This window comes from Rhipicephalus microplus, chromosome 9 (genome assembly GCF_043290135.1).
Source record: "Rhipicephalus microplus isolate Deutch F79 chromosome 9, USDA_Rmic, whole genome shotgun sequence".
Lineage (NCBI taxonomy): Eukaryota > Metazoa > Arthropoda > Arachnida > Ixodida > Ixodidae > Rhipicephalus > Rhipicephalus microplus.
Window position 1 is genome coordinate 80,001,435 of NC_134708.1, and position 144,179 is coordinate 80,145,613.

General features: G+C 47.9%; 2 protein-coding genes across 2 annotated transcripts; both read right to left on the reverse strand.

Moving 5' to 3' along the window:
- Positions 1-421: 421 nt before the first annotated feature.
- On the reverse strand, positions 422-2,267 carry LOC119164727 (uncharacterized). The gene is made up of 2 exons (XM_075872855.1): positions 2,188-2,267; positions 422-766 (listed from the first exon to the last, which is right to left on the reverse strand). The coding sequence occupies exons 1-2, from the start codon at positions 2,199-2,201 to the stop codon at positions 463-465; spliced, it is 318 nt and encodes a 105-aa protein (XP_075728970.1). The 5' UTR covers positions 2,202-2,267; the 3' UTR covers positions 422-462.
- A 36,056-nt stretch (positions 2,268-38,323) lies between these two features.
- LOC142771377 (uncharacterized) lies at positions 38,324-114,194 on the reverse strand. Its single transcript, XM_075872856.1, has 11 exons — positions 113,840-114,194; positions 112,987-113,200; positions 106,720-106,782; positions 100,458-100,527; positions 98,328-98,394; positions 86,128-86,287; positions 79,406-79,462; positions 72,475-72,547; positions 67,128-67,340; positions 61,896-62,167; positions 38,324-39,772 (listed from the first exon to the last, which is right to left on the reverse strand). Exons 2-11 carry the CDS (start codon positions 113,194-113,196, stop codon positions 39,395-39,397), a joined length of 1,563 nt encoding a protein of 520 aa, XP_075728971.1. The 5' UTR covers positions 113,197-113,200; positions 113,840-114,194; the 3' UTR covers positions 38,324-39,394.
- Between the last annotated feature and the right edge of the window lie 29,985 nt (positions 114,195-144,179).

A 144,179-nucleotide genomic window follows, 5' to 3' on the forward strand; every position in this document is an offset into this window, starting at 1 on the left:
GTCAATAGCCACTTGCTTCAAGGGTAATTGTCCTCTAACAAATGGAGACACTTGCAAATAAGCTTTCGAAAACAATTCAAGGGCTATTTGGTTAACATAGCCACTGAATAGCCACTGGATTCACGTGAATCGTTTTCGCAAGTAACTCAGGATTCGCACCCCCGTTACTCCAGAGTAGCGCTGCTACAACGCACGAAACATTCCGCAAACTGTCGCGAGGGTACCACGCGATAGCAACAGATAGCGATTCTCTTATCACGCCTTATAATAACAAAATCTGGGGTTTTACGTTCCAAAACCACGAAATGATTACGAGGCTAACGCTAAAGTGGAGGGCTCCGAAAACTTTGACCATCTGGTTTTCTTTAACGTGCAGTGGTGTCGCACAGTGTATTGACTTCTACCTTTCCGTCTTCATCGAAACGCGACCATGCTGCCTGAATCGAACCCGCGACCTTCAAATCAGCAGCCGAGCACCATAGTCACTCTGCCACACAGGTGGACTTCAAGTGTCGAGGCAACTAAGCGCACCTCGACACTTGGTACTGCTGGAGCCTCGGTCCACGAAGTCGATGCCTCGGTGACCGTTCTCACTCGATCCCCACTGGCTTCGGTGGTGCTGACAGCCAGTGCCGACGTGGCCGAAGCTGTTGCGCCAGGAGCAGTGGTTGTGGCGTCCTTGTGCTTGAACAGGATTCCTATGATGACGACGACGAGCGCGATGACCGTAAAAACCACGGCCCGATATGCGAATCTCGCCATCCTCCTGCACACGAGTTGTGATGCATTGTGATCTTTCGTGCGCCTGACATACAGTGGTATATTCAGACAGTGCGGCTCTCTCAGAGAAACACATTGAGATCAGTCTTTACTGGCCTGCAAAAAAGCAATGCTGGACAAAAAAAGGCACATGTTCTGCCTACATGATTATTCAATAGTACGTGCTTCAAAGAATCGTCATATAGGAGAGGCCAGCAGCCAGAAATTTACTTCGGGAAAAGGAGTCAGTGCGCACATGCTCAGGACCTTAAAGACATCGTTTTCGTTACTTATTTTCTGTAAAACATCCCCTTCTTTCAGAATTTCGGGGACGAAGAGTTGGGGGGGGGGGGTTAGCGGAACTTTGCTGGTTACGGGCCTTTTTATGAGTGTTAGTGTTACTTACAACACTCTGTAGTACTATTTGTGCGAATAAGAAAAAATAACCGGTCCAACACTGACGCCCGGCAACGTTGCTATAGATTCTTTGTAGCGTTGGAACCCAGTACCGCGGCACGAATGCGCTCTCCGTTACAAACAAGCGTACGCGTACGCTTTTATATACATTTAGATAAATGCAAAATAAAAATAAATGCAAGCTTCGCACACATAGACAGCTTTCCCTGCCAAAGAACATTCGCATAGCCCCGCCGCGGTGGTCTAGTAGATAAAGTACACGGCTGCTGACGTGCAGGTCGCGGGTCGAATCCCAGCGGCGGCGGCTGCATTTTTGATGGAGGCAGAAATGGTGTAGGCCTGTGTGCTCAGATTTGGGTTCACGTTAAAGAACCCCAGGTGGTCGAAATTTCTGTAGCCCTCCACTACGGTGTCTCTCATAACCATATGGGGGTTTTGGGACGTTGAACCCCACATACCTATTGATCAAACAACATTCGCCATTCGCCCTGTCCAATCGCGCTTGCTCACCCGTGACGCCAAGCACTTGGAGAGTATTTGAGGATGGTGTTTTTTTTTAAGAGAACCTTTCTGCCCTAAGAATTGAACTTGCTGGCAAATTTCAGCACAGATTCTGACATCACTGCCCGGTAATACGCCGTCTTTATAAGCGGTGACCAAGAACACCTAATTGTTCATTTGCATAGTGCTCACACTAACAGCGACAAAGTAATTGCTGTTATAGAACGCAAACCAGCACGGTTGTCTTGAACAGATTAATTGCAGGTGCTCCTCAGTTATTAGGGAGGAGCTTTCGGTTTTTTCTTACATTGTAACACCGAACGAATTCCTATATTAGCGGAAGCATTTCAAACCATTATCTAAGGTATTGGTGTCTAGGCTTCATTCATATGCGTGTTGCGTCACTAAATGCACGAGATAACCGAAAGCCGGTTGTCTGGAAGGCTGAAACTGGCTGTTCAAATATGAAAAGCATGATAGTAAGAAACAAGAAATCGTAGAAAGGCTTACCGTTCCCGCCGCATCTGCGTGTCCAGTTGTGTCTGTGGAACAATGGCTCTTATGGAAATCGGCTGATTCTGAGAAAACGAAGTAGGATGCTTTATTTTCAGAGAAATATATACTCTGGAGATGCGCGAAATCAGCTGCTAAGCGTTTATCGCTATAGCTACTGTATGGGCACTCTGAATGAATTTGTGCCGTTATGCACTGTGGCCCTCAAGTTCGGTGTCAATCTCACGTAGATAACATCGTTCCGCACACCGTGCGTTCTACGTGCGAATAAAAGCACGCGAACACTGCTGATAAGGGCTGCTTAACCAGAGATGAACCGAGCGAGCCATCGCCGCTGCACAAAAGGGTGCGTGTGACCACGTCATCCCAAGTGCACCCCGCCCTTCTAATACACTTGTCGCCACTCAGAGGGTAGCGAACCGGGCACGTGCGTGGTCGCCTCCTCTCTCGTTGTTATTCCTTCCTTGTCACCGATCTTTTCAATCTCCCCAGCTTCTATAATTTCACGTGTAAGCTGATTTATATTGCGAGATAACTGCGGGAAAAAAATGGAAATCAACTTACGCTTGAAATTAGAGAAGCAGTGGAGATTGAAAAGATGAGGGACGAGTGTATTAGCATTCCCTCCATCGCAGTGACAAAGAAAAAAAAATTGACTTCCTTGGTGTCCACCACGAGACCTATCAATGTTCTTGTTACTTCTCTGCCGCAGATGTGCTCAAGTTTTGCCCCATAATTATGCTGTTGTAATAGAAGAAATAAACTGATGAAAGTTGCGCCATGTGCGTGCGTGTGTGTTATTTCGTATTACGCCTTCATTACGCCATTACCGTTGATAATAATGGAATACCAACGTGCTCATATTACGACCTTGGTGAAGCTTATGCTTTCACTTGCTTCATGGTGTCAATGCACCGATCTTTAACACGCGAGGCAGCGTGTTGAAATTATGCTGAACAGGAAACGACTTCTTCGCCTTTCTGCCCGAAACTTCTTATTATACCCGGAGTTTCGAAAATATCTTCATCGTCATTCTATTTTACATCTATACACGTGTCACTAGTAAATGAGTGCGCTTTCCGAAGCGAAAAAAACATCCTTACCAATGAATGCAACAGTAGTGGTGTTGGCTTGGTGCCCTGGTATAGAAAAAACAGCACAAGAACAACAGTGTAACTGAAGGCATTTATTTAAACTGTGACTGCAGTTATTTCGATGAATCATTCAACTTCATTTGTGTCCTTTAACAAACCAACAGAGGTGCCGTGAACTAAAACTGGCTTGCGACAGCTTGACGGGCCCGCCACCCCCATTTACAAGGGCTCATGGCAGTACAGCTATAGGTACATTTACATATAATAGAAAAAATACGCACAAAGAAAAAGCTACAGCATTGTAAATAAACGGTATATCATTTGTAAACAATGGCATTGAACACTAGAAAAACCAACAAGCGCGAGAAATAGTGATAAACTATTCCAAATAAAAGAAACGAACGTCGAACGTTTTAACCTCTTTAGGATCAACTAACGATGTGAATTTCGGCCCTGACGCGTCCACTGCTTTCAACAGAAAGCTGAAGGTAACACGCGACTTACCAAGCTTATCGCTCCGAAGGTGATTTACTAGCTGACAGTTCTGCACTCGATCGATGCTGACACGCGTAAAACTCTTCTGCAGCTGACCGTAACAAAAATTTCTGCCGATGAGTAAAAAAATACGTTCTTCAATGACGCCCCCATGTCTTTCTTTGTCATGTCGACCAGCTTTCACAGTCTAAAAACTTCGAAACGCGTTATCGCTCGCACCAGACCGCGCCTGAAGGTATACGGACGCCTTGTCAAACATTGCAACGAGACGAATCCTATAGATCATTACGGAGTCGGCGTCGATTGCCGGCGTAGGCGTTATGGTCAGCTGGGGTCCCGGCGAGAACTCCGGAAACATGGCTGCAGTAGCAACGGCTGACACGCCTGTCGTACTCGACGTAGCGAAGGCGCCGTCAATTTTGTCTTGGCTCTTCTTCTTTCTCTTCTTTGACTTGTGCTTGTGCGTTTCCGTGGTGCTAGATGACGACCTGCACGCACCACGCGATGCCACCCATTATTGTCTGGCGCTAAGCAATGAATTACACAGAGGTGATAAATAGATTCGTACTTGTTTGTCACCGCACTTGAAACTAACAGCATGCGCCGAAGTTGCTTGCAGTTAGTCTTAACTGAAAGGATGATGAGCGACAGCTTTTTACAGATGAGTTCTATAAGTTTCCAGGGCATTCATTGATTGATATGTGGGGTTTAACGTCCCAAAACCACCCTTTGATTATGAGAGACGCCGTATTCAAGGGCTCCGGAAATTTCGACCACCTGGGGTTCTTTAACGTGCACCCAAATCTGAGTACATGGGCCTACAACATTTCCGCCTCCATCGGAAATGCAGCCGCCGCAGCCGGGATACGAACCCATTTCCAGAGCATCGCTGAGTGCAAAGATTAAAAGCTCCTGGCCCGCCTATAGAGATCAGCGGTGTAATGAAAACGGAGCCATGAAAGTGCGACAGCTACACTTAATAAGATATGCGCTCTGTCAGTCGGTTGATCATCTTCAAAATAAGCACTCTCAATATAGGACATTGTCGGCCTTATCGAAGCGCTCTTCGTACAGCACTTTTCTCTGAGGTTGCCGTTCAGAAACGTGTCTGTCGAATGGCTAAGCCATAATTGACATTATTTCTGCCAATGCCTCCGAATCGTGTACGTGAGTCACCACCCGTAGAGAGGGGTCCGGATGTTTTGAAACATTATATTGCTTATAGCTGCTATAATACCTTTTCTGCGTTATTACTAACTGCGAGTTGGTCTTAGATATACCAGGTTTTTCTAATAACGTGCGTCCGGAAATCCCCGAAAGTGAGAAAAATTCCACATTTTTGCACTGCCTTCGTGCTTACGGCTTCATTGGCCGCATATATCTTAAAGTGACTAAAGACAGTATATTTCTGTAATTATGGTGATTGCAATAATTGCTCTTACTAGACTAGACAAGTGGTTGCGTATAAGTGGTTAATAGTAGTTCTTTTCACGGGGAGGCGAATAAAGTAAAATGTATTTCAAGACACTTTAGATGCTGAGGACCATGGTCAAGAAGTCAGTAAGGCTTGCCGCGGTCGATGACCCCGCTTTGAAATCGCCAGTTTATAGCTACTATATGAAACTTCCTTGAGCGGCGATGGTATATTTTGTGGCGTGATAAAATCTTCAAGACATGACGAAATTCGTGACACTTTTTTTTGCGCTAAGCCCCACCGGCTGAATTGTTAGTAAGAATGCTTTTAGTTATACGAGCTCAGTTATTCTTCAACCACGCTATATGGCAACGAATGAGCCCAGCTGTCATTCAGTTTCGATCGCAGTAGCATGACCAATAACTAACCGGCTGTTGTCGGTGTCGACCTTGCTGTCGTTCTCGGACGCCTCCTTGGAACGCTTGTCACTCGAACGAGCTTTCGAACGGACGCTGGCGTCCGCGCGGCGCTTTGAAGTGCTACTTCGGCTGCTTCGCCGATTCGACAAGGGCATCGTCGTCGACGTTTTCTGGCTTTCCTGGTCCTCTGTGGCGTCCATGCCGAAGAGGGAATGTCGAAGCAGCTGTTGACCGGCCGAAGATCCTTCTTCTAGTGCTTCATGTGGGCGATGAGGATGATTGAATGCAGAAAAAGACACTAACCCACTTCTGGGGAACTGGGTGGTTCAGTATTCATTGGAGTTGTATAGGCTGCGATCAACCTCCACCTGCGTCTATTTCCGGATGAAAGTGTTGACCATAATAATGGTCTCACGCGCTGTTCATGTCGTCACAATAAATAGCGGCTTCAGGTCGCTTTAAATGGTGCGTTTAGGCATGATTTCCGTGACCCAAAGTGCTTTTCACACATCCATTCACACCACCACCAAAGTCCGCACCACATCGAATTACAGCGACACAGGTTCTTTTTTGGCATCACGCTAAGATTTCGTTATGATTTTCATCTGTGGGGTCTTGCGTCCCGAAAATACGATATGATTATGAGAGAGGCCGTTGTGGAGGGCTCCGGAAAATTTGACCATCTGGTGTTCTTTACCGCGCACTGCCATGGCACAGAAGTACACTTTGTCGGCTATTCGGTTCACGTTCAATTAGAAGCCACAGTTGCGGCTACATTGCGCAAAGAAATCTCTCGACCCCTTTCCTCGTTATTTCTTTGGGCGAAACAGCCAAAATTGTGGCTTCTAATTGATACCGCACAATACAGGGCCCTCTACCATTTCGCCTCCATCGAAATGGGACTGCCGTTGTTCAGGATGGAACGCGTGACCTTGGGGTCAGCGGATGAGTGCTCACGCTAAAATCCCTAAGCTGTGGGATTATGTCGATTGCGAACGTCCTGCGGTGCATGCCCGCATATCAGTGGCACTGCAGATGTGCGCCACATGTCTCAAGTGTAAAGGGTTTCATTACGTATGCGGCAGAGACTTCATCAAGTTAGTAATGGAATCATCTGAAATCACTGCTCTTATGGAGGTTTGGGAAGCAAAAACAGCACAAAAATATAGACAAGGATAGAGGAAGAGATGGCAGGGTGCCGAACTCGCAGCTGTCGTCTCTCGCTCAGTCATTGTCTATATATTTGCGCAGTTTTTACTTCCTAAGCATGAACCATCAATAGCTCTAGTATATGCCAAGTTAAGAAGACGACCCCGAGAGCAGCAATACGTAGATGCAAGATAGATAGATAGACAGATAGATAGATAAATAGATAGATAGATAGATAGATAGAGAGGTAGATAGATAGATAGATAGATAGATAGATAGATAGATAGATAAATAGATAGATAGATAGATAGATAGATAGATAGATAGATAGATAGATAGATAGATAATAGATAGATAGATAGATATGACCAAATTTCTCATGGTTCGCGAAGAACTACTTCGCATATAATACAGCTGTAAAGATTTCTGACAGCTTCGCAGGCACTATGCTTGATCAAGGGCTCCGATTCTGTGTACTTGCATAGCACACTGCAGGGCCAACTTACGAAAAATGCTGAGCAGAAACAAGGCACTCACCACTAAAGCCCTAACCTCATGCACGCGATTTCCTGGCGACAGTGACGAGCAGCAGCGACGTGTGAGAAGACTTGCTATCACGGAGGCCCATCCGTCCCCGCCATTTGTCGTGTCACTCATTCCCGGAAAACTAGAAAAGATCGCTTGTCGCTCGGAAGCCAGCGTGACGATTTCCAGCAACATGGCTGCGCCCATGGTTCTCGCTTCGGTTAGAATTCCCTCTTGATGCTAGTTATCCACGCGTTCTTCAAGGGATGCAAGGTATCGACTACCTTTTTTTTAATTTCTCACCTCACGCGGAGAGGGAGAGAGCGGCCGTATTTTATCTTAAAGGGGTACTGACACAAAATATTGGGGCCCAGATAGCCTGCGGCATCAATTCTCGTGAACATTCGTATATAATCTGCAAGATATCAACTGCGAATGTAGCTTGGAAGTATTTTTAAATTAATTTGAAAGTTTGCGTGAGCGACCGACTTCATAGCGCTATAGACACCCTCGGAGGTGACCCCGAGGTGACCCCCTACTTCTCTCACGTCACCATGCTGGGGTCAACAAAACAAGTTACGATGACGTCATAGCCGCTATTTTAAGTGTGAATACACTTTATAAGCGACCCCAAACCATCCACCGCCGTCGGCGGCGTCCGCAGTCTTCTCTCTATCTTTAAAAGAAAGAGGACTTGGCGGGCCGCAGCGCGACGCTCTACCGAATAAGCCATGAACGCGACGCTGATATCGGTGTCAGTAACGCGCCTTATATCTTTAACGCCTCTGAGCGCGTCCCCCTCCCCCTTCGCTCGCTCCTTCACTCTCCTCTCTCGCTGCAGCTGCGCGCGCACCCCTCTCTCTCGCGCGCCCGCCTTCTCTCTCAGTCTCCCGTCGAGAGCGGGTCGTGCGATGGATGTCCCGGAGGCAACGCTACCATCAACAACGAATGCAGTACAATCGAATGCCAGCACTGCACCCGTCGTTGGAGGTGACGGTACCGCGCTGGTTTTGCCGACGTTGGAAGACAAGGCGGCGCTGCGAAGGGCTCGCGAGGCCGAGGACAAGCGGGCGAAGCGTGCAGAGGATGCTGAACTTCGCGCTCGCGAGGCCGAGGACAAGCGGGCGAAGCGTGCAGCGGATGGTGAACTGCACGCTCGCGAGGCCGAGATGAGGCGTCAGCATCGAGCCGCGAACGCGGCCCAAGAAGCGGAACGACAACGCAAGCGTCAGGCGGAGAAGGGCGATGAAGGCCGGCGTCAAGACGCCGCTCGCAATCGTCAACGGTGGGTGGACGTTCCCGAAGCCGTTTGAGCCAGTAAACGTGCCGCGCGGGAGAGTGTGCGAGCTCTGGACTTCGCTCGTCCGGACGCGCGTTTCAAACGCGACTTTGTGGATCGCAGCTTCGGTCACAGCTGCGCCGTGTGTGACCGGTTGTGGTTCGAAAACAACCTGAGCTGCATTTCCGGCGTGAGGAACGAGACCAACAGGTTAAACGCGTTGCGGGTTCTTTGGAACGAGTTCGGAAGACGGTCGGGCGAACACCGATGCGACGACATGGATGCGCAAGACCCGCGGCTGGCTCCCTTCGGTGCGTTTCGGGTGTGTGCGTCTTGCCGAGAGTCCCTGCTGGCCGGGCGGGTTCCGCCGTTGAGCAAGAGCCACGGCTACGCGTACCCGCCTCGTCCCGCGGACCTCCCCTATCTGAACCCCGTGAAAGAGCGCCTCATCTCGCCTCGACTCCCCTTCATGAGCATCAGGCGGCTCACGCGGGGCAACGGTCAGTACGGCATTAAGGGACAGATCGTGAACGTGCCCATCGACGTTCCGAGCGTGGTGGAGTGTCTTCCGCGGCTGGTTCCCGAGGACGTTGCGATAGACGTGCACGTGAAGTGCAGGCTGGTGAGTCCGGCTACGTACAGGCGCGGACTGGTGAAGCGCGGTAACATCTTGGCGTGGTTGAAGCACCTGGAGCATACGCCGTTGTATGTCGCTAGCGGCATGCGCATCGACTGGAGTCGGTTGGGTGTCTTCGATGACGATGATGTGGCCGTTTGTGAAGGTGAACGCGCCCAGGGGGGAGACGACGCGGATGACATCGAAACTGTCCCCGAAAACATCGATTTGGACGACCCCGTACAACTAGCCATTGCCCTCAATGCCATGTCAAAGACGATCTTCTTTAATGAGGAGGGTGAGCAACGACTGCGCGCTCTCTTGATGAGAGATGATGGGGAGCGACGCGGTGAACTGGACGATGCCGCTGCCGCTGACAAGCTGATCGATCAGTCGCATAGCCTGCACCTCGCTCCGGGTGAGAACCGCGTCCCACTGGCGCTCTTCATGGATGCGTATGCGGAAGAGCTCGCCTTCCCCACGATATAGCATCACCCCATGAATTCGCACTTAACCATGTTCACCCTCAGGGAAATGCTTGGGAGTTTTTTTTTTTCTTTTGCCGCGTTAGTTCCCGAAGTCTACCTTGCTCGGCGGCTGGTTAAGAGTGCGTGGCCGGGGCGCACGCTTAGAAAGTTTTGTGTTTGGTGACATTCCAGTGCCGTTTCCTATTCGTAAGTAATTCTTGATGCAGATCGTGCGGAAGTGCGTCATAATTCTGTTTGCTGACGTGTCAAGAGTTGCACACGCTAGGTGGTGACAGCTGCACCCAGTTTTTGGAACTCTCTCAAACCGAAACGGAAAGTGATCAATAATGAGGGGCCTGTAATTAATTATCTACCACATGCTGCAGCAAACAATATGTCATGTTATGACTAACAGCCATACAGCAACTCATTGCAGCAGAAAAACGCGAGGCCAAATTTTTTTGTGTGAGTACCCCTTTAAATATTGTTATCGAAGGTTTGTTTTCATGTCTCCATAGTAGCTTGTGCCCCGCCGCGGTGGTCTAGTGGCTAAGGTACTCGGCTGCTGACCCGCAGGTCGCGGGTTCGATTCCCGGCTGCGGCGGCTGCATTTCCGATGGAGGCGGAAACCTTGTAGGCCCGTGTGCTCAGATTTGGGTGCACGTTAAAGAACCCCAGGTGGTCAAAATCCGAAGCCCTCCACTACAGCGTCTCTCATAATCATATGGTGGTTTTGGGACGTTAAACCCCACAAATCAATCAATCCATGGTAGCTTGTGACAATTCGGTAGCTTGCTAGAATGCAAAATCATCATGCGAAGTGCATCGTAGCCTGTCGCGGTTAAACAAAAGATTGCGAACTAAGAAGGTTGTAAACAATGCTTTTGTGCTTCCTTATGGCACACAAGGCAGTAATAAGTTTGGCATGTGGTCATCAACCGACTTTTAAACTTCTACTCGCAATTTATGGGCATGCGCGCACGTGTAGTTTTTATTCAAGCAACAATGACACATTGTCGCCGACATGCGGTTGAAGCCGTCGCGATGCGACGGCGCGCGACAGAGCAAGTTTGTCGCGGCCGCTTGTCGCTGTCGCTAGAAAATCGCGTGCAAGTGGTTAAGCCCTAATAACCGCGCACGTGATGTTGCATCAGTTGGGACATGAAACGATTGGCGTCGACATGGGCAGGACGAGTGATTTGGTAGGTCGCCTTGACTGTTTAAATGGTTATTTAGTGTGTAGTGCCATCATCACCGTCATCATTTCTCAATCACCGCGCCGCACCTCTCGCGCAGCTGATGCTAGCTCGAGCTGCGCGAGGATTAGAACGAGCTCACGCACCTGGCGCGTCGGACGGGGACAGCTACCGCGGCTCGGCTTCGGGCGTGGAATAAAGTGGCGCGATCGGCACTGCCCCGTCGGCTGCCTACGACGCCGTCTCACGTCTCTCTTCTCTCACCGCTACATTGGTGACCCGGAGAACACGCCCTTCGCCGAGCGGCCCGCTGCCATGTTCCCACAATTCTGTCCGCCAGTGCCGCCGTTCCAATCAACCTACCCCAAGGTATGGTTCATGCAGCTCGATGCCGTTCTTGCGCTGAATGGCGTCACGGACCAGCCGCTGATGCACGCCATTCTTCAAGACGCCCTTCCAGTAGAGTTGCGTCATCTCTCTGGCACTTACACCTCCAGCCAGCAGCCTCCTCTGCTCTGCGGTGCTTGCCAGCTATGGCCTCACCTACCACCCGCTGCCGTTCACCCGCGACTTACAGGTTTCGTCTGCGTCGCAGCGTGCGGTACCCTCCGGCCCGAAAGTCTTCACTGACCGGGACCTAACTTCCCCGACTACGTCTCCTACAACATCTCGTCCGGCCACTATCAACGCGAGTCCCGCGTACGAATGCCCATCCGACAAGGTTCAGAACATTCGTGCTGCACGCGACCAGTCAGCCACGAAATCCGACGAGCTTCTTCAATACGTTCCTGTAGCCAACGACCGGGTCGCCACGAGGTGCATTTTTTCGAAGTCCTCGGCCGATTGTCCCTCGGGCACTCTCGCCACCCGCATGTCTTCTCCGGCCTACACAGACCACGATTTCTCAGACATGTCAGACTCCACGACGGCTTCATCGCCGCATGCCCCGGAGTCTGCCAAGACTACGGATATCCTCACGCTCACTATTCGCCCCTTGGTCGCGGAGACTTCAGCATCGACGATGTCCGAAGGCGCCTCCCCACCCACCTCGACGCTCTCTGCGTCCTGCCAGCAGCGACCATCTTCAGCCCCGCAGTCTCCCGCAGCCGAAGTTAAAGTCATAAGCCGTCAACCACAGCCAAACTTTCGAGAGGCTGCGACTATGACTAACGCAGCTGAGGACGACGTACCTGGCGCGCCTGTGGCACTGCAGACTACATATGCCACACATGCTGTAGAGGTTGTCATCGATCATGCAGACCTGCACACCAACCCTCATGCGCGGAGAACCGATGGTCTTTTAGGTGTGCCACCCGATCCTCCATCAAAGCTCACGTCTTCTGAGCTTCACAACTATTCCCCAGAGCATTTGGCGCCGGATGCAGTCCGCCACACAGGCTCGTTATTAACAACAGCGACGACGTGTGGTCCAACTGCATATCTGCCGCCCTTGATAGTATGCCAACGAAATCGTCACGTTCGGCATAGTACAGAGAGGCCCTCTTTCAAGCCTCTTGCTAAACAGTCATGTGTTGCAGCCTTGGCCTTCAAGACGGCGCAAACACCTACGAGGTTTTCCCGACGCAAGGGCCAACCACTTGCCGTGCACATGACTAGCCGCAATGCACGGCGTTTCCGCATCCGTCGACTCGGCCACACGCCCCGGCATGCCGGTCGCAGTGCTACGCGGAGGCTGGTGTTTCATCGACAGAGACGTCCGCACCAGCACGACCGCGACGCTGCTCCTTGTCGACAGCATGCTCGGCACCCTGTGCGCTGTCCGAGACCCCGCAGTGGCTGTGAAACTTCAGTGCTCGGTCATCATGGGTGCGTTCCGATCCTTCACACTATTTCGCCCACATTGCCGGCGCGAGCTCTTCAGCGCCTGTCCACAGTTTCAGCTGTGGGCACGTTTGTCAGCCGCGTCTACTCGAAACGGCGGGTGCGCATTCGAATGGTCCCGCCGCGTAATTGTGGGATGGACGTGTCTATGAACACAGCGACCCGGCACTTCCTTCTTCGTCCCTTGCGCTTCTCCCAGAGTCGCCCACCGGAGACACACTGCCTACTGATGGCCCATAGACGTTGACAACTTGGACTTGCCAAATGAACACTTTATGGATTGCCGTTCATGTATATAGCATTTGTCGCTCTCCTTCTTTTTCATATGCCTTAAAATCGCGCAAAGCGCTAGGGGGTGGCGGAAGCCCTGTAGTGCCATCATCACCATCATCATTTCTTAATCACCGCGCCGCGCCTCTCGCGCAGCTGATGCTAGCTCGAGCTGCGCGAGGATTAGAACGAGCTCACGCACCTGGCGCATCGGACGGGGACAGCTACCGCGGCTCGGCTTAGGGCGTGGAATAAAGTGGCGCGATCGGCACGGCCCCGTCGGCTGCCTACGACGCCGTCTCACGTCTCTCTTCTCTCGCCGCTACAAGTGTATTCTTGCGCAATACCAACGCATCATCATCATCATCGTTGTCGTCGTCGTCGTCGTCATCATCATCATCATCGTCGTGACTACGCTCCTTGCAGTGCAAAGGCGTCTCTCATGATTCGTCAATCAACCCGCGTCTTGTTCTTTCTGCTGCCACATAACGACCTCTAACGTGGACTATTGATTATATTGAGTTTACCACAAAAGAAAATGCTTGTGGTGCGCACACCATTTTGATGCATTGTTAGTTTTAGTTAGTCTTTTGGCTCAGAAAAGAAAAGAACAGCCCTTAATTTTCCACAGCTTTTTTTTCCTATTTATAGCGAGAGTGCCATGCTGACAGATTTGATGCCTGCAGGTAGTATGCCAATTATTGAGGATTATTGGTCAGCTATCAACTTGAAAGAAAATAACGGTCTACATGACACCAAGAGACGGACAAAGAGTGTTTCACACGTGCCAGTGGTACAGGCTAACACTCTCGTGTTTAAAAGCACGTGCATATACCATAAAGTGGACGGGGGACGACTGCCGCCGTGACGCAGTTGGTAAAACATCAGATGCGTTGCTCGGAATTCGCAGGTTCGCCACCTGCCAGCGCAAGTTATCTTTTAGTCCACTTTTCTTCACATTTTACCTCATGATTACTGCGATTTTCGTCCCTTACAATTTTCTTTGCTTTGATATCGATTAGTTCTTACTAATAGGAAAGTATAAGAAATTAGAACGCTGTGAGTGAATGAAGTTTGAAGAAAAAAAATGTATGTTCTCACTTTCCCCCTGAAAAATAACCAACTTCACCGCGGCCAGGTGGGAGGCGGCCCTTCGTAGCTCTCTCCTGTCCCACCAACTCTGGGTCGTCCAGCAGGCCCGCGGAGTGGCTGCCAGGTTTAGCCTGGCGGTCCCGACCTGGCAGTCACCCACTGCGAACCAACGTGGGTCTTGCCGGACAATAATAAAATTTGACACCCAGCCACCCTGCTTCTATACATGCACTATATCAAACCCGATATTGATTTTGCAACACAAAAGAATGCGTTCTGCCCGACTGAAGTATTCTAACAGGTGTTCAAGTGTTGGCTCAGACGTACACTTCACGACCCTATGACGCGTTAACGAATGCTCATATATGGAGCAGGAAATGCCGAAAACATTCTCCTTGGCCAAACACGCGCATGCGTCATGCATGGTTCGGGGTGGTTTAGGGGGGGGGGGGGCTGTCGCTAGCATCGACCTTCGGAGCTTTCATAACTGCCGAAAAGTAAGCTTGTTGCTCAAATTAGCGTCACAACAGACATTAGACATTACACACTGTTCCTCATGCAAAAAGGGCCATGATTAGTAGTGGTTGAACCCGGAAAAAGATGAAACCGCCATCGCTTTCCATAAGACGGCATGGCATCTTGAACCAAAGAACCAATAAAGTAAGTGTCAGCGCATCCCTTATCGCTTGACGCTGGGCTGATGTTTTTTGATTGTGAGGTCGAATCACCTTGCTCGAACGCTCGGATGGACGCACGGATGCATGAACGAAAGGATGCACGGACGGACAGAAGCACGGACGGACTGACAGATGCTCCGCCCCACTGATCATCATTCACTCCGGGGATATGCTGTGATTTTTTTATTGGGGTAGGGGCGCTAAATAGAGGAGCCTACACTTCGTGTTGCAATCTGGTCACCTCAAGAGTTACGCGAGTCCGTGTGCTTTCTTGTGCTTTTATCTCTGCCATCGTGTGTGGCGGTAGCTTGCCTCATGTTTCCTGTGCTTGAGTACGGTTCTGTGGTGCGCTAGTGGGTGGCAGATGGTTTTTTCCAGTGGTGGGATTTCGCCAAGCCTTTGTGTGCCGCTGAACAGCTTCAACGTGAGACGCTACTGTAGCACCACGTATTGTCCCGTGATATACAGTGGCGGGAAGCGTATTATTCTTTATAGAGCACTTGTTTTTCTCACAAACGAGCGCAATGTCAGATGTGCACCACCACCTTCATAAGACAGCTTGGAGAGTGATTTCGTAGAGTGTCTTGACTGTTGCAGTGGGTTATTGCTGTATTCATGCAGGCCACCAATAAACAACATGTAACGTGGACTACCGATGATATACAGTTTATCATAAAAAAACAATGCTTGTGGTGGCCACCGTCTTGGTGTATTAGAACAATGTTGGTTACCTCTTATTAGTGTTGTGTGTCACAAAAAGAAAACAATCTCTTAGAATTGCACTGTTTTTTTATTTATTGTTGGTTTCCTTCTGGCAGACTAGATGCCTTTATGTAGTATAATAAGTAATAAAAAATACTGGTTATATATACCCCATGAAGTGGACGGGGGGGGGGGGGGTGACTGTTGCTGTGGCTAAGATGGTAGAGCATTGGACGTGCTGTTCAGAGTTCGCAAGTTTGATCCCTGCCAGCGGCAAGTTATCATTTTGCCCACTTGAGGGGGCGCTGCGAGCGCTCGATGGTGACGGACGCACTCCACATCGCCTCCGTAGATTTTATGCTATATGCTATTTCTGCGGACATTCACCTTGGTATCCCTCAAACTTGGATTTATCGTCACCGCCAAGTTCTCCGCTTCGCCTAGACAACACCTTCGTCCAGGTGGGTCCAGTTTTGACAACTTGAGGGACGTCCTTCACTCCGGGCTACAACGCCGCCTCGCTAAGGGCTCTCAGCCCGGCGATTGCGGCCGCTAACGTGGTTACGGGCTATGATCCTACCTCAAGCCAAATGGTGTCCATGGAGATTTCATCCTTCGTAAACACTATGCCATCAGAAGACGAATACCTCGACGACATGGTGAGACTGTGGCAACGCAAGCAAGCGAAATCGAAGTCTGCGTCTCAACAACAACGAGACGCCACGGCGGGCCACCATTCCCCAGCCTTGCAAGGAACGCCGGCGCGCCATCCCTCCGGTGGTGTGCCTACCTCTGCTCCGTCCTCGCAGCCAGCGAAGCAACGCAAGTGGCGTCCACGTCAAACTTCTCGCCTCTCTCGCGACGACTACATCGTAGTAGTGAAACCTCGCGTTCCCTGCGAACTACGCACATTTGTCCCGGCCGATCGCGCGGGTGACGCCATCCGCAGCTACCTCGGCGACCGGACTACCACGCAAATTCAAGTGTGGCCAATCTGGGAACAGAACATCTTGGTCTGTAGCACCACCATTTTGCCTATGGCACAGCGACTCCTCGGGGACTTCCAGCTGCAAGTGGGGGATCAGCAGCAGCCCGTTCGAGGCCACGCCAAGGCACCAGGGGATACATGCAAGGGCGTCATCAACGTAAACCCTGCTGAAAGCCCGGAGAAGATAAAGTCTGAACTGTATTGGCCTCGAGGTACAATCCTTGCGGTCCGCAAACTCGGAGATTCCGCGGCGGCGGTGGTGACTTTCGAGGGCACGAAGTTACCCCGCTCCCTGTTCTACCACTGCGTGGCGACGTATATCCGCGCCTACAATAAAACAGTCCCTGTTTGCACCAAGTGCGGTACCATCGGTCATCGACCACCTCAGTGTCCTCACCCCGCTCCAACCCAGTGTGCCAAATGTGGAACCCCCGGACCTGCAGGTCTCAATGCCCATGACTGCCACCCCAAGTGCCTCCTCTGCCACGGCGCCCATGAGACTGGGACCAGTGGCTGCACGGCAAAATATCGAAAATATCGGAAACGCAAGCAGCCCTCAACATCTCCTCGAGGGACCACCTCATGTTCGTCACAGCCAAACAGCAGCACCAACCTGCATCATTCGGCTCCACCACTCCACGCCGACACTCAAGCATTCCCACCGCTCGAAGCACCAGCGGCGGTACCTCAGGTGAGCAGTTGGGCAGGGAAAGCTGCTTCTAAGCCTCTCTCACCCCCTTCTGTCGATCCTCCTTCTCCCGAACTTGCGGCCCTTCAGCAGCAAGTTGCGGCACTTCAAAAGCAAAATTCTCTTTTAACTAAACAACTCGAACTCTTAAATAAGCGACTTCAACCCCAACAACAGTGTACTGCAAGGCCATCCGGTATTGCCTCCTCTGTCCAGGCGGCTACGCCGGCTACGTCCAAGCTTAGTCCTCGCGCTAAGTCCACTCCCATTAAACCGCCGGTTCAAGCAGCCATGTGTACTCCAGCAGTCGGAACCGGTTCCACATCTACTCCAGAAGCTCTTGAGGCTCCTGGGGCATCTCAGGTTCTCTTGCCCGCTGACCAAACTCTCCCTAGCGAAGAGCGCACCCCGCGCGTAGAGGATCGCCTCACGCGCGTCGAAGCTTCGATTAATCACCTCGTCACCAGCTTCTCGGTCCAACGCATAGTAGTAGAGGTTACCCAGGCTATTCAAGCCTGGGCAATCACCCAGTTTCAACCCAGGGCATCGCGTTCCCGCTCCTGCTCGGTGAGCAGTGAGGGTACAGCTCCACGGCGTCGTCGTAAGGTGGCTACCACCACCCCGCCGTCGGACGATCTGGCCTCCGTGCCCGTCCCTGCCTCTGAGGATTCCGAGCGGGACATGGAGGACCAAATATAAAACCTAAGACAGTCACGATGGCTACCAATCGTACGTCCCGTTCAAACATTGCATCTAAATTCGAGATCATACAGTGGAACCCTGGAGGCTTCGGGAACAGGCGAAAGCGTTCATATCTTTCCCTTACCCTCAGCTCACTTGGCTCTCAGCCGGCCGTCTTGGCGCTCCAAGAATCTTGTCCTGCTCCATCCCTTTCTGGATACTGCTCCTATGTAGGCGGCACCACCACATGCCTCCTCGTGCATAAAGCTTACACGGCGATACCGATTGACCTCGATCTGGATCTTCCTTACGACTACTGCATGATATAAGTGCTGTCTCAGCGGAGGGGCCAACCATCAATACATATCTTAAACGTGTACTGTCCCCCTCGCCTTGCGAGGGCTTCGATTGCGCATCTCTTCCATCGGGCGCTGCGTATAGCGGCCCGACAACCACTGGTGATTGTCGGGGACTTTAATGCCCCTAGCTCTCACTGGGGTTACCACTACGAGAAGACCCGGGGCAGAGAGCTCAAGGAGCTCATTTCCTCGCTGAGCCTGACGCTTCTTACCGATCCGGCACAACCCACACGTTCCAGCAACTCGGTCACGCGAGACACATGCCCCGACCTCTCCCTCACCCGTCAAATCCGCAATGCTACATGGGAAAATTCAGGCGAAACCCTAGGCAGCGATCACTTTTTACTCCGCATTTCGTTCACACCGCGGCAGAAAATGCGCCAACACTGGGGCCAAGCCCGTCTCATCGATTGGACTCAGTTCAGAATGCAACCATTCCCCGCCGGCCTCTCCTCGACCGAATATGCAGCGTGGGCATCATACGCTCTTCATATGAAACAAGTGAACACTCGCACCCTTGCAACCTCTAATTTGACTCCTGCAATCGATCCACACCTCCTACATCTTTGGTACACTCGCCGCGGGCTCACAAGGCGCTGGAAACGCAACAAACTTAATCGGAAACTTCGCGCTCGCATTGAGGCGCTCACTGCAGAGGCGGCCGCATACTCCACACAACTATCCGATGCTAACTGGGCAGACACCTGTTCGAAGGCTGCAAACCAGATGAGCTCTAAGAGTGCGTGGCGACTCTTTAGAAGCCTTCTGGATCCCTCCACCACCAGGGGAGAAACGCAACGCCAGCTCCACCGTGTTCTGCTTGCCTTTCAGGGCACTACGGATGAACTCGCGCGAGAACTTTGTGACTGCTACATCTGCCGCACAATTGATCCCGCAGGCCCAGCATATACGTATTCCGGCGCCCCTAACACCGACCTCGACGCCCCATACACGCTTTCTGATTTACGATTTGCACTCACGAAAATGTGACGGGGCACGGCCCCTGGACGCGACGGAATCACAGTATCGCTCCTGGCAAATCTTCCCGACCAAGCACACCTCTCGCTACTCCACCTTATAAATTCAATATGGGACGGTTCTCCGCTTCCAACGGAATGGACCACATCGGTCGTGACATTCATTCCCAAATCGGCAAAGTTCGTTAGTATTGAGGCACTGAGACCCATCTCACTTACGTCTTGCGCAGGCAAACTCATGGAAACCATGGTTCGCGAACGCCTTTCCGCCTACTTGGAGGCCAGGAGGACCTTTGCCGACACGATGTTTGGCTTTCGCCCGCATCTGTCGGCGCAGGACGTCCTGCTCCAGCTTCACCACGATATCATAGAGCCGACTACTATGCGCCATAACGATAAAGCCGTGCTCGCTCTCGATCTCCGCGGGGCGTTCGACAACGTCAAACACAGCACTATACTCACTAACCTGTCTACCACAAACTGCGGGCAGAAGACTTTCAACTACATTCGCGCCTTTCTATCACATCGCACCGCTTTCATTCGCCTTAATTCTACCGAACACGGCCCGTACTTATTAGGCACGCGGGGTACACCTCAAGGGGCAGTCCTGTCTCCTTTGCTTTTTAACCTGGCGATGATGAACCTCCCCTCTCTTCTAAGCGTGGTCGAGGGAATACAACACGCACTATATGCGGACGATATCACAATCTGGACCAACACCGGCTCCTTAGCGCAAATCGAAGAACGCCTGCAAAAGGCTGTCCTTCTGGTGCACACCTACGCAGGTTCATGCGGCCTGGAGTGCTCTCCAGCTAAATCGGCTCTTCTTTCAGTCTCTCCGCTACCGCCGCCTCAAATTTTTCTTCCGTCCGGGCCCGTCCCGTCAGTGCAAAATATTCGGGTTCTTGGCCTTCACCTCACATCGTCCTTGGATCCAAAGGGCACAATAGCAGGCCTCAAACGCACCAGCGAACAGGTGAGCCGCATGATACGGCGAGTTTCTACCAAGCGCGGCGGCCTCCGCGGGTCTCAGTCCCTCTGATTGGCCCATGCGTTTGTGACCAGTCGCGTCCTCTACGCCTTGCCTTACCTTCGCCTGCGTCGTTGACACGAGCACCAGTTGGACGTCCTTCTTCGTTCAGTATACAAACGCGCTCTCGACCTACCTATTGCAACTTCCAACAGCCGATTCACGGCTTTGGGGGTACACAACACCTTTGCAGAGATGCGCGAAGCTCATCGCGTTAACCAAATCAATCGACTGTCACAGACACCTTCAGGGCGCCGTCTTCTACACAGACTTGGCCTTAACCCGATATCTGACCAAGACCCTCTGCAGCCGGTACCAGAGCTCTGGCGTCAAAAGCTATGGGTGGAACCTCTACCCCGTAATATGAACCACGACCTCCATCCTGGCCATAGACTAGCACGCGCCGCGGCCCTTCATACGCGACACTCCGATCGTCCTGGTGTTTTCTACGTGGACGTCTCGGGTCCCTCCCCCTCGGGTCACTTCACGGCTGCCGTGATTACAGAGGGCAAACACGTAGATGGCCTCTCCTTTCGAGCAGACACAGTAACGCACGCTGAAGAGGTTGCCATAGCTTTGGCCGCCTCTCACCCTGCCTCACGCACCATCCTGACGGACTCGCACTCGGCCTGTTCTCAGTACCTTCAGGGTTCCATTGCCCCGCTGGCGGCTAGCCTACTACAGGCAGCCTCTTGGCGTTTAACCCTCATCCCATTCGTATAGTCTGGAAACCTGGCCACTCGGGCCTGCCCGGCAACGAGGCGGCAAATGCCGCTGCCCGCGCTTCTCCTGTCCGGGCCGTTGCCCCTCCATGTCCCGAGACGGAATCTGGCAATACCAACCTGACGCGCTTTCGCGAAATTTTGGCTTATTACCGGGCTTCGCGCCGCCTCTACCCGGACCCCGCACGCGGTTTGGAGAAAGCGGACGAACGACTGCTACGCCGCCTGCAGACGAACACCTTTATCAGTCCGGCGGTCGCCAGGCACTTTTTGCCGAAAATTAATTGCACCTGCTCGACCTGTCATGTCCTCGCCGACACATATCACGTCGTAGCATCGTGCCCAGTTAATCCCGTTCCTTTCTCATCCCCTTTTCCTATCCCAACTAGAGAGGCTTGGGAGGAGCACCTGCTCGGCTGCTCTATCTTGGCTGCACAACGCTCCTTGGTGGAGCACGCACGGGCAGCTTCCAGCTCCACTGGCGTCCCGGATTAGGGTCTTGCCACTCTAGCACGCTGATGGACCACGTCGGCACTCTCTAGTAGACTTTTTCTGAAATATATGTTTTTTACCACCACCACCACCTTTGCCCACTTTACTTTCTTCACGCTTTACTTCATAACTGCTGGAGATGATAACTCCTATACTTACCTTGGCTTTCTCGCTTCTTCGTTTAACTGAAAGGAAAGTATCAGAAATTCGAGCGCCGTGAGGGGAAAAAAACTGACAGATCGATCCCACGTATATATACAGTGTGATCTGCCAGAATCGATGATATGCGAAGCACGAATGAGGAAGTTTGATACGTCACTTTAAATCACCAAACCATTACGAGGTGGGGATAAATTATGCCATACACGACTTCCGTGTCATAATTATAATTTTTGGAGGTGTCGTTTACCTTCGTCATCTATTCGCGTCACGTGATACCGAATGGAGTATATGTGGGCCTAGTGAAACGGCCACGAGAATGCTATGAGCGTGGTATGTTGTCATGTTCTTAAGCGACACGCGTGTCAGGATTATAATGTTTGCACCAGTCATATACATTCGTCATCCATTGACGTCACGTTACACCGAATTCGGTATATGAGGAGCTAGCGAAACGGCCTCGAGTGCATCATGAAGGGCCCAATATATTCCAACGTAACGTTGACGCGCGCGCACACTGGAGACACGAACGCTACGTTTGCAAAACGCGAGCACTCTGTATAATCTGACGCCAGGCGCGACCGGCGCGACCAGCGTCCGTTGGCGCGGCCCGACAGCCATAGAGTTTCTTAATATTCACTAGAGGGAACTCTGGCTCTAGTGTCTATGGGAGCTGCAACATATGGCGCTTCAGCGATCATGGGAATGATGGGTAGTACACACATTTGCCTAATTTTCGTACTTCTGGCCTGCTTCTGACTCCGTGTGTGTTCGTGTGGCTTGGAGCTGATTTTTCTCAAAAACATAAATCAGCAAATGTTCACCGTTTGCGCTTCACAACCTTATTCTTTTAGGTTTACCATTTTGAATCAAGTCACTAAGTTCAAAAGGGTTCGTTCTTTCTTTCAAAACAAAACCGTAACCAGCAATAAACGAAGCCGCAAGTACAATTCGCCGCCCGCAAGTACGAAGACTAGGCAAATGTGTGTACTACCCATCAGTCCCATGGTCGCTGAACGATCGCAGCGCCATAGTGCCCTCTAGTTAATCTTGAGAAACTCTATGCCGACAGCAACCGGCGCGAAATGCGACATGCTGCATTTGACGCTGACGCGTTATCCAGACAGCACTGCGTCTGCCTCTTCTTGAGACGCAGGGACGCCAGATGCGCTGAAACGCGCATGCGTCAAAGAACCGCAGCACGTCGCGCGCCTATATGGCAGGACCGGCGCCTGGCGTTGCAACGCTGGCGTGACGCAACAAAATGAACGTTGGTGCGCACGCACGCCGCGTCACGTTGAAGTGTATTCATGCCTTGACTGTGGCATGTAATTATGTTCTCACATGACACGCATCTCATAATTATTATGTTTGCGCTAGTCACATAAATACGTCATACATTGACGTCACGTAATGCCAAATTTGGCATATGTGAAGCTAGCGAAACGGCCACGAGCGCATCATGAGTGTGGCATGTAGTCATGTTGTTACATGACACGCATGTTGCGATTATCATGGTTGCCTCAGTCACATACCATCGTCATCCATTCACGTAGCGTAATACCAACTTTGGTATATGTGACGCTAGCGAAATGGCCGGGAGCGCATCATAAGCGTGGCATGTTGTCATGTTGGTACATGCCACGCATGTCATGATTTTCATGTTAGGGTATTTCGCTTGTGTTCGCATGCAGTCACATCATACCATACTATTTTTGCAACATGCCATGTTAACGAAACCACCGCGAAAGCAGCAATGTCATTAAATGTAAATCATGACATTCATGGCATACATGTGATAATTTTCATGTTATGAGTAGTCAAACATGCGCACAATACAGTCATGTTATGCCATACCAAGTTTGGCATCGATACCATTATCCAAACGACCAGGAGAGCTAAAAGCCGTAGGCGGCTAGATAGATAGATAGATAGATAGATAGATAGATAGATAGATAGATAGATAGATAGATAGATAGATAGACATGTAAAGACCGCCTAATGTGGGAACAGAATGACGGCGGCGTGAAAACCACTGGCACTCATTCACAACCGAACTCGGGGCATGGAAGCTTGCACAAGAGTCTCCACTGTTATGCAGTTGAACACCACTCGCCATTTCTAAAGCCGGCCGTGCTAAACGCCAACTTTCTTTATTTCGAAGCAGCCCCCGGGCGAAAGAAATCGGCATTTAGATGAATAATATTGACCCTGCAGCAGTACTTGCTTATAATAGCCCATAATTTAAAATAAAGCCAAGCGTTTCTTTCAAGAGTAAGTCAAGCCAACTGTTAATGTTGGAGATATTTTCAATTTTAATGCATACAAAAATAGAAGAACTTTCACAGTGGCTTGTGCCACATTGGCTGTTGAAAGTATTGAGTATGCTATAGTAAGTATTGTTAGGTCGACTCCCTAAGCAACAGCGATCGACCACGTTAAGTAGGCATCCGAAGAAGACGAAGACTTAGGGACGGCTCACTGCTCTCCCATAGTTGAGTACCAAGTACTCGAAATCGTTCAACATTTTTTCTAAACACACACAAAGTGATCCTGGTGACGAACAATTCGTGCACCATTTCAACCGGGACACTCGTCAATTCAACGAGACAGTCAAGGCCTACTGCTGAAGACCCAGCAAGGTGTCATACATCGACTATCAATTCGAGCAGTTGCCACCAAGACGCTTACTTGCTGCGGATGGGCGTCATCCACGTTTTATGGGTGTCGCATTGATTGCAGAAACCCTCAAGAGTGCACTAGGTCGCGGAGACCTCGAAGCCTCCACGAAGTGGTCGACTCAGCCAGTAACTCCCGTAAATATCCGTTCACCACAACAAGACACCCACGACAAGAACTCTGCATATCAACATATCCCAGGAGCCCATGACAAGAACTCTACGTATCAACATACTCGAGGAGCCGCGCACCCACCCAACATCACAGACGAGTTCCCGACGATCGTCGAAACTGTGACTCCAGCGAGCCACAAGCACCCCCTCACCATCATCAACAGCGCATCACTACCAGGGGGAAAGTCTGCTGGACAGCGAACACGCATCCCTCTATTGTGGATGTCGAGACCAAAAGCACTACATGACAGCACCACTACCCCAGTCCTCAAAGGGAAGCCTGCTGAACTACGAAAGTGCATCCCTCTATTCCGGACTCCGGGACCGGAACTCCCTACGAATACGTTAGCCGAAATCTCAATGCCGACATCCTCCCTACAACGACGAAGGCCTGCCGGACATAACTACAATCTGCGGACTTTATCAGTGCCATCCCCGCACCCAAAAGAAAATTGACCTCTGAAATGTAAGTCCAAATCATCGCTTCCCAGTTGCAGTGGCACCTTCCTTAAAGTACGAAAACTTGCTGACAAACGAATTAGACATGAAATGCATAAATCAAGATTGCAAGCGTACCTTCGTGCTAGAATAGCCCCCAAGGGTATGACACTCTCCCTCAAACCAACCGCTGCAAACCTGGACGAACACGACCAAATAACATGGAAAAATGTCCTCCTTGAGGCATCTCTTAAATTAACAGAAATCGCTCTCAATCACAGTGATAAGCAGGTAAAGAAACTGGTTGCTATGACCAACACCATTCTCCACCACAACACTTTATCGAACTAAGAAATCACCCAGTTAACAGAATTTGAACAGAATAAATACCAAGCCATCACGACCACAAAAATTCATAAACTCAACAGAGACCATGTGCCCAACCCCGCCTTTCCTGATATAGTTCCTTATCACTACAACACCACCACCCAGGAAATCACTAACGGTACAAACGAGCTCCCATCTATGAACACGCCTCGTGACACTGTGATTGTAAACCTATCGCACACGAGTTCATCACCAGACGAAGAAAAACTGCTATCTAAAGGACTAAGCTTCTGCCCAACCACAATTTTTTCGATGAATTCCGCTTGCTCCGAGACCTCGACAACTTCGCTAGAAGCTTAAGGTTGCTCGAATATTTCTTGGACAGGCCTTCTAACCACGAAACAATTCACCGTCGTAAAACAAATGGTTGGACACCGAACAGTAATCGAGACAAGTGCCTGGACCTTTATATCACCGCAGTACAGAAATATATAGTACACGAATACCACAGACAGAAAGGAAAACGAGAAAACTTGACAATATCTGAAAAAAATCAGTATGAGAAATCTGGCATCTAGGACAGGCATAACAATGAAGCCCGCCGACAAAGGAGGAGCAATTGTAGTCTTTAATACAACCAACTACTTACAAGAAGCATACCACCAACTAGACGACTCAAAATTTTACGAACGCCTCCCAGGTGATCCGACAGACGAATACGAACGTATCGTATCAACAGAACTAAAGAAACTGTTGGATGCAGAAAATATAACCAACACTCACCACAAACTGATGTGAGCAGCATAACCTCGTCCAGGTCGCTTCTACATCCTCCCAGAAATTCATAAACCCGGTAACCCAGGTCGACCCATCATATCAGGCATCGGTGCAATAACTGAACCAATATCAGGGTACATGGACAAACTAATAAGTCACATTCCATGCATCCTCGCGTCGTACATAAACGACACCACACATTTTCTTTGAGACATTGCAGGTTTGTGTGTGCCGAAAAACTCGTACCTGCTTACTCTTGATGTCTCTTCATTGTATACAAGTATTCCTCACGATGACGGCATAGCTGCATTACAAAACATGTACACAGACCATAGACAGTCTAACACCCCAGATTTTTCTGCCATCGCAACTTTGACGAAGATGGTCCTCGACTTTTACCAAGAGCATTTTCGACCAATCAGCGGGACCGCTATGGGCACAAAAATGGCACCCAATTATGCCAACATATTTATGGGAAAGCTAGAATTTCCTTATGGGAAAGCTAGAAGCTAGAAGTTCCTTGCACAAAGTTCCTTTAAACCACTGTTATACAGAAGATACACAGAAGACATCTTTCTTATTTGGACCCGCAGCGAGGATGAACTTCTCAGCTTTATCGACACTTACAATGCTGTACATACGAACATACACTTCACACACACCTACTCGCAAGCAACCGTAAACTTTCTTGATGTTATCATAACGATAGAAGAAGACAAGCTTTCTACAACCCTACATCGCAAACCAACGGATCGACAACAATACCTCTATTCCCAAGGAAGGAAGGAAAACAGGGGGAAAAGAACGGCAGAGAGGTTAACCAGCCTATAGGCAGCCGGTTTGCTACCCTGCGCATGGGAGAGGATCACCCACGCCACTGTAAAAAGAGTATTCCATACAGCCAGGATCACCGGTTTAAGCGAATCTGCTCAAGAGACGCTGATTTCGACACGAGCTCACAGAGGCTAATAATTACGCTCGATAAACAAAAATACCCCCCACATGTAATTGATGACGCCGTTCAAAAAGCGAGAAAACTGAAGCGTGATGACTTACTTGTGAAGCAACCACCGCAAGAAGACCCACAACGAACAAACCTCTGCTTAACTTACAGCATAAATTTCCCCAATGTAAACAAAATCCTTAAACGACATTACAACATTCTGGAACAAAGTGAACGTCTGAAACGCGCATTTCCATCCGCTCGGCGTCGTTTACCGACGACCACGCAACCTCAAAGACACACTTGTCCACTCTCAACTCAATACCTCACCCCCTAATAATTCATGCCGACCTTGTTTAAAGTCACGATATCTTGTATGTAAAGCGATGCGAGAAACACACAAAGCAACCAGCACACAATCCAAGTTTGCGATTAACATACGAGGAAACCTAACAAGCGATTCCTCTAATGTGGTATACCTACACGAATGCAACGTGTGCAGTATACAGTACATCGGACAAACAGAAACATCATTTAGGATTCGCTTCAATAATCACAGAGCCCATGCGAAATCAGCCCCAAATCTACCCCTATCAGAAAATCTTAATCTTCCCGACCATGCATTCGACAAACTATCAGTAACGCTCTTAGAGACGGGTTCAAATAAAACCGAGAACTTGAACAACGAGAGTCATACCTTATCCACTGATTTAACACCTTCGATAGAGGAATAAATGAGAATCCGGGTACACTTGCAGATATTAAAGCATTAGAAAACAATATCGGCAATAATGAAAAAATAACTGATTGCACGGCACTGCAGCTGCGAAGGGCACTGGACAACTCAAAATAATTCCAAGTGTAACTACTCTTCTTAAGTACAGCTGTCGTCTGTTTCTGTTTTTATCTCACTATCCAATCAATTTTGTCAAACATGACATGCGAAACAGCAACCCTGTGCACAGTCTGGAGGCCCCTACTGCACGCGTAATCCAAAAGCGGGCAAGAATTGCCATTGCACCCGCTTGCCAGCCTCTGCAGCAATACGCGGCGCCCCTCTTTCTACGACGAGATGTCGACGGGGCAATGAGTAGTTAAAGGCTTAAACTTCTTAAAAAAAGTTCTTTTTCCCCCACACAGAACCACTAGAGCCAAGAGGCGCCGTCTGGTCGGGAACAATGCGCTGGTAAAGGAAGGATACACAGACCGCAGACATCCTAAAGGTGAAAAGTAGAAAAGGAAGAGAGATGGAGGGGAAGGGGAAGGAAGAGTGAAAGGGGCGCCCGAGGATTCCACCTTATGTTCTCGTTTTTTTTTCTCTTTTTTCTTTTTTTTCTTTCTTTTTTCCTCTTTCTCTCTCTCCTTCTCCGATTCAAGATTGTATAAAGCTGAGCACCAACAAACTGTACCCTCAATCCTGATGAAGGTCAGACTCTAGACCGAAACGTCGAAATAAACCACGTTGACGTTGTGACTGCTCACGGAGGATCTACTTGACTACTTGCAACGCTACGGCCAGTGAACCATCATGCCTATATATATATATATATATATATATATATATATATATATATATATATATATATATATATATATATATATATATATATATATATATATATATATATATATATATATTGACACACCTCGATGGGCGCATGAAGAGGAAGAGGTAGAAGCTGTCTGGCTCACGAGCAGCTCGGTCGCCGGTTTCTGGCTCTGAGCTGTACCGATCTCAACCATTTTCCTGTAAATAAACGCGTTCCTTCGTCACAGTTGTGGTGGAAGGTGCTGGGTAAGCCAGCTACTGTCAAGCGAGACCGGAGAGCAGCCGTCTACTAACGACGGAACCGCAAGAGCACGAGCTTCGCCGCAGCCGTCGACTAGCGGGCTTGCCACCACTACCTCAAGATATGAACTTGGACGGAGACATCCAGCAGCCGGTCGCGAGGGCGCCGTCTTTCCACTACCGAGAGCCACGCACATTTACAGGAAAACCTGGCGATGACGTTGAAGAATGGCTCAGCCACTATCAACGGGTGAGCCGAGCCAATGGCTGGAATGCGGCCAGCCAGTTGTCCCACGTGGGTCTATTTCTCGATGGCAGTGCTTTAGTGTGGTTCGAGAATCACGAAGACACCTTGACAACATGGGACCAGTTTATGGAGGAGATCAAGAAGTGCTTTGGCGACCCTGCGACGAAGAAGAAACGTGCAGAGCAAATGTTGTCGCAGAGAGCTCAAGCTTGTGGTGAGACATGCAGAACCTACATTGAGGAGGTACTGAAACTGTGCAAATGTGTGGACACCAACATGACGGAAGAGGACAAGGTGGGCCACATTCTCAAAGGAATTGCGGAAGACGTCTACCACTTCCTTATCGGCAAGGAGAGTCTTGAGTCTGTGGCCGATGTGATTGGGCACTGCCGAACGTTTGAGGCCCTGAAGACTCGCCGCATCACTACGAAGTTCGGACGCCTTGCCAATGTTACGACCGTCGCCACTGTCGATGTGTGCCAAGACTCCGTGCCTACCGACCTTTCGTCAACGATTCGCCTCATTGTACGTGAGGAACTTCGTCGTCACCTTTACGCGCCCTTGAACGCCCGAGAACCACCGTGCGATACACCGTCCACAAGTATCAATGCTACGAGTTTCGAGGAGCGCAGCTATTCCAACCGCGGCCCTCAGCTAAGGGCTCCACCACCGGCGTCTTCTTATGTAGAGCCGCCTCATGCTCCCCACAGTCGTTACGGCTACAACAGCCATCCACCTCCTTTTGCGTCTCAGTGGGAACAGAGCGCCGCGTACCCTCAACATCCAGCGACGTTCCCTATGCCCCGTGAACGGCCCGTCTGCTACCAGTGCGGTGTTCGTGGACATATCGCCCGATTTTGCCCAATGCGACGTAATCCACGTTCGACATTCCCTCAGAGATCCGCGACGTTTGCACAACGAAGCCAACGGCCTGACTACACCTACTGGCCCCCCAACCCAACTGACGAGCGGCACGCCTACCAGCCGATCAACCGGAGTGATTCGCCCGGATCTGTGCGCAGCTTAACGCCGCCCACCACCCGTCCACCTCGGTCACCATCTCCACGGCGCCGGTCACGAATGTCGTCTCCGCCACCGGGAAACTAGCCAGCGCGGCCGACGGAGGTGAGGTCGCTGGACGTACCGATTTTCATCAAAGAATGCCTCCACCAGTTTCTATGCTTCAGAATAAGGTTCAGGTACTTGTTGACGACGTTCCCACGATGGCATTGATAGACACTGGCGCAAGTGTTTCCGTGATGAGTTTAGTTTTTAAGCAACGACTGGGCCGTAAGGTTATGTTTCACTGGGACAAACCTGCCACATTTCGGGCAGTGAGCGGCGCATTCTTGCGTCCTGTCGGCGTCTGCACTGCGTCTGTTAGTGTTGCCGGTAAAACGTTCAAGGCGGAATTCACAGTACTGGCTCAATCAACGCATGACGTTATACTTGGCATAGACTTTTTGCGAGAGTGTCGTGCGACCGTGGATTGTGGAGCAGGTGAGGTTCTGTTGTCTACTCTCGCCCAGCAGCCTGATTGTGAGAAAGGTAACCTCACTGTAGCTAAAGATGTACTTCTGCCAGCGTGGTCCACGGCCAGCGTACAAGTGACCACTTCGGAAACCAACTCGAGTTTGAATTCACGTGACATAGTGATTGAGCCATTGCCTGTAGCTTGTCTCAAGAAAAACATCTTTGTACCACGGTGCATTGTATCTCTCGCAGACGAGACGGCTCAATTATGGGTGATAAACAGCTCACCCGAGTCGGTTGTACTACCGGCTGGTATGCGCCTTGCCCTGTTCGAAAAGCAGAGCAGCACCTGCATTGGAGCTTTAAGCGATCTTGAAAGGGCGGGTCCGGAAACTTCTGGTATGGAAGCTGAATTTTCAAAAATGGTTAGCAAGTCCATTTCCTCACAGAAGCGCAAAGACCTGGTTGCACTGCTGGCGAGACATGCTAAAGTATTTGATTTTGCACGGACGGTGCCTAGGGCTCAGATACCGACCACGCGCGCTCGTCACAAGATCGATACTGGCTCTGCTCATCCTCTCCGACAAAAGCCCTATCGCGTGTCCGTGTCCGAACGCAAAGTTATTGCTGAACAAGTTGGCGAGATGCTAGCCACTGGTGTAATTCAAGAATCGTCAAGTCCGTGGGCTGCACCTGTTATTTTGGTAAAGAAAAAAGACGGGTCCTGGAGGTTCTGTGTTGATTATCGGCGTCTCAATTCTATAACCAAGAAGGACGTGTACCCCCTCCCCCGCATTGATGACGTAATTGACTGCCTTCATTCAGCTTCCTACTTTTCTTCGGTAGACTTGCGATCCGGGTATTGGCAGATTCCCATGGATCCAGTTGATAAAGAGAAGACGGCTTTTGTAACGCCAGACGGTCTATTTGAATTTAATGTTATGCCGTTCGGCTTGTGTAATGCTCCGGCAACATTTGAACGCTATATGGATACCGTCTTGAGAGGCCTTAAATGGGAAATTTGTTTATGTTACCTGGACGATGTGGTTATTTTTGGACGAACTTTTGAAGAACATAATCATCGCCTTGACGTTGTTCTAACATGTTTGGAGAAAGCCGCCTTGACACTGAATTCAAAAAAATGTCGTTTCGGTGAACGGCAAACACTGGTTTTAGGACACCTTGTGGACAAAGCTGGTGTTAGGCCGGACCCGCAGAAAGTGGACGCCGTCAGCAAGTTTAAGCAGCCACAGTCTATCCGCGAGCTACGAAGCTTTCTGGGCCTATGCTCTTATTTTCGCCGCTTTGTACCTAATTTTGCTGAAAAGGCCCAGCCACTGACTGACTTGCTGCGCAAGGACGTCCCTTTCCACTGGACACCAAATTGTGAGTCAGCGTTTAAGCAACTAAAGTTCGCTCTCACTTCCGGGCCAATACTATGCCACTTCGATCCCTCTGCTTCCACGGAAATCCACACCGATGCCAGTGGAGTTGGTCTCGGCGCGGTGCTTATTCAACGACACAACAATGCTGAACACGTCGTCGCCTATGCAAGCCGGTCCCTGAGCAAGGCAGAGCGTAATTATACGGTTACCGAATTGGAGTGCCTCGCCGTCGTTTTCGCCGTACACAAGTTTCGCCCCTACATCTACGGTCGTCGTTTCTCAGTCATCACCGATCATCACTCTCTTTGCTGGTTGGTGAGCCTACGTGATCCATCTGGTCGACTTGCGCGATGGGCCATACGGTTACAAGAATTTGACTTCACGGTCCGCTACAAGAGCGGTAATCGCCACGCAGACGCTGACTGCCTGTCACGGCTTCCTCTACCAACGACCGAGTGTGAAGCTGATAATTTTGACGATTTTATCACAGCTATTGACTCTCATTTCCCTGACATCGCGGCTTTCCGGACAGCACAGCACGAGGATCATTGCTTAGATCACCTGTTTGCCTCCGCGAATGACCCGGCCAGTTCAAGCTCTTTTGTAGTCCATGACGCCGTCCTTTACAAGAAGAATTATTCTGGCCAAGGCGCCCGTCTGCTTCTGGTAGTTCCACGCGCTCTACGTCCCCAAATTTTTCGGTTCTGCCATGACAACGCAACCAGTGGGCACATGGGCTTCGCCAGAACGTTTCATCGCATCCAGCAAAGGTTTTACTGGCCCAAGATGCGACGCGACACAGAAAAATACGTAGCGGGTTGCGAACAATGTCAACGTCACAAGCGTCCCACGACTACATCACCCGGACCTCTCCATCCCGTACCACCTCCTAGCTCTCCCTTCGAGATTGTTGGTGTCGACCTTCTAGGTCCGTTTCCGCGGTCAGCCAGTGCCAATCGATGGGTCATCGTGTGCGTCGACCACCTGACGCGCTACGCAGAAACTGCGGCTATACCTACTGCAACAGCCTTTCACGTGTCGCAGTTTATGCTTCGGCATATCATTCTCCGTCATGGCCCTCCACGAGTCGTCATTAGCGACCGGGGACGTCAGTTCGTCGCTGACGTCGTTGAAGAGATCCTACGCCTGTCTGCCAGCCAATTCCGCCACGCAACCCCGTATCACCCCCAGACGAATGGCCTCGTAGAGCGGACCAACAGGACGCTAACGAACATGTTGTCAATTTATGTTGATGCCAAGCACAAAAACTGGGACGAAGTACTGCCCTATATCACATACGCCTACAACACCGCGAAACACGAGACAACAGGGTACGCACCCTTTTTCCTGCTCTACGCCCGCTCCCCTCGCAGTTGCCTCGACACCATTCTGCCTTTTACGTTAGATGTGGAAACATCGGTTGCCGAGTCACTATGCCGCGCTGAAGAAGCCCGTCGCGTCGCACGCCTTCGAACCATTGCATCTCAACAGCGCTCCAAGACCCGGTACGACGCCCACCATCACTCCGTTGCCTACACAAAGGGTGACCTGGTGTGGTTGTGGACACCTGTCCGCAAACGTGGTTTATGCCAAAAGTTTCTGGCCCACTACTCCGGACCATTTGTAGTCATTGACCGTCTCAGTGACGTCACATACGTCATCTCCGGCGTCACAAGCAATGGTCGGCGCTCTAGCAAGACACAGCTGACACACGTCGCGCGCCTCAAGCCATATCACCACCAACCTTCCTATTGACTCGCCCAGTGGGCATCGTCTGCGAACGGGGGAAATGACACACCTCGATGGGCGCATGAAGAGGAAGAGGTAGAAGCTGTCTGGCTCACGAGCAGCTCGGTCGCCGGTTTCTGGCTCTGAGCTGTACCGATCTCAACCATTTTCCTGTAAATAAACGCGTTCCTTCGTCACAATATATATATATATATATATATATATATTTATATATATATATACAGGCACCTGTGTCTAGCATTTTTGGATATCGAGGGAGCGTACGGTAGTGTGGTTCAAGAGGACTTGTGGGAAATACTGGAGACACTAGGTTTGAAAACTGTAGTCACTAATTTTTTAAAGGATATTTATAAAAGTAACAAGGTAGTTATAAATTGGGAATGACAGGTATCCAAGCCCACAAAGGTAAAACGGGGGCTTAAACAGGGGTGTCCTCTGTCAATCTTGTTATTCATGATGTACCTACAAGGATTCGAGGCCAAATTAGAGGGAAGTGGACTTGGCTTCAACCACTCTTTCGTCAAACAAGGAAAACTGATTGAACAGGCACTACCAGCATTGACGTACGCAGATGATATAGTGCTAATGACCGACAACAAGGAAGATTTGCAAAGATTTATGGACATCTGCGATAATGAGGGAGATATGTTAGATTTCAGATTCAGTGCGAAAGAATCAGCAGTCATAATTTTTAATGACAATGAAGGTGGTGAGCTTAGGATACAGGAGGTCACGCTAGAGATAACAGATAAATACAAATATCTGGGCGTATGGATATGCAATGGGACCGAGTGCCTAAGGGAACACGAAATATACGTAACGACTAAAGGTAACAGGAATGTAGCAGTGATGAAAAATAGGGCAATGTGGAATTACAATAGGTATGATGTTGTGAGAGGAATATGGAAAGGGGTTATGGTTCTTGGTCTGACGTTCGGCAATGCGGTCTTGTGCATGAGATCAGAAGTTCAAGCAAGATTAGAAATTCAGCAACCTGGAATAGGTAGGCTTGCTTTAGGAGCTCACGGGAATGCACCCAATCAGGTAGTGCAAGGTGATATGGGTTGGACATCATATGAGGGCAGGGAAGCTAGCAGCAAAATAAAATTTGACAAGCGATTGAGAGAAACGGGGGAGGAGCGTTGGGCTAGGAAGGGATTCAGCTACTTGCACATGAAGAATGTCAATACAAAATGGTGGAAGCGAACCAGAAGATTTACGGGTAAATACTCAGAAAACAACAGGGATCGAACCAAAAATAACTATTGGTTAAAAAGAAGGCGAAGGAAACGGAGACCGACATGTGGAGAATTGTCATGATTAAGAAGTCCGCACTAGATATCTATCGAACTTTTAAGCAGGAAATTGTCAAGGAAAGGATTTATGATAATACTTGGGGTAGTTCTCTACTGTTTGAGGCCAGGACGGGAGTATTGCGAACCAAGACATATCGGGCTAAATACGAAGGGGTAGACACGATATGCAGTGCATGCAGAGAGGAGGAGCAAACGGCCGTACACTTGATAATGCTCTGTAAAGGGCTTCACTCTATAGTCCCGGATGATGGCGCATAGTTTTTCAAAGCACTGGGGTTTAGGGACAGGGAGGGCAAAATAGACTTTAAGCAGGTAGAAATAACTTGAAGAAGGTTATCTGATTGGTGGCTAAAGTCTAGGCACGAAAGAAATGAAACCCTTCACATCAAAGTACCAGTCCTCAACTTCACTCTTTAAATGAAAAAAAAAGATAAATCTAGTTGTTGGTTCACTAAATATTATGGCTAGGTGGCGTTAGCCGGCGCCAAATCTAAAGGGTACAACCGCATCAATTCATCCATCCATCCATTCTTGAAAATGTTGGCACTAGATGGCGTTATGGGTTTTTTAAATGTTACTCTGGCTAGGGCAGATTAATCTGGCCCGCCCGATACAAAGAGATCAGCCTCAAATTATTATTATCATCATCACTATCATCATCAGTTGACGAATAAAGAGGATAGATGGCGGTAGTATTTTAAGAAATTCACAGCATAAATAAGCAGTGAATGATCATGAGTTGGGTGCAGCGTCCGTCCGTCCATCTGTCACACAGACAGACAGACAGACAGACAGACAGACAGACAGACAGACAGACAGACAGACAGACAGACAGACAGACAGACAGACAGACAGACAGACAGACAGACGCTTCGCCCAACTCATCATCATTCAATCCATGAATATGCTTTCAATTTTTTGTTTAAATAAATAAATACTCACCACAAATGTGCTAGTTCTGTGAGTATCTTTCTTCTGTCCCGGCAGTTACTTTACAATGACTATTACCTCTTGCAGTAGTGTGAACTCATAAATGTTGCTGTGAATTTCAAGCAAATTATTTTTTGTAATTGCTGCTAAAACTACTTGTGCACAGACATATGTTACTCTGAGCCTCTTCGTTTCTCAACTAAATACAAGTAAAGTGTCTGCGTTACAAAAAATGCACTGTAATCGATTGTGAACGAAAAGTTCTAATAGATGCAAGCAAAAAAAGTCACAGCTTTGCCGCAGAGGCGAAGCAATGAACGCAATAGCAACAAATTGGAAGGTCACGCGCAGAATGGCAAGCATATGGAAACGTGCCCCGCGTTTCTCACGCACAAATGACGCACTAAAGGTACTCGCAGGCGAAGATGAACGCGAATAAGCGTCTCAGTTGTTACTTCGCTGTGTCTGAAAAGCGCGCCCTTTTTGCCAACGGAGGCTGTGGAACAATTGCAGTGAGCTTTGTGCGCTCTGGAACTACCACAGAATCGTTCCAGTGCAAGCCCAACACCAGCCAAGACGTATGATCCTCCCCAACGGGAGATAAGGGCGCGCGAGAGATCGTCTGCTACCTCCTCTCCACGGGCCAAAGTACGCGTGAGAGATGAGAGCCGCCGCTCGCAAAATGCGCCATCTAACTGATAATGCTGAAAAAACAATAGTCCCCCCCCCCCCGAGATGTCCGCCAACAGCTGTAAGGGGGTAGATATAAATAGCTTGCCGTTTGAATGTTGAAGGAGGTACTCTTCGGTAGCTCAGTGGTTAACGCCTCGCATTCATGAGGCAGAGGTTCAACGTTCGATTTCTCGCATCCTAGTCGTCATCTGGATTTTTTTCTTTCTTGCGTTTTCATATATATTGATACGTATACATGTACGTTGAATGACATCGACGCTGACGCCAGCTGCGAAATTCAGCCGAGAGTGTCCATGTAATTGCTATTGCAATAAAAACCGGAAGTTAAGGCTGCAATTGAACGTACGGGCTTTCTACACGTTGTTAGTTGTTAACACTACCCCAGAGGCAAGTGAACCTTGAAACTGCTTTGAAAAGATAACCTCACACAGGCGTTATACGGGCACAGAGCACCATATCATGTGAACTGTACCTCGAATTGGTGGTCGTAAGGCGTATTCAACACCATTGGCCGCAGCATCAACAAATTGTGCAGATGCGCATTGCTTTCTACAATAATTCATGAAATTCCGGAATACGGCACAGTAGGCACTTAACTTCACATTTTGAAATTAGAATATACATTCCAGAAGAAATTTAAACGGCCAGCGTTAGGCGCACAGACTTCCGAAATCTCACAATATGGTTGCGTCTCCACGGGCCAGCTTAGCGGGGAGTGCCTTACAGAACGTGCAAACAGGCTTCGATTACGGTGGCACGTCCGAGCTTCGAAGGCAAAGCTGAGGAAGCCTTCACTCACTTCCGTCTCACAAGCTGCTAATCTATATATCTTCTTTACATGTCTTTCTGATTCTTTTCAATTCACTCCTGACTTCTCAATGCGCTAACCACAGCTTTCTCCGCAATGACGAGATAAGGCACTCAGGGGAGATGTTGCGCAGTTCTCCGATGCAAAATACCTGAAATTGTATTTTTCTGTTACATTGGTGCGTAACAAGATGTTGCAAGAACACAAGCATTCTCTATTTCAAGGAGTGAACTTACGTGGACTGATTGTGTTTTCCAGACAGTATCGTACAACGGAGCACACCGACCTTTTATGAAAGGATCGCTCTAAATTCTACCTGTAGGTCTAACACCACTGGCGCACTAAAATAAATGCTGCTTCAGCTCTTCGACGAAAACCACGAAAATTTTAAGGCATAGGGCGTGAAAAAGCAGACAAACTTGAAATGAACTTGTTCTGCAGATGTCATCAGTGAAAAAAGAAGAAAAGACTGACAAAGTAAAATGTGGTGAAGATCAATGAGTACGCAAATTTGTATTTTGTTTTAGGGGCAAAGCTCCTTAAAGCGGCAGCCGTTCGTCCCTCGTAGTCGTAGTCGTAGTCGTAGTGTGTAACCAGTGTTACATTTTGACCTGCAAGGTAGTGCCGGTGGAAGATTTTTCTTGTGCTTAATTGAACAATAAAAAGTTCGAGGCTTGCACGTTAAGTAAGAGCTGAATGCTCCTGTCTCTCATTCCCCATTAGCAGCCATTGGCATGTACATTAAGCTCAATCTGACAAAAAAGGGTGGCTACGTTATACTCGCTGGGTGTAACCTTCTTAGTTTTAGAAAGGCTTAGCCAGCGTTGGGCCACAGTGCCATGAATACAGTGAACTAGCATATAACATGAACACGAGGTGGTTAAAGGTGGGAAGTAGACCCGAAGCGCAAGCCGTAAGAAAGTGTGCGTGTGCTACCTCTCGTTTAGTCCTTGGAATGTCCACTGGATGGCGGCGCTTCTATATGGGGAATATGCTGGAAAGATGCGAGATGGTGGTACTTGGAGTGTTTAATAGATGGACGAACGGACACACAGACAGATGCATGGATCTACCTTCATCGTAATTATCCACCTTCATCGGAACTACGGAAATACTGCAAGCAGTTTGGTGTGCTTAAGCAAGTTCAAAAACCAACTTTCCCATTGGGCAGTTAGGCCAAACTGTGCTGATAGCAGCTGTGTAAAGCTGCAATAGAGAACACGCTTAAATGCTGCAAAATAACGCAACTGCCACGTACCCAAGACTACGTCGTTACAGCTGTCTTTTACAAAATGGATGTCTTTCCATTCTTGCAGAAGCACCAGCAGGGAGGCATAAACGGGAATACAAACAATATGCAATAGTGCCCAGCTAGAGCTCATAATCTGGGGCCATATCAACACATGACAACTTATGGTGACACCATTTCATTGTGTGTTGTAGCATCTCGCTTGTCCAGTGATGAAGCACGTACTTACCGGCGTATCCTCAACTTGCCAATGAGCATACCCAAAAGGCAATATCCTTTAAAAGTGATAATTTGAGAACAGAGCACTACTTCGATCTAAACATGTGTCTACATTAGGGTCATGGTTGTTATGAAACTGATGCTAAATGGCGTTTGAAGAAAACCTGTCAACTGGCATGCAACTACTGCCAAATTAGTTGACGTATTCCCACAGAAAAACGAAAAATGTTGACGTGTTCTCGCACAAAAGAATGAATTCTTTTCTGGTCACTACGTCTAGCGTGAAGCCTATCTTTGACACTAACCACCTCAAGCATCGTAAAAATGGCACAACACATTAAAATGATGCAATTACAAATAATGTAAGACAGAATGCCTCATTGAAATGATGCAATGACACATCATGTAAGACACAATGTTACATTTAAATGATGCAATGACAAATTATGTAAGACACAATGTCACCGTTACAAAACATGTGCTCATGGGGCAAACATGTGTGATGGGGCAAGCCAACTCGATGAAAAAGCGTTGGCTCCAGCAACTTTTTCTGTTAGGTGATTTCTAATCTCTTGAAGCCTTCATCATCCTACAAACTTCTGTTGTATGGACATTCAAGTGAAGTGTCCCACCAGCACATACTTCAATGAATAAATCTATCAAAGGGACAGTGTGGTCAATATTGGGCGAGAATGGCCCGCAGCTTTGCGCAGATGCTGTTTTCTGCAAACCCTTTCTCCTTGTGGAATTTTCCAGCAACAGCCAGAGCAGTGCTAAAACGACTGTATGTCTCCGAGCGAAGTGCCGATTCTGCACCAGTCACCGGCAGCTTTGTTTTATAGAGTAGAGCTTGGAGAAGGAGAGGCAAGTGTTCCGGCAGCTGATAGCGTTTCTCAGGCACTAGGTCGAGGCGATCAGGCAGCGTGGTGTATGGCAGCCTGGCCACCATGATGTGGCAGTAGTCACCGAGGGCTTGGGCGTGGTTCGACAGCAGTGCGGCATATGTTGTATGGTACAGCTCATCGACGTTGCTGTCACTCACCAGGCCTAAATCCTGTAGTGGAAAGTAGTTTATCTCAGTACAAAGCCTAAAGTTTCGGCAACAGAGGTAAGCTAACAACCTTCCACCAGACATAGCTCTTATCTGGTGAAACATTACAGCCGCCAAAGGCCAATGTAGTACGTGCACAAATCAACAAAACAAATGACACATACAGATAGTGAAACAAAGAAAAGAACAGCGGACATAATTTGTGATTTCTTAACTATAGTGTAATTTTTCCTAATTAAATAAAAAATGAAACCGGATAAAAATGAATCACCCGTTAGGTTGGTGAGATCCGAGCAGAGACACTGAACCAGTACCAGCAGTACAAACTTTGGTGGTAGCTTGTACTTGGTTGCGTAGGGACTTGAGAGTGCCTCGCACATTTTGGTGGCAAATCTGGCAAGGATGTGAACGACTGCCTTACGCACTGTGAATAAGTGAGCCAATACTACCAAGGGGACATGACGACCGAGCTGCCCAATGGGGTCTTCTGCTTGACAAAAAAGGCACTCGGGTGGTATGAGAGCCACAAGGACACCTTTATGTCATAGGATCACTTCATGTCTGAAATGGGGAATTGTTTCAAAGACTCTGTAGCAAAGAGAAAGGAAGTAGAACCAACGCCATTACTACGTGCCCATATTCCAAGAGAGACGTGCGCGGCATATATCGAGACTGTCTTGAAGCTCTGAAAGACTGTCAAACCTTTACATGTTTGAGGAAGACATAGTAGGCCACCTTTTGAAAAAAAAAATTGCAGAGGATGTACGTCCCCTCCTCATCGGCAAAGAGAGCCTTCGCACCGTAACTGACGTCATACCCCAGTGCCTCACATTCGAGACCCTGAAGATGTGACGTATGACTCCCAAGTTCGGTCGCCTACCGAATGTTACCGCCGTGGCGAATGTTGACGAATATTCGCCGTCTGATCTCGCGTCGGCAATAAGCGAGATCGTTGGAGGAGAGCTCACTTGACGCGTTCGCTCAACGCCGCACGAAGCTACACTCATGCCGCTTCCCTGTCACCATCACGTGTCCATTGCCACAGCAGCCATCGATGACTACAAATACAGGTCGGGCTCTCCATAAAGGCCCGGCCTGTTGCGTGCCACCGAAGCAGCGTCTCCGGCATAGTTTAGCTCACACCCGCTGCCGATCCTTCACGTCCACGGAGAAGCGCTTCCACATGCATTGGCGCCACAGAAACCCCAACCAGGCCACAAATAACGCGTTTTGTTGCCACACATCACAAGTTCGATAAAGAAATTGTTATAAAAATCACCGGTTAACTGTTTCATGCACATAACTTCATTTCTGGCAAAAAGCAGGCTTTTATAAAAATGACGGAATCTTTTGCAGAAAAAAACTTTTTTGCCATAAACAAAAATTGGCAGATACCACATACAGAGGGAATCGATGATATGCGAAGCACTATTGAGGAAGGTTGATATGTTACTCTAAGATCAGCACAATGTTACGACGTGGAGGTAAATGATGCCGTGCATGATTTACTTGTCATGATTATCATGTTTGGATGTGTCGTTTACGTTCGTCATTTGTTTACGTCACGTGATACGAAATTTAGTATATGTGGAGCTAGCGAAACGGCCGCGAGCACGCTATGAGCGGGGTATGTTGTCATGTTCCTACATGACACGCGTGTTAGGATTATCATGTTTGGACCAGTCATATACCTTCGTCATCCATTGACGTCACGTACGTACCACCAAATTTAGCATATGTGGAGCCGGTGAAACGGCTGCAAGCACGCTATGAGCGTGGTATGTTGTCATTTTCTTAAATGACACGCTTGTCAGCATTATCGTGTTTGCACCAGTCATATACTTTCGTCATGCATTGACGTCTCGTAACACCAAATTTGGTATATGTGGAGTTAGCAGAACGGCCGCAAGCGCGTCATGAAGGGCCTATATACTCCCATGTAGCGTTGACGCGCGCGCACGCTGGGCGCAGCTACGCTACCTTAGCCAAACGCGAGCACTCTATAGTCTGACGTCAGGCGCGACCACTGCGACCAGCGTCCGTCGGCGCGGCCCGACGACAACCGATGCGAAATGTGACATGCTTCATATCGCCCCGATGCGTTACCCAGACAACGCTGTGCCTCCCTCTTTTAGTGACGAAGGGACACCGGACGCGCTGAAACGCGCATGCGTCAAAGCAACGCTGCGCGGCGCACGCCTGCGAGTATATGGCAAGACCGGCGCCTGGCGTGGCAACGCCGACATGATGTGACGAAATGACCGCCTACCAGCACGCGGACCGCGTGACGTCGAAATGTATTGGCGCCTTGATTTGTGGTAGGTAGTCATGTTCTCACATGACACACATTTCATGATTATCATGTTTGCACACGTCACATACTTTCGTCATCCATAGGCGTCACGTAATACAAAATTGGGCATGCGTGAAGCTAGCGAAACGGCCGCGAGCGCATTACGAGTGCGGCATTTAGTCATGTTATTACATGACACGCATGTCATGATTATCATGTTTGGATGTGTCATTAACCCATGTCGTCCGTTCGCGTCACGTAATACCGAGTTTGACACTTCTGAAGCTAGCGAAAAGCCACGAGCGCATCATGAGCGTAGCATGTAGTCATGTTGTTACATGACACGCATCTCATGTTTATCATGTTTGCACCGGTATCATACCTTCATTATTCATTCATGTCCCTTAATATCAAATTTGGTATAAGTCAAGCTAGTGAAATGGCCACCAGCGCATTATGAGCACGGCATGTAGTCATGTTGCTACATGCCACGCATCTCATGATTATCATGGTTGCACCATTCACGTACCGTAATACCAAATTTCGTATATGTGACGCTAGCGAAACGGCCAGAAGCGCATCATGAGCGTGGCATGCAGTCATGTTGTTACATGGCACGCATGTCATGATTTTCATTTTAGGGTCGGTCTCTTGTGTTCGGCGTGCAATCACGTCACACCATGCCAGTTTTGCAACATGCCGTGTGAACGAAACTACCGCAAGAGCTACAGGACCATGAAATGTAAATCATGACATTCATGACATACATGTCATGATTTTTATGTTATGACTAGTCAAATATGTTCTTCATACAGGCATGTTATGCCACACCAAGTTCAGTATTGATACCATTTTCGAAACGGCCAGGTGAGCTAAAAGTCGTAGGCGGATAGATAGATAGATAGATATATAGATAGATAGATAGATAGATAGATAGATAGATAGATAGATAGATAGATAGATAGACACACTCAAAGTCGCCGAATGTCTGTAGGAAATGCTTCGCATTTAAAAAATTGCCCATTTTAGTTTGTGGGGTGCTGACGCCCCTTGTATTGTTGTTTGCGCCGCGTGGCGCACATGTATCGCCCAAAAGCCGCATTTAGGAGTGACAACCACCGGGTACAGTGTACTAGTACACTGTCCACCGGGTAATAGTTGGCGTTGTATTCGCGTTGAGTACCACTATCATCATCATGGTTGTTACAGTGGTAGCGCTGGCAGTGAACCCTGGTGGAAGCAAGCCTTGGTGGCAGGTAAGAGTTGAGCTACTCTCTCCCGCGCGTGGCGGTTGCCGCGAACGGTTGTCTAGCGTGGGCCTTCGGCGCGTGGCACCACGGTTATATACCGAGGGCCTGCGCGCCGGGGACCCTCGTGTTAAGTCAAGCATTGGCGACGCCGCCTTGAGTATGTTATTGTATGTTCATTGTGTTATGTTGTTTGTATGGTAGCGTGTTAATTACGATTGATGTAACGATTCGGCGAATGATATCATCGTTGTAAATTGGTTAAATAAACGTGTGTATGTTGTTTGGTTTGTACCGACCACGTCTACTGTGTCCGTTCGCTCCAAGAGCGTGGCGTGGCGCTCGCTCGCCGTTTAGAGCCCCCAATATATATATATATATATATATATATATATATATATATATATATATATATATATATATATATATATATATATATATATAGTTACGGGGAATATTTATTCACCGAGAGCTGGTCTTGCTAACGGCTTAAAGAGCGCACAGTCATGCAGGCCAACGGGAGAAGCTCGAGAGTCCAACCCACAACAACCACGTTGTCGTCTTCTTCATTTGGGTGCCAATTCAGCTGTGTCGGGGCGACAGTTCCATACACGTATCATCACCCCTGCCCGTAAGGCACCGTCTCGGTGCCTGTTAAATGAGCGAGTCGGCGTTGTAGGGCTTGAAACGAGAAACATGGAATACTTCCGTTCTGGGTGCAGCAGCTGATGAGTTTGTGGTAGCGGCAATCTTGTAGGTCACAGGTGTGACCTGACGAATTACTCGGTAGGGCCCAGCGTATCGCGATAGTAGTTTCTCGTAGAGGCCAACACGTCGAGATGGGAGCCACAGGAGAACAAGAGATCCCGCAGAAAAAACGGCATCTCTATGTCGACGGTCATAAAGAGACTACTGTGCTGTCTGCGACGCCGATAACCGAGCACGCGCTACCGTGCGTGCCGTGAGGGCACGGGTGATTGCATCCTGAGCGTACGAGGTGGAGGATGGGTGGTCTGATGAAAGCGGTGTGTCGAAGGGCAGTAAGGGATGACGTCCGAAGAGAAGATAAAAAGGGGAGTAGCCAGCTGTTTCATGACGCGACGAGTTGTAGACGAAAGTTACGAACAGAAGAGCTATGTCCCAATCAGTGTGGTCGGTAGATACGTACATGCAAAGCATGTCCGTCAATCTGCGGTTTAGACGCTCCGTAAGGCCGTTAGTCTGAGGGTGGTAGGATGTGGTGAAGTTGTGACGCGTAGCACAAGATCGGAGTAGATCATCAACCACACGAGATAGAAAGTAGCGACCACGGTCTGTGAGCAGGTGAGTCGGAGCGCCATGCTGGAGAATAATGTCGTACAGCAGGAAGTCAGCAACGTTGGTTGCGCAGCTGGTTGGTAGCGCTCGAGTGATTGCATACCGAGTGGCATAGTCTGTGGCCACTGCAATTCATTTATTTCCAGTTGTAGAAGTAGGAAAGGGACCTCGCAAGTCCAACCCCACTCGATAAAAGGGCTCGGCTGGAACTTCAATAGGTTGAAGAAGACCGGCAGGGGGAGTCGTAAGCTTCTTTCGGCGCTGGCAGAGGTCACAAGATGCGACGTAACGGCGAACAGAGCGGTACAGACCCTTCCAGAATACTCGTCGTCGAATGCGGTCGTAAGTTTTGAAGACTCCTAGATGTCCAGAAGTTGGAGCGTCGTGGAATCGTCGCAGAACATCCTTTCGCAGGTGATGCGGTACGACGAGTAATTGATTGATATGATTGATTGATATGTGGGGTTTAACGTCCCAAAACCACCAGATGATTATGAGAGACGCCGTAGTGGAGGGCTCCAGAAATTTTGACCACCTGGGGTTCTTTAACGTGCACCAAAATCTGAGCACACGGGCCTACAGCATTTCCGCCTCCACCGGAAATGCAGCCGCCGCAGCCGGGATTTGAACCCGCGACCTGCGGGTCAGCAGCCGAGTACCTTAGCCACTAGACCACCGCGGCGGGGCGCGGTACGACGATTAAAAGTTCCGCGCCGTCGGGGTGTAAGTTGCGGCGGTACAAAACGTTGTCTTGAAGCGGGTATCTGCTAAGAGAAGGGTCAGCATAACGCGATTGAAGGCGGTCAATGATGGTGAGCAGCGATGGATCTCGGTGCTGTTCGTCAGCCACGTTCAGAAAGTCAGTGATGGCTAAAACGCAGGCATCGGATTCCAAATCAGTGGAGCTAGGTGGATCAACAGGGTGCCGGGATAAGCAGTCAGCATCGCTGTGCAGCTTTCCAGATTTGTAAACAACCGAGAACGTGTACTCCTGTAATCGAAGTGCCCGTCGGCCGAGTCTTCCTGTAGGGTCCTTAAGCGTCGACAGCCAGCAAAGCGCATGATGGTCCGTGATGACTGCGAACGGACGTCTGTATAAGTACGGGCGGAATTTCGCAATAGCCCAAACGAGGGCTAAGCATTCCCGCTCAGTGATGGAATAATTTTGTTCCGCTTGCGACAAAAGGCAGCTAGAGTAGGCTATCACACGGTTGGTGCCATTCTGAATCTGAGCGAGTATAGCACCAATGCCATGGCCGCTTGCATTGGTGCAAAGCTCTGTTCGAGCCGCTGGATTAAAATGAGCCAACATAGGTGGTGATGTGAGGGCGGTAATTAGCGACGCGAAGGAATGTTCTTGGTCCCTTCCCCAAGAAAAGGCCACATTCTTTTTGAGGAGATCCGTGAGGGGCCTAGCAATATCCGCGAAGTTGAAGACAAAGCGGCGGAAGTATGAGCAGAGCCCAATAAAACTGCGAACTTCTTGTGTGGAACGCGGAACCGGGAATTCTCGGACTGCACGGACATTGTCAGGGTCGGGTTGAACACCAGTGGCGTCAACAAGGTGGCCGAGTAGTTTAATCTGCCGACGTCCAAATGAGCATTTCGACGAATTCAGTTGGAGACCAGCGCAACGAAAAACGTCAAGAATTGCCGAGAGACGAGACAGGTGGCTTTTGAAGGAGGGCGAGAAAACTATTACATCATCCAGATAGCAAAGGCAAGTCAACCATTTGAAACCGCGAAGAAGAGAGTCCATCATACGTTTAAAAGCAGCCGGGGCATTGCACAACCCAAAAGGCATGACCTTGAATTGGTAAAGGCCGTCGGGTGTGATGAATGCGGTCTTCTCGCGGTCGCGGTCGTCGACCGAAATTTGCCAGTATCCGGATCGAAGGTCAAGGGACGAGAAATAGTTGGCGCCGTGGAGGCAGTCGAGCGCATCATCGATTCGGGGTAAAGGATAAACGTCCTTCTTGGTGATCCGATTCAGGTGGCGATAGTCGACGCAAAGGCACCAGGTGTTGTCCTTTTTAACTAAGACCACAGGGGAGGCCCAAGGACTCGATGAAGGCTCAATGACGTCTTTACTCAGCATTTTCTCGACCTCCGTCTGTATTACTTGGCGCTCAGCATGTGACACGCGATAAGGGCGTTTGTGGAGTGGACTGGCGTCGCCGGTGTCGATGCGGTGGGTTACGGCACTTATGCGGCCCAGGGGACGGTCGTCAACGTCAAAGATATCCAGGTAAGAAAATAGAACACCCCGGAGCGCCGCAACTTGAGAAGGTAAGAGGTCGCTGGATATCATTTTGTCGAGAAACGCCTTATTTTGCGACGTGATGACAGGTTTCGCCATGGTCTTAGTGTCAGGTGTAAAAGAACAAATCGAACATTCAACAAGGGTGGAAAGATCGGCTAAAGTGATGCCTTGGGGAAGCACTTGGGTCGACGTGGAGAAGGTCAGAACCGGAAGTAGCACCGTGTTGTTAGCCACAACCACTATAGCATGTGGTAGTGCGATGTGGTGCGTAAGGGTCAAATCAATGAGGGGAGCTACCAGATAGTCTCCATCAGGAACGGACGGGAAGGGCGACAGAGGAATGTACATAGCAGCCTGGGGTGGTAGCCGTAGAGACACCACGGATCGTAGCCGAGTGCGACTTGGAGGAGTGAAATCGGAGCACAAAGGCAATTCGAGCCGTAACATACCGGTAGAACAATCGATGAGGGCGGAGTGGGCGGTTAAGAAGTCAATTCCAAGGATGACGTCGTGTGGGCAAGCATCGAGGACTGCGAAGAGAACGGAAGTGTGGTGGCCAGCAACAGTAACGCGGGCAGTGCACATACCAAGCACCGATGTTCGACTTCCCATGGCAACTCGAAAAGTAGAGAACATAACTGGTGTGAGAACCTTTTTCAGGCGAGATCGAAGTGTAGAACTCATAACAGATACTTGGGCACCAGTGTCAATTAGAGCAGTAACGGCGTGGCCATCAACGAACACCCGAAGTAAATTACGTCTTGAATTTGTAGCCGGTTGAGGGTTTTCGTTCCGAGTCGTCAACGCAGCGCCACCTCCAGGAGCTGCACTCGTCAGTTTCCCGGGGAATGGCCAGAATAAGCCAGTGACGGAGAGCGGCGGCGTTGAGGGGAGCGTGACGGCCGACCCTGAGGTGACGGCGAGCGGCTAGACCAGTTTCTTTGGGCGACGACGTCAGCGTACGACGGTTCGGAGCGTGGAAATGAATGGCGAGCTGAAGGGTCCAGAATATGGTCATCCGGAAAACCGGGTTGCGAATAGTGTCCATGGTCCTGACGGCGATCGACATTACGAAAGCTTGGCCGGAAATACCACCTGTTGCGGCAATGGCGGGAGATGTGCCCAACTCGAGAGCAAGAAAAGCAGATGGGTCGATCATCGTGCGTGCGCCACTCAGATGGATTTCGGTAGCGTGGTGGAAATTGAGGAGTCGAAGCTGCCGAAGCGACAAGTGGAGCAGAGTGGTGGTCAGCGTTGTCGACGGGAGTGCTCATGGGCTACGGCATAAGTCTGGCGGGCTGGGGAACCTGGACGCCCAGGTTAGCAAAGTCCTGACGTACGACAGCTTGAATAAGCGAGACTGTTGTCCAGTTGTCTTGCGCAGGGGGCTGATAGGAAGCGGGTGCCATGGCTTCCAGCTCCTGGCGAACAATCCTTGCGATATTGGCAGGAGGCGCAAGTGAACGGGGCGCTGCAGAATTCTCGCAAGACGAAGTCGCAGCAGTGTTTGGTAGTCTCGCGATGTGGTGGGTCATTCGCCTGCTTTTAGCTTGTTTGCTCAAATCGCCGGCATTCAGATATGATCGAGTCGACAGTGGTGCAGTTCTTGCACATTTGTATGTTGAAAGCATCATCAGCAATGCCTTTCAACACGTTGCTGATCTTGTCCGCCTCGGACATGTTTTTGTCAGTCTTCCGGCACAGTGCCAGTACGTCTTGGATGTACGTGACGTACGACTCCGTCGATGATTGAACACGCGACGCGAGTTCCTGCCTGGCTGCCATCTGACGAGCAACTGACCGACCGAACAAATCGCGAAGCTTTTGCTTGCATGTGTCCCAGCTGGTTAATTCTTCTTCATGCGTCTCATACCAGGCGCGTGCCGTACCCCGTAGGTAGAATAGAATATTTGCCAGCATAAGCGTTTCGTCCCACCTGTACTGCTTGCTGACGTGCTCGAATAATGCGAGCCATTCTTCGATGTCCGTGCTGTCCGTCCCGTAAAACGTGCCAGGGTCGAGAAGATGGGGGGGAATCACAGGTGATGGAGCCGGCGCGGATGGCGAGGCCTGAGTGCCAGTTTCAGGCATCGCGGCCGGACAAAGCTGGCGTCTACTGCGGAGTTCCAGAGCCGGGTTGTGTGAAGACCCAGCACCTTCCACCAAAAGATGTTACGGGGAAGATTTATTCACCGAGAGCTGGTCTTGCTAACGGCTTAAAGAGCGCACAGTCATGCAGGCCGACGGGAGAAGCTCGAGAGTCCAACCCACAACAACCACGTTGTCGTCTTCTTCATTTGGGTGCCAATTCAGCTGTGTCGGGGCGACAGTTCCATACACGTATCAATATATATATATATATATATATATATATATATATATATATATATATATATATATATATATATATATATATATATATATATATATATATATATATATATATATATATATATATATATATATATATATATTGCCACGTTCCATTTCACAAGTTTTTGTTATCGTTCCGAAGCACCGCACGATTCTCGGCGCAAGCCGCGCCTGCAGGTTTCTAGAGGGTTCCGGACTGTAGTAGATTATTTCGATAAGATCACGCCCACTGTGCGAACGGTACAGATTGTTCTGGAACCCACGCCACCGCCAGCGATAACGCTAGAACATTCGACGGCAAGGGTATAAATGCCGACGCGCTTCGCCGCTTGTCAGTTGTTGATCGAAGGCCGACGCTGCGTTCGCCGCTATCAGTCCGAGACTGCTATCTGTGCAAGACTGCTGCTGTAATTAGACTTTCCCTTTACCGGGCACAGGTTCGCCCAAATAAACAGTTAAATCCCAACACTAAGTTTTCTGTCTTTGGCCTCGTCACGACCCCGTGACATCTGGTGGAGGTGCTGCTTCGTTCATGTACCGGACGCCCCCGTCAAGCCGTGAACCCAGCCCCCTTCGCGGAGAAGACACCGACGCCAACCAAGAGCAGCGAACGAGCCGCCGACAGCAAGGTCTCCCACCGGAGTACGGCCTGCTACAAGACAAGCCGTGGAAGACCAAGACCATGACCTCGACGGCAGCGACAATGACAACCGGAGCGTCCCAGCCCGCGATCGTCATTCATCAACCCAGGGAACCACCAACGTTCCATGGCTCATCGTTTGAAGACCCGGAAACCTGGCTAGAAACATACGACCGTGTGGCCGCCCTCAACCACTGGGACAACGAAGAAAAGCTCCGTCGTGTGTACTTCTACCTGGAAGACACCGCAAGGACCTGGATAGAGAATCGGGAGTCCACGCTCCGAACGTGGGATGTCTTCTGCGGCACATTTCTTCAAACGTTCGCAAGCGTCGCTCGCAAAGAGAGGGCCGCTGCTCTACTCGAGACCCGGGTTCAGCTACCAAACGAAAAGGTTGGAATTTTCACAGAGGAGATGACCCGCCTATTCCGTCACGCTGACCCAGACATGCCAGAGGAAAAGAAAGTTCGTTTCCTCATGCGAGGTGTCAAACAGGAGCTCTTCGCGGGACTAATGAGGAACCCACCGAACACCGTCCAAGAATTTGTATCCGAGGCGACCACCATCGAAAAAACGCTGGACATGCGCACCAGACAGTATAATCGTCGCCTGACTCCAGAATGCGCTGCTGCTCAAGCCAGTGACTCCGACGACCTGCGTGAAACGATCCGAGCGATCGTGCGGGAAGAGCTGCGCAAATTGTTGCCTTCGGCACAGCCTCAAGTGGATTCAATCGCCGACATTGTGCGAGAAGAAGTCCGGCAATCGCTTCGAATTCCCGAAACACCGCCGCCCGAGCCAGAAACTATGAGCTACGCCGCTGCAGTGCGCCACAGCGCTCCTCCCCGTCCACGCCAAAACGCCGCCCCGTCACACTTCCGTCGCCAGACGCCACCGCCGCCACCACCCCAACCGACGTCCTACCGTTCCCCAGCGGGCCAGCGCAGTGCACCGAGAAAAACGGACGTTTGGCGTGCACCTGACAACCGCCCGCTCTGCTACCACTGCGGCGAGGCCGGGCACACATACCGCCGTTGCCAGTACCGACAGATGGGACTGCGTGGCTTCGCCGTCAATGCACCGCGTCCGCAGCCAGGAGATCGGCCACGTGACATCGCCGACTACCTGGCAGGAACTCAATGGACACCACGAAGTCCTTCCCGTTCGCCGTCGCCCAGCCGCCGCATGTCACCACACCCCCGGCAGTACTCTGGCCCAACGCGGGGCCGGTCTCCTAGCCCGTATCCGGGAAACTAAGGGCAGCAACCGATGGAGGTGCGGTTGCTGTGCGACGAACTACCGAAGATCCTCCGACGACGACGCCGACGCGACGGAGCTTTTTGAACACAACTCCAACCAGGAAAAGCCCTGAAGGCAAAAGCTCACTTACCGAAGGTGGCCGGACGACGCAACATGAAAGCAGCGGAACAAGCCGACGCAGCCGTGACCCGACGCCACGCCCTAACTGCAATGCGAGACGGCGAACTAGCGACCTCGACGTTCTTATCGACGGCCACAGTGTGACCGCTCTCGTCGATACTGGAGCCGACTATTCTGTCATCAGTGGGTCGTTCGCCGCGAAGTTAAAGAAAGTTAGGACAGCTTGGAAAGGCCCTGAAATCCGCACAGCCGGAGGTCATCTCGTAACGCCTGCAGGAATCTGCACAGCGAGAGTCACCATTAACGGCCGTATTTATCCTACAGACTTCGTAGTCCTACAGCGTTGCTCGAGAGATGTCATCCTTGGCATGGACTTCTTATGCCTCCATGGTGCTGTCATCAACCTAAAAACAAGGTCGATAACATTATCCACAGAAGAAGCACTACCGCCGCGCATGCCGTCAGGACACCATGCCTTGAATGTGCTGGAAGAACAAGTCACCATTCCGCCTCGCTCAAGCGTCATTATTTCAGTCGGCGCTCCTAAATCACCTGACTTGGAAGGCGTCGTTGAAGGCAGTCAGCATCTGTTGGTCACCCGAAATATTTGCGTCGCAAGAGGAATTGCAGAGCTGCGGGGAGGCAAAGCAACGGTTATGCTCACGAATTTCAGCAATGAGTACAAACATGTGAACAAAGGAACAACGGTCGCATACATCGAAGAAATTGTCGAAGCCACTAGTGCTTTCGCCCTCGCCGATTCTGCGGAACCTGCTCAGAGGAACCAAGCCCCTCCCATAGCTTTCGACGTCAATCCCAGACTTCCGAATGATAAGCAAGAACAGCTCAAGGCCCTGCTCCTGCAATACGAAGATTGCTTTTCGTCGTCATCAAAAATTCGGCAGACCCCAATCACGAAACATCGAATCATAACCGAAGAAAATGCCAGACCACTCCGCCAGAGTCCGTACAGGGTTTCGACGCGAGAACGTGAGGCAATGAAGAGACAAGTTGATGAAATGCTGCGAGATGACATTATCCAGCCGTCCAAGAGTCCGTGGGCGTCCCCCGTGGTGTTAGTGAAGAAAAAGGATGGGACCCTACGTTTCTGCGTCGATTATCGCCGCCTGAACAAAATCACAAGAAAGGACGTGTATCCTCTCCCACGAATAGACGACGCCCTTGATCGGCTCCACAACGCCAAGTACTTCTCGTCAATGGACCTCAAGACTGGCTATTGGCAAATCGAAGTCGACGAACGAGACCGAGAGAAGACGGCGTTTATAACACCGGACGGCCTCTTCGAGTTTAAGGTGATGCCCTTCGGCCTTTGCTCAGCGCCTGCAACTTTTCAACGCGTTATGGATACAGTGCTGGCAGGATTGAAGTGGCAGACTTGCCTTGTGTACTTGGACGACGTAGTCGTGTTTTCCTCGAGTTTCGACGAGCATCTTCGGCGCCTTGAAGCTGTACTTCAAGCCATCAAGCTGTCCGGACTCACACTGAAGCCAGAAAAGTGCAGATTTGCGTATGAGGAGCTCTTGTTTCTGGGGCACGTTATCAGCAAGTGTGGAGTTCGTCTCGATCCACGGAAAACAGCCGCCATCGCCGATTTCCCGCCGCCCACTGACAAGAAGGCCGTGCGCCGATTTCTGGGCCTGTGCGCCTATTATAGGCGGTTCGTGAAAAACTTCGCCCGCATCGCCGATCCTCTCACTAACCTTACCAAGGCCGACTCGGAGTTCAAGTGGGAAACGCCACAGGAACACGCTTTCCAGGAGCTTAAACATCGCCTCCAGACGCCTCCGTTACTTGCCCATTTCGACGAATTCGCCGAGACAGAAATACATACTGACGCAAGCAGCGTAGGTCTTGGCGCCGTTCTTGTGCAGAAGGCTAACGGACTTGAAAGGGTTATTAGTTACGCCAGCCGATCGCTATCCAAAGCAGAAGCAAATTATTCCACAACAGAAAAGGAGTGCCTCGCCATCATCTGGGCTACGTCGAAATTTCGCCCCTACCTCTACGGCAGGCCCTTCAAAGTTGTGAGCGATCACCACGCCTTGTGTTGGCTAGCCACCTTGAAGGACCCTTCAGGTCGCCTCGCACGATGGAGCCTGAGACTTCAAGAATATGACATTACTGTCATTTACAAGTCCGGCAAAAAACACTCCGACGCTGACTGTCTCTCTCGTGCGCCTGTCGACCAACCGCTACCCGACGACTCGGATGACGACTACTTCTTGGGAACAATAACTACCGACGACTTCGCTGAACGACAGCGGGCCGACCCGGAACTTAAAGCCCTAATAGAATACCTCGAAGGCAGGACCGCCGAATTCCCGAAGGTATTCAAGCGCGCACTTGCGTCGTTCTTTCTACGAAACGGCCTTCTACAAAAGAAAAACTTTTCACCGCTTCGAGCTAAGTACCTCCTTGTGGTGCCTTCAGCTCTGCGACCAGAACTCCTGCAGGCCCTGCACGACGATCCGACGGCAGGGCACCTCGGTGTTTCCCGCACGCTCGCGAGGATACAAGAAAGGTACTACTGGCCACGTCTTACCACCGACGTCACTCGTTATGTGAGGACATGCCGGGACTGTCAGCGACGCAAGACACCGCCGACAAGGCCAGCGGGACTTCTGCAGCCAATTGATCCACCTTGCCGACCTTTCCAGCAGATTGGTATGGACCTACTGGGGCCGTTCCCGACGTCGGCTTTCGGAAACAAGTGGATCGTGGTAGCTACCGACTACCTCACCCGCTACGCCGAGACAAAAGCCCTGCCAAAAGGCAGTGCATCCGAGGTAGCTAAGTTTTTCGTCGAAAATATCGTCCTACGTCACGGCGCCCCGGAGGTCCTTATCACCGACAGAGGAACGGCATTCACAGCCGACTTAACTCAAGCGATCTTGGCATACAGCCAAACAAACCACCGCCGGACGACAGCGTACCACCCACAGACCAACGGCCTCACCGAGCGGCTTAACAAGACGATCGCGGACATGCTGTCAATGTACGTCGATGTCGAACACAAGACGGTGGACACCATTCTTCCGTATGTGACCTTCGCATACAACACGGCGGTGCAGGAGACGACGCAGATATCTCCATACGAATTGGTCTACGGAAGGAGCCCGGCAACGACGCTCGATGCCATGTTACCCAACGTCACCGACGAAGAAAACCTCGATGTGAGCGAGTACCTTCAACGCGCCGAAGAAGCCCGACAACTTGCGCGTCTTCGTATCAAGAATCAACAGACGACCGACAGCCACCGTTACAACCTTCGACGACGCTTCGTGGAATACCAGCCCGGTGAACGTGTTTGGGTGTGGACGCCGATACGCCGACGCGGACTAAGTGAAAAGCTTCTGCGACGGTACTTCGGACCGTACAAGGTGGTTCGACGTCTCGGCCCACTTGATTACGAGGTTGTCCCCGACGGCATCACGAACTCTCAACGACGCCGATCGCGACCTGAAGTCGTGCATGTCGCGCGCCTCAAGCCGTTTCATGGACGTTAACAAACTGAAACAGTGTTTTTTTTGTATTATTGTTGTATTGTAATTTATTCGTTGTACTTTCTTGCATTATTATTGTACCTTCATCTTTAGTTAAAGCATCGGGACGATGCCTTTTTTCAGAGGGGGGCAATGCCACGTTCCATTTCACAAGTTTTTGTTATCGTTCCGAAGCACCGCACGATTCTCGGCGCAAGCCGCGCCTGCAGGTTTCTAGAGGGTTCCGGACTGTAGTAGATTATTTCGATAAGATCACGCCCACTGTGCGAACGGTACAGATTGTTCTGGAACCCACGCCACCGCCAGCGATAGCGCTAGAACATTCGACGGCAAGGGTATAAATGCCGACACGCTTCGCCGCTTGTCAGTTGTTGATCGAAGGCCGACGCTGCGTTCGCCGCTATCAGTCCGAGACTGCTATCTGTGCAAGACTGCTGCTGTAATTAGACTTTCCCTTTACCGGGCACAGGTTCACCCAAATAAACAGTTAAATCCCAACACTAAGTTTTCTGTCTTTGGCCTCGTCACGACCCCGTGACAATATGTATGTATGTATGTATATATATATATATATATATATATTGTAACGAGGGCAGTGGGCATGGAGCTTGAATATAGAAAAGGAAGAAGACTTGCTGTGATCACAGGCCTGCGTTCAGTTAGCCCTTGCGCTCAATAAAATTTTCGTTCGCCGAGTCAACTCCTGCTGGTTCAACACCCCGTTTCAAGTGCTGGAAGTGCTGGGATACATCTGGTCCTCACCCTGGAACTTCGTAGCCGCACACTCCAATTACCTTCTGCGATGACTGATCCGGGACCGTCTCAGGCCACCACTCCAGGTCTCGCACCCATACCAGTCTTCTGCGCTGGCGCTCTCCGGCAGCGCGACCCCCCATATTTGGTGGCACAGAGGACCAAGATGTGGACAACTGGATTGCCGAGTATGAACTGGTGAGCGCGTACAATAAGTGGAACGCAGCCGATAAGCTCACAAATGGAAATTTTTACCTGACCGACGTGGCGAAACTATGGTACAGGAATCATCAAAGTGATTTCAGTACCTGGTCGGAATTGGCAAAAACCCTCTCGGAAGTCTTTGGACGTCCTGCTGCCTGCCGCCTTCGTGCTGAACAGCGCTTGCGTGGCAGAGCACAGAGAACAGATGAGACTTTCACGAGCTACATCGAAGATGTGCTCTTCCTCTGCCAGCTCGTCAACCCGGCTCTGGATGAGGCAGGCAAGATAAAAAACATAATGAAAGGAATCGACGATGGTGCATTCCAAATGCTTGCTGCGAAGTGTCCCCAGAGGTCGCCGAGGTGATTCAGCTCTGCCAAAGTTATGATGAGCTGCGTAGGCAACGTGCTTCCAGATGTTGCGCTGCTTAAGACACCGCGGACCTCTCATCCTTCGACTATCGCCATGACACTGATTGATATGTGGGGTTTAACGTCCCAAAACCACTATATGATTATGAGAGACGCCGTAGTGGAGGGCTCCGGAAATTTAGACCACCTGGGGTTCTTTAACGTGCACCCAAATATGAGCACACGGGCCTACAACATTTCCGCCTCCATCGGAAATGCAGCCGCCGCAGCCGGGATTCGAACCCGCGCCCTGCGGGTCAGCAGCCGAGTACCTTAGCCACTAGACCACCGCGGCGGGGCGCCATGACACTGCCGACCACTCTGCTTTAATGCCACTCATAAAGCAATTCATACGCGAGGAGGTCGCCCGGCAGCTATCTATAATCACCAGAACTACCGAGCCGATGACACCCTTATTGCCTTCGCTTCGCCAGGTCATTGAATCGCAAGTTGTCGAAGCATCGCCGCCAGCTCAGGCTCCATCATCTGTTACCGCACCACTAACATATGCAGCCGCTGTTGCTCGGCCACGCGCTCCATCGTCTCCGGCTATCTACGAAGCAACTCGCCACGTCTATTCGTCGATGCCACCTGCCCGCTTGTTGACTGTCCCGTCTCCGGCTGTATACGAAACAACTCGGAACGTTTATATGAAGCCGCCACCTGCACGACCGTTTCCGGTACCCTATTCAGCGACAAGTGCCCCTACCGTCAGCCAATGGCGCTCTCCGGATAATCGGCCAATATGTTTTTCATGTGGCATCCCAGGCCACATAGCTCGTCACTGCCGCCGTCGCAGCTTCCCTTCTCATGACATCGCAGGGGCCTCCCACTACATGCCCACTCAGCCACGATATCTCGTTCCTGTCGATCCACCTCTAGACGTACGTACAGGTCGCCGCCCATCCGGCTCAAGCCATTCGCGTTCTCCTCGTCCCAGATCTATTTCTCCAATGTTACGTCGCAACAGCCCACCGCGAGGGGAAAACTGACGGGCGCAGTTCCGGAGGCAAGAACTGCGTTGCAGCGAAAATTTCAAGACCTAACTGCTGTCCCCCGAACAAAATCGAACTCTATATTGATGGCATTAAGGTGCACGGACTTGTTGACACTGGAGCTGCCGTATCTGTAATTAGCGAGAAACTGTGCCGAAACTTGAAGAAAGTGACCACGCAACTTACCGACCTATCTTTGCAGACAGCTACGTCCCATCATATTCAACCTTCAGCTTTGTGCACTGCACGAGTCGTCATTCAAGGTGCGATGTACGTCGTCTCATTTGTAGTTTTATTCCGTTCTTCGCATGACGTTATCCTTGGATGGGACTTTCGTCAAATTCTGCTTTGGTCGACTGTGCTCGTTCCGAACTCGCATTATCTGTGCCGTGCTATGACCCCGACGATGGCGCTTCGTGTAGAGTGTTTGCTGCTTCTGACGTTGACATTGCGCCTTTCTCAGCTGTTGTTGTCTCGGTGTCGTGTGCCTCTCTCCCGAAATCACTTGTGTTGTTTATGCCATCGGTCCCATCTGCGTGCCGTCGAAATATCATGCTTCTGTTTGCCGTCGTCGTTTTTCGCAACGGTCACGCTGCCATTTATGTGTGCAATCCCTCGGACAGCCCGTCATCCCTACTACGTGGAGAATGCCTGGGAAGATGCGAACCTTACGAGTGCATTCTTCCGGCTACTATACCCGATTCTATGGTTTCGCTCCCAATTTGTGCTGTCACTCCTACCAATACGCCTAATGTTGTTCTCGACGTATTCTCGGATGCCATCGACTCTGAGCTCGCACCAACTCAGCGCGAAGAGATTATAAATCTTCTACTCCGCTTTCGCTCTTCATTCGATCGTGACCAGTCAGGCTTAGGCCGAACCTCTGCGGTCGTTCACCGTAATGACACCGGTCAACAAGCCCCGCTAAGACAGCGTCCGTACCATGTGTCATCTGCTGAACGCCGTGTCATCAACGAACAAGTGGACGACATGTTGAAACGTGGCACCATCGAGCCCTGCAACAGTCCCTGGGCTTCACCGGTAGTTCTCGTAAAGAAAAAAGGCGGATCCATCCGGTTCTGCGTTGACTACCGCCGACTCAACAAGATAACGCGCAAAGACGTATACTCTCTGCCACGCATCGATGATGCTCTGGACTGCCTACAAGGTGCAGAGTTCTTTTCTTCGTTAGATTTACGCTCCGGCTACTGGCAGGTGCCCATGGCAGAGGGTGACCGCCCGAAGACAGCCTTTGTAACACCGGATGGACTATATGAATTCGCTGTTATGCCCTTTGGCCTCTGCAATGCGCCTGCCACTTTCGAAAAGATGATGGATACCATCTTGCAAGGTCTGAAATGGAAAACATGCCTCTGTTATTTGGACGACATTGTAGTATTTTCAAGCGACTTTGCGACCCACCTCAGCCGCCTCGAGCAAGTTCTTACGTGCCTTTCCACGGCGGGACTTTAACTTAACTTGAAGAAATGCCACTTCGGCGCTCGCAAGCTTGTAATTCTCGGCCATGCAGTTTCTAAGGACGGCATTCTCCCGGACCCTACGAAACTTAATGCAGTCGCGGCGTTCCCAAAGCCAACCACCATCAAAGAGCTTCGAAGCTTCATCGGCCTATGTTCTTACTTCCGGCGCTACGTCCGCAATTTCGCCTCCATTATCGCCCCCTTGACCAATCTTCTTGCCGGAAGTTCTGATTTGTCAGCGTGGTCGCAGGCGTGTGATGATGCATTTCAGGAACTCCGACGGCTCCTCACCACGCCTCCCATACTCCGACATTTCGATCCGTCTGCTCCAACGGAGCTTTATACAGACGCTAGTGGTGTCGGGCTAGGGGCCATACTGGCCCAACGCAAGGATGGCTTTGACGAGTACGTCGTTGCCTATGCCAGCCGCACCCTCAGTAAATCCGAGAAGAATTACAGTGTAACTGAAAAGGAGTGCCTTGCCATTATTTGGGAAATCGGAAAATTTCGGCCTTAGTTTTATGGACGTCCGTTTGATATTGTAACAGACCACCACGCGCTTTGCTGGTTATCTTCACTAAAAGATCCTAATGGTCGGCTCGCTCGTTGGGCATTGCGGTTACAGGAGTTCTATTCCGTGTTATGTACCGTTCTGGCCGCAAGCATTCCGACGCCGATGCCCTGTCACGTTCGCCACTGGCTTCAGAGCCTGTCGGCTCGCCTATCTCCACCAGTGCTGCCTTGGCCATCAGCATTTGGGACATGCCTTCCGAGCAACGCAAAGATGCTTGGATTTCTTCTCTTTTGGACTTGCTTTCTAACCGGACGCCCGCTCCAGTCTCCAGAACGCTTCGCCGTCAAGCAGGACACTTCGCTATTCGGGATAACCTGCTTTACCGCCGAAACTACAGCTCGATGGGTCGTAAGTGGTTGCTCGTCATTCCCCGACATCTGCCCTGTGACATCTGTGCCACGTTCCACGATGATCCGCAATGTGGCCACGCTGGTGTGTTAAAAACATACACTCGCTTGCAGCTGTGGTACTACTAGCGCGGTATGTACCGTTTCGTTCGCCGTTACGTAAGGTCTTGCCTTACGTGCCAGCGACTGAAAATGCCCACTCAGCATGCCACAGGTCCTTTGCAGCCGTTGCCATGTCCAGCACGAGCTTTCGATCATGTCGGAATCGACCTTTACGGTCCGCTTCCCTATACTTCGAGTAGCAACCGCTGGGTCATTGTCGCTATCGACCACCTAACGTGGTACGCTGAAACAGCTGCGTTACCTTCAGCTACCGCAAAAGACGTTGCATGTCTTATACTGCAAAACCTGGTTTGAAGGCATGGAGCACCTCGAGAGTTACTAAGCGACCGCGGCCGCGTTTTTCTCTCCGATGCCATCAAAGCGTTGTTGAGCGAGTGTCGCATCATACACCGCACTACCACAGACTATCATCCGCAAACGAATGGGATGACAGAGCGTTTTAATCGTACACTTGGGGATATGCTGGCCAAGTACGCTTCATCCGACCAGTCAAATCGGGATAGCATACTGCCTTTTGTGACATATGCTTACAACACTGCAACGCAAAGCACCACAGGATTTTTGCCTTTCTTTCTTCTTTATGGACGCGAGCCATCATCAACAATGGATACTATTCTTCCTTATCGACCGGACCCTTCAGAGATGACTACCGTTTCTCGAGCAGCAGCACACGCTGAAGAATGTCGGAAGCTTGCTCGTGCGTTCACGTCACATGACCAGACGCGCCAAAAACATCGCCACGACGCGTCAACCACGCCCATGAGCTTTGCTCCGAACTCACTGGTGTGGTTATGGATTCCTTCTACTCCTCCAGGACTCTCCCCCAAGCTTTCGTCCAGGTACCATGGCCCTTATCGAGTTGTACGCCAAGCATCCCCTGTCAACTACCTGGTCAAGCCGCTGGATGCATCTCCGGACAAGCGCCGTCGGGGACAAGAAATCGTACACATCTCTCGGCTCAAGCCATACCATGACCTTTCTGTGTACACCTGTCCTTAGGTCGCCAGGATGGATCCCTCATTGCCCGAGGGTGATTGTAACGAGGGCAGTGGGCATGGAACTCGAATATAGAAAAGGAAGAAGACTTGCTGTGATCGCAGGCCTGCGTTGAGTTAGCCCTTGCGCTCAATAAAGCTTTCATTCGCCGAGTCAACTTCTGCCGGTTCAACACCCCGTTTCAATATATATATATATATATATATATATATATATATATATATATATATATATATATATATATATATATATATATATATCAGGCCCACCATCTACCGCGCCTTGAGGAAGACGGCAGCCGAAAAACAGCGAACGTTACATGCCACATTGAAGTCCGAATTAAGTAACGTCATCTCTGTCGGATTGCCGAAAGCTTCAAAATGTGCGCCACTAAAAATACGACACGCTGGGCTCACGTGTCTCAAAAGGCAAAAAAAAATTAAGAAAAGCTGTTTACCTGAGGGGTGAACTCCGTGCTGGAAAAAGGTAGAGCAATTGCAATAAAGAGCTTTTCTTTTTGTAGAAACACTGGCGTCGGTTCTGGCGCGGAGGTCCTTGGTTGTGAGCGATAAATCATTTTGTCTGACATAAAAACCGAGAAAGATCCAAACAAAATAAATAATAAAAATTGCCGGGTCCAAGAGAGGATAATATCTAGGCGGTTTACGTGGCAAGCAGGTATTATATCACAGAGCCACACGTCTGCTTGGAAAGACAGCGAAAATAACTTCATATGCTTGAAAATCCAGAGACAAGAACTTTCATGCTATGGAGACGTCGCACAACATGTATGCCAGTGCACCTTATAAACGCTGTATGCTGTTACCATAGAGAAATATCAAATGGGCAAGTTTGTTACAATGCGGAAGGTTAACCCTTGCTTCAAGGAAATCGGGAATTGAGAAAAGAGGGGGCAGGAAAGAATACAAAGAGTGAAAAGGAGGATAAGGAAATGACACCGGCCAATTTACAAGGGCGTGTCAATACAGGGGTGCCATTTAGGCAAAGAGGGAACCGCAGAGATGCACTTCGTGTTGGCTGTAGTGTCGAAATACTCAACGTCAACTGGAGCGCCCAGTTTCCCCTTTCCTACAAAACAAATATTTCACATTCAGTTTCTTTTGTGAGACATGACCATAAAATAATGCATTGCTATGTCAGCATTTGTCTCTATGCCAAGTTGTACAAGCGAATAGATAGGCGCACCTTGTGATTTCGGTAGGCCTTGTGCTTGAGCAATGCCCCATCCGACTCGATCACCAGCATCTTGACCGTAGGCGCCGTCTTGGCAGTCGAGTTGAATTGGGGACAAGGAAGCTGGGCCATGGCCATGGCCCAGTCAGGTGTGACGTGCGCCAGGTGCATGGCTGCCTCGTCCCATTCCACTCGAAAGCCCAGCTCTCGTCGCAGCAGTTCGCACAACCGGGACACCGCCGCCACGTGGGATTCACTGTCACGTGAATACACCACTTTCACCACTGCACAGTTGAGATAAAAACACACACTGAACTCCGAAACAGAAAGGTTTCCAGCTCAAAACTGACACCCATGCTTCAACCTTGTACAAACGTTGTTTTATTGCAGTAGAATTGTCATGGTGATCTGTGTGAACACTTCCGAATATATTCTATAAGGGTGGCTAGGCAGGCTTCTTTAGTAAGTACGCATAGTTATTGGAAACAGTGCGTAAACAAGATACATGAAAGACCACACAACACAGGGCCCATGTTGTGTGGTCGTTTCTGTGTACTGTTTATGAGCTGTTTGGAATATCTTTTACATTACCGAGCTATAGTCAGATACAAATAACTTAAAAAAAATCCGGAGAAGCTCTGCCCAGACGGCCGAAGCGTGGCAGCTGATCGTCTCCGCGACTGAAGAAGTAGTTCCACTTATGCGTTCAGCAATCCTTTACAAATGCGGGATTAATGGTCGCCGCGATCACGATGTCGTTCCGGAGCGCGGGCCCGCGATCTACAGACTGGAGCGCCACCAGCGTACAGCACGGTATCGGCAACCACCAAAGATAAGGCGGCCTCCGTGCCGCTATGGAGACTAAGAGATGTTACTTGACTCGTACTTGACTCGTTCTTGACTCAAGACAGTCTTGCCGCTCGCCATAAATCGTTCTCGAACTTGCGGACGACTTGAAGGCAACTTAACTCGGTCGAAGTCAGGGCAAGTTTCAAGTCAGCTGTGGGGCTAGCTTGAAAGCGACTTTATGCGTTATTCCAACATGGCCACCTCTCGAATGGATGTCGCGCGGAGGGTGGCGGCTTTTGAGTTTGCTTGCCTCGCCATAAGCGTAGCATTTTCTGAGGCGCACTGCCTGCCGAAGATTCTTGGACCCGCTTTACGTGACCGAGCACATCCGATAGAGCTGTACGACGAGGAACGATTTTACGCACGATACAGATTCATGAAGAACGCCATGCGGCAACTGCTGGGTATGTTGCCGCTCCGTGAAAGTGGGGACAACCGAGGACAGCCTGTGCCTCCAGTGTTACTGCTACTGATGGCTCTCGGGTTTTACGGCGCTGGCACATTCCAAACAGTCACCGGGAATCTCGTCCGCATTCCGCAGTCGACAGTTTGCCGCGCAGTAGGAAAAGTTACGCTACTTATCGCAAAGCACCTGTGCGCAATGCCGGTGCGCTTTCCGCAGCCGGCAGCACTTTCTATACTTATGCGGGACTTTTATGAAGTGGCTCAGTTCCCTGGTGTTACAGGCTGTGTCGACTACACACACGTGCGTATTAATAGCTTCGGTGGGGACGACGCCGAAGTGTTCCACAACCGCAAAGGCAATTTCCGTTTTCTTATTAAACACGATGACAATTTCCGCCTCTTTCGGTACAAAATTGACTCAGTGCTGTGTCTGTGTGCCTCGTCTATCCTTTCGTCCCGTCTAGGGCGCTGATTCTCGCTCAGAAAGGCATCGCTTGTAGCACAACGCTACGTAAAATTCCGCACATATAAAAAAGAGGTGACCATATCACGGGTTTTTTTTATCCGCTTCACCATCATGCAGCGAGACACTGCTGCACTCCGCGAAACAGAATTCTGCTGAGGGCAATGTCCTGACACCCGCTTTTTCTCTTGTTTACCAAGCTCAACGAAAGGATACGAATAACATTTGTTCCCAGAACTTGTTTTTTTTTCATATATAACTGCGACCTAGCCCACTACAGGCATGCACACAGGCGAACAGAAAGGCAAATACCATAAAAATTGCGTCACCTCGTGAGCCAGGTCAGCACAAATACATGCCAAGGCGTTCGATTGAAAAAAAAAAACGACGGAAGAAGGCAACGCGATGCTTGTTTCACCTCCAAACAAGCAACCATGGAGAAACACCCCGCATTTGGGTGGCCACTAAAACCAGCGGGCAAAGAACGCTTTACAGAAGCAACACTGCGCATGGCTGTGACGGCAGGCACCACGTGCCGCTCGTTAGCCGTAAAATGGCAGGAATATGCTTGTGGCCCTTCGTTTTTATAGTTATTTTAAAACGTATGGTCTTTTTTTGATGTAATGCATGCCTTACGCGAACAACTTCGTTATTACCCTCGTTAGCAGGCGAGCAGCGAGTTTCTGCTTTGAAGCTCGTTCTTGACTTGACCAAGCAAGACAGCCTGAGCATCTATGAAACGTGAAGGCTGACTTGGGCGTTTTGAAGTCCACTGCTTGCTTCACGTCGACTTGCTCTAGTTAAGGTGAAGTCGCGAGCCAAGTAACATCTCTTTACTCCTACCCTTTTATCCCTCCTTACCCCCATCCCTTGTGAGCTACTGTTGAGGTGTCGCTGACTGAAGCAGACAGTTACTGGGCTCACTTTTCTCTTCCTTTCTCTCTTAAGAATCACTTCTCTATAGAAAGTACTGCCGGCTGCGGAAAGCGCACCAGCATTGAGCACAGGCGCTTTGCGATGAGTAGCGTAACTTTTCCTACTGCGCGGCAAACTGTCGACTGCGGAATGCGGACGAGATTCCCGGTGACTGTTTGGAATGTGCCAGCGCCGTAAAACCCGAGAGCCATCAGTAGCAGTAACACTGGAGGCACAGGCTGTCCTCAGTTTTCCCCACTTTCACGGAGCGGCAACATACCCAGCAGCTGCCACATGGCGTTCTTCGTGAATCTGTATCGTGCGTGGAATTGTTCCTCGTCGTACAACTCTATCGGATGTGCTCGGTCACGTAAAGTGGCTCCAAGAATCTTCGGCAGGCATTGCGCCTCAGAAAATGCTACGCTTATGGCGAAGCAAGCAATCTCAAAAGCCGCCACCCTCCGCGCGACGTCCATTCGAGAGGTGTCCATGTTGGAATAACGCGTGAAGTCGCTTTCAAGCTAGCCCCGCAGATGACTCGAAACTTGTCCTGACTTTGACCGAGCCAAGTCCCCTTCAAGTCGCCCGTAAGTTCGAGAACGATGTATGTTGACCGGCAAGACTGTCTTGAGTCAAGAACGAGTCTAGTACGAGTCAAGTAACATCTCTGCATTCGGGGGTTCCCCCGTATTCTAGAACGTCCCTTCAGTCAACGCTTCACCTTCACTTGAGAAAGCCGATGGAAGCGCCATCTGTAGTAACGGCAAGTCACTGCATATAAGGAATAACCTGCTGCGACTTTTTGAGTAGCGCAGCGTCATTTTCAACCGAACAGTGGCGCACTGCTCAACTTCGTCAAGCGAAGGGTGAAAGTCGAGTCGAGGAGCGTTTGTGAATACGGGGGTGGGAGGGTAATTGAAAGGTCGCCTTTGAAAATGAGAACAACTAAATGCACGCGCGAATGCACTGGAGTTGTGACAGAAGCTCATGTGTTGAGATGGACCCTGGATAGCTGTGACACAAACGCTCGAGCAACGCCTGCTAACTTATTGATATTTCTTTGTGTGAAATAAATTGTCAGCAGTGAAATTGTTCTACAGATGTAACACAAGACATTGTTAAGGTGTTTAAAAAGCACCACAAGGCCATTGCGGAACGGGCAGCACAGTGACAGCGAAAGCTGGAAGAGAAGCCTTTTTGGAGCCTTTTTAACAAACTATTTGGGTAACTGCTACAAGTAAACTCTCAGGGTACCCACCACGCCATAAATAATAATTATTTTGTGGTGGGGCAGCGCCTACTATGCCATTATTTGTCATTATTCGGAAAAGCGTGGTACCTGCTGTGCCATTGTAAGACATTTTGTGCACAAACATCTTCGACGGCGGCAGTGGTGGACAACTACGGCATCAGAATCCAGCTTTATTGTGATCTCACAACAGCTTTCACTGTAAAAGGCCTAGTAAGTGAACACATTAACAGAAGCAATGATGCATTGCGCCAGCCGTATACCACCAGTAAGAACACCCCATTATGGACGCCAGTGCGAGAAGCCAATGTGGTTAGACTGCTGTTGCATTTAAAAGTGTTCATAAATGAAGCACAGCTTACAGTGCTGTTACTGGCATGCGTAGTATTTTCTTTGTGTAGAATTTTGTGTGAGATTTGTTGAGTTACATGAAGTTTTTTTGCTGTGCCACTGCCGTTGCTCGCACTTCAATTTCATTCATTGCAAACGCTCCGAAGATACATACAGAAATGCTCTAAGGCAAGAACTGTCAATACTTATACGCACTTCACTTCTTTCCTTTACTGCATAATAATTTTACTTTGCATGCAGCCTAAAATACGCTGTAGTAAGGCTTGTTAGTGCATGTCCCTTATAGTTGTTTGCTAAAATTGAGGACAGTTACGCTCCTTTGCAGGGCAAGTTTCAGGGCACGGTGTGGTACTCTTTATTCAGGTGGGGGAGATCAACGCTTTGGTTGATGCATGTGACTGGCGTGTTGGGACAGTTCTATTTAACCTTACCGCCGCATCATAAGCTTTCTGGAAGTTTCAGAGTTTCACGTAAATTTTCCAACATCATTCAGGCGTGAGAATTTTCAAGCATAGACGTCTCGCATATCTGCAACCTAAGGGAAGAGCTTTCGATACCTTGGAGCCGAGCCCTTGGAAACACGGATAGGTGACAGAAAGTTCATCTTAAAGGTCATGCCTTACCATGGCGGTCCTGTTTTTTGTTGTTTTTTGTGTTCTTTTTTTAATGCTCGTGTTTAGGAAAGCTGTTTACATTATCGGAGTTTCTGGGTAAGCCAACAATACATTGCATAAACCGCTTCCGAAAATAGGTTTGCGGTGCCCCTTTGGCTGCCCTCTGCCCCCCTCGCCCTACAATGAAAATTGAAATTGCGCCTGGAATTCACAGCACCACTGTGTTCGGGAAAAATAGCCTCCATGTGTCCCGATTTAGACACTGCATCCACCACTCGCATCTGCGATTATTTTCCTTACGGGAAATATAATGTATGAGCTTAACTTTCATAATCAAAAGTACTTTTCACAAACATTCTTATTTTTTTAGCAGTTTCACATGCCGAACAACTACTGACCAGGTGGTCCTGGAGCCACTCGATACTTGCGGTACGTAGCAAGGGGTGAGGCCAGGATGAACGGCTTGTTGCGTGCCAACCTGTACCGACGCCGCACCCAAATGGCACCCAGCGCAATGAACACAGCTGCAACGAACAGCAGCGGGAGCAGCAGAAGCCACAGCAGGCGACTCCGCAGGGCTTCGCCTGTCGGCTCCCCGGAACCTTCTAGAGCTGCACAAAACAAAAATTTCAGGTACACGATGATGGTGAAGATGCCTTGCAAATCAGCTAAGAAATTTTACCATGCTGCTTACTTAACACTGATTAAAAAAGAACCACGAAAACAAGCTCAAAATAACCAATAGTAAAAAAGATTTGTAAAAAAGAACAATACAACAAGAACAACACAAGAACAGCTTACAATGTAATCCAGTGTTCCAAAACATTTACATTGATGCACGTCCGATCGGGGTTGGGCAGACAAAGAAAAGCATGAAAATTTTAGTCTGTGCTTAGAGACCCTCTGCAACATTTTTTTATGTTTCTGTAGTTTTGTCCAAAAAGATTCGAGAAAACTTTTGAAAAATATTGCAAAACTACTGGATTCAATTCTTATGATACTTTCGTATTAAAATTCGCTTCATACCCAGAATTTTGCTATTCACACAGCTCTAGTGCTTGCCCATCACGTGTTTTGAAGCAAAATGCATGAACAAAAATATTGGCCTCGCATCTTCTCAGGGTTGAATTCGAGTAAACACGTCGCAAAGGGTTCGGTTATCGCATGAATGTTGCGTATTTGGGTATGGTTTTGGAATGCTCAATTGTTATTTTTTCTTTAATATTCTTATTCATTGAAATGAGAAAAAGTGTTGCCTTTAACGTCAAGCGAAAGACAAGATGCCCTTGACTGAATCCCTAACTCGCGATCCAGTCCCCACATATACGGGGTGGCCAGTAAACGGTTGTGCAGAGCGATCAGTCGTTTTTTTAAGACGATAGTCTTTCTTGGGGACCTTCAACGCAAAGATTTTGGTCTGTCTGTCTGTCTGTCTGTCTGTCTGTCTGTCTGTCTGTCTGTCTGTCTGTTTGTTCACTTATAACGGCCCCGTGTACTTGAAACGGCTGACCCCATCCACAGCGCCCACCAATGTTGCTCAAGATTTAGCGTTCATACTTGTGCAATTGCCAAATAAAAAAGCAATTATTGCGCATGTCTGGGACACCAAACAACACGTATATATTCTGCATGTGCGTCTTTTACTAGAAAAGGCATACATAAGTAATTTCAAAGATCATAACGCTTATCATGCTGCGCTGACCATTGTTATGCCTGCGAGTACGCAGCGAACGTCCATGCCTCGGAAAAAGGAAATCTGTGTCAAGGCCAGCACGCGAGCCCGCCTGACGCGATAAAAAACTTAACGGCGTCATCACGCGACGGCGCCTTTCTGCTGCGCACGTGCAGTGAGTCACCTAAGCCAGCGAGCCCGTCGAGCAAGCAACCGGCGCCTTCCTGTCTGGCGAGTCTGACGCATTGCCTGGCGACGTCACTCGTCCTTGGGTGCAGCCACCTGCAGCGCAGCCTCTCCAGATTCGATGAGAAAGAATGACGCGGCCCAGCGGCGACCCCATTGGAGGAGTTTGACCTCATGACCAGCGGCGCTTCTGGTTGGACATTTGTTTTCTGAAAGAATCCACCCGGTGCATATAAAAGAAGCCCTGCGGCGCGTCGCGAGTAGCCGTCCTATGTGAGAGCAGACATGTGTGTCGCAGTTGAGCTATGTGTTAGCAGTCCCATGTGAGAGCAGACATGTGTGTCGCAGTTGAGCTATGTGTTAGCAGTCCTATGTGAGAGCAGACATGTGTGTCGCAGTTGAGCTATGTGTTAGCCGTCCTATGTGAGAGCAGACATGTGTGTCGCAGTTGAGCTGTGTGTCAGAGTTGAGCTATGTGTTAGCAGTTGAGCTATGTGTTAGCAGACCCATGTGAGAGCAGACCTATGTGTTAGAGAGGAGAGCTCGGCTCTTCGGGTCTCTAAGCTGTCGGCCCCAGTGCCGAATTTGTAACGCCTCTGTATATATGCTGTACATAAACCTTGTTTAATTCACCGTCGTCTCGTCCGCTCGTCTATCGGCTCTGCGCAGAAGCAGTCGCGAGCTGAGAAACCTACGCTACCAAACTGCTGGTGACCTTCCCGGCGGAGTTCGAAGCAGTGGCGCCTTCGGGACCGTGTTGGCGTCGCCGTCTTTCGAAACAGTGGTTGCAGCGATGAGAGTCGTGGCGCCCTTCGTAACGTCATCGGAGGCGCGCTTCGCAACACCATGCAACGCTTGCACGAAAAGGCGAGTGTTTCCAACGCTTTGCTAAGACGAGACGGTGGAGGCACCTACCCGTCACCTTGCGCTCTACCCCTTATAACCTCTGAGACGGACTCGCGCCTGTCTCAGAGGTGATAAGGGGTAGAGCGCCACGTGCTTCGTTTTCGAGGAGAACTGCCAGATGACGCTCATGTCTCAAGTGTGACGTGACTTGAGCTCGTTCGCTTCCGCTGCACGCTCGAGGCACTCTAACGCAGCGCCTCCAGAATACCATTCACCGACTTTCTTGCGCAGAACATCGAATAAATGTTTTGTTCACTCTCTCCACACGCAAGACTATCGTCTTTCGACGACATTTGCAGATTAACATGAAGATACGGGGCTATTTTTTTACTAGCAGATGGTGCCTGCGTCGGCCTTGCAAGGCGAAAGAGGGGAGGGGAGCGACAGTTTCGCGGGTGTCTTCCAGGGTCAGTACGAAACGCGAGCATGCGCAGTGTGGGTTTGGACGTGCGACTAAGAAATGCTTCGCATTTGAAAGAATTCACATTGGTTCTTTTTTAAGGTGCGAAGCATTTCTTTGCGAACTTCGGTGACATTGACCATATCCCTCTATCTATCTATCTAGCCGCCTAGTACATTTAGCTCTCCTGGTCGTCTTCATAATGAGATTCATGCAACAATTGGTATAGCATAACATGACTGTATGAAGAGCATAAGTGACTAGTCATAAAATGAAAAATTAGGACATGTATGTCATGAATGTCACGATTTACATGTCATGGTGTGGCTGTGCTTGCGGTGGTTTCGTTCACATTACGTATTGCAAAACTGGTATGGTATGAAATGAATGCATGGCGAACATGATTGACAGGCCCTAACGTGGAAGTCATGAAATGTATGTCATATAAGTCATAACCCATGACTGCACGCCACGCTCATGGTGCGCTCGCAGTCGTTTCGCTAGCTTCACGTACCAAAATTTCTATTACGTGACGCGAACGGACGACGAAGGTAATTGAAAGGTCCAAACATGGTAATTGTTAAATGCGTGTCATGTAAAACATGACTACATTCTATGCTCACAGTGCACTCACGGCCGTTTCGCAAGCTTCACATATACCAAGTTTAGTGTTACGTGACGTGAATAGATGACGAAGGTAATATGACTGGTGCAATCATCATAATGATGACACACTTGTCAAGTAACACTATGACTACATGCTACGCTTAAGGTGTGCTCATGGTCGTTTCGCTGGCTTGACATACTCGTACACAGAACTTAGTTTTACGTGACGCGAATGAATACGGATGTATATGACTGGTGCAAACATGATAATTATGATATGTGTGTAATGCAAGAACATGACTACATGCCACTCTTTTGATGTGCTTGCGGCCGCTTCGCTAGCTTCCCCTACACCAAATTCGTTATTACGTGACGCGAATGCTTGATGAAGGTATATGACTGGTGCAAACATGATAATCATGACATGTGTGTCATGTAATAATATGACTACATCCCATGTTCATGGTGCGCACACGGCCGTTTCGCTAACTTCTCAGATAACAAATATGGAATTACGTGACGCGAACGGACGACGAAGGTAAGTGACACGCCCAAACATGATAATCATGACATGCCTGTCATATAAAAGATGACTACACGCTATGCTCATAGCGTGCTCGCGGCCATTTCACGAGCTTCACATATACCAAATTGGGTATTACGTGACTTGAATGGACGACAAACACAAATTCCAGGCACAAACATATGATAATTATGACATAAAAATCATGTATGGCATAGTTTAAGTCCGTCTCGTAACGTTGGGCTGATTTTATAGTGGCATATGAACCTTCCTCAGTCGTGCTTCCCATATATTCGATTCCCACTGTACGTGGTACCTGCCAATTTTTTTTCTTGACACAATTAAACGCAGTGTTACTTTGCTCCCTGTATTGAGATGGCTCCCTAATTGCCTGCGTATGGAATCAAGCATCGGAAAGTGATCGCACGACAAGGACAAAAAACAAACAAGACCTGCGCATTTCTACCGATAATGCTGTTACATGCGGCGGGCTTTAATTACAGACGAAAGAAAACAAGGTAAATAGTGCTTGCAGCCATGGAAGAAGGAAAAAGAAAGGAGGAATTACTACGTCACACGAGTGAATCTAAGTGAAGCCTGCCATGCCGGCCCAACACGTGACGTCTGAGCATGCTCTAAGCTCTAGTCCTTTCGGTGGCGTTCCGCTTTCGAACCTTCTGCATGAACCGGCCGGTCTGCGCCGAACAAGTGCGTTTCGATTGAAAGCTACCGGGTGCGGCACTCCGAAATCTCGTAAAATATCGCTGCTTGCGTGATCTGACCGCAGAAGGTCATGTGTTGGGCTGACATGGCTGGCTTCAAAGAAGGTTGGCTTACCAATGTTGGCAGCGTGACGTAATGTTCCTTCCTTTCTTTTAGATGCGAAGCAGCCTTCAGAGTCCCGTGTGTAACACCGTACGTACGTGCGTGCGTACGAACGCGCCTCAAGGCGTGCTCCTCACTGCAGGTGTTGGAGTGGTGCCAAGTAGGTTATGTCACAGCGGCGCGTTGCCGCCACGCTCTCCTTGCACACTTCCCTCACAGGTGCGTGCTGACGTCACTCTCTCTCTCTCAACCCCAGCACTCTCGCCACAGCACCCGCAGCTGCCGGCTCCTCCGTCTCCTCACAACACACTTTTCTCTCGCTTCACCCTCTACACCGCCCACACCACTCGACCGCACGTCGAGTGGAAACACTGTTCTGGCTCGTTGATCTGCGAACGCTACACCAACTTTCGCTTTAAACCATTTTTCCAGCATGCGCGTTGACACCCATTTTAACAAAATCAATGCCGTGCGCACCGCTGCTGCTTCGCATCCCATCAGGGTTCCCTTCGGGGAGAAGGTCCAATTTTCGTCTCTTCTCCCATGCTCGCAGCACTAACAACAGATCGTTCTCTACGTTTCGGACATCTTGTTAGAGCTACTGTAGATGTATCCACGTGTGCTCACCAGAGGGCAGCTCAACCACTTTGGAGTAGATGGTGATGTACTCGACACCTGGACCACACTGTAGGGGAGTTACCTGCACCATCGAGTCAAGGCAACAACAGGTCACGTGCTTTGCATTTATCGATGGTCGATTCGCCATATTGTGGTACACGTTTATCTTTCGGTATCTGCAGCACTTCATTAAGCGGATGCTCTTTCGTGCAAAAAGCTTCCTTTAGGGCTTCACGTACCAAATATGACTTAACCAAACAAGGTACATAAATTTCATTCTGTAATCTTATGGCATGCACGATTCACAACATATATTCATTGGTGTTCTTTTTTTGTGCGAAATGGTGACGCAGGTTCCAGTTAACATTTAGTCTGCTGGCACGCATCGTGTATAAGAATGTCATCGCCACCGCACTCTCCTCACCGCCGTCGATCAGTCTCCAGAGGCGACGATGAAAACAGTACGTAATATGGAATAGCGGCAATTCACGGCATGGCAAAGAATTTCTATTCTCCTGAGCGGTGATTCTGAAATTGACGCTGCACTGAGCAGCGATGAGGCAGCTGGAGACGCACGCTTGAGCCCAGCTGGCTGGTAGGACGTATAGACGCCGCGTTCATGCTCGCGATAGTCGCAGCTTCAAATGATCACATTTGCGCTCATGACTCCACAGTGAATCACCCGAAGCGGCACAACGAAAACGCAAGATTGGCCTGAATACGCTCACAAACCAAGCAAAACAAAACGAAGGAAGTAGTTGCCAGGCAACCAGGCGTCACCACCAGATGGCACCACGTGCAGAAACCGCGATACTCGGGGTAGTTCTCTACTGTTTGAGGCCAGGACGGGAGTACTGCGAACCAAGACATATCGGGCCAAATACGAAGGGGTAGACACAGTATGCAGTGCGTGTGGAGAGGAAGAAGAAACTGCCGAACACTTGATAATGTTCTGTGAAGGGCTTCACCCTATCGTTCAGGATGATGGCGCAGAGTTTTTCAAAGCACTGGGGTTTAGGGACCGGGAGGGCAAAATAAACTTTAAGCGGGTAGACTTAACTAGAAAGAGGTTATCTGATGGTGGCTAAAGTCAATGCACGAGTGAAAATTAAACTCTTCACTGCAAAGTAAGAATCCTCAAACTCACTTTTTAAGGAAAAAAATAAATATAGTTTTTGGTTCATCAGGTATTACGGCTTGGTGGCGCTAGCCATCGCCCGATCTAAAGGGTACAGCCATATCCATCCATCCATCCATCCATCCATCCATCCATCCATCCATCCATCCATCCATCCATCCATGACAACACTAAAATTGTTGACGTCGTCGCTGCTTATTCAGCATCACTTGGCGCATGAGGCGTGACCTAAAAGTTTGCTTAACATGTCAGAATGCTGCCGATGCCTCATGGCCGGAAAGGCGCCCATCAGCTTTGGGTGCTCTTTGCGCTTGAAATAGAAAATATTCTATGTAACTGATGCCAGTCACATATCGCCTAAAACCTTATGCATGTAAAATAACTGAATGAACACCGCATCTCGAGTTTGAAATTTGGTGTCACTTTATTGAGTCGTGTGAGTGCACTGGCTGCAACGTTTGAGCGCACACAAAAAGCCTTCAGTCTATAAACTTCGTGTCTTTGCACGAAGATATATTGAAATGGCTTTGCATTTTTCGAACTAATAGTCAGCTTGAGTTGATTAGTGCATGGAATCCGTGCTACTGACAAGGACCAACAAATATCTTATATAACTTTTCCCTGCTTTTATAAAAAAATCATTGATATATCTGCGCGGTGCTCTGCCACGCTTCAAGTCCTATTGCTCATGCAATACTTTGTGGCTTTTAAAATTGATCTTCACTGTTCTTAAGCAAAAGTTTCAGATGCCTTAATAAATGCGACAGTTCATTATCAGCCGCCTCTATACAAGGGATGCAAAAAGTCATTATCACGTGATGACGTTCAAATAGGACGTCAGGATAAAGACACAAAAATTGTGATGTCTTTAATACTTGACATATTATGACTGACTACTATGACGTCATCACATGACACCGTCGTTCTGCATTGGTTTCGTAATTGTTGGCCCATGATGGAGGCGGTGCAGACAGCTTGCAGTGTCTCCGGTCCCTGGGGCAGTGCCGAACCGCGTCAGCTGCAGACAGCTCCGGGAGGGGGCCGGTGTTGCAGAAACACTTTGAGGTGTGCCAGCTTGTGCAATTCTCCTCTATTGTATTTGTTTTTAGTGCAGCCATAAATAAAATTACACGAGGTTGCAGAGAATGATTAATAGATTGGCTAAAGAGACCTGGAGTCTTCTTAGGCGAATGCACCAGAGACACTGAGGGTTTGTGTCGTTATTTAGTTGTGACTTCCAATAGATTATTTTAGGGGTGAACCTTCTTAAAGCCGCACCTGTTCGTCCCTCGTCGTAGTCGTAGTGCGTAACCAGTCTTACGTTGTGACCTGCAAGGTGGCGCCGGTGGGAGATTTCTCCTGTGCGTTGTTGAACAATAAAAAAATTGGCAGCGTGCGCACTAACTATAAGCCGAATTCTCCTGTCTCTAATTCCCCATTAGCAGCGATTGACATGTACATTGAGCACTATCTGACAAGAAAGGGTTGCTACGTTATACTCGCTGGGCGTAACCTCCTTGGTTTAAAAAGGTTCAGCGAGCGTTGGGCCGCAGTGCCATAAATACAGTGAACTAGTATATACCATGAACTCGAGGTGGTTAAAGGTGGGAAGTAGACATGAAGCGCAAGCCGTAAGAAAGTGTGCGTGTGCCACCTCTCTTTTAGTCCTTGGAATGTCCGCTGGATGGCGGTGCTTCTGTATGCATAATATATGATTAAAAGATGCGAGATGGTGGTACTTGGAGTGTTGGCTAGGTGGACGAACGGACACACAGACAGATGCATGGACGGATGAACGCATGGACGGACGCAGGGGCGTATGCATGGACGAACGCAGGGACGGACGCACGAATGGACGTGCGGACGCATGAACAGATGCACGCACGGATGGGCGGGTGGAAGCATGGACGGTCACACATACGGACGCACGGACGGACAGAAGCAACAACGAATGGACGGACGAATGCTTTGCCCCACGCTCCATCATTCAACCTGTGGATATGCTGCCATTATTTTCATTGTTTCGAACGTTCGTTAGCGTCTCAGTTTTTATCAGGTGATGATTACACATATGGTTTGTGTCTCTGAACGAGGCATGTTTTGCTCGAGGGTAGGAATTCTTTATAGCTTTGCCAAATTAAAACCTTGTGAGACCAACACTCAGAATCAAGTAGTTGTTTATTTAATTCAGATGTTTCCTATTATAGGCATGCACAACACACACCTTTGTGCATATTTTACGTTTTCGTGGGGTGAGCGGACAAACTCCAGACTTTTTTTGCATTAGACAAGTACATTGGTAGGCCATCAAGCATTCTCGGCCTATCACCCGCTCAAAGTTTCGGAATATTCCGCTGGGACATGACACGAACACTTCCGATTCTCTTGTTGTCGGAGGTGTTGAAATATTTTGCGCTGACACACACAGAGGAGAGAAGTGCAACATAAGACCACCCGTTGCTTGCCATCAACGTTTCTAGACTAGGTAACTTGCAAAACTGAGCGATGTTGCGCGGTGCGGCCGCTGCCAGCGACAAAAGTGGCGCTGCTGTCGCATCCAGATTCACTCACTGCATGCTCGCTCACAGAACACCTAGCTCGCTCGTGTCACGGCCGTAACGTCCATCGCTGTGCATGTTGCAGTGCATTGGCCCCACCGCGGTGGTCTAGTGGCTAAGGTACTCGGCTGCTGACCCGCAGGTCGCGGGTTCAAATCCCGGCTGCGGCGGCTGCATTTCCGATGGAGGCGGAAATGTCGTAGGCCCGTGTGCTCAGATTTGGGTGCACGTTAAAGAACCCCAGGTGGTCAAAATTTCCGGAGCCCTCCACTACGGCGTCTCTCATAATCATATGGTGGATTTGGGACGTTAAACCCCACAAATCAATCAATCAATCATGTTGCAGTGCGTCGATATCTGTGGAGGCTTCTTTCTGCGTGAACATTTTTGTGCTTCAGCGCGCCCTGTTCTGCTTTGAATGTGTTGCGTGTTTTCATCATGCCCGGATGTTGCGTTCTCAGCTGTAGAGTAGCTACGGGAAATGAGAGACACCACGACATTTTTTTTTGTGCCCACGTGTACCTGAGCAGTGAGAGGTATGGGACCATGCTATTCCTCGTGCGGATAAGAAACTGCCCAGCACCTCACGTGTGTGTGTGATATGCACTTTCATGAGAAGGACATCCTGAAGACTTTCACTCACGTCATATGGTAAGAAGGTACAAATCGCAAGAGGAAAGTGGAACCTCGTAGAAGGATGCGTTCCACGAATATTCCCGAATTTGCCCGCTTACCTTTGTCGCGGGGCCCGCGACAAAAAAGCGAAAGCTGCCCGATAGGAGTGGGGTATTTTCCAGAATATCATCGGCGAAAACGAATAGACTATCTCCGAGCACTCAGCTCGAAGACAGTGAATTAAGTCTCGACATGCCGTCAACTAGTGGCGCGTCATTTCGCTTCAAGAGATAGAAAACGTTGTTTTTTTTGCATGCTGGCGGAACGTTGTTGAGAATGGCGAGACAAAACGTCTTGTGGTGTTTCTAGGGCTCAAAGAAAAAAAAAGAGCGCTATTTGTGGAGAAATGCGTTGTCGCAGAAGACATGACATTCACCATTAGCACCCGTCACTATCGCTCAGCCAAGTAACCTGGCAAAGCAGATACCATCATCCAATGGGCAGAACTTCTGGAGGACATAGAAAAGCTGTAAGTGTGTTCATGTTGTCCCAATGCGTCAGCAGGCAGACTCGTGAGTAATGACTACGAAGTGCTCACCGATACCCCAAAGTGCGGTCTCTGCTCGAAGCTTTGGCTGCAGCTGTGTTAACAGGTTTCATTAGAGGAACTCCAGAAGAAGCAGAGGGAAGACATGCTCGAGAAAATGGCCGCACGCGTAGCTTTTCGACGGTCTAAGTTGCTAAAGAATGTGACTGACATGGAAAAAAAAAGCTGACTACTTAACCAGACAAAAGCCACAAGATTGCGCCACATAGTTGTAATTTATTTTCAAGCCCGAAAAACACAGCCACAAAAGAGGATGCGAGACATTGTAATTGGGTTTTTCGCGTCCTAAAATCTATTGCGAACGTACACCACCTAGCAACTAACCGACAGACTCGTATGTTATGCTATATATATCAAGCATTGTTTATTCTGGGCAGTTCTGAAAACCATAATGATACTGTATTTGCCTTACACCACTAAATATTACGCAGTATTAAGTTTCTGCGGCAGCACAACAAATGTCGATAATATACTGTTGGCAAAGCTCTTTCAGAACGGCCGCCACGGCGTCTTGCCAAGACGACCACGTGTTTTCGTCTGCTAGCGGAAGCTTGTTGCACCGCCAGTGCCACCAAACCGGAAGCTGTCCCGGCGCCGTGTGACGAGTAGTCTGACGCGGGGAGTTTTGCAACTAACCTAGTCTATAAACGTTGGCTTGCCATGGTATGGCACGCTCACGCGTTTCCCACCAATCGCTCTCTCAAGGCTGCCAGAACGTCCGCACTTTTTTTTTTTGTAATTTCTCTAGTGTCCTGGTATGGAGCAAGTACATTCACTGCATCCTTTCCGACATTCAGGCTCAGGACATGTGGTGAAAACTGTTGGTTGACTAGCACAATTTTTTTTCTTTGCAATTAAACCGGCAGCCACCTTCGCTGCCTTCCGCCCGATGCAATGAATGGGTGGATGCTATGGGCGTCCCCTTAATAACGGGGCGGCGACATGTGTGCCACCAGGCTTGCAAGAAAAAAACTACCAAAAAGAAATGTTTCTTGTTAACTTGGCCTAATGCTTTATCTACTTTCATTAAATCGATGTTATTATAACAAAGACAATTATAAATTAGTGTTCCATCTCTCTGATTCTTAAGGCAGAATGACCTCATTTTAACACTCTGTTCTTTATCTCTACTTTTCTGCCACCAGTACTCCAACCGTCTCTTATTTGCTTCTATCGCAGAAGCACAGACCGGATGCCACTTGCAACGCAGAAAGCTTCCCATAATGATATGGCGAAGCTTCATGACGACTAAAGATATTGAAGGACTGGGGTACGCCAACTGTATTAACCTTTCACAGCTACTGCCTCAAATCTAGACTGTCATTTTATTACTGCAGCAATATTAACGACTGCAGTCATGATTTTAGCATACCTATTTAAAGCAAACATGCTGACCATATGTAGAAAGCAATGGAGGTTTTACTTGTTCAATAAACGTTTCCGTGCGAGAAATGCCACCGACTACACTCATAGTGCTTAAAGGCTTCAAATGTGCAGTTTCGGTTTTCAGACAAAATCTGCCGGACGACTTCAGTTTCAGCTTTCAGACAAAATCTGCCGGACGACAGAAACAACAACTGTTGTTAAACGGAGGTGCCATATTGGCAACAGCCATTCAAAGCCAGCCTTGCTAGTTTCGTTGTCAAATTCACCACAAGACGGTGACCAATAAGAGGTGCGGAGCCATGGAACTAAGGCATGCTGTTTGATTATAAGACCATCATGGCCAATAGTCATACTGTGGTCCTCTACTTTATGTGAAGGCACTTGACGGTTCTCGCCGTACGTTATTTTACTGTACTGTATTTCGCAGTATTTTACTGTACTGTAATTTGATTTACTTTACTGTACTGTATTTTTCCAGGTGTATCAAGAAAACATATGTAACAGCATCACCTGTTGGTTATGTGCAGTACTTGTGATAATTTCTTGATAATGTGTGTGATAACATTTCCAGTGATCAGCACTTATCTGCTTTCTTTCACTACTTGTGCCGGCATACAACCTGTTTAAAGAACTTACCCGAACACAGTAGTTCCCTGCCTGTAAATGCTCGAACCTCGCCACCACCGAGAGGTTCTGCAAGAAAAAAAAACGAAGAAAAACAAAAAAGACAACTGTGAATACCTGAGTAACGACCAAATGCTACTAAAGCTAAAATCATTCATAGCATGACCGCTTACAATGCAGGGTCGGCTATAATGTAAGATTTTCATACTCCCTTTTCCCCTCCCACTGAACTCCATGTATAAACATAATGGTTATGGTGAATCACCCCCAGGAGAATGACAAGTTGTAATTCGGCTTCCGTAAAGTTCTCATGAAAGCAAAGGAAAAAAAAATATTGGCAGATCCCACGTACAGTGGGAATTGATGATATGCGTGGCATGAATGAGGAAGTTTGATAGGTCACTTTAAAATCAGCACAACGTTACGAAGCGGAGGTAAACTATGCCGTATACATGACTTCTATGTCAAGATTATCACGTTTTGACGTGTCATTTACCGTCGTCATCTATTCACGTTACCTGAAACCATATTTGGTACATGTGGAGCTAGCGAAACCGCCACGATCGTGCTGTGAGTGTAGCGTGTAATCAAGTTTTACGTGACACGCATGCCATGATTATCATGTTTGAACGTGTCATTTACCTTCGTCGACTATTCACGTCACGTAATACTCATTTCGGTTGAGCCAGCAAAACAGCCGCGAGCGCGCAATGAGCGTAGCATATGAGTCATGTTTTAGATGACATGGATATCATGATTATAGTGTTTGTAATTATCATTTACATTCGTCGTCCATTCACATCACGTATAACCCAATTTGGTATATGTTGTTATGCCTGCGAGTCTACACCGAGCGTCCATGCCTCTGAAAAAGGCAATCTGTGTCAAGGCCAGCACGCGAGCCCGCCTGACGCGAACAACTCAACGGCGTCATCACGCGGCGGTGCCTTTCTGCCGCGCACACACAGTGAGTCACCTCAGCTAGCGAGCCCGTCGAAGGAATCGGCGCCTTCCTGTCTGGCGAGTCTGACCCAATGCGTGGCGACGTCACTCGTCCTTGGGTGCAGCTACGTGCAGCGCAGTGGCTCCCGATTCGTTGAGAATGACGCGGCCCTGTGGCGACCCCATTGGAGGACTCTGACCTGACGACCAGCGGGGCTTCTGGTTGGACATTTGGTTACTCAAAGAGTCCACCCGGTGCATATAAAAAAAGCCCTGCGGCGCGTCGCGAGCAGTTGACTTATGTGTCAGAGAAGAGAGCTCGGCTCTTCGCGTCTCTAAACTGTCGGCCCCAGTGCCGAATTTTTAACGCCTCTGTATATATGCTGTACATAAACCTTGTTTAACTTACCGTCGTCTCGTCCGCTCGTCTCAGAAGCAGCTCTGCGCAGAAGCAGTCGCGAGCTGAGAAACCTACGCTATCAAACGGCTGGTGACCTTTCCGGCGGAGTTCGAATCAGTGGCACCTTCGGGACCGTGTTGGCGTCGCCGTCCTTCGTAAACAGTGGTTGCAGTGGTGAGATTCGTGGTGCCCTTCGTAACGTCGTCGGAGGCGGGCTTCGTAACAATGTGGTACAAGTGAAACGGCCGCGAGCACCCTGAACGTAGCATGCTGTCATGCTTTGCATGACACACATATTATGATTACCATGTTTGAACGTGTTATTTACCTATGTCGTCTATTCACGTCACGTGGAAGCAAAGTTGGTATATGTGGAGCTAGCGAAACGGCCGCGAGCGCATCATGTATATACTCTGACGTAACGTTGACGCGCGCGCACGCGGGGTGTAGCGACGCTATGCTAGCAAAACGTGAGCACTCTATAGGCACCGTCCGCTGACCAGAGGGAGCTGCGTTGCTGGCACTACATCCTAAGTTTGCTGACGTTGGCCTTTAGGGGCTCGCAGAAAACACACGCACGCACGCGTTCCCGTGTGTCCCTGCATCGATCTGCGCACTCACGCGGGCAGGGAGACGCGGCCATCGCGTTGCTTTGACTGACCCCAACCTATTGCGTTTTTTTCCTCCGCTAGGCATTGCGTTCCGGTGCTGCAGTCACACTAGAAAACTCGACTGCAAGGTGCCTACACTCTGACGCTAGGCGCGACCGGCGTGACCAGCATCCGCCGGCGCGGCCCGGTGGCAACCGGCCCAAAATGCGGCATGCTGCATTTCGCGCCAATGACGTTACCCAGACAGCTCTGCGTCTGCCTCGCATCGTGACGGAGGGACGCCGGGTGCGCTAGAACACGCATGCGTCAACGCAACGCAGGCGTCAAGGCAGATCGGCGCCTGGTGTAGCATCGCCGACATGACGCGACAAAATGAACGCCAGCGCAGGTAACGTCGATGTGTACTAGGCCTTGAGTGTTTCATGTAGTCATTTTCTTACACGACAGGCATCTCATGATTATCATGTTTCCACCAATCACATATCTTCGCCATCCATTCATGTGACGTAATGACTAATTTCGCAAATGTGAAGCTAGTGGAACGGCCGCCAGCGCATCGTGAGTGTGCCATGTAGTCATGTTGTTACATAACACGCATGCCATGATTATCATGTAAGATTCTGTCGCTCGTGTTAGCCATAAAGTCATGCCATACCACACCAGTTTTGCAACATGTCATGTGAACGAAACAGCCGCAAGAGCAGCAAGATCGTGAAATGTAAATCATGACATTCATTACATACACATCATGATTTTCGTGTTATGTTTAATTCCTTATGCTAATCATAGAGTCATGTTATGCCATACCAGTTTCGGTATCGATACCATTATCGAAACGGCCAGGAGAGCTAAAAGTAGACACAGACAGGCAGACAGACAGACAGACAGACAGACAGACAGACAGACAGACAGACAGACAGACAGACAGACAGACAGACAGACAGACAGACAGACAGACAGACAGACAGACAGACAGACAGACAGACAGACAGATAGATAGATAGATAGATAGATAGATAGATAGATAGATAGATAGATAGATAGATAGATAGATAGATAGATAGATAGATAGATAGATAGATAGACAGACAGACAGACAGACAGATAGATAGATAGATAGATAGATAGATAGATAGATAGATAGATAGATAGATAGATAGATAGATAGATAGATAGATAGATAGACTCAATGTCGCCGAAGTTCGCTAAGAAATGCTTCGCATTTAAAATAGTGGCATATGTCATCGTAGAGCGCAGATACAGAACGTGCAACCAGAACGAGTGGCAATAATTCGCCAGCAACACCATGCGGATTTAGCAGCTTAGAAGACGTTTTCACGATAGTTGCCGCGCTGGTCTCCCGAACGCGAACGGTTTAGGTCGTGAGTGAAATCTCTTGTATGATCTCCGTGTTGCCAAGGGCCCAGCCTCGCGCGATCACATTTCAAGTGGCAATCCGCACTCTAGGCCTAACACGTGCTATAGATGCCTCGTCGCAAGTGGCCGCGGACTATCAAAGTTGTGGTTTGGTGCCAAGCAAATTACCAACCACTTCAGTTGCATTTAGAAGGCATGGCGATCTTCAACGCAAGGGTGTGCGTGTCCAATACTCGATTGGCGATTCATGGGTGTCAGTGCTTTTTGGCTTCACGCACGCACCTCGAAATGCAAAAGAGGGTATTTGGAGTGTAGTGTAGTGCCAGTGTGAAATTCACCCAAAGGGCCTGCCCACATTTAAAGCCGGGGGGGGGGGTAATTTTCTCCTCTCCTTCATACGCACGATGCCATCTCCTCACCCCTTCGTTCTTGAATGCACGTGAACAATATCAGCACTAAGCGCTAGAGCCTAACAGGATTTCGCTCTTCTCGGCTGCACGTTGCAGCTTGTGGAGTTGTAAACACACACACAAAAAAAGAAGTTTGATTGGTTGATTGTGCACGATATTCATGCGAGACAAAGAAGAACGGATGGGCGGCTGCATGGCAAAGAAGTGCAGGAGACAAATCGCATGTGATATTTCGCGTATATCATCAAATCGAGAGTATGCATGCTGTAGACGTAACGGGAACTACTGTTTGATTCAGTAGAAATATCCGTCATGCAGACACTGCGGAATCAGGGCGTCGAAGTATATATAAACATCCTGCATGAAATCTACAGGGGATCAACTGCAACCATATTCTTCATAAAGAAAGCAACCGAATACCGATCAAGAAGGGTGTAAGGCAGGGGGACACAATCTCCCCAATGCTATTTACCGCGTACTTACAGGAGGCTTTCAGAAGCCTAGAATGGGAACAGTTAGGGATAAAAGTTAATGAGAGTACCTTAGTAACCGGCGTTTCACCGATGACATTGCATTGCGGAGTAACTCAGGGGACGAATCGCCACTCGTGATTACGGAGTTAGACAAGGAGAGCAGAAAGGTGGGTCTTAAAATTAATCTGCAGAAAACGAAAGTAATGCACAGCAACCTCGGAAGAGAGCAGCGCTTCGAGATAGGTATTAGAGCACTTCAAGTAGTAAAAGACTATGTCTATTTAGGGCAGGTAATAAGCGCGGAGGCGAACCACGAGACTGAAGTAACTAGAAGAATAACAATGGGGTGGAGTACATTTGGCAAGCACTCTCAAATACTGAGACGTCTATAGATTGCCACTATCCTTCAAGAGGAAGGCATATAACAGCGGCATCTTTCCGGTACATAGCTACGCAGCAGAAACCTGGAGACTTACAAAGAGGGTTCAGCTTAAATTGAGGACGACGCAGCGAGCAATGGAAAAGAAAATGGTAGGTGTAACCTCAAGAGACAAGAAGAGAGCAGATTGAATTAGAGAACAAACGGGGGTTAATGATATCATAGTTGAAATCAAGAAGAGAAAATGGACATGGGCCGGGCATGTAGCGCGTAGACAGCATAACCGCTGGTCATTAAGGGTGAGTAACTGGATTCCTAGAGAAGGCAAGCGGGTTAGGGAAGACAGAAGGTTAGGTGGGCGGATTAGATTAAAAAGTTTGCGGGTATAAATTGGCAGCAGCAATCACAGGACCGGGTTAACTGACGGGACATGGGAGAGGCTTTTGTCCTGCAGTGGACGTAGTCAGGATGATGATAATGATGATGATGATGATGACACGTGCCTTTCACGTAAATGCAAACTATGTCCTCGAACTTGGACATGCTATGAAAGGTGAACGGAGTGCGAAAGAGCAAGAAGATCATGGTATTAAAGCCTTGCAGCATCACAATAATCCGAGTGATTGTTAGGGACGCGCACACCTGCTGACTCTCCAGTTTGTAAGGAAGACTGTCACATTGTAGACCTCCCGATTGTTACTGCCGTAAATTTCCCTGAAATCATCCGCGACATCACTGCGATAAGAAAATATGTGCTAATGACAGTGGCTCTAAATATTCTACCCTTCATCAAGCACGTGCAAGCGCTCATTAAGTCACTTTCTTGGCAGTAACTTACTGTTTTTCCAAAAAGTGTGTGAAGATTAGTAATGGGCTACACGCGGTCATGGGTCACAACGTCATAGATTCATTAATTACACACGCACGAACCCATCATATATATAAAAGTACAATTGCTTATGCTTAAATAGTTTGTTTTTAATCATTCAGGACTAATATGGCGTTGCTGTGGCCCCGAGAAACGATAAATGAAAGCGTGGGCCATCTTTGTTTTGTCGCATATAATAATTGTCCAGGTTTTTGGGTGATAGGAATTTTGGATGGGGCGAATACTTTTGATGACCTCGTGAGATTCATGTCAACAATGTTTCACTTTAGTTCGGATAACCATGACTGCCGCGAATTACGTCATAAGTGGTCTATGCTGTACTAGGGCTCATATATATACACTGCCTGGCGGGGAGTTTCCATTTGGGCACCCTGCAGAAACACATGGTGCCGGATCACATTGTACATATTATGCGTGGTTAACACGTGTGGAATTGAATACACACAACCCGCGACTTACCAAAAAGCAACAGTTAATTGGAAAATGTTCTGGAAATAAAGCTAGCCCACATAAGCGGCCGAATGCTGACGTCATTGTGGCGGTTACTCGCACGAAGCAGATGAGTGGGATCACATCTGGACAGTTGGTCACCACTGCCTCAAGGATAGACATCTATCTATATAGGGTATGTAAGGTAAGCCTCAATTAGGGCCAACAGTAAACAGAAAGCATACACTTTTTCTGGCTACCATGACAATAAGGACACTGGGCAGGGCCTTATTTTTTGTTCTTTTCTTCCCAGGTGGCGAAGAGGTTCTGGTTGCGAGGGCCTTGGTCGCTTCCAGGGAACTAGCATCCTGGCAACCTCAACAGGTAGAGTGACTGCCTGAGAAAGGCAATCGTACCAGGTTTAATACCCATACCAGGAAGGCTATCTCAAGCTCGAGGAAGCTGTACCGATTTATTCTAGACTTCACGCTACAAACAGGTGGTTGTTAATATTTTCTCTAAAAATCCGGGTTTTGTATGCAATATAAACTACGTTCTAGTTGTGGACGATAACTGCCTCATTCTTTCGCGTATAATCCGCCCTTGCATATAGCCTGCGCCCTTAACATCGCTCCTACAAATATAAACAAAAACATAAATTGACCACCACATTTAACCCGCACCTCTACTTTTGAACCACATTTTCCCGTTTTTGTACGTGGCTTATATGCAAAAAATTACGATACATTGTTGCTTGCCTTCTTATTTTGAAACACCGATGGTGCATGTGAACAAGCACCGCTCCGTTTCTTGCTGCTACTTACCGCAATGGCCACTGTCTTCTCCGCTACAAAGAAGATATCCTCGTTACATCGGACTAACTGGTCGAGACCACTGCTCTTTGCCTCCCACAAAGCCACACGCAACTCCTTGCACATGGGCAGCTCGTTTTCAAACAGGTTCACTCTTGTTTCGATGGTTCCGCTGCAAAATCAGGCAGCAATCGGCATGCATGGCTGATCAAGGGCACATTGTGACTTTATATTCAGGCAAGAGTAGACGACAGCATACACGAAATTGCTAAACAGATTGAGTAAATATTAAGAGCCACTAAAAAAAAAACTAATGATTTCGTCAAATAGCCATTCATGCAGCTGCTTTCCCTTGGGGACCCTGGGTAGGGCAAAATAAAAAAAAAATTAACTTTCCTTTCCTCCTTGTTGGAATTGATAGATATTTCAAGATGGTAGGAACCCACACAATTTCGTGCATTTTGATTTTAAAAATGTATTATTTTTGATACATTTTTCTGACAAAAATTCCGGGATCTACTTTACGCTGACGGGCAGTCGCGGCCAAGCTCTCGACGATTAAAGACTAGTCTCTTGGCTCTTGGTCTCGTCTCTACGAGTCTCCGGGTCAGCCGCTACCCAGAACCCCACAATTCGTTCCCAACGAAGAAGCCACGCCGACCGATTGCACTCATTGGCTTTATGACCGACTACCGTGTGATCTCGATGACGATGAGCTGCTGGAGCTTCAGAAGGCCCTCTTCTACCTCGATTATTTCGGCTTCATGGACCCATAACAGATGTGGAATCTGACCCTGGCACTGCTTCTCCATCACCCCTGCGGTCGCATAAGCTCCGACGAGGTCAGGAAAGTCATCGTGGCATTTGGGCATTTCAGCGAAGCCATCGGAGTGGGGACAAGCAGCCCGAACACGAGCGCTGAATCGGGTTTCAAGGACAATGAAGGCGCATCGTGGGGGAAGGTGGCTCTCCCGGGATCGCCGACGGCTAGACCGCGAGCGGTGAAGGACATGGTGACACTGCCGATGGGGATCTCGTGCTTGCCGGGACTGAGGCGCACACTGCAAATGCATCGATGTGCATGCTGGAGGCGCTGAGAACGCAGTGGGCTCTTGCGACGACGTGGCGTCGAAGGACGATGAGGTACAAGGTGACGAGTGGGCGGAGAACGTGATTGGCGAGGAGTACACGGCGGTGGACGATGCCATTCTTGGGAACATGTCAGGTGATTGCAAAGACGGTGAAAAAGTACTCGGTGGGTCTCAGCACTGCGGATAGCGGGTCGGGGAGTTGCAGCTTGGTGACAAGGAGATCGGAAAGTATATTGTTGTTAAAGCGGCGAAATAGAAGGAAGAGGAAGACAAAGAGAACGCAAGAGGTGGCGTTGGCAAATAGAGAGATGAGCAAGCTGGTGAAGGAGCAGTTTGGTGACCAGCTCAGATCCAGTCGTCGAGACAAAGCTCGTGGAGTGGGCCACACAGGTCGCCACCAACCTTGGGCTGATGGCCATTCAACATGGAATCATCCAAGTTACCTTCTGACGAAATGAAGTTTTACCATCCATGGTGAAGGAATAGAGTTAGAAAAAAGACTATAAAGCAAAAAAAAACTCACCGAGAAAACAGCGAAAGACTTCCAGGAAGGTTTTCTCTGAACGAAACGCGATGGAGCAGACATCGAGATTGGCGGTGAGCAGCACCAGCACGGTGCGTCCACTTCTCTAGAGATTGCCGCTGTAATCAATGAGAAAGCTGACGAGAAAGCGGATGATGCGAAGGATAACTTTAGAACGCGAAAGGAAAAAAAAGGATAGAGATGCGAAGAAGACGAGGAATAAGAGGAAAAAACAGAAGGAAAAGAACAGCAGGAAAGGGAGAATATCAGACGAATCACAGTGTGGTACAAAAAAGGTCTGGGAGTGCAGAGAACAAGCAGCCCTGATATAACTAGAGGGAGGTAGCCTAGACACGGGAACAGACTATTGAGTGAAAAGTGATTGTGCTTGAGGCTAGAAGGCAGCAGCCGTCGGAGTGAATGGTGAAGCGGGAGAGCGTGTCGAGGACGCCGAGTATCACGCGGAATGCTCGGGCCCGACCTGAGGTGGCTAGTTGGACAAGATGAAGTACTTTGACGCCGAAGATTCCAAATTTGGCAGTGCCTACGCACCATGGGAATTGATGTCATGCGATGCATGCCGAGGGAAGGTGACTGTGGTGCAAATTTTCGTCGAGGAAATGGTTGAAAATATGATGCTGAACATAAGTATAGATGTTACACGCACAGATGTGTATGTTGAACAGTAGCATACGTTTTATATAGCCAATCGCTTACAGTTGTGCAATGATTTCTGCTACATGGGCATTGCAAACACCAGAAGCAGTTAGTTGAAATGTAGTGCTTGTGCTTGCGAGTATAGAAGCCCTGGAGAGTGCTACTTAGACCAATATCTGTGGATGGCACTTAACTAGAATTGACGCTGATTCGACGTGACATTGGATTGGAGATGTAATATTCAAAAATTACCTTGGCAGCACTGCTGCCACAGGTCACGTTTAACTAATATTAAGGGCATGTTCACACTTAGCTTCGAAGAGCGCGAAAGCGGCAAAAGTCTCCAGAAACTGGCTCGTTTTGCCGCCCAAGTGGCCGAAAAGCCACGTCACGTAGCCGTCGTGCAAAAATCGGTCTAAGACCAATTTTCCGGCCACATGAAAGCGTATCCGGTTTCCGCTTCTTGGTTTTCGCTGCGTTAGATCGGATTACGTGATCTAGCCAGCCGGCCGCAGATTCAACATGGTGATGAAGGCGTCGGCGGTGGCTCGCATCAGCTTAAATCATGAACTACCCGTGCAGCACGACGTAGCTTGACGGCCTCAGCGAGGACGCGTTCATCGAGAGCCTGGTTTTGAATTACGATCACTGAGAAGCGAGAACACTGGAATTACACTACGAAGCTGCAGCGAGTCGGCATGCCCCAACGTGTCTCAGTTTTGTGTACAGCGGGCTAATGCGCTGCCGGTGTGTTCACTCGTGTCGTTTCTACTGGAGTATTTCCTGAAGCAACGTTTGAAAAGGTGCGAACTGTTTCTTTTGAGTACTTGGCGTGAACAACTAGAATTCTGTATGAACTTTGGTTCTCAGAAAGCAGGCAAAAACAAGTAATTGTCAAGGTCGCGGCGGCGGGTTGGGCGGAACGAATGGGAACACCTTCGATGGGCGTGGTTGCCGTTTTCCAGGCACTCCGGCGTTTTCAATTTCACTTCACTGCTCAAGTGTGAACGCCCCTGAAACTTCATAGGGTTTTTTGCAAAGCAGTTTCTAGACCTAGCGTTGTAGAATATTTCATTGTCATACAGAATGGTTGGATCCGATTTCTACAGGAACCATATCATCTATTCTTTGAAATCATCGGGTCAACGCTGCCAATGTCAGTTTTTGTTAACGCTCTCGCATTTACAATTCCTATGTATGTTCTCACCTTTCCTCGGTAGTTGGAAACTGTTGAACACCTGTGACGCATACCCGCGTGCCACAGCCCGTGATATATGGGTAAGTCTGTATGTCTCACACGTGTCTGGAGGAAAGGGTGTAACGTCATGTGTGATGGCAGTTTAGCATTGTTCTTGTCGTCCCCCGACAGTCATTGCCAAAACCGCTTATCCTAGCATACTAACTTCGGTCTACCTCGAGTTAAGGAGGTGATCACGAGAGCACCCGGACATGGGCGGCTAGAAAGATAGATTAATAGATACGAAACACCCGAACTGTCCGCAGCAAGCAAAGAAATGCTTCGCATTTCACCAAATAAAAATGGTGCCGGGTGCCGAGAACGAGAAAGCCGTCGCAGAATATTCGGACAACAAGAACGACAAAGCCCAGGACAGTGAAGGGGCAACCAGATGAGCAATCCGGAAACACAGTGCTAAGACCGTGAAAAGGACCATCTCCATCGGAGACATTGCTTTGGACCATAATTGAACCGACACAAGCGATTCAACAACAACGAAGAGGAGGATCAAAGCTACATCGAGGATCAGTATGAAATGAACATGGCGCACTTGTGAAGTGAGCGCCGGAGGCACAGGCAATCAGGCAATGCGTTCGTGCAATTGCCGAGTTTGCCAGCGTCCAACGACCCGGAGGAGTAGCCGCCAGCTACATGTGAATGGTCTGAGTGGTTACAATGACGAAATGTGACAGGGCAATCCATATAATCTGACGACGCTGCCACGAAACAGCGTCAGTACTGGAAGGACTAACTCGACTACTTCAACCCCGCAAGCACGGTGGAATCAGTACCGTACCATGGGAGCACCAGCATTCCCTCAAGCTCTCGCTGAGGGCCATGGTTGCCAACCTGGAACAGTCGTGTGCGCCTCTTCCAGGCGGCGCGATTCAGCTGTTACAGCGTACTCTTTTGAAGTTGTCAGGGATGAGCGAGAAGGCAGGAGGCTTTGTTACGTGGACAGAGGTTTATTCGAAAACCGCGTTCTAGCCTAAAAGTCCTGCCACGCGCCACGCGCACCTCGAGCACACGCGATCAACAGCTTCGCCTGTCTTGTCCTACATGGAAGCATCTGCCCCATATCCCAATGCAATTGAGCGACGTTCGCTGCAGCAGGCGGCTTCACGCACCTGCCACTTCTGGTATGCCCGTGGGAAGTGTCCTGGCAACGTGAGCGAGTGTCTCTAGAACAATCACTGGTATGGGCACTATCTGCGTTGTTATGACTTCGGGAATATGGGACTAGCTCCGTCCGGTTTCTATGCACAGCATCAGTGTCGGTGCTGACCCAATATGATCAAGGCTCATCGGCTGGGGCTTTTACTGTCCCTTTACTCTTGAGGCCTGTCACCCACATGGCATCTCCATAAAGAAGTTCCGGCAAGTCGCGGAATCCGTGACGTCTGTCGAAGTCTTTCCTTTGACGTTGTCTGTTTCTTTCCGCAAAATTCCGAACGCTGTCTTGATCTCGCAATTGGGGTGTCAGCTTGGTGGAACATAGACGAAGCCTGGATATCAGCCGACGATCTATGAACAGTTCGGCAGGGCTATATTTAATCTTCAAAGCAGCCGACCTGTGCGCTAGAAGTGTCAGGTAAGGGTCCTTGGTCTTCCTCATAAATGTCTTGATGATTTTCACTGCAGCCTCTGCAAGCCCATTACTCTGAGGATAGTGAGGGCTAGATGTAATTTTCTTGAAACCATACTCTTGGGCGAATAGTGAAAACTCGGTCGACGAATACTGCAGGATATTGTCGCAAAACCACTCCCTCGGGAATTCTATGGCGTGCAAAAATTTACCTGCAGTGGTTGAAAACAGCTGCAGAAGTGAGGTTCTGAAGTCGAACTAGTTCAGGGTATCTTGAATAAAAGTCGGTAGCTATCAACCACCACTGGTTCTTGAAGTGAAAAAAATGCATCGCAATGCGTTACCAATACCTCTCAGGGAATTCAGACCTTATTAGTGGTATTTCCCTGTTTACTCTTGTTTCGATGCATTGCTGACATCGCTTCACCAGGGACGAGACATCAGATTCTATGGTGGGCCACCAGACACAGTCTCTGGCTCGACCTCATCCCTTTGTTATGCCAAAGTGTCTTTTCTGCAAGAGTCATAGAATTTATTTTCGTCATGAGTTGGGGACAACAACTCGCGATGCGTAGAGGAGTAAATCATTCTCGATAGTGAGATAGTGTTGGTGATCGTAGAATGGTTTTAGGTTAAGCCCTAAGTCTTTCCTAGAGGGCCATTCTTTCTCGCATGGCAGACAAAGCTGTGTGCAGATAGGGTCTGCTTGTTGGGATGCCTTTAATCATTGTAAACAATGTTGCTTTATCGAAATAGAGGTTGTCATAGAGCACAGAAAAACTTCAACGCTTTCTTCGAGCTTGCTGGGTCCCGTGTATCGCAGAGGCGCTCTCGGAAGTGCATCTGCGGCTAGAAGTTCCTTGCCTGCTACGTATGCAACCTCATATCAATATCGCATCATTCTCATCTTTAGCCGCTGTAATATAGGCGTCAAGTCATCAAGACTTTTCGAAGGGGAGATTGGAATCAACGGTTTGTGATCCGTCTCTAGATTGAACAGCTTGCCAACAATGTTATCTATAAATTCATCGCATGCCTAGACTAAAGCAAGGGCCTCTTTTTTCAATCTGAACGTAGCGTTTCTCGTTTTTTGAGAGTAACCTCGAGGCGTAAGCAATGACAGAATACTTGCCACTTGTTTGCTTTTGCCGGATTTATACTCCCATTCCGTATGGTGATGCGTCGGCGGTGACGACTGTTTCTTTTGATGGGTCGTAGACTCCAAGGAGCGACTTCCACCAGTTGAATGCCTGCTCTTGTGGAGAACCCCAAATAATTCTTGCTTTTTTGACAACAGGAATGCGAGTGGCTGGAGAATATCAGAGAGATTGGGAACGAATCTTGCGAGGTATGTCGCCATTCCGAGAACTCTTTGCAGCTCGGTCCTGTTTTTGGGACTCTCCATTTTCATTATGGCTTCAACCTTCTTTTCGTCGAGTCTTATTCCGTCTTCATCGAGCCAGTATCCTAGGAATGTAAGGCGCTGAACCTTAAACACGCACTTGCTGTCGTTCAGTGTCACTACAGTTCTTGCAAGGGCCTGCAGCACGTTTCAGAGTGTCTCATTGTGCTTTTGGCTGTTGAAACCCCAGATGAGGATGTCGTACATGTGACCGACAACTCGACTGATGCCTGGTAATGTGTACGCCATCTGCTTCTGGAAGTGTCCAGAAGCTGACGCAATGCCAAATGGTAGTCGATTGAAGTAGAAGCGCCAAACGGTGAGATGAAGGTGGTGAGTTTCCTTGATTCATCACAAAGTGGAATTTTCCAAAATCCAGAGTTGGCATCGAGATTGAAGAACACCTTAGCTACATGAAGAAGTCCGAGAGCGTGCTCCACGGAAGGAACAGGATGCTATTTTTTGAGAGCGTGGCGGTTGAGCTCTGTAAAGTCAGCGCATATTCTCACGTCTCCGGAGGGCTTTGGGACGAATACCGTTGGTGCACACCACTCGGTCAGCTCATCAACAGGTGATATGACACCAAGCTTTTGCATCCTTTGAAGTTCCAACTTTGTCTTCCCGTCCAATAAAGGTGGGATGCGCCTCGGGGAGCTGATTGCGAAAGCTTTTGCTCCTGGTTGAAGCTGAATCCTGTGTTATTTGAGCAGCTTGCCGAGTCCTTGGAACACCGCTGGAAATTCTTCTTTTGGTTTCACTTTGTCGGCAATGGTGTTTACGAAGGTCAGCATCTGTAGCTTTTTGATGGCTGGCTTGCCTAGTAACGGAGTGCAGATCTGATCCAGGACTTACATATCCTGAGTAGTTGTATGGTTGCGGTAGATGAGCTGGAATTGTGCCACTTCTGCACTTCTGCTGCTGGAAGAAGCTTTCCATCTGGGCCATGTAGCTGACGTGGAGGAGCTGATAGAAGCGGTCTGTCCTTGAGCGCCTGGAATACGTGCGCCGGGAGGACCATTTCATCGGCACCAGTGTCATTTTTGAAGTATACTGGCTGGCCTTGAACCAAGACTGTTGCTTCCCAGTTTCCAGCATCCGTCATCTTAACTGCTCCAAGAAATTCTGCTTATAAAGTTACGTGCTTAGTTTCGACACAATCTAGACATCGCGAGATGCCTACGACGGCATAATGACCTTTCTTGCGGCAATTCGTGCAGACTTCCGAGCGTGCTGGGCAGAGAAAACGACAGTGACGCTCTTGACCACACCAACGGCACGATTTCTGCTCTCTGTTTTTACCGGGGGTGAATATTACTTGTTTGCCCAATGTAGATAACTGCCGCTTTTGTCTTGCATTGAAGCACGTTAACTGGTCTGCGCAGTGGATGCAACTTTGTTCAAAGATGGCACTTCCTGGATGAGCTCCGCTTGTTGCTGACGAATACTTTCAATCTGGCGAACGGAATCTAGAGCCTCTTGTAGTGTGAGCTCTGCGACGAGCTGTAACCTGGCGGATGGCTGCTTGTCTTTTGTCGTAACCACGAGGTGGTCGCGCACGAACTCCGCTCGAAGAGCACCGAACTCGCAATCTTTCCAAAGCGTGTGAAGCGCAGTGACGAAATACTTGGCCGACTCACCATCTTGTTGCAACATGGTGTTGAATCTGGCTGGTTTGAAGATTACGTTGCGTCCTGGAATGAAATACTTGTCAAACTGCTCCACGACGGCGTCGAATTTCCTGGAGATCTCTTCGGATAAAACGAAAGTGGCCTAGATTTCCTCGGCTTGCTCACCCAGGATGTAGAGTAGGGCGTCTACTTGATGGTGCTCGGGCTTCACGCACAAGCCTGAAGAGGTTTGGAAACGTTCAAAACGCTGTTTTTTCTTCGGCCACTCGTTCGGCGACGAAAAACTGGAGGCGTCCGGCGGTTGAATAATGAATGACGCCATGGTCGGCGCTTTTTTTGCTTGCGGCGTCCTTCGGAAGGACGACGACTAGAAGCCGATGTCCACTGGTTGCACCTGTTCCTCTGACACCATGTTGAAGTCTTCAGGGATGAGCGAGAAGGCAAGAGGCTGGGTTACGTGGACACAAGTTTATTTCAAAACGGCAATCTAGCCAAGAAACCCTGCCATGTGCCACGCGCACGCGGTCACCAGGCGCTCTGCCGTTTTTATTTTCACTTCACTGCTCAAGTGTGAACGCGCCCGAAAGCTTCATAGGGTTTTCCTCAAAGCAGTTCCGAGACCTAGCGTTGTTTTGGGGTAGAATATTTCATTTTCGTGCAAAATGGTTGGGTCCAATTCTTGCAGGGACCATAACATCTATTGTTTGCAATAATCGGGTCACGCTACCAATGTCAGTTTTTGTGAAGTGAGCGCCGCAGGCACAGGCAATCAGGCAACGTGCTCGTGTAATTGCCGAGTTTGCCAGCGTCTAACGACGCGGTGGAGTAGCCGCCAGCCACATGTGAATGGTCTGAGCGGTTACAATGATGAAAAGTGACAAAGCAATACATATACTGCGAAGACGCCGCCACAAAACAGCGTCAGTACTTGAAGGACTACCTCGACTACTCCAACCCCACTAACATGGTGGAATCGGTACCGCACCATGGGAGCATCAGCATTCCATCATGCTCTCGCTGACGACCATGGTGGTCAACCTGAGAGACCCCGGTGCACCTCTTCTTTCAGGTTGCGCGATTCAGCTGTTACAACGTACTCCAGCTCATAGAGTCCTACGAAGAGTTGTGGGTGCAGAGCGCTGTCATCATCATGTGGTCGTGCGTACCACGTCCGGCTCATTGCGGTCAGGGCCAGTTGCTGCCGTAGCACCTGCTTCTCACAACTTTCACCAGAGTGTGGGAGCACTCGATGGCTGCGACAGTTCCGACCACAGAAGAGGACAATGGTGATTACGAGTGCGTGGGCAGCTCCTGCGCGAGAGCCATTGATGGGCAGTCACGGCTGAGCCACGCAGAGCGGAAACGCTTCCTTTTGTGTCTTGGTCTCTTCTCTGAAGAGCTAGTCTTCCGGCCAGCCGCAGTTAAGAACTCTAAAATTTAGAATTTAGTTACATGGAATAAGTTGTGTACACAAAGTGAAATGAGCTGTTTAGGAGCCCATTATGACCAGAAATTCACATAATTCGGCTCCTAACAAAAGCAAGACAACCGGAGCACTGTTGCGACAACTCCAGCAAGAAGGCTTGGTTCTCATTCCACGTCACCGCATAAAAATGTTTACTTGCATGCAGAGATAGTGGCTAACCCCCGTTATTCAAGAACGTTCCCTCACTCAACGCTTCACCTACACTTGAGAAAGCCGATGGCAGCGCCGTCTCTAGGCAGGGCGAGCCACTGCCTATCAGTGGTAATCTGTTGCGGTTCTTGAGTAGCCCAGTGTTATTTTCAGCCGAGCAGCGGTGTGGTGCTCAACTCTGTCAAGTGAAGGGTGAAAGTCGAGTCGAGGAGCAATTGTGAATACGAGAATAAGGCTTGACTCTTATGTAGCTTCTACGCGTCATCGCAAATACAAAATGTTACCTGAATGGACGCTAGGTACGGTTTGACTTAGGGCGTCTACAAAACGTGATTACAGGTAATTGTGTCCGCTTAGAATGCAGAGGAACCAGGGCACTCGTAGAGAATGAAATTGATTGTGTTCGTTGCTATAGAAACCCTCGCCACCCTCCCCCCCTCTTTGTGACGACTCTAACATTTAACAATGGCTGCTCGTATGAAGTGACCAGACGTTCCAATTCAGGTGGTACATGTCCCAGTTTTATGGTTGGTGTCCCACTGTAACCCCAATGTGTTTGCACGGCGGTGTTTTTCTCCGCTTTAAGCTGGGAGACAACTCGCAGTAGCAGTCAGTTAGCCCGACCACCAAACCTCTTTGCTATGCAAAACTATACATAGCTATGGTCTGATTTATTTCTCTTTCTAACTACTTCGTCCATTTTTATTATTTTTTTCTTTATATATACCTTTTTTGTTTTCTAGCCAACAGAAACATATGTTTCCCACATAGACTTCCTCAGCTACCGCGCCTTGGTAGCCGAGTGGTTACGACGCTCATTTTGGGGCTGTGAGTACACGGTTCAAATCCACTTCCGCGTGGCGGGAAATCGTATCAGGCCGATTTCCCGCCACGCGGAAGCGGATCTGGTTTTCGCTTCACAGCGTTGGCTGCACTCACGACCGTGGCTTCGCTAGACCAAACAACGTGACCTAACCAGCCGTTCACATAATCAGCATGGCGGTGAAGGCGTCTGCAGTGACTCGATCGGCCCAAATCGCAAACTACCTGCGCAGCACGATGACGCTTGATGGTCTCAACGAGGACGCGTTCATCGAGAGCCTGGTTTGAATGGTTCGGATTACGATCGCCGAAAACACTGGAATTAGGCGGTGCAGCCACAGTGAGTCGGCACACCCCAACGTGTCTCGCGTGCAGCCAGCTGAATCCGCCGGTGCCGGTGCGTTCGCTCGTGTCGTTCCTGCTGGCTTGCCTCCAGAAACAACGTTTGAAAATGTGCGTGCTCTTTTCACTACTTTGCATGAATAACTAGAATTCAGTAAGAACTGTAGTGCTCGAAAAGCATACAAAATTGATTCAATTCTCAAGGTAGCGACAGCAGTGGCAGCGTTAGATACAGAACGAATGTGAATATTTCTGGCGCATGTGCTTATGGTTTTTCTGCCACTCTGACGTTTTCGTTTTCACTTCACTTCTCAAGTGTGAGTGTGCCCTAAAGGAACCAATTGCAGTGCACGACAAACATTTGCAACTTCGCTCGACCTTGATGGAGTTCAAATATGTTTGCTACGGTCGAATGGGAATGCGACCGTCGAGTCGACCGTAACCACCGAACTGCCACCGTTACTGACGCAATTCATTGGGTGACTTAGAAAAGTGTAGGGCCCTTTCGAAAGAGATATTTTCTGTGTGACAAATGCTTTTCCTTCCTTCACTCCGCAAACTTCGACTTTATATCGTTTCCACTCTTCGGTCAACGATGCCCCACATCTCGATTGGCAAGGGTGAAAGAACCGATGCGCACTCGGCATGATGTTTTGTTTGCTGCCACGGCGGTAGCATTTCTTTACATTTACGTTGTCTCAGCATTCAGTTTTGCAATATTTGGGTTGTCTCGCCATTTTGCACGTGATCCCGATATTGTTTCCTGTCAGGACATAAATTAGCTTACGGACCTCTGGCCGAAGCGAGCTGCCAGAATTTCGAAAAGAGAAGAGTGTCTGTACGCCTTCATTTTTTTTAATGGAAGTTTTTTTGCCCTTGCCCTTTATTATGGGTTTGTCCGCCTCAACTTTCACTGAATTCCGATCGTACGTTTTTTTTGATATGTTTATTTTTTATTTTTTGAGTACGTATCAACCAGACTCTATATACTATATTTATGGCAATATTAGTATCTGTTTCTTGTCAAAGCATATTAAAACAATTTACTAAGCAGTGTTGTACGCATAGACACGCATTTGAAATTAATTTTAGTCGGAAGTTTGTCCGTTACGGTTATTAGATTTCCTTAATTCACAGCCGACAGAACATTGCGAGAGAATGTTTTTGACTAAATTTTTAAAACAGACACAGTTCGTAATTACTTGTCGCTCTTTTTTGTGTTATGAACGGACAGGCATCAGTGTTATATTTCTTATCACAAAGAAACCCTCTAGCAAGAGGTCACTTACTCTTTATATGATCCTTGCAGAAAAACTGTGGTGTTCCAGCTGGCTTCGCTGCGTGCCAGAAAGCCTCCTGGCAGAGCATAACGTGGAAAAAAATGGCTCAGTGAACAAACTGCAGTAAAAGACTGCAATTTCTAAGCTATAGCGATTCAACTATTATACAATGTCCGTGCTTCCTGCGTTCTTTTCTGTTCAAAATTTAAGAAGAATGAGGAATAAGTAAACAACCATTCGGGCTAGTCGGTAGCGGTTCATTATGAAAGGTGGATGTGGGACACTTGTATTGTTCTTCTATTCTCTATTTCCTGTTTCGCACTGCGCCATACTTTTATCTTTCGTATGGTATCAAAATGTTCCAAAATAAACTTATAATTTCTTTTCTTTTGGACCTATTATGTATTCTTCGTATACAGGCAAGTAACAGACCTTAAAGCCTGCATGAAAAAAATGGGAAGAACCTGCTCAAAGTGGCAGAGCATGCACAATTTAGCCACAAATGGTTCGTTCAATGTAAACGTTCTAGACATTTTTTATAGATCGGAAAAGTATTAAACATTTCCTCCTGTAATTTGTTGTCAACAGTGAATACCTAAAATATTTTGAGGTAAATTTGTTTTCGGCGAATGGGAGCCTTCGTAACTTCACGTGATATTGTCAGAGTGATTTCATTGAGAAACTGTGTTTTCAGAGTATCGTTTGTTATTTTGATGCCACATTTGGCTTACATAATAAAGGAAGGTCTACGAATCAGATTTTCGAAACGCAATAAGCATTTTTTCTGCCATACGTTCCTCGACAAAGTCTCCGATGTTTTTCAATTTGAAATATACGTTCACATTTTTGCTCGTACAAACATTTTCCACAATGCCATGCAGATATTGCCAACTTTTTGTAAATCTTTGATGAATTACAGCTTGTGCCATGTGCCTCAAGCTTTCATATTTTTTCATTACACGTGTTCTTACCAGTTAGTGCACCCGTCATCTTTTCTCCTTGCGTTATATGTCTCTTACATCATCATCGTCATCACCCGCCTGACTACGTGCACTGCAGGTCAAAGGCCTCTCCCATGTTTCGCAATGCATGCATGTCTTTTACATATGACAAGCCAGAATGTTTCAATTTTGGTAATAATTTGGGAAGTGGGGAAAGCAACAACTGTTAGAATGGTGTTTCATTGAAGAGCCATAAACAGCTATGTTGCATTTTCATGTCCCCACAAGTTTCCAAGAAATGCATACCAATAAGACAATATTAAAATCATTAACGAACGTTCATTCATGCCCTAAATATAATTCACACCCTCATAGAATAGGAAATATTTCAGAGTTGTTCAGACAGCACCGATCACATATTGTCAGTACGCGATTGTCAGCCTTTCCCCGCCCGAGTGAAGCAGGAAATTTTGTTTGTCTTGTACTTACTGTGTGCTCATTTTAACAACCACATTACCTTTAGCAAGACGAAAAGGATAGCTTGAATTCATTTTCGATAAAAAATGTGCTAAGCATACTGCGACAAAATGAAGAAGGCACCTGAACTTATGGGCTGGCTCTTGTGTCTTATTCATGTTGTGTTGGTTTAATGTGCTCACTTGGATAAAAGAAATGAGCACCCTACTTGTTCTTGTATGTGCTTAGCTAAGGCACTGATTTTTAGCATCATGTACTTGAGGAAAGCTGACTTATGCAGGGTGCCTGCCTACTGAGTATGCAGCACCTTTTTAAATCTTGGCAATTTCGTGCAGAAAGACGGAGACAAACAAAAGCAAAATAATTATGAGCTTAATGAATAACTAATTTATATTTTTGAAAGAGCATTAGCTTAAAACGCCTTCCCACGGCATGATCTGGGAAAAATGACTCGTCATTGGACAAACGGTTTCCAATTAGACCGACTTGCAGTACTGCCTTTTCGGATTAAAGAAAAAATCTCTTTCTTCTTTAACGAATGCTGAAAAGTGTGTGTAGCTGAAAGCAATTCTTTCCACCAAGAACGAACTTTCACTATGTTGTTGCCAACTACGTAAGACTCGGCATAATTTGCAGTCACAAACACTCGTACACGTCATGCTCTTTTATACACAAAGACGCACAGAAAGCCATGCAGAGGCGGCCGCCATTTTCACTTTACCATTATCAGGATGTTCATCCTTGAGCTCCAGTGGCTGCTGGGAAGTGATATTTCTGCTGTTTGATACCACCTGGACAATGAACAGGCTCATCAAGAGTGCACTGTACTGGCACTGAGTGGTACAAAGCATTCTTAAACATTTACAGCGGAACCTGCTATGAGATAACAACTCTGGTAATGCATTGTTGTCCGCTGCCACCGATGTCCTCAACCACATAGCCCAAAATTAGAAAAAAAAGTAGCCCCAAAGACACAGTAAGGCTCGAAACCCGATTCCGTTGGGTGCCAGCACAGTATTCTATCACCGAGCTTCGCTGGTGCTTGTGTGACTTGTTCGCAAACTTGCCTTAGGCAGGCTTGATGTCGGGAAAGCAATAGCGTTAATTCGACTTATAAAGTGTTTTAAAACAGCGGTAGAACAAAGAGTCGTCACACAATGCGAATAGCGTAATGAGTGAGCCATCCGATGCTCCAACCCATTACAACAGGTTGTTCTTGTTCCCCTATTAACTGTGGCGCATACCTATTTCAGCTTTCATTCCTCATCGTCATCAGCCACTGCATGAACAATTGGCACCAAATTCCTTGCAAGTGTTTAGCGGATACCACGCTTCTCAGAAGAATGACGAAAAATAGCATAGCAAAGGCTAGCCTACTACCCGAAAATTTATTATTAATGCCTTAGTGGGTATCAAATAAGTGTGCTTGCAGCAGTTAACCAGAGAGTGTTTTGAAAAGGCTCTAACATTGTGTCAAGATAATCCCGCCAAGTCAAAACAAAGTAATCCTATTTCCCTAGCCTGGATAATCTTAAGGTAGTGACTTATAATAACCGCCCGCTTCTTGGCCCATCCCTCTTAGTGGGTAAGAGCCACGAAAAAGATCTGGCAAGCAAATAAGTGTGCTCACTGCAGTTAACCAGCGAGTGTTTTGAAAAGGCTCTATCATTGTGTCAAAATAATCCCATCAAGTCAAAACAAAGTAATTCCATTTCCCTAGCCTGGATAATCCTAAGGTAGTGACTTATATTAACCGCCCGCTTCTTGGATAATCCCCCTTAGTGGTTGAGAGCCACCAAAAAAGATCAAGCAAGCAAGCAAGCAAGCAAGCAAGCAAGCAAGCAAGCAAGCAAGCAAGCAAGCAAGCCGTTCTTCTAGCTTTAGCTGGGACAGTATACTGCACCAGACTGCGCCTTCCGCGCAAAACGGGCGTTTTTTTTTTTTTGCAGTAGTCAAGTGGGCGAGTTCACAGCAGAGCTAGCGGAATGCTGAACTGTTTTCTGCTTTTAAGCACTATTTGGCCTGCTTCGCCGATCCTATCATCGACTCATCCGAATTTCTTCGCCCGGAAAGCAATGAAATAAACCACCCTTCTTCGAGTGAGTTTCGGCACATGCACATTTCGGGTCTTTATAGCGTGATCAGCCCTATCTACGTCACTGGAGATAGTTAAGGCCTATTCATCGCCTCGTCAGCTGATGTTCCAAGTGCCTTCATTTGTGATGACAACATCCTGACTGCTCCAATCTTCGTCCTAACATAATCGGTGACATCGTCAGCAGGGCATATAAGGACATCCTCAACGCCTCCCTTCTTCAGTGGGCGAGTTCACAGCAGCGCTATCGGAATGCTGAACCGTTTTCTGCTTTTTACACAGGTTTGTTACCTTCCGACTGCCAAGTGCATTCGTTCAGATAATCGCTTTCTGCTGTTGTTGTCTCACCCACACAGTTTGTCTTGTACGTCTGATATTTTGTCTTTTTGCTTTGACATTATAGTCCGCGTTAGCAGGCTTCTTTCGTCTGGCGATGTAGAGATGAATCCGGCGCCTCCTAAGTTAAACAAGACTAACACTTGTTTACATGGTTCATACATTGCTCATGAGACAGGTGATTCTGATTCTGCGCATGCTGACTTCAATTCAGTGACTGAAATGCTTACCGAGATAATTCAGGATTAAAAACGTGTATCGCATGATATAGCTGCTATCAAAAAAATTCCATGAAATTGTCAATTCTAGGTTTGATGTTTTAAAGACTCGTGTCTCCGCATTGAAATCGCTTCTCATCATGCGTTCACTTCCAGCCACCAATAATAGTGCGAACAGCGATATTCAGCAGCTACAGATTGAGATCAATCAACTCGCTATGTGTAATGATGATCTTGAAAATTGGTCTCACCGAAATAACTTGCTGCTCCATGGTCTCGCCGAGGCACAGAATGAAACTACCGACCTTCTTTTGTCGAACCTTACTGAACGGTTCAAAGGAAATCTACAAATTGATTGCCTGAATATTGAAAAGTGCCACAGATTGGGACGTCGGCAGGCCGATCGACTGCATGCGTCTCATTATCATGAAGCTGCTCGACTATCGCGAGAAAACAATTGTCCTTAAGAACTGCAATGAACCTAAAGGGTACAACTTTCGCATTTCCGAAGACTATTCATCGCGCGTAACAACTATCAGAAAGAAGATATGGGACGCATCAAAGTCCTTTCGGGATAATGGCTCCATTGTATGCTTGAGCTTTGATCATGCGTTTGTAGATCAAGTTTGGTACAACTAGGACAACAACACTAATACCCTCGTTAGGACTCCTTCTCGCCCAGCAAAAGCCCCTTCTAAATTCGCCTCTAATGCTTCTCGACGCCTCTTGAATGATCCTAACGAACACGCGCGCATCTTAAGGGTTTACGCCAGAAGCTAGTCAATAAGTTTTCGAATTTTCTTTCGCTTATAACGGCCCGCTCACTGCACATAGCTGGCGTAACCTTGGTAGAATGAACATATATATGACAGCGAACGCCTCCTGGTTTCACGGTCGTCAGAACTAACAAACAACACCACAGGGTGTTGCAATATTTCAATGGTCTGATCTTAAATTTTACGTTATCCCCAGTCCACCTGATACCGAATCTGTTTGGCGCGAGATCTTTTTCGCAAGTATTTCTATAATCTTTGGCGTGGTTTACTGCTCACCATCATCAAACATAGGTCATCTGATCACTTTAACAACCTTCGTGCACGAGCGCTTTTCTAACTTGATATGCCTGGGTGATTTTAATACTCCCGTTATTATACGGCCATATCTTTCGCTCACAGGCTATACCATGCAAATCAAGAAAGTTTTGTTATATTTTTCGCTATATTTTTGATTGAAACGCATTGTTCAAACTAACACATGAGGAGATACAGTTTTAAATTTAGTTTTCGTTGATCTTTTCCTCTTAAACAACGGTTATGAAAGCCAAGTTTCTGGTGGCATCTCAGACCACAAGGCCGTTCTAGTGTCTATTTCGGTTCCTGTGCGTAGCAACCATTTTGTCTATTCTACATTCTCCGATTTTTCACGAGCAGACGATGCATCTGTTCTTGATCTTTTATCCAGTTCTTTTGATGATTTCGAGCGCCTCAACGAATGCGAGGATGTTAATTCCATTATGGCTTTTACTTTTTTTGAAAAAACTTTAGCAACTTGTATTGAGCGTTTCTTCTCGATAAAGACTAAGAAGAAAAACTCCAGCTTACCTAAATATCGCCTGTCGCGTCGGGTTGCTAGATTGAGGCGTCTAAAAACGGCGATCGCCTTAAAATACAGGAATTCAATCTTGCCAAAGAAGAGCTTCGGATGAAAATTAACTCTTCCAAAGACTTCTATTTTGAAGTTACGTTGCAAAATTTAATGAAAAGTGACCCTGAAAAATTTTGCGCTGCTATTTTACCTGCCCCAGCTGCCACAAATATAGTTGTTATAAATAACGTCCCCTGTAGTGACCTTCTAACTATTTCCAACGCGTTCAATGAATACTTTCAGTCGGTATTCACAACTGAGAACTTGGATATCTCTAGTTTTTATCATGGCTCAGATAACTCAGTGATATTTCCGTGTGCCTCGACGGTGGTGTGAACTTATATTCATATTTAGGAAATGAGAAGTCTCTTGGTCCTGATGGCATTCCTAATACTTTTATTTTTAGATAATATGTGTGGACTAGTCGCTATTTGACCGTAATTTTGCAAAATTTCTTATTCCCCTCAACTGTCCCTTCATCTTGGAAATCAGCCAAAATTCTTTCTATTCATATATCTGGCTGCAAGCAGTCACCAGTAAAGCCATTTTCCGATTTCATTGACGTCTCAATCATGTAAGCGTTTAGAACACACCATCTTTCAACATATTATGTAGTTTTTCTAATATAACAACATCCTCAGTGATTCTCAGCATGATTTTCGTCAATAATATAGCACAATAACTCAACTTGTGGAATTCTCGCATGAAATTTCGAACGCTCTAGACTCCGGTCACGAAATCGACGCATTTTTATCGACTTTTCAAAGGCATTCGACACTGTTACGCACTATGAACTTCTGCATAAACTTCACGCTATTATAAACAATTCATCATTTGTTGACTGGGTTGCTAGTTTGTAAACAACTGTTCTCAGTATGTTTCTTTCAGTTCCTCAAACTTGTCTGTTGTGAATGTGACATCAGGTGTCCTCCAGGGCTAAGTCTTTGGGAACTTTTGTTCTTACTATACGTAAATGATTTGCCTAATTATATGTCTGCCGAATCCACCCTTACTCTGACAACTGTTGTATTGTAAAGTGTCACACATGGCAAATGAACATAAATTTTGTTAAAACAGCTACTTTGTTTCTGCAAACGCACCTCTGTATCTCTGTTCGATTACTCCTTCTATGGTTCCTCTCTGAAACGTGTACTGACTATAAGTACCTAGGCCTCATATTCACAGCCAACATGTCTTGGTCTAAACATATCGAATATACTTGCAATAAACCTTTAAAAAAACTGGGCTATCCAAATCGCACATAAAAAGATGCTTCACGCGAAACAAAATTGCTCACATATAAAGCACTCATCCACCCCATCAAAGAATATACCAGCCCTGTATGAAACCCTCATAAAGTATCTGACATCCACATGCTAGAATCGGTTCAAAAGAAAGCCATACGTTCCATTTTTTGACGTTACGACTGGAACTTCTGACCTTTCTCTCAGCTTGCTAAGTTATGTCTACAAACTCTGCCTGAGCGACGCTATCTTGAAAGCCCAAAGCTGCTACATATTCTGGTCAATACCTCACGCTACACACTAACTGACGAATATTTGTCTCCCGACAAACAGAAGCCCACGAGAAATAGCCACAAACTCAATCTGACACCATTTCGTCCACGTACTAACTTATTTAAATTCAGCTTATTTCCCCACACTATAATAAATGCATGGAATACTTTGCCTGGGTCAACCAATCCTTGCCTCTACATGAATTTTTGAATGAATGTATGCAATCGCGCTTTGTTTGCTAAGAGTATTAATACTGTTTTTCTCTGTTTTTCTTATTTTTTTCAGTTCCAGTGTTCTATTGTCTTGCTGTTTGTATTCTCTTGTTGAAAAGCACCACTCCTGCGACAGCCTGATTTGGGCTGCGGTATGTGAAAACGAATAAATAAATAAGTGAGGCCATGGGTGCCGCCAACACCAGCAGAGTGCAAAGACGGTTACGGCTCTCCCGCATGCAGCGTTTGGGAGCTGTGACGTGGAGCACAAAGCACTATGACGGAAGAGCGGACGACTTAGCTGTCTGCCTCCCACTGTAGCGTCACTGTACAAAACAATGGCCCCACCTCCCCGAAGGGAATCGTGAGAAATGCATTTCTTGCGCCGAGAGAGGGTACCGTTGCCGTCAGACATTCACCTTCACCGACTTCTGCCTTCGCTTTGAGAGGCCCCCAGCCAGCGAACGGTCGAGAGTGAGGAGCAAGCAGACGGGAGAGTGAGGTGCCAGAGTTCTTGACTCGGCGTTGGCGTTTCACAGCTGCGTCTCGAGCAAGAAATTTCTGAAGCAGACGCATGGCTGTATGATAGAACACCCACTTGCCACACAAACTACTCGGTTTTGATTCCACTTAGGCACAAAATTTTTATTTGATTGCATCTTCCTCAAGTTTCTAGTCACGCACAAGGCGGTTTTTGGCTCACAACTAACGACAACGACGCTGACGCCAGAATTTACGCGAAACAAGTTCTTTAACGCTGTCGCGCTAATAGACCTATTATAGACGTGCTTTGGTGTCTCTTTATCACGCAGCGAATGGTCAGTTTTCTTTTTCCCGCTTGGACACCAAATACCAAGATTTCAAGGACCGCCGAAAATGAGCTCAGGGCAGCACATTATCCACACATTCATGAATAGGGCTGTTCAGATGTTCGCAGTGAAATGAAAACATGGTCACTCACCAGCGCGCAGTATCTGCCCGGCCCTAGTAAATCTCGTGAATAGGACGCCGTCACGTTGGCACTCTGCATTAAAAATGCAAAAGTTCACCACAAAAGTTTGTCTTCCTGTGAAAACAAGGTTAGTAAAGCTGTCTTCTACGCGAGGCACGCAAAACCAAATCTTTGTTTTTGGACAAATACACGACTGCGATTTTATTTGTAGAAATTCAAACTAATATGCAACAATACATACGGATAGCGAAATATTTCACAAGCTCACAGACTGGCATTTGAATCACACAAAAGCAGCTACATATAACGAATGTAAATCTCTAGAAGCTTAAATCAAGGCGGCAATAAATGAAGCGGACACATCGCACTTCATCCGAGAGTAAATTTTTGTGCTCTTGCCTTTTTCTCTGAGAACACTTCATGCGCTAAAGTATGCCGATCTTAAATGCTGGACTTTTTATCTGTTTACGTTGAGTGCCGTGACCAAATGTAAAAAGAAGTTTTACGTTGACACACAACTTATTTTTGCAATGAATATTCTGAGCCTTAAGAAAGCTGCGAGAAATTAAGGGAACTACAAGCACGCCTGTTTCATACTGACAGAAAAATGACGACTGAGCCACCTGCTATTTTTTAAAGAATAATATTTTGCCCCTATTAGAAAAATTTTCCTTTAGTGAACATTTTTTTTGTAAACAAACATGGTATTTCTTTTGTACAAAATTTTCACACACTATCGAGCGAAATGTTGCCAACAAGCTATCAAGGAGCAGTGTTTTGAGCAAAAACAAAGAAAGCTCTTTTTATAGCTACGGTTGGTGAAAATCTTAGCCGATGAGAAAATGACAGGAATACGTGATAGTTCAGAAAAGTGGACATAAGGCATGAATAAATGAACAGTGGTAAATGAAGAGAATGTGTGAATGACAATGAATGAACATGATTATAAACTACTTAAAGTCGCGCAATTTGAACACTTCACTTTTCAAATGTTCAAAATGTACGCAGACAGAACCGTTATGATTGTGTTGCAACGCCTAAACAACATACGTACTTGAGCAGTGCATTGAGCCAAATGCCCTTCGAACACAATGCACTTTGTAAAACGTCACATGCCTGTCAACGCACGATGCTTAAAAACTGCAACCATGTCATGGACAGAAGCCCGAATCGTTGGGGCGGAAAAAAGTGGCTTTTCTTTATCTGCACATCATTGCACGAAAGATGGATGGGATATGGCAAAAGTATAGCAATTCTGTACTCTTAGCAATAAAATTTCGATAGAATGCTTTCACTTCTTAATACAAAGCTTAACACCTCCCTGTGCAGAAGTCGTGATAGAAAAAAGTGAAAAATAATATAAAAGAAAATGAATCAGAGGGTTATTTAAAATTTTTAGAAGTTGGTGATCTCCAAGAATGTCCATGAATAATAATGTTGTCACTGTATATGCTTCGTTTTACACTGCAGGTACCACACTGTAAGAGCTAGTGATACTTCGAGTAAAAATTTACATTTGACTTTCTTCTTTAAAGATGATAGTCGATTTTGCGATACTTGAACGCAGATGTTTTGGCCTGTCTGTGTGTGACACGACTACATGATTAAGCCACTCGGCTCAGGTTGAAGCATTTGCTGAACGCCCAGTCATCTTGATCCAGTGGCTGCGTTCATACTTGTGATCATTGTCAATAAAAAAGCAGCTATAACGCATATCTGAGACACAGCATCAATTGTGTTGCTTTACTGAAAACTACATAGATACGTAATTCTAAACATCCCAGTATTTCTGAGACTGCTCTGAAAATGCGACGCTATGCATGAAAGAGCGGGCGTTTCTTACGCTGCGCACCAAGAAACGCTTTGCTGACTAGAGTGCCTCGATGCACGCGCCCCGCTTAGAGTGGTGTCAGTCTTTGTAAGGGCAGGTGCCGCCTCCTCGGCCTTAGCGGCGGCATGGCCGCCATTTTGACTCCACTCAGTCACTTCTGCGTGTTCGGTGCGCCCGAATAATTGTGCTGGCGCTCGCTTTTCTCCGGTTTAATGCGCTCGCTACTGTCACCGTAGCGGGTATTGCGTGCCGCATGGCACTAATCATTGCAAAAACTCTGGAAGCTGTATCGTTTCCTAAGAGACCCGAAATGAAGGCCTTTTCAACAGATGAAATCAAACATGACAAGTGGCATCCGACAAACAGATCATCCCTTCACAGCGTAAGTTTCCAGCCCGTATTCCGCATGCATAATTTGTACCGGCACCAATTTCGTGTAAGCAACAGACACGCTGACGGCTGTATGCTTGATTCTCGTGTGCATGAATCGCGTATTTCACTTCGTAAACATTGCTTGCTGCTCTTGGTTGGTACTGTATCTGCCCTTCATTCTTGGTTTCACTATGTGCGATGAGAACTTTATTATTAATTATACATTACACGTGTTTCTTTGCAGATGATATCCTTGTTTTTTTTTCGTAATATTCATTTGTGGGAATAAAGCTTTGCGCAGCGGCGGTGTCGTACCCACTGAAGTTAAAAGAGTGTGTGTACGTTCCGGAATCACCATATGATCACGAGAGACGCTGTATACATTGGAGGACTTCGGAAATTTTGACACAGGTGTTTTTATGTAACTTGCACCTAAGTTTAAGAACTCCGGCATTTCATCTCCATTGAAGTGGGGCCACTGCGGCCGGAATTTGATTACCGACCGTTCGAGCGCCCAAACCATTACAAAGCCACGCAGGTTCTTTCTTTCTACGATCTTTTCCTCGGTTTAGGTACGCCTTCTATGCTGGTGTGATGACCCTTGTAAGAATGTGTGCAGTTCAAATTTTTTCCCATTCAGGTGCTCGGTTGCTGACGCGAGGCTCGCGCTTTCGATCTAGGCCACGGTGGTCTCATTTTGAATAACGTAAAACACCAGACGACACCCATGTACTGTGTCAGTGCAGGCAAAAAAAAAAAAAACGGATTGTCAAAATTGCTGCAGTCCTGCAATCAGGCGTCATTTTAGAACCTAAAAGCCTCAGATAATAATTAACACTATCAAAGAAAGCATATAAACGACACCACCGATATAGATTTAGAATCCCCTCTGTGGTAACCAGCGTATATAGGGATTGGTTTTCAACATGAAAAAGTCAGTGTCTGCCTCTAGCGCATAAATAAAATTTCATGTAAGCGCATAAATAGCGCTTACATGAAATATGCGCTCCCTGCATGCATTCAGGCAAAATTAACTCTAAAAGAAGAAAAGCTCGCTAGCTTGCACATGTTTCCGGGCGTATCAGGGCACCACACGAGCGTTGCGTAGCGGACTTCGCATACGGTCGAGTTGTGGTGGGGAGGCGCAATGGCGGCGGTCGTAGCAGACGACGCGGCTGTCCTCACCCTCAGCGGAGCGCGCGGGCATCAAGGCACCCTATTGCTGACGACATGGGTCTGCTACCTGGCGGTGGTCCTTGGTTTTTACAATCGCCTGTTTCCGGACATTGCGGCCAGATGGCGTCCTTATCCCATTCAGTCACAGTGTGCACAAGCAGACGATAACTTCAATTGCACGTCACACACCGCTTGTTTTATCAAGTGGCTTAAAACTTAGTGCGCACATTTGTGCAGGCCTCCTCAGTGGACAACTGCCAATAATTTACCTTCCTTATGCTGCGTATTGCTGCAGATGACCTCTTTATCGGATGCACTACCATACTCGACGATTGTTCGACATGACGCATTCCAAGATCAACGTGAAAATTATTTTTTCTTCACTCGAAACAAGTACATCCAAACAACAAACTGTGCATGCGTTTTGGATCTAAAAGCGAATTATTTTCATGCAAGTAATGACGCTGACTGGGAACAGAATAATTAGATAAGTGACACACTTATTACCAATAACCTCCAAAACTCACAGGGAACAACACTTCCCTTCATTTCCTTACTTGGAATGTAGGACTGAGTGCTTTAGAATTATGCCACACGAACTTGACGCGTTTCTGAAAGCGCATTTTAATTCGTGACTGAAGAGTTATCTCAAGAAGACCCTTCAGACGGAAAACTATTGTCTTTCGATGACTTTTGCAGCAAGGCATGCAGATACGCGGCTGATTTTTTTAGGTTAAGTAATACATGAAGATGTTACTACACAAACAACAAACACCGTTGTATGGTTCTCAATATATTGTGCCGGGTCATTTTCTACTTGATTTTCCTTGGTTTGTGGTATTTGAATTGCAGAAAGTTTCGATGCCTAACACGCTGGCTCGCACTTGTCTTGCACGAAGATTTACAACCACGAAAACTGACCACGATATAAGCGTAGTTCAAATTTCGCTGACAAAACTCCTGCACAGCTTCAGCAACATATTAAACCTCATGTGTGAGACAGGCGTGTCAGATGAGCCACTGCAAAGAGATCTGGGCAACACTGCCGAAAACCCGTCAGTCTTAACCTCTCTCGTGTTGCTGCAAAGAACATACTGTAAGAATATGCACTGTTTCGTGACACAAAGGATCATTTAATCAAGTGATCGCCTACAGAAGAGTAACCCCAGCGGCCAGGAATTAAGCAGAGCGAAAGAAAGATGACTAGGGTAGGAAAAGGCGGGTATGAAACTCTGGTGCGCTGTCAAGGTGAAACAGTTATTAAAGTGCCCGTAAACCACCCAGATGTCGAAATGCAGCTGTTGTAGGGAAATTGTGCACAAGTGTACGACGAACACGCAACCACAAGAATTTTTTGAAGCGGTGCTGTAATAGCGGAGTTAGACGCGTTTGATTATCGAAACCGTGACGACCACACCTTTCGCTCTTTCCTACGCTTCCCTCCACTGGCGTCCTCTCCCACGCCGTTTTTTCCTCTCACCGAACACCCCTGCCAATATATGTCATATCTGACGCACTGCTTCAAACACCGTCTACTTCCGGTCGCCACGACTTTAACCGTCGACTCCGCCCAGCATACGCACATGAACGACAAACACTGATTTCTTCTACCGAACAATATCGCAGTAGGTCATTAACTGATGAGACCATGTTGGGCCCTTGGCCAGACACCAACAGTGCAACTGCGGTCACAAGAGCAGTTATTACCTTTTTAGAAACAACTGGACTATGTGCGCGGCTCTAAAATGTGTCTCAGCTAGAAAGAACACTACATACTCACCTCTCTATCTCACCATCATCATCCATTAATCTTTCTTTTCCAGGTCGCGGGTTCAAATCCCGGCTGCGGCGGCTGCATTTCCGATGGAGGCGGAAATGTTGTAGGCCCGTGTGCTCAGATTTGGGTGCACGTTAAAGAACCCCAGGTGGTCAAAATTTCCGGAGCCCTCCACTACGGCGTCTCTCATAATCATATGGTGGTTTTGGGACGTTAAACCCCACAAATAAATCAATCAATCTTTCTTTTCCCCTTTCCCTTCCCCCAGTGTAGAGTAGCAGGCTAGAGCAAACTATCGCTCAGGCCGACCTCTCTGCCTTTCTGTAAATAAACATACTTCCTTCCTTCCTTCCGTCAGTTGCGTGCTTGTTGGCGAACCGTGGCTGCCGTAATCGTGCCGGTATAGAACTTAGCTGCGCTGCGCACATGCCTTCAAAGGATTGCCAACGCGATGGACCCTTACGGTGACACGCCGTGCCACGCACCTGACGCGCACGCAGGCAACACGACGAACAACAAGCAGCGGGGAAAGCTGCTTGCAGACTGACCGGAAGTCGTACGCTCTTGCTCGACAGCATATTTGGCATATATGACTGGGTGCGCCAGAGATGTTGCACGGCGCGTCACGCGGAGGCCCGAAAGGCCTGGAAAGGAGGAGGGATTGTTTCTTGGTATTTGTGGCGCGCCGGCGGCTCGTAGCGCTGCCACGTGCAGGAGCGTTGATCGCGACACAATTCCGAACATGCACGTGTTTACTTGAAATGCTTGAAATAATATTGGAGGTGGTTTACGGGCCCTTTAAGGTGGCATCCACCAGGGGGTCTGCATCTTCATTTGCGCCCTCAAGACCCCTTCACTCTTAGATGACATAGCATAGCTAAACACTGTTACGCATGGTGCAAGAGCTTTAAAAAGCCCTGTCTACTCGTGGCGACACTAGTCACCGAGTTCCTGTGGAAGTAGATGGCCCAACCAGATGGACTTATAATTAACGTTTCTGTTCTGGTATTTCAAAAACTTATCAAAACACTTCATGGAGATTTCCACTACAGCTAGATATTGCTTCTCATTTCAAACAGCATAGTCAACCGTTTGATAAGATTATTTTCACGCCACTCACTTGGATCACAAGCTCTTGTTCTACAGTTGCAGCTTCTGTGTCCATACAACCGGTGCCGTCCGAAGGAAGCCGTACCAGAAACATAATTGAGTTTGCTGGTGCATTGACAATGTCAACCACTAAGTTGTCTTCCTCGTATGTCGTCAACACCACTCCCAAGGCTGCACAGCAACCCAGCAGGGTCACTAGGAATGTACCACGTAGTAGCATGCCACTGTAAAACGAATGACACCACCTTCCTCAATCCACAAACAAAGACAGATTAGTTACCGGTCAAATTGTTGATATTGTCCACAGAGTAAAAGCTTCTGAATTCAAACTTCCTGGGACCAGGAGAAAAAGTAATTATTAATCAAATGCCGCATTCTCAGAAGTAGGAGAATAAAAATAAACTTCTATTCCACCAATTCTAATAAATACAGCATTGCGACCATGTTTTACGTCTTATGTCAAAACCAAAGTTCTGAGCACCACATGGGCTCCTGTATAAACATGATTGTTGAAGAAACAATGACTGCCAATGCACACTCATGTATCACGACTACCTAGTTCTGAAGGCACACGATGAAATTTAATCCGCCACTTGTAGCAGCTTTGACTCCATTCGCTGCTGACACGATCATGAACACAGCCATGGTAGCATGACTCTATCTAAATTAAACCACCCGGAAGGAGCTACATCGAAAAAATGTGGACGCATATATGGCTAGTGTCCAACAACTTGGCTGAAAATTTCACATTACCACTCAATCATAAAGCAAGCGAAACAAAAACAATAACTACTCTGTAACAAGGCTGATTCCGAGTGACCCGTGCTGCGGTTAGGCTAGCACTTGTTAATTATAACACCCACCTCGAGATGGCGATCCGCTTTCAGAATACGTATCCTGCCCGGGAGTGCTGGCTCTTCTACAAATAAAGCACAACTTGGCGCAGCTTCTACACTCATAATTCACTCATCAAACAGCAATTGCTCGTTGTTCGCCAGAGATAACACTTGCGAAAAAAAAAAACACGATTATCAGGTGTGCCGGAAAGCGCACTGGCTTTTTGCAGCAATGCCACTAGTGGAACTACTTCAAAAAAAAAATCTAACTGCTTTATGAGTTTTTCGTCATTGATGGAAGTCTATCGTGTGACTGCGCGTGAAAAGAGCGCGTTGATTTCTTCCGGGGCCCGCACTGTGTGAGCTACAGAAGCGAAGCGAATCCAGAAAACAGGTTCGTTCGCGTTACCATTCCTCTGTCGTATAACGCTGATACGGCGTCGCTATCGCAAAGCCGCGGCGGCAACAAAGCTCTTATCACAATCGCGCCCGTTCTTTTTTTTTGTGCATCCACGCAACTACTCATATACGAAACGATGAAAATGCCTCATATCGGACATCACTCGATGGCCAATCCCTGCTAAAAGGGAAAGAAGTGCCCTGATAAAAACTCGTAATGTTAACCTCAACAACCTGCAATTTCAAATAATGGTGCTTGTTGGTGCGTATTCATTCCAAAAGCGACAAGGCATGCAAACACGCGAACAAGAATAAAGTTAATTTGATTGATATGTGGGGTTTAACGTCCCAAAACCACCATAAGATTATGAGAGACGCCGTAGTGGACGGCTTCGGAAATTTCGACCACCTGGGGCTCTTTAACGTGCACCCAAATCTGAGCACACGGACCTACATTTCCGCCTCCATCGGAAATGCAGCCGCCACAGCCGGGATTCAATCCCGCGAACAAGAATAAAGTTAGTACACCACAAAGGTCTTATTTCCTTCAATTCTTTCCGGGTTTTCATGCCTTGTCTCTGTTGGAACCAAGAGAGGGGAGCCGCCCTTTCCATGCGAGATATCTGCGTCGTACGCCCGAGACACACCGTGCGGAGCTTGGCAGAGCATGACGCAGTTTCACAAGTATCGCTGCATCGCAACACCTTTCGCTAATATCATAACAAAGGTAGTGCTACTTACTAACTTTTTGGGTAGTAAAGTGCTGTCACAACATCCAATACCCAAGTAGTAACGGCAGGTAGTAGAACAGAACCAACCATGGGTAGTAAATGTCCGTGGTCTATTACCCACAGTGTTGCTTCAAGTCTACTACCTGCAGGTAATACTTGCGTATTGAATGTTGTGACAGCACTTTACTACCTCAAATTGGTGAGTACCCTATCTTTCTTTCAATAGTGTAGAGATGCCGCGTTGACGCTATAGGTTAGCAAGCAAACTTGCTTAAGTCTGCCGTGGTAGGGTAGCAGCTGGTTTCTTCGGCTGCTTACCCAAAGGTATCGGCTTCGATGCCGGCCGCGGTGGTCCCATTTTGGTGGAGGCGAATCGGTATGAGGCTCATTTACTATGCGATGTAAAGTTTACGTTGAAGAACACCAGGTCGTCCTGATTTCTGGAGCCCACCACTACGGCGGGTCGCACAATCATACTCTGGTTTCGGGACGTAAAACCCCAAATCTAATATTATTCAATGAGCGTTGAAAAACCTCTTCGATGCAGACGCGCGGGCACCAGCACCCTTCACAATATTAATTCCCGCGGAAAACCTTGCGAAGTTGCGACATCTTTTTGTGGCTAACGCGTAGAGTCAAACCGCACACTTTCTTTTTTTTTACTGCGCTGGTGCACGTTGTACACGAACACAAAGTTCTGGACGTTACATTGGCCTCGACGACATACCGTGGCACCACCTACGTGAAGACGTCACTCATGGGTGCCGCGTTGACTGTCTGCTAAAACACCGCATTTCCTGCGCCTTGCTGTGGACACCACGCATGCTTCCCTTTGTTTTGAAGCTCAGTGCTTAAAGAAGCGGTAATACCTCACAATACATGCAAGCAAACTACGTATTGGTGGCCCCGGTAGCAGTCTCGTGTCTAATTTGCATCGTAAAATGGCGACTAAGAACCTGTGGAGCCATGGGGGACGATGCAAGTGGTGTCGCGAACGCAAAGCTGTCATATTCTACAACTAAGCATCTTATCTGTGTCGTCAAAACGATCGTAGCGCTGGCCTCTCTAGTGGAGGCCCTCGCGGCCAATAGTTTCAAAGAATGCTCACTCGAATTTTTTTTACGTTGAAGTTTCATTATGACTGAATAAACTTGTTCGGGGAGGTGTTCCTTTTTGGTGTTTCTTGTCTCTCAAGAATTGCTGAGCAGCTGGGTTCGAACAAGTGCAAATTAAGTTTGCGAGTGTTTTCGCTGATCTTTAAAAAGGATTAACGTGCCGCGTGCTCGCATTCACGTGGACTTGTACAGCTGGTAAACGCGGTTTAAGCAGTTTTGCCAACAGCACTGTAATTACCCACTTGTAGGGAATTTTGACATTTTCGGCAGCGTGGCGTAGTAAGGCGGGAATGCAATATTCTTATCAGACGTGGCGCATAATTTTCACTTACAAAAAAAAAAACTGAAGTTGTCCTGCGAAAAATGCCGTCAATCGACGTCGCATCTTGGGTCACGTCACATCTCAAAGTCTGTCGCCACCTTGACATACGAGATCAATCGCGTGTGGAAAACGGGTGACTCATTAAGCACCAGATCATCGATAGCAACACGAGAGACGTCCGGAGTATAGTGGCACTGGTCCTTGAAAAGGCCTTCGACTATATTTTGTATAGGCACGTTTTCAATTCCATTTCACACATGGACCTTGGGTGCAAGTTGCATGGGTTCGTCGCTTCGTTCCTTCGGGACAGACGCGCCACCGTCAAGGTTGGCGGGGTTGCGCCTCACCCCCTTGAGCTGGGGGTGAGGCGCGCTCCTCAGCTAGGAGCCTGTAATTTCACCGCTTCTCTTCGTCGCCATTTGCGGTCTCTCCACCCGTCTCTTTAAAGTGAACGGCGTTAATCACGCTCTCTCCATCGAAGACATCATGGTGTGGTTTGACGATGGCAGTGAAGGTCGAGTCGACGAATCGCTGCAGGTGACCCAGAACTGCACGGAGGAATTCTTGGAGGCCACAGGGCTCTGGTTATCCTCGTCTAAGTTCAAACGAATTTTCTGTTGCCCTAGCAGAAAGTGGCGCATTCTGTAAGGACAGGTTCCTATAGGAAGGTAGATATTACCATTCGCATGGCAGTCGGGTAGGCCATTTCGAGAGTTGAAGTGATCTGCATTCTCAGTATGCTGATAGAGTCGAACGGTTGCAATGGACAAACGACCGCTCGTACCGTCACCAAAACGAATAACATGCTCAGGCTCATCACAGGGTCTCCAACACCCGCGGAGGGCTTGGAAAGGACGACCTTCTCAGGTTGCACCACGCCCACGCATTCCTAATGAGCCACATCACGTATGCGGCCCCTGCGCATCTCTGGTATGGGTACGAGAAGACAAAATTCGAAGTGCTGATGCGTATAAGACCAAAAAGGTGCTCGGCATCCCCTTGGGAGCGAGCAGGGATAAGCTTATGCAGTTAGGCATCCATAATACCCTCGACAAAGTTGTCGAGGCACAGCAGATGACTCAAGTCGTCATGCTCTTTTCCTCGCCTGCGGGCGGATGGGTCCTGGAAGCCCTCAGCTGCAATCCCACTGCGATCGGTATCTTTAAACAGCACCTAAAACAAGCCCCAAATCATGTAAAATTACTAGCCTACCAAACCATAATCCGGGGTAAGCTCGAATACGCATGCGCAGTATGGAGCCCCCACCAAACATAATTAATCAACGCTCTCGAATCTGTAGAAAACCGTGCTACAAGGTTCATACATTCTCAATATTCATATCATGGCAGCGTGTCGTCTTTGCGAAATTAATTAGGACTACCGACACTTGCTACTCGTCGCCGTGTATCATCCCTATCTCTTTTTCATAAGTTCTATCATTGTGCGCTTAATCAACCACCGCACATTATTCCCGCTGGCGGAATGTCACATCGAACTCGGCACATGAACCAAGTGGGCCACCCCCGTACTCATACTGCAACTTTTTTAGGTTCTTTTTCCGCACAGCCACAGATTGGAACGGCCTGCCCCACGAAATTGCTGCCTTAACCAGCGCACCCATATTCATACAAAAAATATCCGATCATTTTTCGGAATAAAAACTACTGGATGTCATTTTCATCATTCCAACTGCTTGTATACATTCCATAATCATGTACCCATATTACTCATACCGTGTTTAATAATGCTTATACACATGTTATTTTTAACTATTGTATAATGAACATATGTAAACCCACCTCTTATGTAATGCCCATGTTGGGCTTTTAAGATAATAAAATGAAAATGAAATGAAAATTAAAAGAGAGGTGGTGCGCGCTGGACGCGTAGACGCAAGAGGCCATCATGATCTCGCCAATCCCGCACAACGTGCCTCCACAGCACAATGTTAGATGACGAAAGGCCGTACTTCTCAAATCCGTCACGTTCGTCGACGCCGCCCCAGTGTGGTTCGTCGGACCAGTTCGTGGCGGCCATCGTAGATTACGGGGGAACTTCCTTAACGCCGCTTCGGTGCGGGTCTCGTCTCCGGTGCTGGCGGAGCAGAGTGGGGGGGAGGCGCTCAAGAGCTCCGACCTCGCCACTCATCTACGGGCTGTCCAGAGGGCCCATGACGCGGCAGTAAGGCTCCACTTGCCCGTTCCGACGTGGAAGCTGACTGCGGCGGCTCCTTCACATAAGGGGACTCTCCTAGTCGCCCCTCAGACTTTTGTCCTGTAGTGCCCACGAACAGTAATGCCTACCGGAAAATTGCGAAAAAACGCTGTCTGTTTTTTATTCACACTGTGCAGTTTATTTTAGAGAAAATATCAATGAAATTTTGTTTGAGGCATGACCTAATTAGTAATATTGGAGATCGTTATTGCTATCCTATAATATGTATGTCACTGTACCTTTTTCATAACTTGTTAAACCTGCAAAAGCTGCTTATTGTGACACCAACATTAGCCTTTAGTAGCTTTATTGAGGTATTATGTTCAATGTATCAAATAAGATACAGTGGGCATGCAATAAAGTTTATTGTTTGTCTGTCTGTCTGTTTGTCAAGCGAACTGGCTGAAATACGACCTTATTAACAGCGCCCACCAATATTGCTCATGTTTCTGTGTTTATTCTTGTGCAATTGTCGATTAAAAAGCAAATTTGGCGCATACCTGAGGCCCAATACTAACACGTCAATTTTCTGCGGTGTGTTTCTTCATACTAGATAAGGCATACATAAGTAATTCTAATGATTGACTTGTGGGGTTTAACAAGTAATTCTAAGGACTGTATCATTTATCACGTTGTGCTGACAATGCAGCACACTGCACTAAAAGGCGAGCTTCCTACGCTTTGCTAAGGCGATGCGATGGTGTTACCTACCTAGCAATATACAAAATATGTCCTCCAAGATTGTGCGCGCATGATGCGTGCTCACCATAACGGAGGTCATTCTTTCGTTTTTGAGCTTACCGCCAGATGGCGCTCATGTCTCGAGCAGAGCCTTTAGAATCCCGTTCACTGATTTTCTTACGCAAAACATAAAACAAATGTTTTATTCTATTCACTCTCTCTAGACCGAAGACAATCATTCTTCGACGACATTTGCAGTCGAACCTGCAGATACGAGGCCAATTTTTTCATCATGTGGCATGAGACATGCTTGATATAAAATCGCTTACGACAATTTTGATATGTGCGCTGCCTCAACAAGTTCACGTGCTTTTCGCCTTTGTTTACACAGAGTGGAAGAGGAAGTAAAAATAAAATCGCCAGATACCACGTACCTTGAAATTAATGTTACGTGAAGCATGTCGAGGGAACCTGACTGTGTTCTATTTTTTTTTCATTGAGAGAAACGTTGCGCAATTGCGCTAAAGATATTGCCACGCACCCTTCTCACATTATTCACCTCATTACAGGTGTAAGTGCTACCTTGCGCAACTACGCCGATTGACAGATAATCATGGAAATAATCATAGAACCTTCCTATGCGATTAAACGCACAACGCGGATATCACAGATTCTTCTAGAGCTTACGTATAGCCGTTAGTGATAACGCGGGGATATTCGATGGCAAGTGCGAACACGCGTCGCCGCTTGTCAGATTACCGATGGTTGAAGCCTTGTTCACCACTATCGTTGTACTCGGTGGCTTTTGTTCTAATCTGGCTTACCGTTATCCGGCCACAAGTTCGGCCAAATAATGAGTGTCTTTTTTGACACGCCGATTGCTGCCTTCGTCGACGTCACGGCTACGTGACAATACGTATGCGCACAAAAATATGTTGGACATTCGCGTATGTTTTATATAACCTGTTGTTTACGGTTGCGTAACGATACCAATAGCAACACAGGCATTAGCAACACCAGAAGCGATTGGCTGATATGTAGCGTTTGCGATCGTGAGGATGGTATGACGGGACACTGTTGCTACTTCAGTCAACTTCAGTGGATGGTGCTTAAATACAATCGACGTTAACCCGACGGGACGACTGTATTATAGGAGCCATAAGTCAACAAAATACCGATATAAAGGAGCGCGGTCGCTGCAGCGAGTGTTGTGCTCTCCATCACTTAATCGCTAGTGTAGCGATGACACATTTTCAAAGGTATGAACCGTCTGCTAAACCATCCACTCATTCCTTCATAAAACACGTGGAACGTCAGCAGTAAGCGTTGAGCCAGTTGGGATTTCTCGCTTTTTCACTGCGCACTGCTACCTCTTCTTGCGCAGTCGCAAACGCAGAAATAGAAGATATCAGTTAACCGTGCACAATAGTTATGCAATTATGCAACAATAGTTAGACCCTCTAGGGAAATCTTGGTGAGTTTACGCGTTTATGTTAGAGTAAATTCGCACTATAATGATGTTTATGTCGGCGGCCCGCTTCGCCCGCTTGCGCTCGGCATCACGGGTCCTTCACCGCGCTTCCTTGTCTTCAACCAACGTGACATCTTCAACGATGCATGCAATGCTCGCCTTCGATTGCGTTGTACTCGTTGTTGGAGGTATCGCAGTCGAGGTTGATGCCTGCGATGGATCCATACCTATGATGACTTGCCGATCTCAAGCAAGTCGTGGCTGCGCGGGCGCGCGCTGCCACGAAGCGGAGGGCGGAACGCGAGTAATCACGTGGTGTGTGACGTTGCTGCGCCGCTGCTACAGACACTCCTCTCCGCTACTCACGCCGTTGCTAGGGGAGATGAGGAGACGCAACGCGGACGGCGGATTCGGGGTCGCTTAAAAAGTTCCCTCGCACTTAAAAGCCGAATTCTCCTGTCTCTCGTTCCCCAATAGCAGCCATTGGCATGTACATTGAGCACTATCTGAGGGTTGCTACGTTATACTCGCTGGGCGTAACCTCCTTTGTTTTTAGAAAGGTTTAGCGAGAGTTGGGCCGCAGTGCCATGAATACAGTGAACTACTATATACCATGACTGAACTCGAGGTGGTTAAAGGTGGGAAGCAGATACGAAGCGCAAGCCGTAAGAAAGTGAAGGCCGAATTCTCCTGTCTCTCATTTCCCATTACCAGCCATTGGCATGTACATTGAGCACTATCTGACAGAAAAAGGTCGCTACGTTATACTCGCTGGGCGTAACCTCCTTGGTTTTAGAAAAGTTTAGCAAGCGTTGGGCCGCGGTGCCATAAATACAGTGAACTAGTATATACAGTGAACTCGAGGTGGTTAAGGGTGGGAAGTAGACCCGAAGCGCGAGCCGTAAGAAAGTGTGCGTGTGCCACCTCTCATTTAGTCCTTGTAATGTCCGCTGGATGGCAGTGCTTCTATATGGAGAATATATGGTGGAAAGATGCGAGATGGTGGTACTTGGAGTGTTGGTGGAGATGGTGGTACTTGGAGTACTTGGACGGACGGACACACAAACAGATGCATGGATGGACGCATGAACGGACGCAGGGGCGGATGAATGGACGAACGCAGGGACAGATGCACGAACAGACGCACGCACGGACGGGCGGTTGGACGCATGGACGGACACACAGACGGACGCATGGACGGACGGAACCAAGAACGAATGGACTGACGAATGCTTCGCCCCACTCTCTATCATTCACTGCGTGGATATGCTGCCAATTTTTTCTCCTCCTCCTTCCTGTCACGTTCCACAGTGTTACGAAAGTCATGCAAAAACAAAGTATACTTTGCGCAGTGCTACATGTGCGAAACTCCGTTATGGCCGCTACGCAATGCCTTCTCATTTCCTCACTATTCCTTTGAGAAGGGGGCGGAACATTTGGAGTACAACGTAGCACCTTCAGAAGCTGCCCCACGACACGAACGAATGCCATTAGCGTTTAGAGGGATTGTTTCATTTCTGTAAAATCGCTGGCTTCTAAACGTCAAAAGTTTGAAATAAGGTGTCATGTCTCCTCCGAACATGAGTCTCGACACTTTATGCTGTAAAAGGACTTTGAATTGTAATGTCTACATTCGGAATAACATTTTTGGGTTAGCTAGAGTCATTGTGACTTTTGAAGTGAGTCACCAGAATGTTATACATACGGCTTAGAGCGCTTCACTCACGCAACACCCGTACAGTGGGTGCTGGTTCTTTTTGCGATGACGGCTAGCGTTGCCGGAGCATCCCGTACTACTGCTTTACTGGGACGGCTTTTCGCTATGACATAATAGAGTACCTATGGTACTATAAATTGTTATCCACTCTTTTCTAAACACGCGCCTGTAATCAGAATACTCACTTCACTTGATTTGTCGGGTAAAGTAGGGCCTTGATATACAGGCGTACGGGATGGCTTTAAGCTCTCCCATAGTAGAGTACCTTGTACTCTGAATCGTTAACCACTTTTTCTAAACACATGTTGGCCTCGCAACCAGTCGACCACGAGTTTTCAGCTACCTCTCTTTCTTGAGGCCCACTGGATGGCGTAATGCTTAACATTACTTATTAACGTTGGTTATGCTCTCCTTCATTAGAGCACCAAACACTCTAAATATTTAAAGGGCCATTTAGCAGGCTCCGACTTTTTTTTTTACACCCCCCAAACAAGCTCTCGCATCTTTCTTACGCCTGACTGACCTCTTTTCACGCGCAGTGACGTAAACTCGGCAATCAGCCACGTGACGCAGCAAGTCACTCATCGATTGGCCTAAACCAGGTCCCAACGAACAGTAATGAAGTCAACGTCGCTGGTCGTCGAGTTGACGCCACTTCGTGTGGAAGGAGGCTGATCAGGCATATGAAAGATGCGCGAGCTTGTGTGTGGGGTGTAAAAATGTCGAAGTCTGTTAAATGACCCCTTAACCGCTTTTTTTTAAATACAGATGTCACCTTTGTGCCAATGGTCTCAGTGGTCGTTACCTAATTTGGATGGCTCACTGCTCGCCCATAGTTGAGTACAAAGTAGTCAAAATTGTTGAACACTTTTTTTTCTAAACACATAGACGTCGAGAGCGTTGTGGCTAGCTGTTGGTTATTCCAGTCCATGAACTAATTCATGGCGTAATTTTTGTCGACAGGGCGTCATGGAATTTGAGGCCCACGGGACGGCTTTTTAGATGCGGAAGCATCTTATACTCGCGCCTTGTAGTGCGCCGTCCGCACCGCTTCTCGAACATTCGACAGCTGACGCGCGCGCATGCGCCGTCGCGCCGTCGCCCACTCTTCCACCATCTGTGCATCCCTTCCTCCTCTACACACCGCGCGCGCTTCACTCCTCCACCATCTGTGCACCCTTCCTCCTCTACACACCGCGTTCGACATCTACAATTCTCCTGATTCTCCAGTGGACGCGCATGTGGCGTCGCGCATGTGGCGTCGCGCTTCGAGAACATTCAACAGCTGACAGTGCATGCGCCGTCGTGCTGTATATATACTCAAGGTCGGCGCTCGCTCGCTCAGTTGCCGCTCGTCGGTCGGTTTGTACGGCGCGTCGACGTCCAAGGTCGCGGTGAAATGAATTCCAACGAATCCACAAACACAATGATCGACGTCCCTTCGACCAGCGCCGCCCTTTCGCATACGTGTGTACGTGTTCACTCATTTAACACCCCCTCCTACAACCACGTTAACCAATTTAGCCATCGACCCAAGTAAGTCGCAATTTAACACCCCATTTCACAACCACGTTAACCAATTTAGCCATCGACCCAAATAAGTCGCACTTTAACACCCCGTTAACCAATTATATGCTCCGCATCCTCCTCAGTGTTCCCCCGAGGGAAGCTGCGGGCAATTTTTTTTCTTCCCCAAGATGGAGTACCACGTGCTCTGAATCGTCAACAGCTTTTTCGAAGCACACGTTTCACTGCTCTCCAATAGTTAAGTACGAAGTACTGTGAATCGTAAATACTTTTTCTAGACACACATTTTGTATGCTTGAGGGTTAACGACTGAGATGGCTTACTGCCGTTCCATAGTAGATTACACTGAATTGCTAAACAGTTTTTTTTTCTAAATTCACACTGTTTGCCGATTCCTGTTGGGTAGGGACAGCTTATGGCTCTCTCATAGAAGAGTGACTATAGGGCTCTAAAGTGTTGAAAATTTATCCTAAACAGGTTGAGGCTTAAGGCCTTCCCGTAAAGGAGTAGTCAGTACTCAAAAGCGTTCACTGTTTACTGTAATCGCAGTGTCTTCAGTGATTGTAATATCATGTTTATGTCTGCGCCACAGATGTCTTGTCGTTCTCATTTACCTATTTTAGGAAACAAAATGTTAACTCTCTTCTCCGTGATATATTTTTTTTTGTAAAAAGTACATAATTCTAAACGGCAATTATAAGAGACAAGAAATTTTTGTTGCGCCTAAGCACCAGAATCTGGGCTGGCCAATTGCTCTCCTGTTTAGAGCACGAGGCAATGCAAAGCGTAAGCCACTTTTTCTAAACGCGCCAAATCATTAATGTAGTATCATATGAGCCAGCCTCAGACAGCTTCAAGCGTGCTCGCCACATGTTCAGTGCAACTCTAGTACTTTACAACTGATGTGTGCGGTTCTGTGCAAACTCAGCCGGTGAAGCACCTTCAAGGCAAGGATGGTCTGGTGTCCGTTGTCACGGCTAGATTGCATGCGCCAACACTCGCATAGAGTACGGTATTGTGTGACTCAAAAAGTTGGCAGAACCCACGTACAGTGGGAATCGATGATATGCGAAGCATGTATGAGAAATGTTGATCTGTCATTTTAAAATCAGCACAACGTTACGAGGTGGAGGTAAATGACGCCGTACATTACTTCCGTGTCATGATTATCATGTTTGGTTGTGTCGTTTATCTTCGTCATCTATTGAGGTCACGTGATACCCAATTTAGTATATGTGGAGCTAGCGAAACGGCCGCGAGCACGCTATGAGCATGGTATGTTGTCAAGTCGTTACATGACACGCATGTCAGGATTATCTACCATCTTTGCACCAGTAATATATTTCGTCATCCATTGAATTCACGTATTACCAAATTTGGTATATGTGGAGCTAGCAAAACGGCCGCGGGCACATCTTGAAAGGCCCAATATACTCCTATGTCGCGTTTACGCGCGCGCACGCTGGGCACAGCGACGCTAAGTTAGCGAAACGCGAGCACTCTATAGCCTGAGGCCAGGCACAACCAGCGTCTGTAGGCGCGGCACGACGGCAGCCGGCACGAAAGCGACATGCTGCATTTCACGCCGATGCGTTACCGAGACAACACTGCGTCTCCCTCTTTTCGTGACTGAGGGACGCCGGACGCACTAAACTGCGCATACGTCAGAGAAACGCAGTACGGTGCGCACCTGCGAGTATATGGCAGGACCGGTGCCTGGCGTGCCAACGCTGGCGTGACCCGAAGAAATGAACGCCGATGAGCACGCGCACCGCGTCACGTCGATATGTATTGGCGCCTTGACTGTTGCATGTAGTCATGTTCTCACATCACAGGCATGTCATGATCTAAGGAACTATTCGATCAGAAATAGACGGCCCTAAATCTGCCCAAACTGTCCAGGAACAACAAATTTCTTCAATTAGCAACCAACTTGAAAACCTAGAAAAACCAGAGCCCTAAACTAGTAACCCCAGAGATAACAACGATTAATCCCAGATAAGCCGTGAAATTTCCCTGCTCAAAGTTGCAACTATTGACGCTAGCAACCGCCTACGACGCAACAATCTCCTCTTTCTTGGTATAAAAGACAATAGTACAGAAACATGGGCAGAGTCGGAACAAAAGATATCAACGTTTTGCGCTGACAAGCTTAAAATTACTCTTGAACCAGGTGCGATGGAACGCGCACACATAATCAGGACCTTTTTGGAAAATAAAACTCGACCTATCATTGTTAAACTAGCCCACTACAAAACGAAGGAACGCATCTTGAGTAGCGGTCGCATGCCAAAAGACATGAACTTCGCCATTAGTTAGGATTTCGCAGCTGCCACCCGCATTGCGTGGTCAAAGCTGTTGCACTTCGTTCGCCCCCAAAAGTGCGCATTTGAATTGAGTCTCGATAGACTTCACTTAAACAAAAAGTGCTACATGTACGACCAGAATGCCGACAAAATTGTAGAAATACACAAAAAACAGACTGTGCTTGCCATAGCTGATAAATCTCAAGGTCTGAGCAATAAAACCACCGAATGACGCCCCTTTGTCCTCTGTACCTCTCACCCTCGACCAAGCCGATCATCAGCGCTAAATATAAATGTTGCCTTCACTACTATAAGAAGCGTGCTGCCTAAACTAGACAAACTACACAGTTTTATCGAAAATGTAGAAGCCGACATTGTCCATAAACGTGGTTACACGAAGGCGTGCTCGACCACGAAAACTTCCCGTCTAACACGGGTTTCGCTTTACATCGACATGATCGCACTAATAGTAGGGGTGGAGGCGTGATCATGGCTATTAGAAACAATCTATCATCTTCTCTTATCACTCATGACGACACATTAGAATTAACTTGGTTGCCAGTCTCAAACGTTGTCGTAAAGGCAATTTTTGGCATCTGTTACCAGCCGCCTGAGTCTGAACCAGGTTTTTCCATCCTCCTTTCAAATTCACTCATCCGGATTAACGACAAGTTTTCGGAAGCCCCAATTTTTCTTTACTGTGATTTTAATTTCCCTCAAATAAACTGGCCTTTACTCTCAACTCCTAGAGCAACCCTGTCGAACGAATCCAAGCAATTTCTCGATCTGACGCTAGATTTCAACCTTCACCAAGCTAAAACATCCCCTTGAAGAGGTGATAACACTTTAGATCTTCTTCTAACGTCAAGCCCGGATGACATAAAACGCACAATAGTGCTCCCTTGCTTCAGCGGTCATAATCTTATCCACAACCGCATATCACTGCTTCTTATTAGAAGGTCGCCAACTGAAAAAAATCATAACTGATTACAAAGGAGGAAATTTTGACGCTATCACTGACAAACTCGGTTCCTTTCTTGACAGTTTTTGCGGATCTTATAAAACCCGTTCAAAAAACGCCTACTGGCAGAAATTCAAAAACACAATACTAAACTTACAAAAAGAGCACATTCCAACCACCCGCGTAAAATCAGATTCCAATATTCATTGGTTCAACAAACAGCTGAAAAGCCTCTTAAATCGAAAAAAACGTCTCTACAGGACCGCCAGTCAATCCAATAACCCTTTAGCGTGGAAAAAATACCACTACTGCGCCAAAAAATATATTGAGGAACTACTATAGGCCAAAGACAAATATTTTTCTTGTGATCAACTATCTATCCTCCGCTCAAATCCTACTAAATTCTGGCGCATGCTTTTTCACTAAAATCTGAATGGTAACACAGATCTTCTAGACCTAGATGGCGAACCAATAGACACAAAAAACGTTGCCACCACCTTAAATGACTACTTTTCGTCTGTATTTTCTACCCCTAACACTGTCCAGCCCACACGACTACCTATCCGTTCCCCGGTGCTGTGTCCCCCGAAATGGCATTTAACACTGAAAGAATTGTTAAACTAATCACTGGTCTTAAGATATCTTCAGTCCCAGGATGAGAGCAAATAAGCCCCAAACATTTAGTTAACACCGTCACAGTGGTTAGTCAGATTCTTTGCCTCATCTTCATGCAGTCCATTGAAACAAGGGAAATTTCAGACGATTGGGAGATAGGCCGAATAGTCACGATCTTCAAAACCGGAGAACGAACTAATCCAGCAAATTACCACCCGACTTCCCCGACTAGCATTCCCTCTAAATTACTGGAACACATTATAACTTCTCACATCGCGACTCACATTGAATCAATAAATTTTTTCGATAACCACCAGCACGGTCTCCGAAAGCATTTCTCATGAGAGACTCAATTGGCCGAGTTTACCCACGACCTACTAAAAAGCATGGATGATAACCTTCAAACCGATGCCACAATCCTTGATTTTTCTAAAGCTTTTGATTGCGTACCACATAATCTATTACTTAGCGCAATTCATTCACTTGGCATTGCACCGAATATTGTCTCCCGAGTTGAACACTTTCTCTCTAACCGTAAACAATTCACCTCTACTAATAACCATAACTCCTCTTTAACTAGCGTATCAACAGGCGTACCTCAAGGCGTGGGCTTATCACCCCTTCTATTTTTATTATTCATAAAGACCTGCCCACAAACATTCAATCAAAACTACGACTGTTTGCGGACGACTGTGTCATATACTCCCCACATCCCAACTTTGAAACCAGCACTAAACTACAACGAGACCTCAACAAAATGTGCTATGGTGCCAAGACTCACCAATGCCGTTAAACCTAACCAAATGCAAATCGATGTCATTTTCCCGCAAGCGCGCCAATGTTCATTATGCCTACTTTATCAATTTGCTTCCTCTCGATTCGGCTTCGTCGTACAGGTATCTCGGTGTGCACATGTACCCAACTCTTTCATTTGCGCCGCACGTGCAGTCCATCTGCTCCGACGCTCTGCGCACGCTTAGATTTCAGCGCCGTAATCTAAAATCAGCATCTCCTCACGTTAAAAAACTAGCATACTTACCATACGTACGCCCAAAGTTCGAATATGCATCGTCCATTTGGAATCCATCCCAGGCATATCTTGCTGACGAACTAGCATAAGTCCAAAACCGTGCTGCCCGCTTTATAACCTCACAATTTTCAGGAGAAATCAGCGTCACCACCCTAAAACAATCAATCCAACTACCATCTCTCGCGTCACGCCACCTGATCTCACGCCTATGCTTCTTGCACAGTTTCCTTTTCCGCCCGAAATCGACACGAACTTTTGCAGCCTCCTAACAGAACTTCTTCTCGCATTAACTATTCTACCCCCAATGCACCAATCAACGGCCGTACATTTGCAATGACCGACTCCTTTTCTCCCAAGCAATTACACTTTAGAATCGCCTCCCCGACTCTATAGTTGCCACACCTGACCGCACATCATTCCGCGCAAAATTGGAATCCCACTATGATTCCACCCAATAATCCATGGCTGTAAATATATCCCACCAGCGTACTGTATGTATAATTTTTTTGCCATGTTGTTTGTACTCATATTACATGTGAAAAGTTTCTTTTGTTTATTGTTTGATTAGTTTTTGTTGTCATTATTGACCAAACTGCCATATGCGTATTTAGAACTGTATTGCTTATGATAATTTGTTCCCATTGAATTGAACACCCCCACAGTGTATTCGTTGCCCCCCCCCCCCCTTATGTAATGCCCTCGGGCCTTTAAGGATGTAATAAATGAAACGAAAGTTATCATGTTTGCACCAGTCACATGCCTTCATGATCCATTGGCGTCACGCAATACCGCATTCGGTATATGTGACACAAGCGAAATGGCCGCGAGTGCATCAGGAGAGTGGCATGTAGTCATGTTACATGACACGATTGTCATGATTTCCATGTTTCAATGTGTCATCCATCCTGCTCGTCAGTGCGTGTCACGTAATGTATTATTAGGTACATTTAAGGCTCGCGAAATGCGAAACGGCCACGAGCGCATCATGAGCGTGGTATGCAGTCATCTAGTTACATGACACGCATATCATGTATATCATGTTTATCATGTTCGCACCAATCTTCGTCATCCATTCACGCCCCGTAATACCGTATTTGGTATAAGTAAAGCTAGCAAAACGGCCGCCTGCGCATCATGAGCGTGGCAATTAGTCAATTTGTTACATGACACGCATGTCATGATTTTCATGTTAGAGCCTGTCGCTTGTCTTCACCATGCAATCATGTCATACCATACCAGTTTTGCAACATGTCATGTAAACGAGACCACCGCAAGAGCAGCAAGACCATTAAAAGTGAATCAAGATATTCATGACACACAATACACGATTAACATGTTATGACTAGTAAAATATGCTAGTCATACAGTCATACTATGCTATACCAAGTTTTGTATAGATACTATTATCCAAACGGCCAGGAGAGCTAAAAATTCGGCAGAGCCCACGTATGTGGGAATTGACGTGATGCAAAGCATGCGGAGGGAAGATGACCTAGTTGCAGTTTTTAGGGGCGAAGCTCTTTATAGCGGCACCCGTTCGTCCCTCGTAGCCGTTGCAGTATGTATAGAGTATAACATTTTGACTTCCAAGGGGGTGCCGGTGAGAGTTTTTCTGTGCGTTGTTGAACAATAAAAAATAGTGCTCAATGTACATGCCCATGGCTGCTAATGGGAAATAAGAGACAGGAGCATTCGGCTTTTAGTTAACGCGCACGCTTCAACCCCCATTACCAGCCATTGGCATGCACATTGAGCACTATGTGACAAGAAAGGGTTGCTACTTTATTCTCGCTGGGTGTAACCTCCTTAGTTTTAGAAAGGTTGAGCGAGCGTTGAGCCGCAGTGCCATGAATACAGTGAACTAGTATATGCCGTGAATGAACTCGAGGTGGTTAAAGGTGGGAAGTAGATACGAAGCGCAAGCCGTAAGAAAGTAAAAGCCGAATTCTCTTTTCTCTCATTTCCCATTAGCAGCCATTGGCATGCACATTGAACACTATCTGACAGGAAAATGTTGCAATGTTATACTCACTTGGCGTAACCTCCTTGGTTTAAGAAAGGTTTAGCGAGCGTTGGGCCACAGTTGCATGAATACAGTGAACTAGTATATACCATGAACTCGAGGTGGTTAAAGGTGAGAAGTAGACCCGAAGCGCAAGTCGTAAGAAAGTGGGCGCGTGCCACCTCTCGTTTAGTCCTTTGAATGTCCGCTGAACAGCGGTGCTTCTATATAGAGAATATATGATGAAAAGATGCGAGGTGGTGGTACTTGGATGTTAAATAGATGGACGAATGGACACACAGACATCGGGGTGGATGCATGGATTAACGTAGGGATGGACGCACGAACTGACGCACGCACGGACGGATGGATGAACGCATGGACGGACGGAAGCAAGAATGAAACGACGGACGAATGCTTCGCCCTAATCTCCATCATTCACTCCGTGAATATGCTGCCAATTTTTTCATCATCAGTGACACGTAATAAAATGACGCTAAGTATATGTACAAATTTTGCACACACAGACATATCTTGAAGAGTTGCAGATGTTTATATAACCAGTTGTTTGCACTTGCACCACGATGTCAACTGGGACATGCGTATTAGCAACACCAGAAGCTGATATGAAGATATGAAGTGCTGATACTCACGAAGATGCTGGCCATGAGCAATGCCATGTAAATCAACTTCAGTGCACGGCACTTAGCCACAATTGACGTTAACCCGACGTGACGGCTGTATCAAAGAAGTGCATATGTAATTTTGATTAAATAAGGTATGCAGCACTGCAACCACTACTGACGTTTCACGAAGATTAGCGTCTATTTGAAAAGTAGTTCCGAGGCCGGGCGTAGCTCTGCGGTAGAATGCTTGACTGTCACGCAAAATGCTTGGGTTCGATTCCTGCCAGGATCCTGAAATATCATTATTTGCATTCATCAGGGGGTCCACGCTGTATATGTCAGGTTTTTCGTAACACTGACATTTATTGAATGCTATCGTTAGGTCGACACTACCGATGTCGGGTATTTGTTAACGCTTACGCGTTAAAATTGTTCATGTGTGTTCTCGTCGTTCCTAGGTAAAGCGTCAATCACCCCTGGCACATACCCGCATACCATAAGCACATACCCGCCCATGGGTATGTGCCACAGTCTGACGAAAAGTGTGACGACGTATGCGACTTTATTGTAAGGTCATTCATGTCTTGACAAGCGCGTCATGTTCGTCAAACCATCTTACCCTTCCATGTTAATTTTGGGTTCACGCCAAGTTAAGGGGCTGACCACGAGAGCACCCAAACAAAAACGGCAAGATAGATAGATACGCTAAAAGTAGCCGAAGTTCGCTAAGAAATGCGCTTCGCATTTAAAAGCCTAGCACTATCATAATAGTGAAGTAACAATATGAATTTATCACAAGCACAAACCCTCTATATACTTGGCGACTTAAATGAAGACATTATATACATGGTTCTGTCGTCATCACTTTATGTCACTTTGTCACTCAATTTACATTATAAATTGCAATGCTCGGTAACTAACTTCCGCCATGGTCGAAACATATGTGACATACTTAAAAAAGTAACTATAGACTAATATCAATCATCATTGTGACGAAAGCGTATAGAACACCTTCGAGCACAAATGCTTTATAGTCATGGGCGACTTCAACGTGAAAATTATGGACCTTGGCACTTAGCTTTGTTGTTGACTTTTTATGCTACTTTCTGTCCCCTTATGTCCCTCAATACAGAGCAACGCTTGGGTATAACGTAAAGTTATTCACTCTTACAATACCTGGCGCTTCGCGCGGTCGTCATGATTCACTTCGCGGATACGTTTTTTTTGTGTATGACTGTCAGTAATCCATTTTTAGTGACCAGTGTCATGCTTAATTTTTTTTGTCAAATAAAAAGGCTACTTTGTTAAAAAAAAAACTCGGCTTGAGGGCAGCCAATTGTCTTCACGGACTCTATTGGACACGTCTGAAAGGCGCCTCTCTTCACCTCACTATGCGCCACCGCATCAGCCCAGTGCAGACAGTCGAATCCAGCATTGTGCCTGACAGTAAAATATTCTTCTAGACAGTCATACAAGTGATTAAAACTGTCGTAGCAAAAGACTTCATGCAAGCGTCACGCCGCGAAAACACCTGAGGTTTTTGCAGAGTTGGCTACCCGTTTTCACGTAATTATCATGACATATCTAAAGTACGACTCCGCAAGTTATGTATAGTCAAATGTTGCTGAAGCACCAACGACACCTACTTGCGACATGACATTTAATTATAGCGTCAACTCGGTCCCGATAAAACTGACGTCTATGACCTAACGCGACTACCTACATTACGTCAGGCAATGAGCTGCACCTTTCTACACCTTTGTCAATGGCCCATTTAGTGGGAAGGCTCTGGCCTATGAATGTTTCACCCACACGAGAATAAGGAGCAAGACACTGCACCCTGTGCTCCGCATTCAAACGAGCACTGTTGCTTTTTTTAGGCATTCATAGCGGTGAGGCTTCTGAAGTGAATAAGTGGCCTATATATAACGTATATGAAGATTAGAATACGATGTTTGCTTCCACCTTCTTAGGAACTTTCTTAGAATTGTATACCCATATGTCGCGGGATCAAATCCTGGCTGCGGCGGGTGTATTTTTGATCGAGGCGAAAATGCTGTAGGCCCATGTGCTCAGATTTGGGCGCACGTTGAAGAACCTCTGGTTGTAGAAATTTTCGGAGCCATTCACTACGGCGTCTCTCATAATCATAAGGTGGTTTTGGGACGTTAAACTCCAGATATCAATCATTGAAATTAATCAATTCCGTTAAGCTGCACTCTGCAATAAGTGGAAGTGTCAAGCGTTCTTTAGACTGACAACTGTTTTAAAGAGCCGTGAAACCACCGCCCGGTAATAATTCGAAGCACTTTTTCATTCTGCCACTGGGTTTAGAGTGCAATAGCGCTCCTTTCTTTTAGTTGTTTGGCACTGAAATTTATTTTCTTTTCAGAATGCGCTAGCATGAGTTCGCCATGATGTTAAAGTTGCACTGACTGCTGCGCATTCATGGTGCACACTTGTGGTCCTTAAAAAAAGTGAAGTGAAGCAATAAGTGATGTGGAGAGCAGCGCAGTGTCCCGTCTTCTTTCAAGTGGTGTCGTTTCGTGCTAAGAGTATTCACTGCAGACTAATACCCAAACAGTGGGTCTACACCTCGCGGGTAAGAGCAGTCGAGCAAGAAGAAGATGACACATGCGAGAGGAATTTCGATGTCGTGTCCCCCCCCTAAACCTATATCTACACAGAGCTGGTCAGACAACATCACCCCTCTGCGCATTCTGCGGAGAAATGGAATCACTAGATCATTATTTTTTGTATTGTCGCCGCTACGAAATACTTAGAAAAAGGTTACTAGTTATGCCATTTCGGAAAATAGGTCTTACATTGACGGCGGAAACGGCGCTAAGCTTTGGCGCCTCAGCTTTGGGACATTGCCACAGGGATGCTTTCAATGCCGTTTGCGATTATATTCAGGCAACCAAGCGTATACCTTTGTGATCTTCAATCAAAAACAAAAAAAAATTATTTATTACTCCCAAGGGCAGAGTGAAGTAAACGCAGCTAAGTGGTAAACATAACACCTCAAATCTCAAAATTGCTCAACTTGATTTTTTTTTTCGTTTGCTCTTTTTATGTTGTTTTTATTTTTACATTAGTCTTATTATAATACCAATTCATTACACATAGTTAAAATGATTATAGATAAACTGCACTACACTTTCTTGGCCAATCCCCCTAAGTGGGTATGAGCCAACCTCCCAGGGAAACAAAACAAAACAAAGCATGAGCCGAGTTGTTTCAGGTGACAAGGCAAGACAAGGTTCTGCATTGGAACTGACGGTATCGCCCCTGCATCACCGCTACCGACGTCGTTCAGGTCCAGAGGCACCCACGGACTTATCGTGTGCCGAGTCCGCACTCCGGTACGGGTCGTTCGTGGTCCTCGCGGCGTTCTCCGCGACCGCGACGTTACTTGTGACGCCCGCGTTGCTGTTGCATGTCGCCGGGAGCGCCGGCTGCGGCGACAAGTGCTTCTCACTCGAGGATGAGCTGCTCGCCTCCATCGACCACAGCGTGCACCCGTGCGACGACTTCTACCGGTGCGGCACTTTCCCATTATTCTGTTTTGATTTCCCGCTTTTAAGCGAAGTGTTTACTGTGGCACATATTCATCCTCATCTTTCAATCACCATTGGTTTTGGTTGATCATCCTAATCTTTTTTTCGGTGTGCTCTTTATCACCGGATCCGTGGCGCTTGTTCACTCCAGAGTTTACAGCCATGTCTGTGGCCAAATGAACATCAGCCAAATAAACCCGACCAAACAAGCGGCCAAAAAAACGAGTTCGCGGACAAATGAACGTCGCGATGACCGAGTCATCATACATTGTAGTGGTTAAAAGAGGAGAAATGCACCTAACTTCTGCAGCCCGGCCGGGAGCATGGCGCAGTGCCTGCCATCATACGTGGTGAAAGTATATTCACGTCCTCGGTCCTCTCCTAACCTCACCTGTTCGGTGGAGCTCCATTCGGGCACGCCTTGCACTCTTTGTCCTCCAACGTGTCGCAGAAGTAAGGCACCTGGCCTCTTGCATAATCGCCTTGAATAAGGAGGAGGTTGCTATCTTGTCGTCAGTTCCATATCACCAATGACCGGTTGTTCTGCTCGCCACCACACGACGGAAATAGAGACTGTGGTTGCTGTCGCTCCCGCTTGAACGCGCTACAAGCAGCCACCGGAGTTCACGGGCCATGCGTTCGCGTGTTCCCTTTCATAAAAATTGATACTGTACACTGTAGTTATTTATAAAAGGGAACGCGTGTCCTGCGCTCTTCGGCGGCTGCCTACAGCACCATCAACCGACAAGTGAAGAAAGCACGTTCGCTTTTGGCGTCATCTATGGTCAAGCAAGATAACGAGTCATAACCGGTAGACAAGCGCTGCTAGATTACGTTCCCTCACCGCTCGCATGACCAGCGATATCGAGTGATTACTGCGGTCTGCGCAATGGTGGTGGTAGGGGTATTGGTTAGAAGAGGAGAAAGGCACCTAATTTCTGCAGCCCGTTTGGCAGCATGACGCAATGCCTGCGCCGTGGTCGCGCACAACGTTTGGTATGTTGGCATTGAGCTACGCACTGCAGGCCTGAGCAGAAAGGGAATGCAATCTAGCATCGCTTGTCTACCGGCCACAACTCGTTTTTTTTTTGGGGGGGGGGGGGGGAACAGATGATGCTGAAAGCGAACGTGTTGTCTTTTGCTGTCACTTGATGGTGCTGCAGGCAGCCGCTGCAGAGCACAGGCCACGCGTTCGCGTTTTCCTTTTCATAAAGGACGACAGTGTACATCTGAAAGGTTTTAAACACTATGTCAGGGCGTTTGCTTTAGCCGGTGGTCGGTTGGTTGTTGGACATGTAGCGTAGCGAGTAAGCGCCGAACATGTGTTTCCCTAAGCAGTCATCATCGAGTAAGTGGACTTGGAAGGATCTCGTCAGGATCTTGTCGATGTTCTCGTCGAGCCGCTACTGCTCGAGCTTTAGCAGCAGGGTCCTGTTGGCGTTGTCGACGAGCCACAGTTTCCCGCGCTCACAGCTCCGAGTTAGCTTTGCGTAGTTGTTTTACCGCCGCTTTTCGAGCTCGGAGCCCGGGGTCAACCACGTTAAAGATGCAACACGCAAATATATTGCCACGTTCCTTCCTCAAGTTCTCTTATCACCCGTTACGCTGTACGCGATTCTCGGTGCGAACCGCGCCTACAGTGTTCGAGAAGATTCAGGACTGCAGTAGATCATTTTGTTAAGATTACGCCCACTTCGTGAGCATTTCAGATTATTCTGGAATCTACGTCGCCGCTATAGCGATAACGTTAGAATGTTCGATGGCGAGTGTATAAATGCCGTCACGCTTCGTCGCTTGTCAGTTGATCGACGACTGACGCTGCATTTGCCGCTATCAGTGCAAGTGCGCTACTGTAACCCGACTTTCCGTTTACCGGGCACAGGATCAACCCAAATAAACACTTTGGCCTAACCATCTAGTCTCCTGACTTCAGCCACGTCACAACCCCATGACAATATGGACATGGCTTACAGTAGAACCAAAACTTGAAATGACCCCCTTATTTTTTATGTTATGGTTCACCTTGTCGTGCACACTGCTCAACATCGCCCCGCCGTGGTGGCCTAGTGGCTAAGGTACTCTGCTTCTGATCCGCAGGTCGCTGGATCCAATCGCGGCTGCGGCAGCTGCATCTACGAAGGAGGCAAAAATGTTGTAGGCCATGGTGCTCAGATTTGGGTTCACGTTAAAGAACCCCAGGAGGTTGAAATTTCCGGAGCCCTCCACTACGGCGTCTCTCATAACCATATGGTGATTTTGGGACTTTAAACCCCACATATCAATCAATCAATTAACCGCTAGTACTCGGATGATCATGTGGAAGGAAACAGTTAAGGCATTACGAGTTACAGGATTGACACTGCCCTATAAATCAAGGCGCGAGTTATACAGATAAAGTACTGGTTCGATAATGAGAAGCGAATATAAGCATTTTATGAAATACCGGAAACGCATTGCTGCCAAGTTTCACGTGTGACGTGCCTTTGCTTGGCGAAGCGAAAAGGTCTTCTTTTTCTCTTAAAGGGGCCCTGCAACGCTCTTTGAGCATGGTCAGAAAACGCTGCTGATCGGTATAGAGGCTCCGGACAACACGCGAGCGAAATAATAAATAACAATACGTGGCCTGGAATTCACAATAAGTTATCAAATTCAACTAAAAATTGCTCTCTTCTCTCTAGAAATGGCGGAATATGCCCAAGAATCACACCTGAATTACCCATCTATCAGTCATTGGCCGATTTTAACACGGCACGCTCACTCGTTACAGAGATCGCCGCGGGAGGCCATGACTTGTCCACACGTGCGCGCGCGATCTCACCAAAAAAGCGGCGCATTCGAAGAAAAAAAGTACTCGAGGCCACGAGGCACGTGTGACGTTCTTTTGTGGCCCTGCTACCCCTCCCCGCTTAGCTTCCAGCGCTTTTGTTGGGACGAGAGAAGAGAGAATGCAATTGCAGCATGCGACAAGCCTATGTAACTCCACTCTCACTGAACGAATTTTTAAAAATTTTTGCGGCATTGAATTCGTGAGGCAATAAAATATTCCAGTGAATTCAATCCGTGGTTACTTGAAAAAGCGTTTCAGTGCCCCTCTAAAAAATGGCCAGCTCACTTCCGACTGAAAATGTAACGAGATTCCCGTGGCCTCTGCATTATCGAGATATAATCGATATATCTTAATTGTATTCCACTACTGAGATAGAAATGCATTTTGAAAATGTATCTGGATATAGAAACACAGATACTCGAAAGTACCTCTAAGTTACTATAGCGATACCGATGTATCGCAATAGTGCTGAGTCCTGCTTAGTGACTTCTGCTTCACCCGCTTCATCATTCAGGCACGTTTGCGGCGGCTGGGAATCTGTTCGTGGGCGCCGCCATGACGTGCCGGTGCACAAGTACCGGCGCTACGCCGACCGCCAAGTGATCAACACGCTGCTCGGCCGCGCCATTCCCCGGTGGCCCGAGAGCGCACTCGACAAAGCGGCCGTGTTTCTCCTGCACTGCTTGGGACAGGTATATACGACGCTGCACCCTGCATTACTCGGCGGCTTACGTGTGTCGATGATGAAACGCGTAAAACTCATTTGTCATACAACGATCGCTCTCGTACAATATCATTGCTCATTGTGATGATACTGCTCGACGAATATGTTTTTCATGCCGCATGCTGCTTTTCGACTGAGCTGACGCCGTTCAGTTTTCTTTACATCGCGATGTTACGCCGTTACATTTGTACCAAACGTGCGCAGTATGTACATTCGCGTGTGAGTCGCAATATCTACTATTATTGACCTGCAGCCTGCAAAGGAGTGCGGTAATGATTTGTTGCCGCATACTATCGGTGCTTTCGCGCGTTTTAAAATGCCAGAGCTGCCGCTTGCCATGTCAATTTGGCGCAATAGATACACGCCTTTGCAGTCCAGAACAAAATGGCGTCGGGGCGCGAGAGTATGCCGCCGGGATCCTAGGCGTCTTAGTACAAAATGGACCTGCTCTGGTTTGTAATCATGGGCCGATATAAGTGTCATAGAAATGCTGAAGGTGAGTTCATTGAACCACAGGACGGGAAGAAAAAATTGGCCCCATATCTGCATGTAATCTGCAAATGCCGTCGAAAGACGATAGTCTTGCATGTGGAGACAGTGAACAGTTATTTTGATGTTCTGCGCAAGAAAATCGGTGAATGGTATTTTGGAGGCGCTGCGTTAGAGTGACTCCAGCATGCAGTGGAGGCGAACAAGCGTATTAAGTCACGTCACACGTTAGACATGAGCGCCAACTGGCAGTCTTCTTGCAAAACAAAGTGCGTGTTCTGATGCGGGTGCGCGCGCCCGTCTCAGATGTGATGAGGTGAGAAACGCAAAGCGACAGGTAGGTGCCACCACCATCGCGTTTTAGCAAAGCGTTGGAAACACTCACCTTTTCGTGCAAGCATTGAGTGGTCAGCGCAGCGAGTTAAGCGCTATGTTGCTTAAAATTACTTATGTATGCATTTTCTAGTAAAAGATGATCAGGCAGAATATATACGTGTTCTTATGGTGCCCCAGACTTGCGCAATAAATGCTTATTAATTGACAATTGCACAAGTATGAACGCTAAACCTGGAGCAACATTGCTGGGCGCTGCGGGTGGGGTCGGCCGTTTCAAGTACCTGGGGCCGTTAGAGTGGACAAACAGAGAAATGTACAGACAAACAGGCAGACAGACAGACCAAAATATTTTCGTCGAAGGCCCCCAAGAAAGAGTTAGAGTTATCGTCTTTAAAAGGAGAGCTCACTTTGATGACACCGACAAATGTATTTTGTTTTTGGGGCTCCTCTCACGTATACTGACTAGTAAGCTCCTCAATGGGACTCACTCGGACTCTGCTTGAATACATTTTGTTTTCCAACGGGGTTCGCTCGGACTGAAACTCACCCAAATTTTACTAACACAGACTCGCTAAAACACAGACTTATGGCCCGATGAGTCTGATGTCTTAGAGTGAGTCAACTCATCAGTGAGTTAGTCGACATAACTGTCACGCCATGTATGCGGCAAACGCAGGGCTTGCACGAAGGAACCTCAGACATGAAGGACTTTCTTCGTGAGCTCGACCTGACGTGGCCCAACCCTTCGGCCGCCACTCGCGCTAACCTGCTGCGTTCGATGACCAAGTCATCGCTGGGCCTCGGGCTGCCGTTGCTCTGGGGTTTCCACGTGGGCCGGGACCCGGAGCAGCCGACACGACGAAACACCCTGTACGTGGCGTTCGACAAGCGAGTGCTCGGATGGATAAGCGACGTCCAGAAACTCGTCAAGCGTCGCACGTTCCGACTCTTTCTGCGCCGCGCTGCCGAGGTGATCGGCGGCGTCGGCCAGTCGTACGCGCTCATGATAGCCGACGTGGCTGCCACCCACAAACAGCTAAGCAAACAGGTAACTGCGATTCAGATTGCTTGAAAATGTGGCTGTCTATGTGCTGCGCTAAGTATATACAAGGTGGCGTAAGGTCTGTTGCACAGGAAGTCACTGAAATCCCGCAGATCCCATGCAGCGGCGATGCAAAGTACCATGTGACTACATTCGAAACCTTGAAGCAGCGAACGGGCTGTAGGCTGGAATGACTCTGACTTTACCATTGTGCACAACAACCTGCCTTCTCTAAATAGAACGTTAGTTACCATGCTAATAATAAAATTACCCTATCAGATGCTAAGTGGGCCGGCTAAGCCTCGTAAACCACTGCAGAAAACGTCATTACGACGGTAGCAAACAAATATTTCACTTTCTTTAAATAAAGGGTTTCCAAACACAATTCTTGAAGGACCCTGTGCATTGAAGGTGTCATGACATGCAATTTGCGACCGTAATATGAGTTATATCGGTTAATACTTGACTATTCTGAAATAAGACGGCGAAACTTTAGCGGGCTTCATTTACATATAAGCTGGCGGACTTTCAGCGTACTTATTTATCGGCTTCATTATTTTTGAATATTTTTACAAACACGACAATGTCTGAGACTCACCTGCATTCCAGCGATTGATATTTTTTACGCGTTCACCAGCGTGTAAAATCCAGATTTTTTACCTTTCCTCTGCTTGGCAGAAGAAAGCCGAGCAGAACATTTAGTCGGTGATGACGAAAGCACTCCTTGCTGCTCGTGACGTCACAGGCGTCTTGCAAAAACGGTGGTGGCTGGTAATAGGCGGCATTTGCAGCCGGTGACTTCTAGGACCTGTTACGCACGAAAATATGAATTTACGTCCAACTTCTAATACCTGCATAGGCATAATAGACCCTGCAAATCTTGTTTCGGCCGCAACCACAAATTGTTGGGTGACCGGGTCATGGTCTTTTAAATAGGATGACAGCAGCCTATGAAATGTATGGTGCTTTATGTGTATCACGTTTCCTATAGGTTCACCATCTGTGATTTATTAGCCGATCCGTATATGTCAGTGGTCATGTTTCCAATACCAGCTTATATTCAGAAGTGTGCACGAGTCTCTCTAGCACTAACATGTTTTGCAGTGAAGCATGTCAGCGAAACAAGGATGTACGACTTCCGAAGCATAGCTGAGAGAAAAACTGTCATATCCCACTTTCGGAATTTGGTACGCCTATGAAATTCTCAGTCGGATTTTGCAAAAGAGGCACGCCGGCCTTGATTACAGTGCAGTAGAATAAAATCTCAGTGTTAGAGCACTCCATGGTTACATATTTCGTGTATATTTTTAGAGAATTCCTGTTTTGCAAAGTTCATTGGGCAGTGGCTGTTCTAATGTATAACGTCGTATTATCAGCACCAGGGCCGTAGCCAAATTTTTTTTAAAGAAGGGGGGTGGGGTAGGTTCCCCCTGAATTTATAAGTGCTTTTGCGTGCACTTGTAGGCTTGCGTATTCATATGCACGTGCACAACAGAAAAAAATTGAATGGGGGGGGGCTCCCCTTCCTGGCTAAGTCGGTAACTATCGCTACGAAAAAAATTCCAGCATATCCACGAAGTGAATGACGATAAGTGGGACGAAGCCTCTGTGCATCCGTCCGTCTGTCTGTATCTGTTTGTATATATGTCCGTCTGTCTGTCCATCCGTTCATCCGTCAGGGCGTCCGTCTGTGCTTCTGTCCACCCTTCCGTTCGTGCGTCCGTCTTTCCATCCGCTCGTCCGTTCGTGTCTGTCTGATACTGCCGGTTCTGCCGATGCAGGACAAGGTTAGACTAAGTGGAGCTTCACCTCTACACCTGACTAAGAATTTAAATACGCACTCTCTGGGCTTCCATAACTGAAGACATAGCTATTCTGGGACTTTCATCACAATGTTGAGATTGCGCCAAGAAGCAGACTTAGGACTATTATACGCTATAGGCCATCGATGAAAGACTTAGCGTAGCGCGTATGCGCGCTCAGGTGCAGCGCCTGTGGGACGAGTTCTCGCCACCAGCGTACCAGGCGCTCAACGACAGTGACCTACGGCTGGCCATAAACAGCGAGTTGCCGGACGACTCGCAGCTGTGGTACGACGAGGCCGTGGTCAACCTGCAACCGCGCCTGTATAGAGAGTTCGAGCGCGAGCAGCTGTGGGCCGATGATCTCAGCCGCAAGAGGCTGAAGCTCTGGCTCGGTGCCTACGCCATGTGGACGGCGGCCCCATTCGCCTCCAGGTTCCTCTTCTTCTCTCTGCTCGATGACATCGGGTACGTCGACCTGAAGGTCGAACGACAAGAGCTTACCCAATGAACGATTTATTTCTGATCTAAATTTTATAAAAGATAACCTTCAGCCTGACCGCGCCTATATCAGGGTCAATGATTATTTCATGTTAAATAAATCACACAGTCCTGTACTTACTGGGATATCATACCTTCCGTAGACTTCGTAATCTCCTCCGGCGCCCCCTCCACCCATAGCGTTTTGCCACAAAGCTAGGTGGATATGTGACTTTCTCCCGTGACATTAAAGAACCTCCATTCATGTCAATTTCACAACTATCACACGTTACAGGGCCGAGTTAGGGCTAATATGATGTCATGCAAATTTTTCCTTGCAATATTTTAAAATATCGACATTTATTCGCGTTAAATTTTTGTGTTTTGTAGAACGTGATGAGTGATTACTATTGTCTTCGTGTCAATGAGAGCGGATATGTATACGTCGCTTAAAACTTCAGAAAGCGATTGTGAGCTTACAGTTACTGTCCTGTCGCTCAAATTTAAGGAATCTTATAACAGTGCAACAGACAACTACTGGCGAAGTATTACCAGTGTGGCGTCTCGAAATGTCAAACACCCCGCCACGCTATTAGAGTGAACGGACATGGCAGACACAGTTGGAACAAACCAAAGAATACACATTTATTTAACCAGTTTAGAACGATGATATCGTCCGACGAATTATTGTAACATCAATCGTGATCAACACGCTAGGACATCTTTACACAATGATAAACAATGCTCAACAACATGACAAACAAGGCGGTGTCGCTAACGCCTGACTCACCACGTGGGCCCACCACAGACGGCCCGTGGTGCCATCCACGGCAGACCCACCTCTAGAGGCAACCGTCCGCGCCACCGCCCCACGCCAAAAAAGACTCGCTCAACTCTATCGCCTGCCACCAAGGCTTACATGTCGCCAGGGGTCACCGCCAGCGCTACCGCTCTAACAACCATGATGATGATAGCGGTGATCTGCGCTCGCGAACACAACGCCACCTACCGCTCAATACTTGTGACCCCGAAATACGGCTTCTGCGCGAAAGACAAGTGCTACGCGGCGCAAACAACTCCACAGGAGGTGTCAGCACCCCCACGGCAGACAGCGCTTACTTTGAGCAACATGTATTGTCAAAGCGAACACCATACAAATGTGGCATGGAGGTATGCGTAGAAAGTGCAGTTATCGACCATGCCGATCACTGTAATGCGACAATGGTGAGCGCTGTGTGTGTGGTATTCGCCAGTTCTTGTCTGTGACACTGTTTTTACATGTTTAATGTCCCAGCAGTTTGTCCAAGTTTCCAGCCTTGAATTCACATATTATGCGGAACTACCATATCTTACGGCTCTGATAATTGAATGAAACGCGAGAAGTATCTTT

Excerpts from the sequence above, each read along its gene's own strand:
- LOC142771377 (XM_075872856.1), bottom strand. The coding sequence starts at position 113,196 with ATGCTACTACGTGGTACATTCCTAGTGACCCTGCTGGGTTGCTGTGCA. Across the intron at positions 98,395-100,457 it reads GGATGAACATCCTGATAATG|GAGGCTTTCTGGCACGCAGC; the intron begins GTAAAGTGAAAA and ends ATGCTCTGCCAG. Across the intron at positions 86,288-98,327 it reads CTGCAAGGATCATATAAAGA|CGGAACCATCGAAACAAGAG; the intron begins GTAAGTGACCTC and ends CTGATTTTGCAG.